The 136,513-nt window shown below is 47.3% G+C and overlaps 2 protein-coding genes and 1 long non-coding RNA gene across 3 annotated transcripts in view; 2 read left to right on the top strand and 1 right to left on the bottom strand.

Moving 5' to 3' along the window:
* The window catches only part of LOC129384315 (uncharacterized), a 207,999-nt gene extending 162,056 nt beyond the window's left edge, over window positions 1–45,943 (top strand). The window contains exons 4-5 of the long non-coding RNA XR_011896122.1: window positions 59–747; window positions 45,861–45,943. This is a non-coding gene — a long non-coding RNA (uncharacterized lncRNA). The remainder of the gene's footprint in view (window positions 1–58; window positions 748–45,860) is intronic.
* A 1,610-nt stretch (window positions 45,944–47,553) lies between these two features.
* LOC126529431 (extracellular serine/threonine protein CG31145-like) lies at window positions 47,554–112,811 on the top strand. The gene is made up of 10 exons (XM_055069840.2): window positions 47,554–48,047; window positions 49,555–49,679; window positions 72,375–72,453; window positions 93,734–93,826; window positions 95,749–95,861; window positions 95,996–96,149; window positions 96,676–96,812; window positions 98,535–98,616; window positions 100,989–101,312; window positions 103,457–112,811. Exons 1-9 carry the CDS (start codon window positions 47,575–47,577, stop codon window positions 101,269–101,271), a joined length of 1,539 nt encoding a protein of 512 aa, XP_054925815.2. The 5' UTR covers window positions 47,554–47,574; the 3' UTR covers window positions 101,272–101,312; window positions 103,457–112,811.
* A 3,662-nt stretch (window positions 112,812–116,473) lies between these two features.
* Window positions 116,474–124,475, bottom strand: LOC129384222 (uncharacterized). Its single transcript, XM_055069443.2, has 2 exons — window positions 124,165–124,475; window positions 116,474–117,407 (listed from the first exon to the last, which is right to left on the bottom strand). Exons 1-2 carry the CDS (start codon window positions 124,431–124,433, stop codon window positions 117,233–117,235), a joined length of 444 nt encoding a protein of 147 aa, XP_054925418.1. The 5' UTR covers window positions 124,434–124,475; the 3' UTR covers window positions 116,474–117,232.
* Between the last annotated feature and the right edge of the window lie 12,038 nt (window positions 124,476–136,513).

Below are 136,513 nucleotides of genomic sequence, written 5' to 3' on the forward strand. Positions count from 1 at the left end.
GTGCACGTGACGGTTAGAAGTTCTCATCTGTTTCCCGCATCTTCTTCTCCCTGCGCAGGTATACAGCGCACCGTCCTCCCGAAATCCTGAGCGGCGCTCGCAAATCCCCGTCTAATCCCGTACGACCTCCCCGAGAACGCGAGACCTCCAGACCGCCACCTTCACCTGCTGCTCCGAATGGCGTGGCGCCGAATCCAGGCGACAAGGTGAAGCGCTCCCTACTTTCGCGCTCCCTAAAGCAGAAGGGAGGAGGCGAGGCGGGCGGGGAGTCACCGGAGGCGAAGCACTCCGGGAGCGAAGGGAGCGCCGGAAAAGAGGGGAGTCCTTCGGGAGCCAGCGGAGACGGAGAGACGTCCAGCAGGGAGAAAGAGCGGCATCTGTTTCGGGAACGTCCCACGGGGCGGCGCCGGGGAGGCGCGCACCCGTCGGCATGGCAACGGACGCCCCGTCCAACGCCGTCGCGCGCGCTTCCCGCCGCACATCGGGTCCGGTCAAGCGGCGAGACTCTCGGGAAGAGGTAGCTGCGGCTGTTCGCCGGTCCAGCGGCGGCTTCGACGAGCCGATAGCATGACCGCCGCGTCGTCCCGTTGCAGCGTTGACAAGGGCAGCATCGTCGAGGACATCGCTCGGGACCACTGCGGGCTCGGAGCTCCGCCGAGCGACCTATGCAGCACCGTCGTCCGGAATGCCTGATCGTCGTCTTCGTGACCACGTGACTGTCGTCCGTGCGTGACATCAACTGTCGAGGTTAGTGATTTTGCGATGGTTTTGAATGATCTTTGATGTTCTTGCGTCGGACGTCTCCCCCACCTTTTCAGCATCTTCGCCGCGTGTTTGCATTTGAGGAAGTATAGCGGTAACGTGATTTGCAAGATTGCACCGTTGGAGTTGGTTGGACACGGTGCTACTTTCCAGTGCAAGGCAAGGACATCCGAATAGACAATACAAATGGATGTAAAGAAGTCGCGACAGGTTGACGCCAGAGGCAATAGATGTAAGAGAAGGTGCACTAGTTGGGTGACGCATGCGCATTAGCGTTGCGTTTGTTTCTCTGTCGAAAAAAAGAGGAACTTAAAATCCTTTCTTAAGCACCTGTCAAATGCGCTGTAAGGTTCGATGTGCCAAAGTTGTTCTTTCTTATGTCATTCCTTGTTCCTCAGATTACGGCTTATACATTCCGCAGAATCGAACAATAAACCTCGGTTGATAGTCAGCGCTCTTGGCTTGTCTATTCGGTTGTGCCATGTTTCGCGCTAGCAAATAGCACAATGGAATTATTGGTGTCGCAAGAGGTGCCTTCAGTTTTCAGTGAAAAGAGTCGCTTGAACTATAGGCGCAAAGGAAATAAAATTTCTAAACGCCGAGAGGTTCGGATTCTCTGCACCTTGCGACGCCATTGTTGTGCCCTGGCAGAACTTGTAAAATCGTGTTCTTTCGGGCATACCTCAAGTCCAAGTTTATCGTTCGCGTACGTTCAAGAGTTAGCCTCGGTTATGTGTCGAACGATTTTGCCGTCTCATCTCACGTGTGTGTGTGATAAGACACACACATGTACACACACAAACACACACACACACATTCATGATTCATGCTCACATGCAAAACGGCGATGTCAAGGTACCGCCTTCTACGTTGTGAAATTCTATAACTTAGAGACACGCACATGACTCGGAGGAGTTTGCAAAGGCAGCGATGGCGAGCCCTGTTGTTTTAATCAATGTGCAGTCTTTATAGAAATAAAGAAGGCTACTGCGAATGCCGCTGTCCACCAGACGTATATAGTGGACCACCTGTAGCTTCCGCACTGCTTCAAGGACACGAAGACGAACTCTCGAACGCGCCTTTAAGAGTTCCTCTTGCGCCATCTAGGGGTTTCTACGGGCGGTGGAGACTTTGCATGAAAGTCACACACCACATGTCTAATGTGGCACCCTGACACGCCTTAAAGAGGAGCAATGAAAAAAGAAAGAAGCTTGGGCAAAATTCTAGGTATATCTAATTGCTGTGCCCGTACTGAATGGGCCTCTCAGGCGATGTTTCTCGCGTAGACCCTGCCACGTTTACCCTCTCCTGTCTCTCTCAGACGTGGTTGAAACCACAGAGCTTGCTGTAAAAATTAATAGTGGGAACTCTACGACAGCGATATCCATCGAACATGGGAACTGTGTTTGATAAGTCAAGCATCGATGCGTGGATTTATCAAATATTCTCGCGTACCTGCGGCTGTAGGTCTTTCTTGAGATGTCTTCTCTTTTTTTGCGGTTTATTTTTCTCTTCTAAATTTCCAGGCAGTCATACTTTTCTAAACGCATCAGAGGATTAATTAAGTCGCCGCTAAGCGTATTTTGCAATCCTTGCGAATATTTTCGCACTTGTAAGGTCACATGTCGTTCTGTCGAAAACGGTGATGTTGCGAAGTCGTCAAGCCGTTTGAATGTGCGCGTAAATGCATGCACTATCCCCAATTGCCATGCTGTAAGTGAACCGCCATGCTTGCAGCTGTCGAGCAGAAACATTTTTCTTTAGTTCCGGTTTTCGTTCCCGGTTCAGCGAAAGCAGTTCAATCCTGGTTTAACGCCGGAGCGAAAGAAAAAAAAACATAATGGTTCAAACCGGTTTGAAGCTGGTTCACCGATCATTTGCATAACCTATAAATAATTACAGGAAAACCGCATACATTTATTTTGTATCAGACCGCGTACGAGGGTCCTTCCGAACTACACGAAAAGGTTTGGAAAGAAAAGAAGCCGTGTTCGTTGTTCGTCATGCCGCAAGTATAGTTACAGTGAATGACCTCTGACCTCTTGCCTGAGAGGCCAGAGGTCAGAATCAGTAGGTCATTTTTATCGTACTTACTTCACCTTACGTACCGTAGTAATCAAGAGCGACCGCCTCACTGAGAAGCGTTTCTTCATTACAGTGATTTAATAGGTCTACCACCTCCGAATAACTAATTGACGGCCACCAATTTCAGATGCTTGCAAATGCATTGCTAAACACGTTTGCCTCCCGAGTCGCCGACGAGACAGGTTGAAAACCGCAATACACTGTAAAATAAGTTACACCCTTTCAAGTGTATAAGGGTGTGAATCGACCTCTAACTCACACCCTTAAAGAAAAAGAGTGTAAGGAGGTGAGTTATAAACCGTTTTACACCCTTCACTTCTAAGGGTGTATTTTTTCAGTTTTTTTCTTTTTTACAGCAAGCATGTGTGAATTTACAAACGACGTAGCGGTGGTTGAAACAGCACGGGTGCATGCGAATCATAGATGACAAAGTCCAGAGAGGGTGGCCAACCCGAAGTGAAAATCGTTTTATTTTTCATTTTGGTTTAGTTCCGGAGGAAAAAATGTAAACAACGGGAAATCGTAGCTTTTCGGCTCAATTTCGGTTCGCTCAATATAACGGTTGTTTTCCTGTCGGTTTTCTGGTTTTCGGTTCAGCTGCTGTTAGATGTAGTACCTTGCTCGATCGCAGCTTCCGTATACAGTCTAGCGTCTCCACAGCGAACGCCTGTACAACGAAGTTACCTGTATAACGAAGGAATAATTCTGTCCCGGTTGAAATAGGTGAGCTGTGCGGCGCGAGACCTTTACAACGAAGTCACCTGTATAACGAAGTATATCGGAGGCCCCAAGCTATTCGTTATAAAGGCGTTCGACTGTTAGACGCTAACGATAGTGTTCGCCTTAGTAATTTTTTTTGTCGTGGGAAACTAGGGTGAAACGTAGTTGAAATGTTCCAGCCGTCTCGAGGAAATCTCCTTTCTCCTTTCTTTTCTCACTTCGAAGTAAACAAAACAAAAGAATAACGACGTCGTTTTTCAAGCGGCCCGCTTTTACTGCCCATGGTGAAATAATGAAGGGAAATTAATTAACGCGCCCTACGCGTTCGCGCCTGGCTGCTGATAGCAAAAACGGTGCGCGTGCAAGTATGTATACGTGAAATTGTTTATTTACTCAAGTACGGTGTTAACAGCCTCTTCAGAAGTGTTAATAGCGCGCAGCGCCGTGACTTGTTGTGTACGCCTTTAAATTAGAGGTGGGCTAACGTTCAAAGTTTCCAATATTATGCGCACTAAGTATTCGTAGTTTTCTTTTTTCAATGGCAATTAGGGATCTTGTGTTTTAAAGTTGACCCTTTGTACCTGCAGACAGCTAGCTGCGTTTTGTGCCAGTACACGCGTGGTGCTTAATTATACCGACATGAGTATACTCCTGCCGTGAATACGTATATGCGTCTTCTACGTTCCGTTATTCGAATATTCGATTCGCATTAGGGGACGTCGACATTCGCTCACCTATATACTCAAAAGGCAAAGCGTGAAACTTCGACGTAGAGCGAAGGGGGGAGAGGGGGAGAAGGGGTTGCAAAGAGACCGCGTCGACGACTTGGGTATCATACGATACGCTCGAGTCGCGAATAACACGCGTGATTATGTGAGGCGCTGGATCATGTGTTCACCGCGACACCTTGTGTGGCTCGAGAGTGCCTCTGTGCGAGAGTCGTACTGGAATGCCAGCGAGAGCCGGAGCAGTTGTGAATACGTGTACGTCGTAATCGTCCCTCCATGCCGCGTGTTAATTGTCCGAGGTAAAGTGACAGTCTTTACCGACAAAAAAAAAAAAGGAGTCTATATAATAGCAGTGGCGCGGGCGTCAGAATTTGCGCCATCATCGCCAGTGCGTTTAATAATTAACTAATGTTAGAGAGTTTTTAGATTAGGGGACGCAGGCGGCTTGCGTACGCAAAAACTAGTGACCACGGTACTTCGCATGCGCAGTACCGTAGTCATTCGCCGCCAGATCACTGCGCTGTTTATACGTCTCGCATCACGAGGCTCGTCTACCGTCTTACGCTATTTCTGATGACCTTCTCGTGACCTTTTGTTGCGTTCAGTTGACTTACTGTCTCGAGATGCAGCCGAATGCCGTGCAGATTTAAAAAAAAAAACAATTTTTTGAGGGCGTGCAACTGCTACATTTTTACGTCGGTAACCTTTATAAAGCCGGAAATTTCTATATTCAAAGGCGAGCAAACTGTTCTGCTCTCTTAGATAAAGGTAAAGGCCACGCTGGCGTTGAAGTGACAGATACTTCTCACCAGGTCTAAAGACTGAGGTTAATTCACGTTATTTCATGTTCCAACGACGTCAGGACGTGATATGAAAAAAAAAAAGGCGCCTTGCGGTCAGCTTGCGGTCTCCAGCGCCCCGCACATAACAGTCATTTTTCGCAAGACGCAATTGTCCGGGGAAAAAAAAAAAATTACGAGATAGGTGTGGAAGTATATTGCAACAGAAATGTACTAATAAATGCTTGAACAGAATATAAACGTACATAATACTGCACATATAGAAATCTTACGTTACGCAGACACATCGCATTAACCATAATGCACAGAGAGAGAGAGAGAAGAAAATACGAACGGTTGAAACATGCCGACATATTTATCGCATCTTAACCCAACACGAGAAGCATCCATTAAACCTCGCGCTCACCGAAAGAAACAAAAGCAAAATTCACGATGTTGTTCGAGAACATAAAGCATTATTACCAGGATTTGAATTATGCAAAGTGGATGTTAGTTACCCTCCCTGGATGTTAACATACCCTAAAATAGAGTTATCGGTTGACGGGATTATATCTAAGAGAGACATGTTCATAGGAGCCGCACAGCAACTAGCACTCTTCCAAATTTACTCATTATACCCCCAGTACATCCACGTTTATACAGATGGTTCTTGTCATAAAAATTCCTCGACTTCAGCATTCGTCATTCCACATTTAGCGCTAGAGCAAACATTTAAATTATCCCGGGAGACATCTTCCACCATGGCAGAACTATTTGCAATCCTGTGTGCTTTGCGTTTCATAACATTAGAAAAACATTCGCAAAAATGGGTTATCTTTAGCGATTCGCAAGCCGCTCTCACATTACTACAGAGCAATAAGAAAAATTCTTTGAACACTTCGATATTGTATGAGACGCTCAAAGAACTTACAAAAGCAAGCGCAATGAACCACGTAATTGCATTTCAGTGGATTCCTGGGCACTGCAATATTCCTGGCAATACTGCAGCGGACGCAGCTGCGAATCGAGCGCACAATAACGCAGAGACAACCAATCTTCCCCTATTGCGTAGTGAAGTCCGTCTGATCCTGAGACAGATTACTTGTCGTCTCAGCAAAACTACCTGGTTTGACCAGCAAACTAAAAACTCGGAGTTATACTCTATAGACCCATGTATAAACTTATCAATGCCGGAAACTCTAAGAGACAACAGAAAATTTGAAACTTTGGTACACCGGCTGCGTCTTGGTACTGCATTTACGAAACACTTCTTGTACAGAATAAAACGTGTCTCTAGTCCGCAGTGTTCTTGTGGCCATCCAGACGAAAATGTGCATCACCTTCTTCTCGAGCGCTCGAAATACGATACACAAAGAACGGTACTGCAAGCTAATTTGTTTATATTAGACAGAAGACCATTCACTCTAAAAAAGATACTTGGCCCATGGCCAACTGCGGGCCTTCAAAAAAGAGCGCTTCTTGCTCTGAAAAAGTTTTTAGAGGACACCAACATTTTGGGAAAATATTAAGTATTGGATGATCCGAATACACTAAATGAGTTACATAAACGTTGTTCGTGGTTCATAGTTGGTTTATGTGGTGATCGCAAGTTTTACGCAATATGTATAATTCTGTCCTGTACTTTGAGTGTATTACAAGTGTTGTTGTGTGTTTTGGCTGTTCAAAACATCGGACTTTATATATTCGTACGTGGACTGAACTAATGCACAGAACTTTGCGACTCATGTACTGTTAGATTGTATATTTTTTATTGATCCGGTGTTCTACTGAGTGTAATATTCAGTGTCGCTATTCTCCCTTTTTGCGCAAATTTGTTTCGTCTGCCAAGTGGCAAGGAGTAGCCGGTGCCACCACGTAAAGGCGCCAACCTCTCCTAACATTCACTTCAATAAAGAAAAGGGGGGGGGGGGAAGGCAGGGCGTTTAACCAGGTGGGTAGATCCGGTTTGCTACCCTACGCTGGGGAGAGAGGGGTAGGGGGAGGTAAAGGGATAGCGAAGTAGAGATAAAGAAAGAAAGTAGCATAGGCGTACAATCGCAGTCAAATACTGCCACCGTATACCGTCACCACGCAGCACAGTAGCACTTGCAGCACTATAAACATCTGTTCAGGCTACAGCCGCTTGTCCAATTCTGTTGCCCTTATAAAGTGCAACCATAATGCATCGATTCTGGGGAAAGCCCGCGCCTTCTGGGGAGTATCTTGCCCCCAAACAATAATCGTCGTCCGTCTTGCTAATTGCGTTTCCTTTCTTGAAAATTCTGCGCTCGCTATACTCTGCTGTAAAAAAAAAGAAAAACAAACGACACGTGACAATGATAACAGCGGGCTTTTCGTGACCTTGAAGTACGGACCACGCAGCGTTAAACGAAGCAGAGGCACGCATGATATAGGTGACAATAATTTTTTGTCCACAATATGAGTACTAAGGGGTGTCATATATGTAAAAAGAAATACTCTTTCTGGGGTGTACAACACATGAAACGATTACGCGGATGTCATTAATCGCAAGAAAATCCGCAGCAGCAATCTCTCTGGGTGTAACGGATGCTTCAGGTGTCAGGTTGTGTGCATTATAACATTTTCTCTTTCCAGGCTGGCGCTGTTTTCAGGCAATATTAAAAACAAAAAAATTAGTTATGAGGGGAGGGGGCGGTTAACTTCTATAAATAGCACGGTGGGTTATGATAGACACCATAGCAGAGTTCTCCCGATTTAGTTTTGTACCACGCTGGGCTTCTTTTACGCGCACCTATACAGCGTTGTGCGCGAACGTTTTTGCATTCCGGTTCCCATCGCAGTGCAGCCGCTCGACGGGGATTCGAACCCGGGACCTCGTTTTTCAGTAGCCCGAAGTCTGTAGCCCCCAACTACGCAACCACGGCTGGTATAAGTCAATATTGACAGGCGTAGTAATTAATCTTTCTTTGCTTTTTCACGCGACCATTTTTCAGTGGCTAAGAAATGTTACAGAGTTATCGCTCGGCGCAATTAGACGCGCCTTGCTCTATCGGAACGTTGTCGAATGTCATCGCCGTAGAATGAGTTATCGCCGATTCGACAACGAAAACATTAATCGTGCTATTTTTATTCTCTATGCTTTCTTCTTGTGGCTCCGAAGGAACCCCACTAAAATCTCTTTCAATGTTACTTATCTGATCGTGGGCAAATAATATACATTTCTGGCGTCTCTTCTAACAAAAGAACAATTGATATCGGGCTCCCGCAAGGCTCAGTTCTTGGTTCGCTTTTATTTTTGTTGTGTACAGCATTAACGATTTACCTAAATGTCTAACTTAACCAACAGAATACATCCTATACATTCCGATGGCACGACTCTTTTATCTTTGAGTAACTGTTTGTTTTAAAGCCTCTTACAACGACCCTTAGTGCTGATCTTATAGATATCTCTACTTGGTGTGCTAAAGACAGACTTCCATCTTATCCTTCCAAGACCAAGTTCGTAAATCTTCATTTCTAGATCAAATACTGACTCGCAAGGTATGCCAGTTTTTATTGATATGCATGCTATTGTTCCCTCCAAACACTGTTCATTCCTTGGCGTCGAACTTGAGTCACGCTTAAAAATTCAACTTGCATATCCATCAATTACACAGAAAAACTTCATACGAGATTAGGCTTCTACTCGAACCTAGGTGTTATCTTGATTTACATACTCTGGTTACCTTATACTACGCATTCATTTATAGCCATCTAAACTATTGCATAACTTCCTGAGGTCAAGCCTATCACTCTCACCTTTCTTCCTTACAACACGTCCAAAGTCAAGCCATCCGTATTACTACTAAGAGTAATCGCCGATCACATGTTACAGAACTGTACCGTGATATCAAAATACTCTGCATTACTAATCTTGCGAAATTCCATATTTAGATATTTCCACATCAAGCAATTAAAGACCATCATCTTCTTAAATTTGTTTTCATGCTACCAAATACAAATAATACATGTTTTTCTCTAAACAACAATTTCTTTACTTCCAAAAGTACGCACTAACTACGGTACCCAAAAACTCGGTTTTGTTTCAGTTAAATTGTGGAATTCTTTGGCTTTGTGATATTAAAACTGCTGTTTCCGTGCGATTATTTAAACGTTAATTGCTTCCTGATTTTGTTCGTAACCAATAACACAATTTCACTAATGAAAGAACCCGTCTTTTTATTGTCTTTTTTTTGCTGAATAATGAATATTTATTTATTGGCTATAATTGTTTAATCACCTAAATGGTCGTGCTTGCTTAATTATTTTATTAATAATTGCGTTACAGCTCCTATTTTACTCTAACTGCTATTTATCACTCTTTCTATTTTGCCATTTGGTAGTTTTACATTTCATGTATAACATATCATAGGAGGTCCCCCCCCACCTCCCCTGTAGCGTTCTCGCTTTGGGACCTCCTTCTGTACAATATCATGTACCCACCTTTGCATATGCATTTTACGAGAATGAACTTCACACTTCAAAATATTCACTGCGAAAGAATCGTGCCTGTAATCAGACTGCATACGCGACGCGAATAGTGGTATACAATACAGTACATGCAAGAAACCCAGCATTTAAAACATTCGAGAACGTATGCGCGCGAGCTTACGCTGGATTCTACGGCGGGTCGTCTATAGCCGACGCCCTTGACAATTGTTCGTAGATCAGATGTGACCGCATGCTCGTCGCTGTATTTGTATTTTGAGTGTAACTTATCCTTTCTTCTTTTTTTTTTCCGGCCACAAGTTCGGCCACAATAAAAAGCTGGAAGTTCGTGACGCGCGGTGTTGGCAGTGCATTTTTTCTTTTTTTCACCGTCGCCGAAAATTAACGAAATTATGGGGTTTTACGTGCCAAAGCCACTTTCTGATTACGCGACCCGCCGTGGTGGAGGACTTCCGGAAATTTCGACCACCTGGGGCTGTTTAACGTGCACCCTAAATCCAAGTACACGGGTGTTGTCGCATTCCGCCCCCATCGAAATGCGGCCGCCGCCGTGGCCGGGATTCGATCCCGCGACCTCGTGCTCAGCAGCCCAACGCCATAGCTACTGAGCAACCACGGTGGGTTTTCACCGTGTCTACTATTTGACACTATTTGAGCGAAGTTTCCGGCCTTGCAGTATTCTAGTATTATCTACTCTCTGGAACAAGATAGCAAAAAAAAAAAAAATGACATAAGGTATGATGGATAATGCATGATGTGTCTGTATACCGATGTTTACGCCAGCTGTTAAGTATCATTCCGTCAAGCTTTTTCGTCGACAAGAGTCCCGCAGCTTGAGACGCCGTCTCCACGTAGTGTCGCGGCCTTTTCCGGGTTTTGTGGCTTATCTGACGTCATCGCGACAGCGCGCTTACTGTCACCAGTGTGCGTCATATTTTAAAACAACGTAACACCGCTGTTGAGGTCGGACACGCGCACGACACCCGGGCGTCGTCGTTGCTAGTTATTTTTATTTGTTATTTATTTATTTAGCATACTTTCAAGGCCCGCTAGAATGTCGGTCGACGGTAGAATGTCGAAGTTATAGCCGCGAACCGCGTGGCCTGCCTTGTCCTTACTGTTTTTTTTTTCTCTTCCCTTATGCGATTTCAACTCGGAATTCGCTTACACCATCGCACCGTAATTCACTCGGCGTTCTGAATGCTACGAGCATGGGCAGATGCAACGACCTGCGCAAGTTCGAGCCTATATCGCCGTAGTTCTGTAGCACTCTCACCATAGACAAGCCACGTGTTGGTGATCAATCAATCAATCAATCAATCAATCAATCAATCAATCAATCAATCAATCAATCAATCAATCAATCAATAAAGACTTCATTGGTCACGCATAAAATACGTTAATACGAGTCTATTTGTACAGACAGCTGAGAGGCCATATATAGTATCCGGTCCAATACGTAATTGCGCGTTCGTGTCACATGCAGAGAACGAGAGAGAGAAAATGATAAATTTAAGGCAGGGAGGTTAATCAGGACTGCACCCAGTTGGTTACCCTGCACCGTGGGAATGGAGAGGAAAAGATTAAGAGGAGAAGGGAAAGCCCAGTACCGACGTCACCGACCTGTAGCGAAAAATCCTCAGCGCCGTGTCCCAAACTGCACACATCGCCGTAGCTCATGCCGCGTGCCGTCCGGAATCGTAGCAGCGCTCTTTGCGACCCCCCGTAGCTGTGATAAGCGTGGCCATCGTCCTGCGATCTTGTCCAACGAGAAGGATTCCCGCGCTAGCTGTGGTTTAGAGTGGGGGCGGAGGTGAAGGCCTCGGCGTTTTCAAAGGACGCGGGTAGTACTTAGCACGGGAGGTGTTCTGCATACTCGAGCTCAGATTGGACAAGCGGCTGTGAGAGTGATGTCACGTACCATGCCAGATTGATGGACTCCAACGGACGATGTGTGTGTGCTGTGCTATGTGCTCTCTCTCCCCCTTCCCCATCTTTATCTCCCCATCCCTCTCCCATGTGTAGGGTAGCAAACCGGTTAAGCTAAGCTGGTTAACCTCCCTACCTTTCCTTCTCCACTTTTTCCTTCCTTCCTTCCTTCGCCGCCACGGCGATTACATTCAGCGCTGTCGGTTATTCCAATCAAGAATGAGTATGCGTTCGTCAATGCAACGAAGTACTGTTTTTCTTGCTCTTGTTCTTTTCACGTCGGAGGACGACCAGCTAACAGGCGCAGTTACATACAAGGATCGAGTGTGCATGCAACCTATATAGTGAGTGACATATATTCAGGTGTGTGCCACTTCTGTAATATAAAAAGAATGATAGATCAGGATAAGTACATCCAGTTTACTATAGCAAATACGCGTGCGGATAGATGCGCACAATAGAATGGAAAGAAAACGTGAAAAAAAAGAAAACAAGCATGGTACAGAAAAAGAAGAAAAGAAACGCGGACTACGTTGACAGTTTTGTTATTGTTCGCGCCGCTTCGTACAAGAATCTTCGCAAGATAATTTCTGGGAACTCTGCCATATATGTATATACACACGAATTGCGGCAGTATAGTCACACGCTTCCATTAGTGATGTACTAGATATATAATAATATAAAAAGATCAAACATTCAGTCTTCCCATTACGCGTACGATGCTCTTACCAATTGAGCTACCGCGGCGCCGTTTTCCCATCCACTTTCTGGGGTATATATGTATACTTATATTTTATCTACTGGAACTAATCCTGTAGAGTATTGGCCAGCGCCACAACTCGCGGCCTTGGTGGCGGATGTGGAACATCCTTTCTGCCGCAGGCGTCACGTCTACGCGAACTTTTTTGGGGGAAGGCAACTGTTCAACAAACCCACACATGCTACCCGAAATCGTCAAAACTGCCGGATTCGATCTTCGGCTGCGGCGAGTACACTGTGTTCACCGAAGCCGGGACAGATGGCGCCACCGTTCCGTTGCAGTGAAATCGACATCTTTCGAACGGCATCGCCGCAGACGACACGTGCTTCGCGGGCTTATCGTGGGCGAAACTGGTATTGCCTGAAGATGTGGCATTAAAGTTAAAGGTCGTACAAAACGCCACCGCCTCTGCGTGAAACTCGAGCTCAGATAAGCCAGCGGTGTTTAGCGGGAAGTGTAATGTGCACTTGGAGCCCATATTTGTGGAGCGCTCGGAATGTGTACACTGCAGAGGAGTGCACCGCTATACCACGATGACTCTCCTTTCTGGCCGGCTGTAACATCCAAGTTCTGTCACTCTCCGTGATTCTATCGAGACATGTTGCGGCGTTTGTTCGCCAAGATTTACTCCGTTATTTCTCTCCCGCTTCTGCATGCGCTGGCTCGAATTTCGTGCGTTTTCTCCGTTTTCTCCCCTGGGGCCATATCACGCACTGCGACAGCTCCCGGATGCAGCTTCGACGCGGTGCATACGTGTATACGCGTAAAAGCGCAGTACCGAGGTCGGCGTGTGCAGGTATTACGTTTTGTTTTAGCTAGCGTCCCACGCTAGCGTGATGCTTTTTTGCGTGCGTGGTATTTCGTGCGAACTGCGGACAAACAACGTCATCTATTTTTGTTTCTTTCCATGCATTCTTTCTTGTGTGTGTGCTATTTTTCTTGTTGTAGCTGAAGCGTGCAACACGTACTTAAGCAGCTAATCAGTGTAATGCAGTGAAGTACAGCGCAGGCTTTACGTCGCAACATTGAAATCGGGGCCCCGCTTCAAGCTTGCAGCAGCATTTAAAAGTCATGAGGCGGATGCGCGGTCTTTTACAAAGAAAACCTTGAAAGCTGCGTCGGCAAGTTGGAAAAGAAAGAAAAGTGTATCCATGAATACCGTTCGGTTTTCACCATCCGCGACTTACGTGGGATGTGTACTTTGGAAGCAAACAGAAAAAGAAAATACGCAATAAATATCAGTGCCCCCCCCCCCCCCCCCCCCCCAGTTTCCTCCAACGTTTTCTTGTTTCGTTTGTTTTTTCTTTATTCAATTTCATACAAATCTAAGGGATGTAGCTATCGAGCAGCATGGCTGTGTTAGGTTTACTTTTCGAAAGCTAACTGTGTACTTCAGGGGGGGGTGTTCTGTAAGAGTCCGCCTAGTGGACTGTCCATTTCGGCCGCTGCTGGTTGGATGCAGCTGTGCGAGCGAGGAGGAGACGAGCGGCCGCAGCCAATCAGCAGCGGCCGAAATGGATAGTCCACTAGGTGGGCTCCTACAGAATACGTCCCCAGGAGTTTGTGTGCTCTCGCCAAAGTGTGTAGTCGTAGAACTTTGATTGATTGATTGATTGATTGATTGATTGATTGATTGATTGATTGATTGATTGATTGATTGATTGATTGATTGATTGATTGATTGATTGATTGATTTAGATGAAATCGGAAATGTTAGCAACCATTCTATTACCGGCTGTTTTCTACAACCAATGTATTGATAAACGTTTACGTAACGTGATATGTAAATGATAGGTAACACAACGTATCGTAACGTGAGATGATAAGATACGTTACGTAATGTGAGATACGTAACGTAAGATAATATGACGGAATTTCGGGAGCAGAGTAGTAACAAGCTTGTGTGAGGGACGTATTAGATATCGAAAAAGATCAACCACGTGAAAAAGAAATCTGCCATTGCAGACAAGTCAACGAATGAATAACATTAAGACTTCTATACTCAGCAAAAAGAGAACAAACTTGCACATACTCATCTACACACTCTTCGTACCTGTTTTTCTGTGAACTTCATATTAGATTGGCTATCGACAGCCAATGGTGTCATTGCCTGAGACATTTATTCGACTGGTCTCTCTAGACTTACCGAAGGCAATCTCTTCGCTGGCCTGTGAATTGCAATAAGCCATAGGAAAGAGGTTGTTAAAACCTTATGTATATATATACACACGCTGTGTAGAATTCATGTAGCCAAAAATACAAGGCTTACTTATAAAGAACCAAAGCAGTCGACAAGAAGTCTGTGGACAATCGATAGAGTGTCTTTATTCAGTTTAATAATATGCTTATCGAGTTTCAGAATCGCAAGTCACCTTTTGTTCAAATAGTCGCTAGATATTACTCAATCTCAGAGATAGCTAGAGGCAGGTGGTTAGTCCTTTGATGAGTCGTCGCTATTGTAGTTCAGCGGTATGCACCAGTGTAAACAGGTTTGTTAACTGACTCCTGTGGCAGCTAGCGCGATTCTGTTACATCGGCTGGACTGCTTGAAGAGGTCATAGTCGCTCGAAATCGCAGTGTGACCGTAGATAATTAACGCACTCTCACTAATTATTGTGTAAATGATCAATTTAGCAGTATTGAAGTCATACCCATGTAGCAGAAGTCGCCTGGCGTAGCAACAATGCCGAGAAATAGGTCCTCAAGTTCTGCGGCGAAATCCATTGGTTATTCTTTTAACGCTCATTTGCAGTGCTTTTTTTTTTCCCCGTGTTAAGTTTTACACGGTCCAAATAGCATAGAAGTTCAACATGCCATTCTCAGAACAAGTCGCTGGTCAAGTTCGCTCAAAATGCAAGTGGTTTCGTCTTCTGCACTAGAAACGCGTATCATAATTCCAGCAGGTCCACACGTTGTCCTTGATTTCAACACGGCGTTCATTCTCGGCGATCTTTTTGTTTTATTTTTTCCTCGAGCTCTCGTAAAACCTACTGAGGAGAAGACTGACTGCGCTCAGCAAGCAACGGTGAAACTATACTAAGAGATGTACCATATATTTATGCAGAAAAACAAGAGCAGACGTGCATGTATTAGTCTTCCATGGTTGCGTCTAGTCGGTAAAGATATCCTCGATATGAAAACCGTGCTTCTTGTTACTATATTTTTTTGTGTGTGTCTATAGTCCAGGTCAAGCATTTTGGTACTGGAAAACCAAGATCATTCAACGATAAAAACTGCGGTTTACAAAAGCAGACGACGTTGTGTTTACCAACGCGTAGCATGCGAATATATCTCTTCCCGCGGTGACAGATGCGGGGCTTGGCAAAACAGACGACGCTTTTCTGACTTGCAGATGACGGCCGGAATATCTCGTCCCTGATCGTTAATATTGTTTTTGCTTTCGTGCATAGACACCGGGCCACATTCAGTAGGCCTAGCGACGAGCCGCGGTTTTAACAGTACACTTTCCCGTATATAGCCCTTGCTCAAAACAAGTCACTTTATTTCCCAGCTTCAACAATGTCTTACTGCGTCAACAAATGTGCCGCAACGTATCGTCTGCTCCTGCAGCGGCTTACATAGCTGCGCGCTCTCGCGCATTCTCGACCCGACGCGGGAATCGTTGACCTAATATTTCGCCTTCGCGAAGCGGTAGCTCCGCGAGTTTCGTGGATATGGCCATTGGGGGAATTCTCGGCTTGCCTCTCTCATCGTCTATGCAGCGTAAGCACCCACTAGGCTTAACAGACGTAGGGTCGTTCCCGGGGCTCCCATGGGGATTGAGGCGGCGTGGTGCGTCCCTGCTTTCCCTGCTTTCCCTTCCATCCCTTTCTTTTTTTTCTTTCTGCCGTATACTGCAGCCATTGGCACCGCCTGGCGCTTTTTTCCCTTTCTTTTTCTTGTTGTTTTCAGGTCGGTGTTTTATTTACCGCGTAGGTCAGTAGCATAATCTTTCATCATGGCCTCTGAGATCTTGCGGCGCGCGCCGTCCGATCTCGGAAGCAACGCTCTTGTGAAAAAAAAAAAATGCTACAGGCAACTCGGTGCTGCGATCGTTCAGTTAACGTTGCAACGGTGACGTAGTGCAGGGATATGTCTAATCTTGGTGCTCGCTGCTTCAGATGCCCCCCTATGGCGTTATTTATTATGTGCTCCGGTTTCTAAATTTCCGAGCAATCATAGTTTTTTAGGCGCCGGCGAGGCAATGATTATAGTGTCGCACACGCGTAAATGTGTGAAGTCGTTGCATTATGATGCAATATTTTGTTGAAAGTGATCACATTTCAGTCTCACGAAGTCGTTTGAAGCGGATGGACGGAAGTGTAGACAAACCCACGTCTTACCCATCATGCTCGAATTCCATGCAGCAGCTGATCCGTAAATATTTGCGGCTTCCTTACGTTGTGGCGTGCCTCAGTGTACACCTCCTCCCCAACTCCCCACCTGCTAAGTAGCTGCGGGCGAGGAGGACACCGAGGCACCCTATAAATTATAATGCCAGAGCTCCACCCGGTGATATTTTTTTTTCAGGAACCTCTGTAGTCATTAAAATATGTGGACGCTCACTGGCACCCACTAACTAGTCTTTTACCGGCCGCGCGCTGACTCGCGCTCACACTCGATCGCGTCCGCTCACACTTTTACGGCACTCGCCCAAGTCCACACTCACGTCTGCTCAAGCTCATACTGATGCCCGAGAAATGATCGTCAGTCGTTACGAGTGAGCTTGCTGGTTAGAGAATGCACCGCAACCTCTAACCTTCGCTGGTGCTCTTCAAGGACAGGTGAAGGCCGAACGCGAAAGTTTCGATAAAGCGAAGCACATTCTTCGTCTGTCACCCCCATACACCCTCGCCCACACACACACACCAACACGTTTTCAAGCGGCCGGCTGTCTCGCACGATACGGCGGACCCTGGAACACCGCAAACCAGTGCACCGCCGGATATACTCAGGTGTAGCGCAAAGCGAGGCGTCCCGGGCCTCTAGCTTGACGATTTACGCTATAGCTCGGAGGTGAGTTCCAACTCGAACGCGTCGTCATTTTTTTTGTCGCCTCCATGTCGTTGCGATCGCTCCTTCGCTGTCGCGCCGTCGTCCCGGAGGGACAGTCCCGACAACCTCCGCCCAACAGTGCACCGATTGCTTCGGGCCGCGGACTCGCGCAGGCTGCAATTTGTCGATCGACCGCGGGAGCGAAACAGCCTCTTGCTTGTAACCGCACTCTAATTGGAACGGTTGCGTGAATGTAGTAGCCTAGAGAAGGATACTGTAGAAGGATCGACATTTGGGCGAGTCGGTGCTGGTTGAACATCTCGAAGGGCCAAGACGACGAAGACAGAAGGCACGAACACGCTGTCAGCGCCCTGTCCTGTGTGTTCTTGTCTTCTGTGTTCGTCGCCTTTCGCTGCCCCTTCAAGATGTTTAAGAAGGATGTACTTCGTCTCAGGAAGAATGTGCACTCATTCAGTCTGGCCGATGCTAGAGCAAAGACTATGCACACACTGCGCCGAGCACGATACTGTTCCTGTATCCGCGTTTACGTTAATGCGACAGTAATGATGAAACGTGACGTTAATGCGACAGTAACGTGTTGCGTTCTACAGCGCATCACGTGAGTACCCTATGCGGACAGTGTTAACCTGCGGCGCGTTTCCGCCTTCGTGCGAGGCAAAGCCGCGGAAACGTTTCCGGCGATTTTGCGTTCAGCCGGTGAGTAGCGGAAAAAAAAACACACTGGGACATTGGTCTCTCTCTCTCTCTCTCTCTCTCTCTCTCTCAATTCTACACGCCAGCGTTTTTACCTGTACCGTGTGAGACGACTTGCCCCGTCTCGAACTACTTTCTCTCTCTCTCTTGTCGCATCAGTGCGATTCGCCTTCCTATAAACGAGGCGAAAATGACAAGAAGCGAAAGGCGGGACAGCGACGAAATAAAAAAAAAAAAAGATTCCCGTCTTCTCCGCTTCCCCCCTCCCCACCGCTACGGAGCGCCACCTACACAAACGAAGCCCGCTCGGGCTGGACAGAAAGACAGAGAGAAACAAGCTCTAATGTTATGCTGGAGATGTCAGCCCGGCTATTCGCCTGGCATGCTACTCCAGGTGCTGGGTGATGATAGTGATTAACACTTAACAGCACATACAGTCAAACATACAACACACACACACGTGTGTGTGCCATTGTGCATACCATATAGTGCATCCAATTAGCATCCGCTTGTGGCAGTTAGCTACGTTTGGGTGGATGTCTCATTTTCGCTTTATTAATCACATTCATCTAAGTGGCGGTGATCCCCTAGGAAGGCGAATCGCATCGATGCGATGGGACAAGGCGGTTCGAGACGGCCTAAGTCGTCTCTTCCAGTGGGCGTCAAACATAACGCAAACGCTGGCGTGTCGCATTGAGAGAGGACAGGCGGTTGCCTCCGTCTGCTCTTCGCAGGCGGCGTGCAAATCGCCCCGGAAACGAGTTCAATTCGATTCATGTAATTCAATTTATTTTCAGAAGGATCGAGGAAGGTCCGAACGAGACGTAAAAATCTTTTTTTTTTTTCTACTGCGCAGAGATTCGGGCTCCCTGTACGAGGCATACAGCAAGTAGCCAAATTTCAGAGTCGAACAGAATAAATTTTGAGGTAAAAACTGCATAAAGAAAGAGATATTAATCTTGTATTTGCGCATGCGCCTTATTTGTACCGTACATACTTTAAAAGCTAAACAAATAGCAAGCGATGAAAAAAAGTAAGGACATTAAAAACATACATACATACATACATACATACATACATACATACATACATACATACATACATATACATACATATACATACATACACATACATATACATACATACACATACATATACATACATATACATACACATACATATACATACATACACATACATACATACACATACATACATATACATACATACATATACATGCATACATATACATGCATACATATACATACATACATATACATACATACATAGATACATACATACATACATACATACATATGCACGTAGCGCACGCAAATCTGTGCACTGTATTAAGTGCAAAGAAACGATGCGTGCAACATTCATACAGCATTCGGGTTCCGGCTAGTTTCTGACGACGCCGGAATCGCACCACGTGTAAACGCTGTGCGCCGTAAGAATGCGACGCGCTCTGCTGCGGCATTCATGTATACGTTTCTCGTTATTCTCGAACGGAGATTGCTCGCGTGCCTCCACGAATGTTTGTTGTTGTTGTTTCTTTTTACTCACTCCAATCGATACCGCGCGGAACAGCTGCAAGACATTATTGCGTGCAATACTGCGCCTGGTTAATCGCTTCGCGCTGCTTTGCATTATTGTATACGCAACTTTCTTTTTCATTAGTCGCTCGGGCACGCTACGTAATTGGGAGATTCAAAAGCTCAGCGCCAGCGCGGAAACTGTCGGTAGAATTAAAAAAAAAAATTAACCTGTCTACGTAGCTCCAGCTCCGAGAGCTGCGCACTGGGAACGTGCCGTGAAATAAGTTGCTCTTCCGGTCGTCGTCATTTCCGCTTCAGTACTTTCCATAGTACTTTCCAACTTATGAAACCTGACACGTTGGTACTTGCCGCACACGTTTGGGTGTTTTGCATATCTCGAATCTGCATAGTGGAATGTCGAGCTAGAGGTCGCGTCAGCGGTTTGCCGAGTTGTGTATATACTTCGATTCTAAAACTTCGGCAAGACGCCTAAATTCGTGAATAGTAAAAGAAAGAGTCAGGGGCGATATTTAGCGGCGAATGCGAGAGGGATGCGTTTGCATTTCGTCGCGCCTCTTTGATGTCCCGCGGACCCGCGATTCAAACCGCGTTCACCACATTGCGCAGTGGGGTTCAGAAGCTCACTCGACACAGGGCCTTGCATCTTCGAGGTGTACAAGGTGTTTTTGTGTTAATCATTTTTTTTTTTTGCTGCACCAAATTTTTTTAAAGAATGCCTATGGGAGATAGCACAATTCTAACCTGTGATCCAAATTGCTCGATCAGTGGGCCATTACTTCTACGAATAGTCAAAATATTCAATCCAGTAATTAACGTAATTACGAAAATAAACTATTTTAATTAATTGCTTAGCGCCACAAATTTCGATCTACGACTTATATCCGCTGTGTTCGCATGGCGTATCCTCTTGGAATAAATCTTCTGGACACAGCACCGGCTACGAGATATAAATTTTAAATGTGTCCGTCGAAATGCCTTGGTATTCCATTTAGTTTTCTTCTTCAGTGCACAAAACAGCGGCTTCTTAAACAAACAACTGGAACGCCGATGCATTTCATAGGACACTTCGTAAATTAATTATCTCGGAACTGGTGCTGTCCAGGGAATCCGTTCCAAGTGGACACGCCGTGCGAACTAAGCGGCTGTAATTCGTCGATTGAAATATGTGCGGTAAAGTAACTAAACGGTTAATTAGTCTAGCTATGTTAATTATTGATCTCAGCATTTAGATTTCTCGTATAGAAATAATGGCCGCCTCACCGAGTAATTTAGATCAAGGGTTAGAATTGTGCTCTCTTCCCATAGGCAATGTTTAAAAAAATTTGGTGAAGCTAAAAAAAAACAAAAAAAAACACACGCCCTGTATGTTTGGTGATTGCAGGGATAACGCGTGCAATCTAAAGCGAAGTATACGCCGCGCGCCCACTAGAATGCGTACGTTGCGGCAAGGCGTCGAACCCGCGACCTCGCTCGCAAAATCCGAATGCCACAAAAAGAAAGCGTAAAGATAGCGAGTGGGGGAAAAAAAAGTAAAGTTGATGACGTCCTTTACAAGTAAAATAGACGACGAAAAGAAATTACGCGTTCTTGATAGCTAAATCACAATTATACTTTCGAGTCTCGCTAACTTCGTGCGGGGCGAAATAAACTAACAAAACGAGATTAAAAACAAAAATGCATTATAAGAACCTGTCGACGCATGCCGAGTATGCGTATATTCTGGAAAATCCGCGCTCGCGCTCGACACTCGGTAAATTAGGACACCGAATGAAAAGTTTTGAGCTCCTACTTTTAAGGTGAGCGCTAATTAGGCTTTCCACCTTCTTACGGGGACGTCTGCAAAAAGTCAGGCTGCACAGTTAGTTCGAATAATCACGTTTCGAGGGAGCTTCGAACCTTCCGTTTTGTTTTTTTGTTTTTTCTTCCCCCCCCATTTTGCTGGCGGGCAGGCGACGAGTGAATGCAGTTCAGAACCTTTCGATCCATTCGATTGTCGACACTTGCCTTTCCTTAAAAACAGAGAGAGGGAAAAAAGAGTTAGAAAGAACGCTAGACAGGGGTGCCCATGTTTCTGCGAAGTCAGCAAGTTCTAACCTTTGCCTATTAAAACGGGTTTATGCCGAAAACTCCCGCGGCTATCGAATAGGGCGTAGGCGTATCCGACAGAAGCCAGTGTGCTGGCCCCGGGGGCATATCATTACGGCTTACCGCGGGAAAGTTTTGCGAGTGAGTCGTACGAATAGTTTCGAAGAGAAGGCCCGTCGCCGCGTTCGTTCGAACTTGCGCAGCTCACTGCGCCTTTCACTCTCCCTATGTATTGTTGTTCTCTAGGTGTGTCTGGCTCCCTTTTTCGTGTACCGTGATTTTCGGGCCATACGCTCCGCAAAGATGTGTACAAGTGCTGGATCGCCTGAGCAACGAATGTATATGCGCACCGTGGATTGCGCGTTGTCGCCGATCGTTTCTTGTTTTCTTTTTATTTTTTACCTTCCGCTCATGAACGCAACTTAAAATTGAGTAATTCTGTCCAGAATTGGCGTTGCAAGCTTTCCTGTGCACCTATTAGTTTCACTCAGGCGACAATGCGTCAGGCGTATAGGAATGACGTGTAGGACTATACGTCTATACGCGTGCTCGCATAATCGCCACCCGCGCATACTTAGAACACTGTCCGAGGAGTTCGTACGCGAGGCTAAACCCTTGCTATCGCCGTCAATGGTTTGTCCTTCAGGCAAAACGGCATTATTTTGTGTGTTTTCTTGAAAGGTTGACTAGAAGCTCAATTTCCTTGCATTCCTCCCGCTCTCCTCTTTGCTTTGAAACTACCATGTAGAGCTGGTGTGGACACCGTGACAGAAGGAGCTAATCTGCTTTAACTTTTACCCTTTGTTGTTCATTCAAAAGGGGGCCATCGGCAACGAAATTTGCTGGGCCGCGTTAAAAGTCCTTCAGATATTGTGTACAGACGTAAGCAGCCTCCGTGTGAATAATGTTCTTTCGAAGTACGAGTGGATGTGTCACGAGAGACTCCTCGCAAAAGTAGACGTTTTTGGATGCCGAGGTGTGCATCTGGACATCGTCAAAATTCCTGCCGTGTAGTGGCGAACTCCGAGAAATGGCGGCACCTTGAACCAATCGGAGAGGCTGTAGCAGGCCTCTGAGCCAATCAGAGCTGGCCAGATGGCGGACTCGACGATGTCGCGGAATCTGACCACGTTTTTGGATGCCGAGGTGTGCATTTGGACATCGTCAAAATTCCTGCCGTGTAGTGGCGAACTCCGAGAAATGGCGGCACCTTGAACCAATCGGAAAAGCCGTAGCAGGCCTCTTAGCCAATCAGAGCAGACGAGATGGCGGATTCGACGATGTCGCGGAATCTGACCACGTCCAGGATGTATGACACCCTGAAACTGACAGAAACCGCCGCCATTACCGCTCGAGCAGAAGTGACGCGCGACTCGTGTAACGCGCGGCTCCTCGGCATAGCCTCCGAGACTGGAAACCGCCCACGGTAGCCAACGCCTCCTAGGTAGCACAAGACTCGTGCACTTCGATCCATGACGTCACGCTACCTTTCTCGGCTGCCGTAGAATGTATTGAAGGATGCTTCCCAAGTTAAGCCGTGGTGATTTTGATCGCACCGCTTTCGTCACGCTGGGCTTGGCAATGGAGACTTCGGGCCAATTGTAGCAAGACGCCACAAAGCAGAGTACACAGGCCTGCCATCTCGGGGGCGCTGCCGCAGCGCACTGAAAAAAAAAATATTTCGCTGCCTACATACTGTAGGACTTGAGTCATATCCTTCAACCATCATGCGACATGCGTCATTCAGCTTAGGTGCATGTTCAAGGGTTGCTAGTAAGAAAAATTAGACAATCACCAAGCACTGCAACTTTGTCCACATTTCTTCAGCAGTGTAGACTGTGCGTATACGTAACTATACATTTTAACCAAAGCGGGATTTTCGCTGTACAGTTAGCCTGTCGAGCATTTCGCCCCGTCCTTAGGAGTTTCCGGAGCCGTACTTCCGTTTCTGGATGAAAAGCTCTTAACTGGTTCGAGGCGTCTGGGACGCAGCGTTCAGAAACGTGCCACGTTTTCCGTGTTCTGCAATCCGGGAACTGCGGTACGTTAGGAAACACAAACTCCGCGTTCGCACGGCTGGATTTATCGGGTGCAGTAGCCTCCAAAAAAAAAAAAAAGGGGGGGGGGGGCTGGGGAACAAGAAAGTCTGTAACCCCAACCGTTCATCTCGCGTTTCCCTGCGGAGCTCTTAATGTTGTGGTTATTATTTTCCGCCCTCTCTTTTTTTTTCTTTAGTGTTAACGTCCTGCACCGCTTTTTCCGAAGAACGTGCAGCTACCGCGTCGCAGCCGGAACAGGCACACTCACACAGCGGGTGAAAGGAGGCTTCTTTAGAAGCGCATTGTTCTTTATTTTGTGTGTTTTATCCATGCTCCGTCTTAATGAGTTTTCGAGGGCCTGTGGCGGCGTTTCGGGAACAAAATGAAAGAAGCTAATGCACGTAGCCTGTTTCGGAACGTGGAAGGAAAATAAGATTTAGGAGCAAGGGAAACTGGGGTGCGGAATGGGAGTCGGGTTGGAATAGAGGCCGGTTGGGGCGAGGGGGGATAATGTGACGGTGGCCTAGCTATAGCTTTGAACGTAATAAATTCTGCACGATGCGAAGTTGTGCAAGCGAAAACATGGCGAAAAAGAGCAGTAATAGCTACATAAGCGAGTCGAGGTCTCTATGGGTCACATTTCGTCCCTTCTCTCTCTCTCTCTCTTTTTTTTGTTTGAGAAACGCTTCGTCGCCTAAATGTATTTTCGATTTTCCCCTCCCCCTTCTCTCTCTCTCTCTCTCTCTCTTCTTCTTCTTCTTCGTAGGCGATGCATGTCTCTCAGCGTTTGTTGCGATTAGCAACGCGTTCAACAAGCTCACTTATTGCTGACTACGACTGAATTAGGATGTGAGAAACTTGTAGCGCCTGAGGAGGCTGATGGAATATACCTCCGGCCCGCAAGTACTCACACGCAAGCACATGTACACCCGTGCGCAAAAGTATACGGACGACAGGGTCGCCGAAGAAACAGAATTTCTTCGTAACTAACACGCACAAACGGAAACTGACCAGTGCACTAGAAAATTCGTAATGCCAAGTTTGGACTGCAGTCTTTAAGTTCAAGTTGCATTCACAGACAGAGCAGAAAATAACTTTTATCGCGCTGGTCCGTATAATTTTGCTCAAGGGTGTACGTGCGCACAGGCACACACGGCCAGACACCATCCGCAGGTACGGACACATGTACGGAAATGCGCAGAAGTTGTATGAGCGCGAACACACTCCAGCACACAGATGCACGGCCAGACATAGTCACGAGCACATACGCGCAAACATGATAATTTTACACGAGCACTTACACGAACGTACAAACGCGAATACAAGCCGTGTGCGCGTGAACTCGAGCTACTACGCGCGCAAATCACAGCGAAACTGATGCCTGTATCGAACGCAGTACTTGTGCACTTCTGGTTCGGAATATTTGGGCATGTATGTATGTATATATGCGCTGCGTGCATTTAACACTTGCCTCTTGTATTTCCTTGTTCGTGTGCTTAATTGTTTATTATGCAAAATATGTACTCATGGTATTCCCGCCACTTATACCTTGCCAAACCTTAAATATTGAAATGTCCCTGTAAAGGGGTCTTTACATATTAAAGTGAAGTGAACTTAAAGCTTACGCACAAGCAAATGCACTCTTGATAGATAGATAGATAGATAGATAGATAGATAGATAGATAGATAGATAGATAGATAGATAGATAGATGGATAGATGGATAGATGGATAGATAGGTAGATAGATAGATAGATAGATAGATAGATAGATAGATAGATAGATAGATAGATAGATAGATAGATAGATAGATAGATAGATAGATAGATAGATAGATAGATAGATAGATAGATTACCAGTGTCGCGATTTCTGACATTTCCAGCTTCTGATTAAAGTCACCATTTAGCTTTCTCTACCCACACAGCCCTTGAATCCCGTTTTTCGTTTCTCTCTTGCAAATGTCAACTGCAAGAGCGAATCAATCTTCCACCCACTATATACAGACGCTGCTTCTCGGCGCAATCCAGCCTACACGCCTTGTCGTATATGGTTCAATACGCTTGACAAATACGCGAGGCGTAATTGCCAGTTTCGTGTCGGATCGCTGCGTTCAGTGTGTGTCTACTATGCAGCGTCGCAAGTGGGCGCAAATTGCCTTCTTTTGTGTGTGTGTGGGGGGGGGGGGGGGTGACGAGGTCTGGGCGCGAATTGCCTTTTTTGTTTGGTTAGTGCTGCTTTTTCGGTGGGGGAGAGTGGAAGGAGATAGAAGGTTCTAACTTTGACTCCGCGCCTTTACGGCTCCATTCGGAGCAGCCAATCACGGTGTGTCGCAGACACAGCGCCGACGCCTGATGCGCTCGTAACTCACTCATTCGCGATGCATATATAACGTCTAAGGCTCGACGTTTAATGTACGTATAGTCGAGACGGCGCTTGTGCGCACTCAGACTTCCTTAGAGGCTTCGTCGTTTCCAGTCAGCGGTATTTTGCATCTTTGCTGCGACTTTCGCTACCAGGCGATTCTTGAAGCAGCGCGCCGGCCAAGTCTGCCTTCTCCACTTTTGTGCAGTATTTGCCTTATCAAGAAGAGGTAGTGCGATGCGAGTATTAGAGATATACACTTGGAGACGTATATATCAAGTCCGATCGATCGATGCGCGGGGTTTGACGTCACAAAGTAACGCCGGTACTGCAGAAGGAGCGCCCATCGGGGTGCGGCGCACTCATGCACGTGCGTTATTCGGACTAACTCAGCTTCATTATTGTGCGCATATTGTTTGTATACTACTGTGCTTTGTTGTGCGGAGCCAATATCTGCAGCCTCTATCGTGGTGTTAGTCGGTTTGTAGCGCGAAGAAAGGCTCTACAATATAGGGTGCGGTTTCAGCACCAAATTCACACAGAAAAAAAAAGATCATACGCAGTCAAAACACATTATAAAGCCCCCCACAGAAATGATTTACGAACTACCGGCCCGTATGTCGTGATCGAGTAATGAAGCAACAAAATTTAGATCGCCGCGGATCGGCCCGCGGTATTGCACGGACTCCGGGTTCGGCCGATGAAACTCGGAGCGGTGACCTTGACAATTCCAGCGGCATGTAGTTGTTTCGCGTCGTTGCATCCAGAGGGCGTTTGGTGTCGCCTCCGCGCTCCGCTTTCGCTCGTGGGAAAAACGTGGGAGATATAGGGAGAGAAAGAGAGAGAGAGCGGAATTGTAAAGCCCCTTAAACTTCGCAAAGTAGCGGCACGCTTTGAGAAATGCCGCGTCTTCCTCGCGCGCTCTGGCCGAGGCCCACGCCGCGTCGCTATTGGCCTAATGAGATCACGTGTGCCCTCGCGCCGTGCTTCACCGCCATTTTTGCTCGAGAAGCGTCTACGGAGTGGCGAGGAGCGCATGTTGGCGCCGTTGCTACGCTGGAGCGGTGCAGGCGGCGCCACTGTCGAGGAGGGAGCGTGAAAGAGAGGAGAGAAACGAGGAGGAGTGAAAGCGGAGGAGGAGATTGTCGCTACTTTACGAAGTTTAAGGGGTTTTAAGCGGAAGTGAATAAAAACAAACAGAACGCTCGCTCTGCCCCACTTAAACACCTCGCGTTGCGAATTATGTCGTTTGTCTGTCGTTCCTTTCGTGGATGTGAACGTATAGAATACCACAGCACCGCGTGGAGGCGCTGCGGCGCCAGTTGGGGACGCCACCTACCGGAAAATCTTTACAACGGCCGCGGGTACAGCGCACTGTCCTCCGTTTTCGCTGCATTATCGAAGCACAGTTTTCCGTGGCTGCCGGGCTACGTGTTTAAACGTTACGGTGATGGTTTGCCACGAGTTCTTCGTGTCGAAGGACGTCTACGCCATCTGGTCTGGATCAAGCTGAAATAATTATTTTCACCGTTGAAACATCGCGAAAACATAGCTAGCCCTGCATCGTTAAGGCAACGTCGCGGAAGAAAGCCACGAAAAAAATGAAGTGCTTATGCGAAGGAAATGCGCGTCTGCCTAGCTTTATTTTTTCTTTTCCTACCCGCAGCACATAATAAATGTCTCTAAAGAAAAACATGTTTTCATACAGTAATTTACCAGCTAAACAATTAAGCGTTAGCATGAGGTAATTTCTTTTTTAAAGCTGGTACGAATCCATGGGTGAGAGAGAGCGCAAAATAAACACGGACAAGGCAGGAACACAGGAGGAGATCGATTATTAAATAATTTCGATCGTGGCTTAAACGAAGGCGAGCGTGGACACATATGGTAATTTCATGCTTCTTAATGAAATGCGAGTCAGCATTATGTTATGGTCACTCTCGCGTGCCTGCAGCGAGTATGGATATTTAACTTACGTCGTGCGCGTCCTGATTAATTTGCATTCCACGCTTTCAGAGCCGGAAGGCTGTGATTTAATTATTCTCACTCCTTACGCTGCGTTTGTTTTGCGATACGTACGCAAAATGAAGAGATTTACGTTGTTTTTCTCTGTTATCCCGCATGTGTTAAATATGCATAACGCTGTGTTATTCTTCCAGAGTACAGCAGTGTGAAAAGCGTTAAGTCATGTTGAATTTCGGGGTTTACAGCGTCCAGAAGCTGGAAAGTGGACTATGTGAGACACCGTGGTGGAGGCCTCAGCATTTATTTTTGCCATCTCCTGTTCTTGACTGCACACTCCAAGACGGCCCACGAGCATTTTCTCTTTTTTTTTTATTAAATCTCTCGGTATGCAGTCGCCGTGGACGGGAATCGAATCCAAAGCCTCGTGCTAAGCAGCGTAACGCTGTATAACCACCGAGCGGATTGAGTAAGCAGAGCAAATGTGAAATGAAAGCAGTCAGCTGCAATATGAGTCTGTTGATGCAACTCACTTTCTGTTAACCTTTTCTGAAACTTTTTTATTGCTCGTCTGTTTAATTGTCAATAGAGTATATCTCTACACCCTGCTCTCGCGAAAAATTAAGCCCCTGGGTTTGACAGGCCCTGCTCACCTGTGAGGACTCGTCTATTTCGCATTCTTACGACCGCTTGAAGGAATCGGCTGCGGCTAACGCAGTCTCGTTTTTAACATTTCGATTTGTCATCATGCACTACAACACATATGCGCCTACCAGTTTCAGGGTCGCGTGTTTCCTTTGGGCACCGCGGCATTTGTTGTCTCGACGATGACAAGTGCCATTGTCGAAACGCTGGCTCAAGAGACATCCCTCCTTCAACCAGTGTTGATCGTTTGAATAAAGAGGCGACCACCTGCAACGCGAGCGCGGTGCAGCTGAACGAAGCGATAAGTGGAGGACGGCAGGCGTGACCACCCGTGAAGGTTCGGCTTGCTCCGGTAGGGGAATGACAAGCGCTGGCGTCGGCGGAGAAACTTGACGTGGGCTTGTGTGTGTGTATATATATATATATATATATATATATATATATATATATATATATATATATATATATATATATATATATATATATATATATATATATACACATATTGTATAGCTTTCTTACAGCTTTTTTTACCTCTACCCCCCTCCCCAGTGCATATGTCGTGTCTGTAAGCAAACACTCAGCCAATCACTGCAAGGAGTGCGCGCCGCTGGGTTCCTTGCAGTGTCACCAGATGGCGCTCGCCTCTGCGTTTTCGCGGCGCCGGCCGTGCTGGGGAAAGAAACAAAAAGAACCAGAAAGCTCGCCTTCGCGCGTAGCGTTCGCCGTCAGTGTTTGCCGGTAAACATTACGGTTGCATAAGCTGCACTTGTGGGGAAGCTCAACTGTAGCATACGAAGCGGGGAGTGACGTAGCTACGCATGATACGTATAAGAACAACCCGCCTAGCAACTGACTTCATTTGTGTTCTGACAGCGCTACGGAAAGAACACGCATATAAAAGAGCACCGTGAACATGGTGAGCGACGACGGGAACGGCAAGATCAATATGCACAACGGCGTAGTGCTCAGGCTAGGCAGGACGCAGCGGTTCCTGCCCGAAGCAAGCCACGTGCAGTTAGGACACTTGAAGAGCAGCGCGAATGTGATGAGCGACGAAAAGAACAGCAACGTCAATATGCACAATGGCGTCCTGCTCGGGCTCGGCCGGACCCAGTTCGAGGCCATGTATACGTCACATTGGTCTATCGGATCAGTTGATACCACAGCTTCGCTGGCCAGCCACCTTCACGGCATGGATTGGAGCCCACGTTTTTCTTCCCTCGAAATCGTTTTACCCGTACCTCGAAGTCGAATCCGGAGCCTCGTGCTAGCGACACCGGTAGAATTAACGCCGAAAAACAAAGCAGGATACGTCGTTGACTCGAACTGACGTGAGAACGAGAAAGTGCTACTCGTCATTCGAGATAAGCACGAAACTGCGACAGCATGCATAGGTGTAGTCCAACTGTTCGAACAAGTCTACTAAAAAGAATAATTTTAAATGACTTCTCTATGCTTAGATCTCGGGCTCGGTCATCGATGCGACCACCATCTCTAGGCTCTAGAAACAGCAGCGTATGGGCGATACCTTGCGATGAAGGTGCACAGGATGGATGGATGGATGGTTGGATGGATGGATGGATGGATGTTATGATCGTCCCCTTTGGAACGGGGCGGTGGGCTGCGCCACCAAGCTAGAGAGCAAAGCGCGGAGCGACACCCCGCGAACGGAGAATCGTGCACCGGAACCTGTTGAACCGGAAGCGCCGAGCAGACGACGCGTCCCATGACCCTTTGCGAGTTTACGCTTCACCTACTCTGTTTTTTTCCTCCACTTTTTAAGAGCGCTTCAGTGTTGCGCTGCTCGGCGAATAACGCGCTATTCTTGCGTTAGCGCTCGGTTTCATGGACAACACTCTAAAAAAAAAAAAAGAAAGTTTGCACCCTTCGGGGCTTATCTTGTCCCACAACGATAATCGCCATCTGCCTTGCTTGCGTTTCCTCTCTTGAAAATGCGGCGCCCACTACTTTCCTGTCGAGAATACTGCGTCATGATGATAACCCGCAAGCCTTTCGCGACTGGGAAGCACCGGGCTCGCAGCGATAAAGAAAGGAAATGCGGGCAAAACGGATGACGATTATCTTTTGGGGACAAAATACAACCCGAAGGGTGTAAACATTTTTTTTTTTTTAGAGTGAATGCTTTGTGAACATCGGTACAGTCACCCGGATACGCAAGTCACGCAGCCCTCAGCGCGGTGTCCCGAGCGTATTAAAGTGTAGTTGCCTTGGTGTCACTCTTCATTCGGCTTTCCGCGCGATGCTCGAGCGCTCTGCGCAAAGGTTCGCGCGTCTCGGGGCCCATTTATGTTTCGTATAGACGAACAGAGTGTGCCGGGAAAAGCTCGTCGCCGATGAAAGGCGTGGTCTGCTGACCCCTCGCACCGCAACCGTCATGGCTCGTTTGATGCGCCGGTTCAGGGGTAAGTGCGTGGAACTTGGATGGTTTTTCTTTCTTGCCACAGAAACAGTTCGTGTGTATCGAGTGTGTGTGTGTGTGTGTGTGGGTTTTCTTTCTCTTTTCTTCTTTTTCCTTTTTTTATCCTTTCCTCTCTCACCTATCGCATCCTTTTGCCCCTCCCCCAGTACAGGGTAGCCAACCGGAGATAATCTCTGGTTAACCTCCCTGTCTTTCCTTTGCCTTTCTCTCGCTCTCTCTAACTCTCTCGCTGTCTCTCTTTCTTGCCGTATTCGCGACGAAGTCTGTCGCAGCAGTGCGGCTAATCTTTACGGCTGCCATGAAAAGGGACCTCGAGAGGAAGCCAGGGAATGAGCATCGGTTGTCAAAACGAACACACTCTTTTTAACCGGAAATAATTTTGTCGCAAAGATGACTATATTTACAATAATTACGTGTTGCGCCACCTGTCGGTGGCAGATGCGGTTTTTCAGACAGTAAAATGCTTTATCACTAATTTTTTTTTCATGGGTGTATGGGCGTTTCTGTGAAAACCGCATTGTGGTGCTGTTTGTACTTTACTGATTATTGACTTCCGTTTTAACTTTTGTATCGCGGTGTATGCACCCGATTACGAGGGCTCGAAAGAAGAAACAAATTAATATCGTGTCAGCCCTCAAAAAAGTTATTAGCGTAAACGAATTCGAACTGAAAAAGAAAATACGCATTGAAGATAGCCAGTTCACAAATAAATACATTCCTACATATCCGGGCAAGTAATGGATAGCATTCACGTGAGTTCAGAGACCCAGCTTATCACCGCGCCGGTGCGCTAGCATGTCGGCTCCGATGGCGTCAGTGCAAACCATTTGTATTGTGCTGGTGACTTCTTTTTTCTTCGACAAGATGACAAAATCGGAGCCCAGAACATTGCACCATTAGCGAAAAGTCGCGAAGCGATGACGACGGGTTGCTTGAAATTAGGCCTGTATCACGTTTTAATTGCTATTACATGACCTGGTTAATATAATGCTTTTAACCAATTGATTTAAATTATCTTCTGCGGTGTCGAGTGGCCGGTCGGATATTGAAAAAGAAAAAGCAAACCACCAATTTTGAAAAAAAAATGCTTTCAGATCTCAAAATTGCGTTTTACTTGAAAAAGCAGCTTTCGTGCACCCGGAGACGGCTCACTAATAACGTCCTCGCTATGCTTTTAGAAGTACAGCCGACTCCCATTAATTCGACCGTTGAGGGACCTCGAGATTTGGTCGAATTATCCGAAAGATCGAGTTAACAGACGGCGGCTAATATGAACGAATTCAAATATGTTTTTTATTGTAAAGTCTTTCTGCTTCTGCCTATTGAAGCGTGACTCGACCGGCATGCCGCAATGAGCGCCGTAAGCGTTGAACTAATAGGAAAAGTAAAGTCCTGAAAGCTCTGAAAATAAAATAAAAGTAAAGTGGATCAGCTTCGTGCTTAATGAAGCAGTAGCACCGTCCGCAGAATTTCTTGTTTTTCAAGCTCTAGCAGCCGCTGCGCGCAGGAGGGGACCGGAAGGGGTTGGATTAACCGAAGCGGCACGCTTCCGCGTCCGAACTAAGCGAGTTGTTCTTCCATGGCAATGTACGGGTTCTCGTGGAAACTTTCCAGTGCGTTCGTATTAAGCAAAAATTCGAGTTAGCCGAGTTTGAATTAACGAGAGTCGACTGCAGCGCCAAATAGAGGCGCATATCACCCCTGCGGTAAACCGGGGTTGAGGCAACGAACTTAACCACAAGTACCTTGAGAACACCTAATTTAGTACGTGAAAACGACGACTAGAACAAGTATGCGTCATCGCCGGACACCAAGCGCGAGCAATCAACTGCTTATTTTGTAAAAAAATTTAGAGAAGTTTGTGCGCGGTGTCCCGTATTTGGCGTATACTTGCTGCTCCACTCTGGTCCTCTCGTTGTTTTCGTGTACTATGTTGTGATCATGTTCAATAAACTAAACCCACTGTTGAATTTTCCTTGAGGAGTTTCACCGGGGGCCACTTACCGGCTATAGTTACGTCAATAAAAAATTCGCCAGGACTCGGGGAAGCCAGATTTGTCGTAGAGGTTACTAACGACTCGCCAAAAATTTAGCGACATTCTCGCTAAGTTGCCCAACACTGGACTATAGTACGATAAGTGGCTTGCGGGAATAAATAGGCTTAATTGACAAGCATAATTAGTTTGGCGTGTGTTCTCGGACGATCACCTTTCGGCGATAATATCGCCTTTGCGTGACGTAATGCTCAACTAGCCAATCAGCTCGCACTTGCATGGTCGAGGTGACAGCTCCGCCGAAAGTGGCGAGGGGAGAGAGCGTCTCGCTTGGCAGTGGAGCTCGCCTGCAGAAATCATATCTCGGCTATTAATGAGCCGATTTGAAACGTTTTTGCGACAGAACGCTCCCTAGAGGACGCGTGACAACTTCCAGCGTATAACCGAAATTTGCTTTGGGGCCTGGTGAGGGGCCCTTTAACGGGAAGGTTTAGCTCGGGGCTTCCTGTCCAAGTACATGGGAAAAGGAAAAATATTCTTTCTCGCCAACCGCAGCACCGAATTTAATGGGGATTGTTACATTTAAAGAAAACTATTAATTTCTTATGACTGTTGCAAGCGGTTTTTTTTATTGAGGCTTTCGAATTTTATAATAAGAATTGTTGAACATTACAAAACTAAAGAGAAAACGAAACTATGGCGTTAGCAAATCTGTAGCTCACGAATGAAAAACGATATCGCAATTATGAAAACTGCATTTAATATCACGTCTGAAGCGTACAAAACTGGTGTTATACACGCTCGCGAAGTGTATAAGTAATTTATGAATAAGGCTTTTCTAAAACTCTTATAAGCGTTAATACGAATTCACGTAAGCTGTCAGTTAATATGTACCAAATTTGTCCGCTTGAGATTCTCTAATGGATGCAGTTTACAGGACTGGCGAAATCTGGCTTTTGCGCGGAGCTACGTAAAAGGAAAAAAAAAGATAGAAGCACGAAGTTTGCGAATTCGAATTTTCTAACTTCGTGCTTCTAAAAGATACCAATTTTCGGCATTTAAAAAAAGGGTCAGGCCCGGTGAGTAAAAATACTCCTTTTTGCAGTCAGTAGAATTTTAACTAATATATCTCTCATAGTCAATAAACTTGAATAAAATCGGTCTAGAGGTTTCCTCATAAAAGCAATTCTGCGTTTTCCATGTACTTGAATAGGCAGGTATCGGAGTTAGGCCCGAGTTATAGGTTCGTCTCAATATTCAAGCTGTTTACGAAATTTGCAAGACTTGTAATGATACGTGGCAGTCCAATTAAAAACCATACGGAGTCCCCGAAAAAAAAAAGAAACAGTTTGAGTCGTGTTTGCTTCCACATACATACATACATACATACATACATACATACATACATACATACATTCATACATACACACATACACGTTATGTTTGTAATTAAAGTTGAACGTTGAGATTGAGCAGATGTTCTCTGGCAGAAACGCACGATTCGAGTAGGGTGCAACGTGTACGACCGTCAAATTGGGCATTTCCGACATGGTCGAACGCTTTCTTCTTCGACGTTTGCAGGTTCAGCTTGTTACTTTTGCGTAGTCGTTTCCCGAACAAGGCCGTGGTATTGTGTGCGTGCGTGCGTGCGTGCGTGCGTGCGTGCGCGCGCGTGCGCAAATGAAACATGGCTTTGTAAAATGAAAATGTAATCTTGAGTTAAACTAAATCTCCAATCCCGGAAAGTATGGGCCGCATGCCTTTCGCAACCTTAATTAAGGCAACTTCATTCTGACGGGAATCTCAGATTGTAGTTTAGCTTGTCGCTGGAAGTAATCTGCAGTGCTCTAACATCGTTCGTACTAACCCAGTCTTGTTATCACCGAGGTGTGTATCGAACCTATACAATAAAAAAATTGATGAATTGATTGGAATATCGCAACCTTTGTTAATAAATGTTTGCCATACTCCGATTAATCACTGTTCGCAGCGCGTCATTAGCTAACAGTACGAGGTGAGATGATTAAGTCGCCGAAGTGAAAAGAACACCCTGCAATCGTCGGCGTACATTATTAAACGGGCAGCCTGATTCATACTCCATCACTTATGTAAATGTTAAACGGCATCGCGACTCGTTCGCTTGCCTGTGGTACGCCTGTTATTATTAATGAGGAACAGTGTTGAAAGTTGTAAAAGGAAATTTAAAAAATAATACAGTTGACGCGGTACGTGTAAACCCCCATTGCATTAGCATTTTATAGCAATGCAGACTGCATTGAAATGCAGAGCACAGAGGGATCCTGATAAAAAAAAGAAAATGCCAGCAGACTACAGTGAATCAACCTCCTGTGAACTTATCCAGTCACCATCAAGCAAACAAAAAGAATGTGGGTGGGGGGGGGGAGGCAGAAGCTGCGTGAGCATTAAGAACAGCTGTGCAATAGCAATTGCTAGTATATTTCACGCAAAGCAAGCGAACAAAGTTAAGTCAGATCTTTTTTTCAGTCGATCAAACGATTGCACTGGAAACACGCGAATGGCTATATACGTCACCACTATGCTCAACCTGAATACATCTTGCCTGCGTCGAATGCGCCATCTGTCAGTCCCGTCCACCTGCCTTCTTGTTTGCCTGTCCCGTTGAAACAGTGACGTGTCATCCTGAGCTCGTCTACCCCGCTCAAAAAGAAAAGAATCTTAATCTAGGGGAAAAAAAAAACTAGGTCTACTTGCAGGTGTACCCGCGTGCTCATATCTTCGGTGATTGATGTTGTCATTGTCCCGCCCTACATACGCGATTGCGGACGGATCGTACATGCAGGCCTGCATGGTGCTCGTCACTACTTCCTATTGAAGACAATAAAAAAAACAATAAAAATAACAAAAAAACAAAAACAAAGCAACGTCTTTCTTTGAACGACACTTCTGAACGAGTTCTCTCAGAGCCGTGGACGCTGGATAACATGTACGACGTTGTTTATTCATCTAAATATATCCTCTCGAGACTCGGAAGACAGCTGTGGAAGATGATAGCTTTTCGTGTCGGTTATTCGTAATGGCCTTCATGTTACTAACGCGATAAAAAAAACTGTTTCTCGTTTAAATGCCTCCAAATGATGCCAGAAGCAGGACTACTAGGTACGTGGACAATGTTGCTGTCTCCTCGTGTAAGTAATCTTTTGATGTAATTTTAAAAAAAGTGCTTTTCGTTTTCACGGGCCGCTAATATATCGAGATGTAATGTCGTGTGGCGGGTTGTCACGTGTTTTTTACGCCGCGTTCTGGGTTCTCACGTCGTTTCGCTGCAGTATAGAAGGACACGTACTACGTCACGGTTGTGCGTTCCACCGCCCGTGACGACACAACCGACTGTGTCGAATTGGCAGAGAGCTTTAAGTTAGGGGACGCAAGCGGCTTGCGTGCGCAAGAACTAGGGGCCACGGTACTGCGCATGCGCAGACCAAGATGTAAGTGTCTGCGCATGCGCAGCACCGTGGCCCCTAGTTCTTGCGTATGCTAGCCGCTTGCGTCCCCTAATCTAAAGCTGTCTAGCGTCGATTTTGTCGGAGGCTGGTGGGGCAAGATCATGAGGGACGCATTTTCATCCAGTTTCGCACGCGTGTGATATCATATTCGATGTGAACGCGTGTTACGTAATCGCGTGGTTCCTAGTTAATTTCGAGAAGGATTGAAAGCTATCTGCAATATAATGCGCGAGAGTTCTCAACCGGTATACGTATCGCACGGTGCTATAGGCAACTATTTACGACGCTGTACCAGTGCACACAACGTTTTACGTCCCTTGTCATGTAAAGAACGACACGCAATGACACACTTCCCGGTGCGAGGCCTTGAAGAGAATGTGCAAGCGCCCTGGCGGGCTTTCATTATCTTGCTCTCTGTTATCTTCAACTAGGCTTAGGGTGCCTTGATACGCGCCGTACGGGGGCGCGCTCATCGAGGCACCTTCGCAGTTGATGAATATGATGTTGTTGATTATGATGATATTTTTTGGCATACCTTTGAGACGGAGCGAGGACAAATAGTCACCCAGCCTGCCTGATTCGTTCAGGTTACACTACATCTATCGCTATCTAGCCTTCCGCCTATCTGATCCCGATCTTTAACTTTCGTATTTGAAACCGTTATCGCCATACTGTACCGTTATGCCCACACAATCGCAATGACTCCTGTTCTATCAATCTCTTCCCTGGTTTTACTACACCAATACTCTTATCGTCTCATACCTATACCGACTGCTGATCAGTTTAACCCTTCAGGTCGGAAGCAAATCCCGTTGCAGACGCCTAACGCCCCCTGAAAGCGCCGACGCGAAGTCGCCACCCGCAGCTTCAAAGCGTTGCCAAGGATACGGCTCCTGTGACGTCACAATCCCCCCATGAACGTCGTCTGTTTGGCTTCACTGGTGAAACGCCGTTAAATACAGGGCGAAATCTTTTTTTGTTTTTTTTTTTGTTTTTGTTTTTCCGGGAATCGATTCTAGCATGGTGGTTTCTAGGTTTTCTCAAATGTAACCTAGCCCTTGCTCCTCCTCGAGTAAAACTTATTAGCCTGTATAACTGCCATTAGGCCACGATCAGAATATGCTAGTGATATATGAGACCCCCATCAAAATAACGTAACTGAAATTTTCGCACACGTCCCGAATTGGAATGTTAGATGTATATTCTCCGTTTACCCACACAATTTCAGCATTATGCCTAGTCCTACATGCTGTTCAGCCTGCAAGTACAACGTGAAGTGTCCAGGATTTGCCTTTTTCATATATTATGTTACTGGTTACGTCTTAACAGCTCTATTATCAAACGAGCCCACCGGACCTTCGTTCGTTCGTTCGTTCGTTCGTTCGTTCGTTCGTTCGTTCGTTCGTTCGTTCGCTCGCTTTATTCGCTTACATTGTCAACCATCGTTGATAAATAAATATATATTTAAAGCACCGGTTTGATAGACGAGGCGGGAAAAGGTTCATTTTCACTAGAGAAAGTTAGGGCAAAATTTCGTCCTTCTATTTAGATACCATTTCTCGTCGAAACCTCAGCGCTGATACTTCTTGCGGATTTCATTACCAAAGCTTTCGCTTTAAGACCCTTCTGGCACGGGATCTGGAAACTCGCTTGGTGTTGTCTTTGGTCCCTCTACACGATAGTCCTTTAATTCCTTATCAATGAGCCATTCAAGAAATACTCAAAGAGAAACAGAGCAAAATTTTACATTAATAGAGTTTTTTTTTTTCTTCTGAGCTCTGCTTTTTCTCACTTTGACGCAAAAGTGTTGAAAAAGTTGAAGTATTACCTTTTCCTTTCATGAAGCTTGGCATGTCATTGAGCGCTCCTGTTTTGTTTTATTTCGAGGCTTTCCTGCTGCGACACTCCCCAAATGATGTGACGTATCGTCATAGAGAAATTCCTTTGCAAATCCCAGTGATTTCATTGTTAATCTCGTCGGTCATTTTTTTTTCACTCATCGTGTCTTTTAGATATCTTCATTATTGTTCATACAGAATGACTTTTCAAGAGCGATGTATCTCTATTCTGCTTGCCTTTCATTCATTTATCGTAATTACATTTTCTGAAAAAAATTTGACTCGCCATCCCGACCCTGCGAAACAGATGGCCAGCGAAGCTGTTAGAAAGCCACTCGAATGCCGTCGATGGGGATGTGAAATGTTTTATTGTTCTGTCTCGTCTTAGCACGACACCGTTGTTGGGCATTACGATTTTGCACTCTTCGACGCTCGTCGTATTCACGCTGCTCTTAGGGGGTCTTTGCGTGGTCTACCCATAGCGGTCTTGCAACGAACTGAATGAGTTGCCAGGCGGATCTGAATTTTATATCTGAAGTTTGGTGACGTCACTCACTGATTCGTATGCTGCTGTTGCCCCTTTCTCACCGGTGCAGCTTATGCAACCGTAGGCTTTACCGGGAAAGACATGCCGGAAGAAGGAACGTGCCTCGCATTGTTCACAGGCGCCTTATCGTCCATCGTGTGGTTCTGGCGCTTGTTTTGTGCTTTTCTTTATTGAGACGAATACTGAGATGTCTGCTGTATGCCTGATTCCAAAGGAGATATGCATTTTTTTTCCTTTTTTTTTCTCTTTTTTTGCGGACAGACACGAAAAGCCCCGAAAAGCTAGAGGCTAACCGCATCGCTGTAATTCATGCTGCTAATAAATTTACGAAGTAGACCCGACTGTTGGCCCATCCCCCTTAGTGAGTAGGTCCCACTGCCTCGGTTATGATCATCATCATCATCATCATCATCATCATCATCATCATCATCATCATTTCATGCCGCAACACCGGCGCCGCGGTACGGTTGCGACGCGACCGGCGCAACCCACCAAGCGATGATGATTATGGCACGCTATCACGTGACGTGGACGTCAGCGCCTGCGCCCGCCTTCTCCTCACCAGTCGATCCGTTTTCCTCCTCCTCGCCTCCAGCCACCTCTCCCTCTTTGTTAACTGTGCGTCGGTGATAACCCACGACTCCGAATTTCCTCGAGTAACCCGTATAATGCTTTCGAATCGAAATGATTATCGCTTTCTCCATTGTGCGTCGCTTTTCTTAAAAGCAATAGTATACGGGGTCTGTTAGAAAAGTATCCGACCTTTTTTTTTTTTTGCGCACACCTGATGCATATGAAACAAGCGCGCTTGCATCAGCCGACCTTGAACTTTCGTGTGCATGCGCGAATTCCCCCCCCCCCCCCCCCCCCCTGCCGATAGCGTCAGTCGCTGGGTCGCCGCGTTTGAGTAAGGTAGTGCGCAGTGCTCCCGTCGGTTTTTTATTGCAAGAAAAATGGCGGGGCCACTGGAGCAGCGCTACTGCATCAAATTTTGCTAGAAGCTGGGCGATAGCCAAATGGAAACCATTCGGAAGATTCAGACGGCTTTCGGTGACGATGCCATGAGCAGCACACAGATTAAGGAGTGGCACAAGCGGTTTAAAGATGGCCGCACATCGGTGGAGAGCGAGCCACGCTCCGGTCGGCCGTCAATATGCCGAAATGACCAGGTCATTGCCGAAGTGAACGCTGTGGTGATGCGGTACCGTCGTGTGACTATCCGATAAACTACGGAAGAGGTGGGCATCAGCACTTTTTCTGCACCTTCCATTATGACCGAATATTTGGCCATGAAGAGAGTTGTGGCGAAATTCGTGCCGTAGCTGCTCACGGTGGAGCAAAAGCAACTTCGTGTTGAAGTCTCACAGGACGTGCTAGATTCCACAAACGGCGACCCCGACATCATGATCACCATAATCGCGGGTGACGAGTCTTGGGTGTACGGGTACGACCCTGAAACCTAATCCCAGTCGTCGCAGAGAAAGCATTGTACGTCACCAAGACCAAAGAAGGCCCGCCAAGTGCGCAGCAACGTCAAAGTGACGCTGACTGCTTTATTTGGCTCCCGCGGTGTGGTACACCACGAGTACGCACCACAGGGTCAAACAATCACCAAAGAGTACCACAGGGATGTCCTCCGTCGCCTACGTGATGCTGTGTGGCGCAAGAGACCGGAGTTGTCGTCAATAGGAAATTGGCGCATCCATCTCGACAATGCTCCTGCACATTCCTCGCACTTGATTCAGACTTTTTTTGGCGAAATGCCAGACTCCTGTAGTTCAACAGGCTCCTTACTCTCCTGATATGGCCCCCTTGCGACTTCTGCCTGTTTTCCAAAATCATGAGGCCATTGAAAGGAGCGCTATTTCAGACAACGGAGGACATTATGGCTGCAATGACAGCTGAGCTAAGCTCCATTCCGAAAGAGGCCTTCTCGGAATGCTTCCAACAGTGGCAGCACCGCTGGGAGAAGTGTGTGGAGTCCCAAGGAGCTCTACTTTGAGGGTGATTAGGTTTCCAACGCTTCAGTTGTGTCAGTTTTTTTTTATTCGGCCAAAGCTCGGATATTTTTCTAACAGAGCTCGTATATACCGCGGAAGTCGGGGTGTGGTAAGAGATTATGTCGCGTTCGGCTGTATTGGCCACAAATTTCTGCCACATTCTGCATACTTGTACGAATTAGTGGTAAAATTTTCGTCCTCTAATGCCTTAATTTGTTTACGATTGCTGAAGTGGCATTGATAACGTTACGTCTTTTTTTATTATTCACTTTATTCCTAATAAGGGTAAATCTGATTTTGGTCGAAAACAAGTGGCGGTACACTCGGATAGCTTTCTTCTTTTTTGTTTTTGTTTATCTTTTCAGGAAATATTTTGGATTTACCCGCAGCAACGCCACCTACACTTCCATAGAAACAAAATATAAAACCGACATTGCGGCCGCCGTTGCGTAAAGATTTGGTAAACGAATTCTTTGATCAATAATTAAACATGTCTGTAGTGCAGGTCATTCTAGCTTGTGAGTGTTAAACAAAGAGCCGGTCCGCAGCGTACCTACAGGGAACAAGCTGTTCAATATCCTTTTTAAAGAAATAGTCAACGTTTACATATTCATGTGCAAACAATTTTTATGTACATATCTTTAATCACACTGTGGTCGCCTTTGGCTTCTGCTGAAGCATCAACTTTAGATATTATTATTATTACTATTTTAGTTTCAAGTTTGCCGTGGTCAGTTGTGTCTGACCTTCGCCGGGGCTTTGACCGGTCGCGGTCGACGTCATTGTCACGAAGACGACCTAAATTTCTAAATGTGCACACTAACGTCACTCGTGTCTTTTTCGCTACATGTGGAAGGAAACGAGCTCAAACGAAATACAAATCGAAAAAAGAACGTTTTTTGCCAGTTCAAAGTTGTATCGCATTAAATTTCGAAGATTACCGGGACGTTCTCTTCATGTCGTTGCGGGAAGCGGCAGACGTGCTTTGAAGACGCTGGCTCTGCCTTTGCCTTAGTGAAACCGCTCGGACCACAGATGAGCGTCTCGATACTCGGCCTTTTAATTCTCTGTAGCAAGCACCTTATACGAAAGCGAGTAGAAGATGGCCTTTTTGGTTGTAGAGCAGCAACCTCGTTGAACTTTGCTGTCTTAGCACCTACGTTAGTACAGCTGCCCGCGGCTTGAGCTGCTCTTCCGATCTATAATGGAGCCCGCGGTGCTTTTTTTTCTGCAATAAGTTCGAGACGATGCTTCTTCCGTTACGTCCGTGAGTAGTGTGTTTACCGAGAGCCTCGCTGTAGGACTTTCTTGACATTGTGGATAAAGGTAAGCCTCTGTCGCTTATGCGGCGTCCTGCCTTGAACTCGAGGTCTCGAATTTAACTGCTGCACTCATAATCGTGAGGGGCGTTATGCGTTTATAGTGTTTGTACACTGTTCGCTTCACTTTGCTGAGTGCTTGCACTATCTGCCTTACGGGGCTGAGAGCCATTGCATTTTTTTTTTGCTTGCTCAAGGGGGTATGAGTGCTTACGGGGGTATGAGTGCTTACGTGGGTATGAGTGCTTACGTGGGTGCGAGCCATTGATGATGATAGTTTTCTGTCGACGGACGCGAAAGAATCCCGGAATCCTAGCCACATACAGCTTCGCTGTAAAAACGGAGCTGCGCAGGTCACATAGCCACATCTCATCCTCGGCTGGATAAGCCGTAGACCTGGCAACCATATGGCGGTTGAAAACAACAACTTTGCCAACCATCATAGCCGCCGCCGCTAAGTACCGAACTAAGTACCGCTAAGTACCGCCGTCGCTAAGTACCGCTAAGCGGCAGCGCGTAGTCGGCTGCCAGTTGAGCTTAACCTCCGAGCTGCCGCGCGACATTCACGTCTGGTCATTTGTCTTGGACATCGAGACTTCGAGTCTCACGCACACTCCGAGCGAGGCGGCATCTGTGCATATGTTGCCGAGCTAGTGCCACGTCAAGCAACACCGTATAGCGAAACGAATACAACTTTGACCCCATCACGGAGTTGTTCTCGAGGATGTGACGTGCCGCGTTTCCAAGGCAACGGCAAGACGGCGCTGTTGTCATCTGTGAGAGTCATGCTGCCTCCGCAGCGAACGAGACCGGAGCCGTGAGGAATCGTTGAAGTCTGCCGATATTTTAATGGGACGCCATTGCCTCTTAGCGGCCCCGTTGAGACCGGTAAGCAAGCCGGAAGGTTTCTGTTCTCGATCGCCTCGTTTCTCGTCTCGCCTCTACCCACGAGGCCGCAGTCGCCCTCACGGCACCACGGTGAACAACAACAACCTTACGACTCTTCATTCGTCGAGCAAGATGGTGTGTGACGTCCAATAAAAGCAATACATTTGTGACAGCGAGAGAGAGAGGCCAATTCCCTCCCCCCGCCCCCATCCTTCGCTCGTGGCAGCTGGCGGTTTGAGGCGCTACGCGACATCTCGCCGCCTTCTTGGATCGGGCCTCAGTTTAGCTGCAGCGCACTAGCCTTCTGAATCGGCCCTGCAGCCACAGGCTGTGACGTTTCCTCGAGCGTACGATGGATCAGTAAGCCTTCATGGCCGTCGTCGTCACTGTCCCCGTCACATATTGTCGTCGCCGTGACGTCACGCGTATACGCGAGCGCGTCGCGCACGCAAGTGCTCGCGTTACACGCTTACACGTTCCACCGTGTAGCAATGCTTTGCGGAACCCCAGACGACGCCGTAGATAAACTGCAATACGCCCCGAATAACATTGATTCCCACAGTGCTTGGGTATGCACATATTTTCTAAAAGGTTCTTTTTTTTCCCTAATTTTATTTTCCCCTTTTTCTTGAGCCTTACGAACCTCGGCTTATACGCTGAAAGGTTGGGCGGTCAGATTGTCTGCAGGAGCAAACCTGTTTGCGAAAGAGATTCCTTCGGCTTACACCGAGCGTCTTTCGATCGAAAGAATCCGTATGTTGAGGCGAACGTGGCTTCCTGAACGGTTTCTATTGAACGAACCTATCTCTCTATCTCTCTCTCTGCGTGTGTGCGTGCGTGTACACTACCCGATCTTTCATCCCGTCGCCGTCATCCTTTGTACCGCGCCTACGTTTCACAGCGGCTGTATTGATGCCGAACTGAATCCCTTTGCTCAGCGCGTGACTCGTTCTTTTCCTCGGCCTTTATGTCTCTTAGAGTGGCCAAGGTCTTCTCCACTTCTTCGCCGTCTATTATTTATCGTCACTACGACGTCACGTGTATGATCTCTCTCCTGCATAACAAACTTCCCCGAATAGCCCGCAAATTATCGTTTATGTATTATTGCGATCCTATACACGCGAACTTGCCCTCTTTGTGCCGACGCGCATAGCGGGTGGCAGCCGTAAAGTTTCGCTTTGGCGGATCGTCGATCGCCTCCTTTCCGTAGCGAATCGAATCGAGATGATTCGATTCGCTACGTAGAGTCTAGTCGCTCTAGACTCTGTGCACCCCTCGCTGTTGTCTTACTCGTAGTCAATGGAAAAGACTGTATGTTTAGGGCCGTCCACGTCCTCGCCAAATCTTATTTCTTGTCGCCAAGTCGTATTTCCTATTGAGCAGTATTTTCCTTTATCTTGCTTAAAAGCGTGACTTCCTTCGAGACAATCCGAAGCCAGTATTCGAGAAAGACAACTACTCGGTCACGTTTGTTAATATCCTTTAGAGTGTATAGTAGAGAGATACGTAGATTTTTCGTACTCGAAATATATATTTTTTAAAGAGTGTATGTTGGTTGCACCTTTCAGAAGACAGCAGAGCGTAATGCACATTTGTTGTTAATCATTCGAAACTCGGCGGAATGATAGCGAATTTTTTTGGCAAACTGACTATACAATCGTTTCTCTCGGGTAAAGTCAGTTGCTATCGTGTCAACGTAGCGCATGAGATGAAAGAGGCATCACAGTGTTTATAGTATATACTTTCTCTAAAAATCATTGGTGACTTTCGTTGTGCTATAAAAAGTCTATACTTCGTGCTCCACGCCCAATGTATCGCCTTTGTTATAAACTATGTAGCTTTTTGGTAGATTTGCTTTGTACTAGAAGCTCATCGTGTAGACATAGTATAGTATAGACCTCTTTGAGCGTCTAGCTCAAAAAATTGTATTTGTAATTACCAATAACATTTTTATCGATTTTCGTTGTACTAAATGCTTGAAATATCGATATAGTTGAAGTATAGACAATTTACAGGCTTCCCGTAGGCCTACTTTGTTCCAGAAGCATAAGGTATATGTCTTGTTATAAAGTATATGGTTTCTGATATGCTTCCTACTGATTTATTTCTGATGTAAGCTCAGAGTATATGTTTGACTATGTACTTGCAGATAACTTTGCAAGATATATATTATGGGTTGTTCACAGACTTAATTTATATATGATTATTGCTAGAGGCTCAAAGCATAGATTGTGTTGTAGAATATTGACTTCCTGTGTACTGCCCACGGAGGTGCTAGTGGCAGAAGCTCAAAATTAAATATTTTTGTATAGACTTTTTGATTTTATATAGACTTCGTATTGACTTCCTTTGGGTTGGAGATTCAAAGCGGATGCTTCTTACTCACTACACGTAGACATCCGCTGTGCTACAGGCTCAAAGTATAGATATTGCTACGAAGTCTAGTCTTCCTGTATACTTCCCGTGGAGTTCTTTGTGGTAGGATGTCGAAGCAGAGATTTTTGGCAGAGTGTTAAATTTCTGTTGACTTCCTGTTGACTTATTATGCGCAATAGGCTCAAAGCAGAGGCAAGATTAAAGTATAGACTTTCGGTAGACTTTGGTTCATGCAACAGGTTCAAAGTGTACATACATACATACATACATACATACATACATACAACATACATACATACATACATACATACATACATACATACATATATAGTCACCGTAACACCGGTGCTCACGCTAACTGACCCTCGGTCTCGCAGGCGCATCACCGGTCGCCCTGGCGCTGGAATTCGCCGGGCTACATTGCCCGGGGGGCTCCGCGGTCAAGGTGGCTTCCTCGGGGGCCCGTGTGCCCCTGGGCTGGCCCTCCCGGCTCCTCTGCCGAGGGGTGAAACTCAAGCAGCGGCTCGTTTCGGGGCTCCTACTCGCCGCATCGGCCATTCTCTTCCTCACCCTCGTCCGCATCACCGGAGTCCGCCAGCTGCCGTTCGCGTCGCCGGCGCAGGACTGGGTGCCCAGCCACCGCAAGGGAGTCGCCGGACCGTCGGTGCAGCAGGCGAGTAATCATTCTTGAAGCATCAAATATGGATTAGCGTAGCAGCACGCCTTGGCGGACAGTTCTTTTGTAGTCAACATTCCACTAAACGGCAATCCTAAACTATCGATCACCCTTACGACTTGCAGGTAGGCAACGTAATGGATATCCTTAATCGAGAGATTTAGCGTGTTCGATATTCCGGTAAACCACGCGTAACCGCGAACGGGCTGGCCGTTTTACCGGATGAGCTGAGGCGCAAACGTAAGTGGCCTAGCCACCTTGCGGCGCAGAGCTCAACCAGACGAACGAGGCTGATATTGCGGTAACCAAGTCAGTTTTACTTTGCTGCTATAGTGCAAATTCTCGGAAGCAGTATACGATTACGCCGCTGCCGAAAATACGCAGCAGCAGCGAAGTAGGACACGTTTGGTTACTGCAATATTAGCTCCGCCTTTGTCTGATTGAGCCACTCGCTACCAGGTGGCTGCACCGTGCAGACCGTTCCCGTTTGGCCCTCCGCTCATCCGGTAAAACGCCCAGTCCACTTGTGTTTATCTGCATACCGGACATCCTAAAGCTCTTTAAATGTGTGGGGCTGTGCTAACAGAAATGTTGCTTCTGTAGCACGAAACTTCCGGCATGGTAACCGCGGGCGCAGACAGTGGTGAACTGAAAGTCCGAAAATTGTTCTCGGGCTAACTCGTGCGGATCCGTGACCACAGGGAGCGCGAAACGCGCACCGGAACACGGGGAACAGACGACGCGAGGGCACATATGCCGTCTGTCCCTCGTTATCTTGTCTGTTTTGCGCTGCCTGTACAGTCACAATAATCGAGGATGCTCTGCGTGGTTAGCAAGGCGAAGAGACGACCACGCAAGAAGCACGGCCGTCCTTTCGCTTCCCCCCCCCCCCCTTCCTCCGACGCAGTTTCGCGGACTCGCCGTGTGAAAGAGGGTTCAGGCTGGTTGCTTGAGTTTTCTTTATAGTGTTTAGTTCGCCTCAGCACTCACATTCTTGTAAGTAAGGTGTGACATGACGAAGAAGACACCTGATCGCTAGGCTAGCCTAGACATCATGTAGTCCTAATCAAGACCCAGGTACGTTCCCTGGTGCTGGGCCCCCAAGTATTGAACAACCGGACATGGAGAATCGTAGACAAGAAAGTGGCGGAAAACTCCAGCGTTTTATTTATTAATTATTTTTTTCATCTCTAATGATAGTGGCGCGTGCTAAACCTGTTTGTTGTCTTCCACCTCAACGGTTACACATGCTGCCGGAGACTAACAACGTTCGTTACAGCGCAACACATGGCGAGGGCAAAAGAAGGTACAAAACGGTGACACGGCCCTTTATACGTTCTTTTGTCCTCGTCTTGTGTTGCGCTGTAACGAGCCTTACTGTGAATTCCAACCAACTGGCCCAACTTGCCGTCTTGATGACTAACAACGGGCGTCGTCTTTCGCAGGCCGGGCCCGATCCGTCGGGAGTCCTCGGCAAGAGACTCTTGACCAAGGCCTCGGTCGAAGGAGGTTCCAAGAGAACGGGCAGCGAAGCCGCTGGAGCCGGAGGCCAAGCGGATCCCGGCCCGGGTTCGCTGGCGTCTTCGCCACCTCCTCCGCCGGTGCGCAGTCGCGTCAAACCCTCGGTTGCGGCGGCCAAGGGTTCGAAGAAGAATGACGCCGCGGGAGGCAACGCGCTGGCGGGCGGCAACAAGAGACGGCCCGGCAACGCAGCCGCTGGCAGCGCGGAGAAGGAGGTCGTCGACGGCGAACCGCAGCAGAAGCCGCCGCACGACCCCTTCGAGGACCTGGTGCACATCGCCTGGCCCCCGGCCGAAACGCGCCGGGCGGTCGTCAGGCCCCGACGCTACAACCCCACGCTGGGGCACATCCTTCAGATCGAGACCAGGTGAATGATGGGGGCCAACGTTAGACTTGGGCGCGGCTAAATAGTACAACCTAGTTTAGTTACAGATGTTAAGCTTAGTGTTAGATTACGGTCCGGAATGGCTGATAGGAGGACCTTGTTTAGTGATATATGTTAAGCTTACTGTTAGATTAGGGTCCGGAATAGCTGATAGGCCGACCTAGTCTTGTGATAGATGTTAACTGTTAGCGTCCGGAATAGCTGATAGGCCTAACTAGTTTAATGATAGGTGTTATAGGTTACTGCTAGATTAGGGTCCGGAATGGCTGATAGAAGGATCTTGTTTAGTGATAGATGTTAAGCTTACTGTTAGATTAGCGTCCGGAATAGCAGATAGGCCGAACTAGTTTGGTGATAGATGTTAAGTGTTAGTGTCCGGAATAGCTGATAGGCCAAACTAGTTTAATGATAGATGTTTTAGGTTACTGCTAGATTAGGGTCCGGAATGGCTGATAGGAGGACCTAGTTTAGTGACAGATGTTAAGCTTGCTGTTGGATGAGCGTCCGTAATAGCTGATAGGACGAGCTAGTTTAGTGATAGATGTTAAGCTTGCTGTTAGTAGGGTCCGGAATAGCTCATAGGCCCACCTACTTTAGTTCAGTTTAAGTTGGCTTAGTTGACCTTGGAGAAAAGACGCGAATGCTATAGAGGTGGGTGCTGACGCCCACCTTTACACTCTATCACCAGTTTCCCGCCACGTCACGTTTACTTTAACAGTGTCTGCTAAACACCGGTCCAATGTTTGTTCATTAGAGAAGGACCAAGTTGCAGTTAGATATAAGTAGTGATTATATAACTAAGCTTGGCAACCTTTGGGTGGAACTTTGCCTACGCAACAAAGCCGCTCGAGCTACGCAAAAATGGGCCGGGAAATCTGAGACGTCGTACTGACGCCATGGGTTAGTTGCTGAAACGCCCCGCGCAGGATGCCTTAAGCGATTCGTGTGTTTTGCGTCGTTTCCTCCTTTCCTTGCCTTAAAGCTAGGACGGACCATTTCGAAATCTCTCACAAACTCGCCCAAATATTTCACCCGCCTTACCAAGTGTGAAGACGAGCTCATATTTCCGATTTACATGACGCAGACAACTGCGCCATTCGTGGTATACCTGATTTAGCATCTTTTTATTATTTATTCAGTTAACCCTACAGACTCGGAGAAGCATAGGGTAGGGCGGGGGGGGGGGGGCACAGAAAAATGACAAATATATAAGGCAAAGAAGGAAACTACATAGCAGGGGAAACAAAAAAGTTTGTACATTGAAAAAAAAACGAACAGTGGTAAACACTGGAAAAAATGAATAAAAAGTCAAGGGAGTACAATGCAAAACAAAGTCGACTATAGGTTAGTATTCGTTTTTTTTTCTTTCTGGATGGTTCACGGCGCCAGCGTTCATGTGTGTATCTCCGTGCTTTCGAAAAAAAAATGAAACGGCTCTTCGACGCCCAGTGTGAACTAACAACGGCCCGCCCTGTGTTCTCTTCGCCAGCCACAACATGACCAGCTGGGAGCAGTTCCAGACGGGCATCGCGCGCGAGTGGCTCTACCCGGAGAACTCGGAACTGGTCGAGCGCATACTCCACGAGATGGCGACACTGCCCATCGTGCACGTCGGTGAGTATAGTGCTCTAGTATGCTCTATAGTACACTACAGACGAGTTAGTGCTCTAATATGTTCTATAGTACACTCTAGACGAGTTAGTGCTCTAGTGTGCTCTATAGTACACTCTAGACGAGTTTGCTCTAGTGTGCTCTATAGTACACTCTAGACGAGTTAGTGCTCTAGTATGCTCTATAGTACACCCTAGACGAGTTATTGCTCTAGTGTGATCTATAGTACACTCTAGACGAGTTTGCTCTAGTGTGCTCTATAGTACACTCTAGACGAGTTAGTGCTCTAGTGTGCTCTATAGTATACTCTAGACGAGTTAGTACTCTAGTGTGCTCTATAGTACACTCTAGTATGCTCTATAGTACACTAGACGAGTTAGTGGTCTAGTGTGCTCTATAGTACACTCTAGACGAGTTAGTGCTCTAGTGTGTTCTATAGTACGCTCTAGACGAGTTAGTGCTCTAGTGTGCTCTAGTACACTCTAGACGAGTTAGTACTCTAGTGTGCTCTATAGTACACTCTAGACGAGTTAGTGCTCTAGTGTGCTCTATAGTATCCTCTAGACGAGTTAGTGCTCTAGTGTGCTCTGTAGTACACTCTAGACGAGTTAGTGCTCTAGTACACTATAGTGCAACGGTGCCCGTGACGAGAGGCCATTACATATAGACGTCAACAGTAGCCGACAGCGTTCCGCTACGAGCCACGAGAGCTTTTCTTTCTCGTGTATTTTTGCCCGTGCGTCGTGCGCATGCGTGAGTTGCAAGAGAGAGACATCTGGGGAACTTTGGCTGGATACGTCTCTTTTTCTTTTTTTTTAGATCTGCGGGTAATTCTAGCTGGGGACTCCTTGCTTCTATAACGGGCGTTTACCTAGGTACCACTGAGGACTACGCGCGTTGCTCCCCCCCCCCCACGCGCGTGAGCGCCGCTGAAACCCTTCCAACGGGGATCCTAACGGCAGATACGGAGTCCGTAATGGTGAAGCTGCGGTTGTTTGTAGCCAGTGGTTGGTGCCGTGTGCATTGTGGGGCACGTAGCACAGGGTTTGTCGCTTCGCAGTGCGTCTTCGAGCGCCCTGCTATTGCCACAGTCGTGGGCGTTCTGCGTATGCCAAAAAAGTGCAGTATTACGTGCAGATCAACATTTAACACTAAACCAAATTTGGAGTAACAATTTGTCATCATTTATTGGTCTAAAGCGGCAACTGGTATTGGTGGAGAAAAATAAAGAAAGCAGAAAAAGAGACGCGTTCGGTATAGTCACAGGAATGGGTAACCTTGCGAGGTAAAGCAGACGTAGGCAGCGTGCTACATCTCGCACGCAGGTAACATCAAGTGTTAAGAGACAAAGCCGGCAATATCATTACTAATATGGATCAGATAGTTATAGATAGGTATAGATATAAGTATAGATAGGGTAGGTATAGATCAGATAGTCAGAAGTAGCTGAGGAGTTCTATAGAGATTTATACAGTACCAGCGGCACCCACGAATATAATGGAAGACGGAATTGCCTAGAGGAATTTGACATCCTACAAGTAACGCCGGAAGAAGTAGAGAAAGCCTTGGGAGCTATGCAAAAGGGGAAGGCAGATGGGGAGGATCAGGTAAGAGCAGATTTGTTGAAGGATGGTGGGCAGTTTGTTCTAGAAAAGCTGGCGACCCTGTATACGCAATGCCTCATGACCTCAAGCGTACCGGAATCTTGGAAGAACACCAACATAATCTTCATCCATAAGAAAGGGGATGCCAAAGACTTGAAAAACTATAGACTGATCAGCTTACTGTCCGTTGCCCACAAAGTATTTACTAAGCTAATCGCAAATAGAATCGGGAACACCTTATACTTCTGTCAACCGAAGGACCAGGCAGGATTGCGTTAAGGCTACTCAACAATAGACCATATTCACACTATCAATCAGGTGATGGAGAAATGTGCGGAATATAGCCAATCCTTATATATAGCTTTCATAGATTACGAGAAAGCGTTTGATTCAGTCAAAACCTCAGCAGTCATGGAGGTATTACGGAATCAGGGTGTAGGCGAGCCGTATGTAAAAATCCTGAAAGATATCTATAGCGGCTCCACAGCCACCGTAGTCCTCCATAAAGAAAGCAACAAAATCCCAATAAAGAAAGGCGTCAGGCAGGGAGATGCTATCTCTCCAATGCTATTCAAAGTGTGTTTACAGGAGGTATTCAGAGACCTGGATTGGGAAGAATTGGGGATAAGAGCTTATCGAGAATACCTTAGTAACTTGCGATTCGCTAATGATATTGCCTTGCTTAGTAACTCAGGGGACCAATTGCAATGCATGCTCACTGACCTGGAGAGGCAAAGCAGAAGGGTGTGTATAAAAATTAATCTGCAGTAAACTAAAGTAATGTTTAACAGTCTCGGGGAAGAGAACAGCAGGTTACGATAGGTAGCGAGGCACTGGAAGTAGTAAGGGAATACATCCACTTAGGGCAGGCAGATGGTGACCGCGGATCCGGATCATGACACTGAAATAATAAGAAGAATAAGATTGGGCCGGGGTGCATTTGGCAGGCATCCTCAGATCATGAACGGCAGGTTGCCATTATCCCTCAAGAGAAAAGTTAAGAACAGCTGTGTCTCACCAGTACTCACCTACGGGGCAGAAACCTGGAGGCTTACGAAAAGGGTTCTGCTGAAATTGAGGACGACGCAACGAGCTATGGAAAGAAGAATGATGGGTGTAACGTTAAGGGATAAGAAAAGGGCAGATTGGGTGAGGGAACAAACGCGAGTTAATGACATCTTAGTTGAAATCAAGAAAAAGAAATGGGCATGGGCAGGTCATGTAATGAGTAGGGAATATAACCGACGGTCATTAAGGGTTACGGACTGGATTCCAAGGAAGGGAAGCGTAGCAGGGGGCGGCAGAAAGTTATGTGGGCGGATGGGATTAGGAAGTTTGCAGGGACAACTTGGCCGCGATTAGTACATGACCGGGGTAGTTGGAGAAGCATGGGAGAGGCCTTTGCCCTACAGTGGGCGTAGCCAGGCTGATGATGATGGTGATGATGATGATGGTGGTGATGATGATGATGATGAACATCAAGCAGCCTATACACATCGCCACCTCGATTCAAAGCTACGGCTCCGATTTACGCACAGCTTATGATTTTGATGCGAACGCACTCGGATTATTCCAAGTTGTTATAATGTTGCCGTCCGCAAAAAGACGCACCTTCTTCCTATAACAGTTTCTGCAGTCACGTTCCATGGGTACGACATTCGTTGATAGGGATCCCACGGCTTTTCATCGATATGTGATGTGTCACGATTAGGGCAATGAAGTCTTTACTTCATTTTTCTTTTTGCATCGTTTGTTTCTTCCTTTTTTTTAATATCGGTCCATTTGTACCGATAGTTACAATTTGCTTGCCTTGTGCTTAACGTCAATACAGGTTTCAAAATTTTCATGCACTTCAGCGTTGTGCCATGCTCTACTGTGTGCCACCAGAGGCGCAGACATCTGCGAGTCATTTGTCAGATTTGCATTTCCTTTTTTTTTATGTCTGCGCTGCTGACATCATGTAATGATGTTGAATAAGTTGAATTGAAAAAAAAAAGATATGGCCGTCACCACTTATCATCATTATAATAGGCGCGCTTTGACAGACTACGCAGTACGGTATCCGAAGGAGGGTCCTTGATTCGGCACGACGTATCTGAGTTGGCGGGCTATAGGAGCAGCCCGAGAGTAGAGATATGCTCTTCTGCATCGAACTCGAAGAAGCTAAAAAAAAAAAAGTGGCATCCGGCGAGCTAGAAAGCGTAGGCTGAACGCGTTCGTCCGGGATGACTTGGATTTTAAAGGTTTCGGAGTTGTCTCGCAACTGAAATTGTTTACAGGGCGTTTTCAATCGCGCGGGCGGTTGAATTCTATACGTCTGCATACTTCGAGTTTCGGGCGGCTGTAGATTCGCACCGATTACACGAACGAAGCGGTAGCCGGAGTCCGAGGTTTCATTGAGATTTCTGTGTGGAACTGCGTGTAGCAGTTTTTATTCCACCAGAGACTACTCGTCTGCTTGCTCTCTCTCATATTTTTTTTTTAGTTTATTGTAGCGCGTAGACATACGCGACTGTGGGTATCCCTATTGTACGTACACATCGAGTTTAGCGTATAAATTTCGTGCGAGCAGCCTTTCCATGCCGTCGCTACCGCAACCAGAAAGTTCTCCCCCAGTGACCCCCAACTATATAACGACGCAAAAAAAAAAAAACGTTTCTTTTTGTTTTTTTCTCATTTTCGGTAGAAATATCCTATATAACGATGCGAACGTGCACACACGTGCGTGGAATGCGGCGTGTCAACCGCGTATAGCAAGCGGGAGCCCGCTGGAAGTGACAGGCATTCTTCGTCTCCGAGTTGGTCGCACACTTCGCGTCGCCATTGTTCGGGGCGTATCTCCGGCAGCGACATTATTATTGTGCTGCCGCCGCCGCCGCCGCTGTCTCGAGGGGGCGCGCGGGAGCACGTCATGTAAGACTTGCGCACTGGGCCTCTGTAGACGCGGGCTTCGCGATGTCGCTTTATTTTCGTCGTCTCAAGACGGACATCCCTGTCACGTGTTCTCTCTCTCTCTCTTTCTCTCTTTCTTTTTGCCTTCTTCTTCTTCTACTTCTTCTTTTGTACTTCCCGCATATGGCTCGATCGCTTTGTCGACGACAGATTCTGTTTTTTTTTTTCTTCTTCTCTCGGCGCTTTTCCAGGGCGCATTGTTTCGCGCTGGAAGGAAAGTTTCTCGCTAACGGTAAGACAGGAGACACGAACGCTGGAAAGATAGATAGAAAGCGCAATGATGTAGTGTATAAAAAAACATTGTAGCGTATCGGTTCGCCCCCTGACCTTATTCCGCGGTGTACAATGGTGCGTTCCGATCGCTTTCCGCTATGCCTGTAATGGCCGCATTGTCCACGTGGTGCTAACGCTTAGAAGGCAGCGTCGCCCCGTGCTCCATTTCCTTTCTTTCTTTCTTTCTTTCTTTCTTTCTTTATCTATTTATTTATTTTACTAGGGGTGTTGAGACCGAAGTCAGCGCTGTCGACCCAGATGATGTGCAGCTGTCGTCACCTTCCTTGTGCGAGTTTAACGATTACCCTAATTAGTCAAAAAATTGCGCAATCTGGATGGGTCGTCAGTTGGACCATCTTTCATTCATATAGACGTTCCTGCGATAGAAAGTGCGTTTTTTAACGATGTACTTTGGAACAATGAACTTCGACAGTCTAATAATAGCGATTGAACTTTAAATAGATCGGTGTTTTCTTGCTCGTCCGGACATGTCGCTTCATCTATACAGACTATAGACCGTTTTTCCACATAGAGCAGTCTCTCGCGCGTCAGTTTTCGTTGGTCTGTTCTGGTCTATGTACCTCTAGGCGGACTCTCTCAATAGTCCATGGACTGTTGTTGATAAAAAACACGTAACGTCCAAATGCTAGCTGTCTGTGAAAGCATCAATATAGACTGCTTATGAGTTCCGCGATTAAATCTATGAATGCGGACAGTGGGCCTTCGATCCACAAAAAGTGAAGGGAAGCATCTCTTGCACAGTGCACGGGGTTTTGAGCTGTAAGCGACATTTTTTATTACTGAACTTACGCGACCGCTGGCATGCACTTGAATCGTTGTGCTCTTCGGCCACGGCACCATTGAATTTCGATCCTGAGAATGCTCATCGGGCCCTACTGCTCAGTTCGCGCTACAGTCCCGAAACCGTGTATCATACACTTATACTGTATAACCACATACACTTATGCTGTATAACCACATACACTTATGCTGTATAACCACATACACATATGCTGTATAACCCATGTACTTATGCTGTATAACCGTATGCATTTATAGTGTATAACCACATACACTTATAATGTATAACCACATACACTTATGCTGTATAACCACATACACATATGCTGTATAACCATACACACTTATGCTGTATAATCATATGCATTTATAGTGTGTAACCATATGCATGTATAGTGTGTAACCATATACACTTATGCTGTGTAACCATATACACTTATGCTGTGCAGCCATATACACTTATACTGTATAACCACATACACTTATGCTGTGTAACCACATACACTTATGCTGTGTAACCACATACACTTATGCTGTGTAACCACATACACTTATGCTGTGCAACCACATACACTTATGCTGTGCAACCACATACACTTATGCTATATAACCATATACACTTATGCTATATAACCATATACACTTACGCTGTATAACCATATACAGTTATGCTGTATAACCATATACGCTTATACTGTATAACCATATGCACTTATACTGCATAACCATATACACATACTGTTTAGAACGTTTCTTGGAAACCTAATTTCGATCTCTCTGCGTTTGGCGCGTCACGATCTTTCTCGGATTATCGATGCCTCCTATCAAACTCCTCCAAATAAAGTTCATTAGAGATGGTGCATGGTAAAGGCATTATAATGAGGCGTTTTTAGCCGCGTCGTCTTGTCGCGTGGTAAATCTGTATCCGTCCTGTGGAATGGAGCAGGCGCAAGGCATTAGGGCATTGCCACTCGGGCTCGTACGGAAACTCAGCCGCACTAAAACGGTCGAATTCCTACTCCCGTAAAGGCGTGGGAAACCACGAGCTTTTTGAACCTGTAATGTCTGAACGCAGCTGCTCATCGAGGAAAATTATAACTTATGCCCACCTTTATTTTTGGCCATGGAGAGTACGCTTGTACAAAAAAAAGACATAATTAGACGTGTTAATTTAGCTGGTTCTTATATGGTAATGTAATTAATTATTTAGTAATTGCTTTGTCGTACTACCTAAAACTGAACTTCATTCCAGCATATCAAAAACGCAACTATGTGTTTTGCTTTACGTTTCGCCCACTTACATCGTTTCGAGGCATCATGTTCGGCGTATAGGGTTATATACATCATGCGTTTGGTATTACAGAGTTAACGTTACATCTTTACATAAGCGGATTAACACTCTCGAATCCAGCTTCGTTGTTTTTTTTTTCCCGGACACAGAAATTCTGTAAGCAGGCTTCGCCACGCGTCTCAGTTGGCCCGTGACGAAGAGGGCTGCAGCTCCCCCTTTAGTAGCGCCGATGAAGCTAATAGATGGCTGCGTCGTTTAGAAAGCTTTAGTTATCTTTCACTTTTCTCATCTCGCTCTGTTAATTGTTTTCTTCTTCTTCTTCCTGTTCTTATTCCTTTCACTGTTTCATTCTTTGCTGGCATCTAAAGAATAAAAAGAGCGGGGGGGGGGGGGGGGGGAGGTTTGCCTTGGTCGGTGCAGCTGTTTCAGTAATGGCCGGGGGGACGTACCACGGAGCTGTTCTGGGCTCTTCCGTTTTTTGCACGCGGTTCGCTTCCGTCTCCGCTTCGACCCCATCTGCGCGAGCTTTCGCCACGGCTTCCGCACCGATTCGAGAGAAGAAAATAAGACGCAGACAAAAAAAAAAGAACAGGTATCGCTAAGCGTTCTCTGTTTGCAACCCCTCGACAACAGCGGGCGGGCGGGCGGGCTGCTAACGTGGCTGGTCTGCTAACGGTAAACACAACCGCGCGCGCACCTGACTCTAATCGATGGACAAGCGGAGGTCAGAGGGCGCCCCCCAGAGGCGCCACCTGGCGCCTACGAATTGCGCCGGTCTGCACGCGGCCTCCATGGCTATATGGAGAGCACGGTGCTGTTTAGAGCGAGCAAGGCCGCGCGCGCGCGGTTGGTTCCATTGTCAGCAGCCGCTGGGCCGTCCGGCCCGCCCCGGCTGCGAAGCCGCCATTCCAGCGAGCCCCCCATCCCCTACCCCCCACTTGATCTCCCCCCATCCCCTTTGTTCGCGGTCGGCGGCTGGTCCGAATCGCATTTACGTCGGGAAAAAAAATAAGATTAAAAAAAAAATCGGCGTGGTAAGTGCGCTATAGGCTGGCGCCTACACTTTTAAGGAGAGTTCTTGCGGAGGGATCTCATTTGTAAGATGTAGACGTTGGAAGATGTAGGCATTGGGGAGGACAGGGGTAATTGGAGATCGCAGGGAGAGAGGCCTTCGTCCTTCAGTGGACATAAATCTGGCTGATGATGATGATGATGATGATGATGATGATGCATTGGGGAGGCAGGACGTGTTTAAGAAAGCATTGTTGTTGTTGTTGTATTCAGTATGCAGTGGACATAAAACAGTATGATGATGATGACGACGACGACGATGATGAGACGTTGGGGAGGGAGGACGTGTTTAAGGAAGCATTGTTGTTGTTGTTGTATTCAGTGGAATATCTGTTGAAATGTATAATGGAACGTCACGCGTGACATTCGCAAGGGATCGGGGTTTGGGTAAGCTGGGGTTTTTTGTAACGTTGTTGCGGCGGTGGTTTCCTGTTTGGTTCGCGGTCGAGCGAAGATCGCGAACAGTTTCTCGACGAAGTGGGGAGTCGGTGGTGCCTTGGAAAGTTCTCCCTCGTAAATTTAGTGCTCGATATTCGATCGCGTCTCAAATCGAATGCGTAATATATGCGCAAAAATAAAAAAGTCGACGGACTCTCCGTAATTACGTTTGTATTATCTGTTGAAGGCCACGAAACGTAATCAGAAAGACAGCATAATTTTGCATCAATGTATCTGTAATAGCATGCGCGTCTTCACCCTTTAAAGCAACAAAAAAATCTTCACAAATACGATATACATATTTTTTATACGTTTGTAATGGATAGGTGTCTTTCCACGTAAGCAGCTGTCAGTACGAAAATTAGAGATCTTATATGATTGCGCTTTTTAAAGAAATAAGTGTCTTCTGCCTGTGTAACAATAACGCAGACTGCAGCTTCAAGTTCGTCTGGACATGAAATGGCAAGATTTTCGCCAAGAAATATGAAGGCGCATCCCTCATCCCTGTAGTCAGGGTGCCGGATCTGTATATGATCTGGATAAAATTTTTTTACAGAAATAATGCACAATAGATATTCAATAACATCTCAACAAACTTTCCATTGCAAGCAACGTAATTTCAACGGAAACGCAGCTTATGTGTAACGATTTTCGTGAGGAATGTGCCGATGGCTGGCCGGTCACTCGCTATTGGTCTCGCGCTTCAGCTGCCTCGCCGGTTAATGGTTTATGCCATTGTCGACATTGCCCTTGTACCTAGAAATTAATTTATTCCTTTACAGACAAGCAGCGTGGTAAATGTTTTGCCTTTAATTGACTTTGCCACCGATAGATTCTTGGACTGTAGCGCAAAGTGACGCGCACACACAGGCAAGAAGAAGACAGGACGAGTGTTATTCTAGTCTGTGTGTGTAACTTCGCGCTACAATCCAAGATTATGTTACCGTACCAACTCGCCCAACTTTCTATCCTTCTGCACCGATACATTCTGTATGGATTCAACTCAATAGCATGCACAATTTTTTTTTTTTGCAAACGCTAGATAGCCGATTACATTATAATGTATTACTTTGTGCTAATAATAGCAATTCGTAGACGTGGGTTCGTAATCAACCTGCGGCAAGTTGCTTTGTGATCTACTTTCATTTCCATTAACCTATAATATCTCTAATTCAATTCGTAAGTACAAGTAATTTCCCCTATGTTTTCCTTGGTGTCTGTTTATTGGCTACAGATGATATGATTATTAAAAATCGGGCCCCTCGGTTTCCTTTCTCCTCGTTCAGTAATGGTACGCTTGCCATTTGATGTTGGACTGACAGTAGACTGCTCTTGGGGACCTTCTTGAAGACTTTTTTTTTTCTTTCGTCTGAAAGAATTTTACGAAAGAATCGTAGGCACGGAAGTCATTGGTATTTTGGCTTCTGCATTTGTAGGCAACTTTCAGAAAGGCTACGACGCGTTTGGCGGACTATAGTTGGCGGGCTAGTTCCCTACGATGGGGAAAAAACTGGCTATATTTAGCCATCCCGCAGTCGAGGCCCGTTCCCATTCCCTAATTTTTTTTTCACGATGCCTCGCTGCAGCTTGATAGGTAACTAGGTAACGTGGTACGTACAGAGGTATGCTACGTACAAGCGGTGCGCAATCAGGAGTTCCCGCGTCTCGTAATTATTTACCCTCGTATACTGCTGCGTGTTCAGGTCGTTTTATTTTTATTTTTTTACTTTTCGGGGATCCGTGAATGCGGAAGTTTCGCACTGCTAGGCTCGATTTGCGTCCGCTTAATCCCTAATGACTTCGAGAATGTGCGACGCTGAGCTTTTGCATTAATTAGCGGACGGTTCAGCTCTAGGCCACTCCCATTTCTCCCTATTCCAAACCATTGCGAAATGCTAAGACGTTCTCGTTTGAAAAGCGCAGAACCGATTTCAGCGAAATGTGTTACACGTATGCAAAACGTAATTGTACAGACTAGACAGCAGAATTTTTGGGTTCCGAACGTGGAAGTTATTCTTTTCTTAAGGAAAGTTTGAAATAATGGCAAATTTCAAATAAAATTCAGACACAATATCTACAAATCTCCCCAACTGTATACACTTAATGAAAGAACAAAGACAAAGAACAGGTATCGCAGTTGTGTAAACTGCGTCTCTTGGAGCATTTGGTGCGGACAGATAAGAATATGAATTTACACCTTACGCGAAGTTTTTATTACAACCTTTCCTGGGGTCTCTCAAAAGTGGTACTCACATACTTGTGGCATGTTTCAGAACGACGTCTAGTACATCAGTTGTGTCCGCTTTAGTTGTGTGAGTATTATAAAAGCAGTTTACAAAATATCTATGCCGTTTTTATGTAGCCGAAAGTCGAGCTGCATAAACGTACACGAGTTTTTCGAAATATTGCGATTTTCACTAAGTTCTCTTCTTTTTTTCAGAATTGATGGCCTAAATGAAAAAAAAAGTATATCTTAGCTACATTGTACAGATTTTAACTTATTTTATTTTAGGTGAAATCAACCTTGTCAAGTTCGGTACAGCTTTGAATGCCGAACGAGAAGGTTTCTCCTTTCCCATGCATTTGGACACATGAGCTCCTCACCCCCAGTATAGGGTAACAAACCACACGCTCGTCTAGTTGACCCCCCTACCTTTCCTTTCATTTCCCTCTTCCTCTCTCACTCTCTCTCTCTCTCTTGAGGTAAAGCCTATATATAAGTATATCGGAACGGAAAAATCGTTTTTCTCGGTAACCACTGCACCAAATTTGATGAAGTTTGTTGCGTCTTAAAGAATAAGGTAACATCTAGTGACTGTTTCAAGAGAATTTTTTTTATTTAGGCGGGCAATTTGTTTAATAAAAATTGTCGAAAGTTTCAGATATTGGGAAAAACGAAACTGTCAAGTTTACAACCGTGACTCGGCAATGGAAAAAAAACTATCGAAATCCCGTAAACTGCCTCCAACAGTAAATCTAAATTGGATAAAATTCGCGTATTATACATGGATCTAAAATACGCTACTAATAGGTCAGTAGGACATTTGCGAAACTCTCGTAAACATAGTACCAAATTCACGTTAGGTATAAACTGGTGCACCATTTTCTTTCTCACGCTTTAGATACAGCTAACAGATGCCGTTTTCAGAACTGCAGTATATGTTTTGGGTATACAGAGTTATGGATTTGTATATTTCGTGCTTCTGTTTCTTTATTAGCTTACTGATGTTGGCAGATTTTCGTTTAAAAATATCCAATGCTTAAATCAAACTTCTCCTTCCTGTAGTCGTTATCACCTAATGTTCTCTCCTAAATGCAACAGATTTCATTCTAATCGGTCCAGATGTTACCTCATAAAAGCATCTCCGCTATTTCTGCGATGTACTTGAATAGGCGGCATCGGAGCTGTTCCCGTGCCAAGGTTTCCCGTTAAGAAAAAAATGTGGGTTTGCTAGTAGAGACCCGTAAAGTTTAGGAGCACCTATTGGAGCTACGTATATGTGGCGCTGCTGTGCCTATGTTTACTTGGCCGTTTCTTTTATTATTATTATTATTATTATTATTATTATTATTATTATTATTATTATTATTATTATTATTATTATTTTAATCGTATTAGGGGCTTCCAAGAGGCTTGGGTTGTAGGGGCCGGCTAATGTAGTGCTGGTCCATGCTCAACACATTGAAAAATGCGCTGCAGCGATAGCGTGAGATGTTTGCGACCGTGCTAAACGGAAGCGTGCCCCGTTAGAGGCCAACTGCGAATAAAGTTCGGACCTAACCTTTAAAAGAATGTCGGCGGATTATTCTGCGCGAATAAGAGCGAGTGGACGGTGTTTCGTAGTCTCCTTGAGATAACCGCGGGCAATTTTTTTGTTTGGTTCCCGACAGCCAAGTCGCTCATTAAAAGTAATATACAAACCCTTTTTGGTTGTTCTAATTGTCGAGATATCAACTAGGGAGCCCGTAGACAATCGGGGGCGACGTCGAAATGAGATTCTTTCCAGCAAGTGGTCACATCGCTGTTTGTTTTTTCGAGGAAGAGAGAAAACGCGCAAGGTATGAAAAATATTATTATTACTATTATTATTATTATTATTATTATTAGTAGTAGTAGTAGTAGTAGTAGCAGTAGTAGCAGTTTTCAGAAGTTAGTAGTAGTATTAGCAATAGTAGTAGCAGCAGTAGTTTAGTAGTGGTTAGTACTAGTTGTAGTGGTAGTAGTATTCCTAATAACTAAAGAAACACATCACTATTATAATATCAAAGCTGTGAATATGACATTTTGTCAGTACTCCTCCAAAGGGTTTAGGGCTAACCCTGTTTGGCACGTACACGTGGACCCGGTCGTCTGGCGGCATCCAAGTATAGTGCGTCCGTTTCCATGACGACGTAACGCGATGTAACAGGCCGCGCGTTTGTAAGCGCAGAAGAAGGAAAGGTGGGGGGGGGGGGGCGAGGGGGAGGTCGTCGTGCAAAGATTGGTCCATTAATCACGCTTACGGACCCGCCAACGTTGGCCCTAGCTGTGCCGTTCGCTAGCGTGCAATGTTATTTGTTCACCGCAGGGTCGTGCTATAGCTTCCTTTGTGGCACCGCTCGTTTCTTCTGGTTCTTCCCCCCCCCCCCCCCCCCATCGCCCGGCGATTTCATGTGCGTATACCGCGTTTACTCGAATGTAGGACGAATACTTAAAGAAAAAGAAAATTGCGCGAAAGTTGGGGTTCGGCTTAGATTCTATCGCGTAGTTTGAGCACGACCGCCAGACACTGTCGACGACAGAGACGTCGAAACCACCGGGTAGAAACAGGTTTGGCTGATTCTTCTTTTTTTTTTATAACGACTGAAAAAGAAGCGAAAGGGGAATGTCCGTAACGACGGAGATCATGTGGGCGATGGAGGTCGCGATAATTGGAACAAGTTGAGACGTCGGGCTATAATATTTCGACGTGCTTTCGACAGTGCTTATACTTGGCTCAGTTCGAGTATTGCGAACGGGAGGGTCGTTTCTGGCGTGAAATTCAATTCGGTCCGATACGACAGCTCGAGCATTCCGAAACTGCAACATCTCGGCGATGTCGCATGTTCTTTTCCGCGGTCGAGTCGAATGCCTCTGCCTCCCTCTTCCCCCACCTTTCTTTCCTTTTTTTTTGGTTCGGCTCTTACATTCGAGAAAAAAGCTTTCTTATTCCTTTCTGACCCTTCCTAAATTTCGGGTGTCGGCCTAGCAGACTCGAGAGGCACGGCCTACGTTCGAACAAACGCGGTATAGTTCACCGCACACCCGGCGTCGCGACCTAATTGCGACAAATGGATTCGGACCGCCGTCGTTGGAAGGCCTCGGCTGTTCACCGGCCACGCCGACCGCGCGCGTCTCGTTCGCAATAATTCCGCTGGCGCGGGCGCGAGGATGTAACGTTGGCGCGTTTAGACCTGCATCCGAGTGGTAGGTGGCCCACCAGTGCGAAGCAGAATGAATGCCCTCCCCCCTCCTCTTCGCACGCCTCCCCTTCCGCCCACCCCTTCCCGCCTCCCCTTTTCGCCCCCTTTCCACCCCCCCCATTTTCGCCCTCCCCTTCTCGCCCCCTCCCCTTCTCGCCCCTCCCCCTTTCGCCCCCCCCCTGAGCTGCACAGAGAGAGAGTCGCGTTAGAAAATAAAAAAAAGCATCCCGCGCTGTCGTGTCTCCTCGCGAGATGGATGCAGATGTTTGGCACGTTCTCTGCGGCCGCGATCGACTGGGTCGCGGGTTCGAATCCTTGCCGAAGGAGTGTGTGTGTGCAGTCACTAGTATAGCATAGTTACTAGTATAGTTACCAGAATACCGGTATGGTATTCTCTGTTGCACTTACGCTCACTTACCGAAATTCTCGCAGGCTATGTGCCATTCAGTTCCTGCTTATAACTTGCCGGCACTTTTTGTCGGAATGGAGAAGAAAAAAAAATAAAAGAAAGGATAAATTGGGCAGGAAAGCGTCTGAGAAAGATTGTCAAAGACAAGCGATATGTAGCTTACCGCCAAATGCCTGACAACTCTCGCCCAATTTTTTTATTAAGTTTTTGCGAATTCGGTTGGGAGCTCGTCTGACGATTTTTTTTTATTTTTGAGTCAATATTTGCGTAAAGTATAATTTATGTTTACGAATTTCCTTTTTCTCTCGTCAATTTCCGAATAAAACCTTCCGCTGGTGGAAGGACGTCAGAGGGGTGCATGGCTTCGAGTAAAGTTTGTACAGACATGCTCGTGAACTATACGAAACCGCCACTGGAGAAGTCGGCGGCTGAAAAGGTCGCCGCGGTCTAAAAACCTGTGTGTCGCTTGTCATTCTTGGTTGTTCATACCGCGTTTTGCTGCTGCCTGTGTGCTGCGTCTAAATGCAAATCATCGTCGATAAAGAAACCTATATGTCTCGCCCAAAAGGGGTCTGCTCTCAAAGCCAGCTTTCAACGAAAATCGGGCTATTGTCCCCCCTCCCTCCCTTTTCTGGGCTTTCTTTCGGTTTCCTTCTCGCGCTCTCTCTCTCTCTCCATCCCCATATACCCTTCCTCTTGTGCAGGGTAGCAAACCGAACGTGCGTCGGTTAACCTCCCTGCCTTTCCTGTCTTGTATTTCTCTCTCTCTCTCTCTCTCTCTCTCTCTCTCTCTCTCTTTCCCCTCGGTTTCGCGCACGCAGGATTTTACGAATTAATTTCCAAGCTCACAAATAGACCATCGGGAAAGGTATTTCTCGCAACGTTCGTCAATAGACAGTGCCCGTAGGCCAAAAGAACAAGTCTTTAAGAAGGAAATGTAGTTATAAGACCTCTTTAGACAATCCGCATAACGTCTAAAATTGTTTTTATGAAGACGTGCGTCCTTCCTTGTTATTCCGTATTCTAGTTTGGTCCTCCATGCCTGCGGACAAAATAAAAAAAGAACATAACACGCCCGAACGGCCACGATTTTAACTGCGCCATCTTCTGACGATATACGAAAGGGGGTGTCTAACTCCTTTGCAGGATGCTTTGCAGTCGATGTAAAAGGAGGAACCTCATCTAAACCCGAGATTATACGCGTACTTACTTTTCTTTATTTCTTTCCGAGAAGTGTGACCCATCCCGAAGTTACTGCCGAAATCAGCCGCATCGATGAGTCCCAGTAGCCTGCTTGTGCTTATGCACCAGCTATGCGACCTTGTTAGTTACGCCTTTCCAGACCAGCCTGACTGCGTGTGTATCATCACTCTCGTTAACGTGCAAGGAAGGCTAATTAACGTGCTCGCTTTAATAAACCGAGCATTCATCCACGTGCCTCGCTGTATGTGTATATATATATATATATATATATATATATATATATATATATATATATATATATATATATATTCGGTGCACCGGCTGCTGGCTCGCAGTGCAACGTGATCTTGTTTGTTATTCCCTCTGAATAGATGAGCCTAATCTCGGGTTCGTTATTACGCCGACCGGTCTAATTACGGCCTCACTTTCGCTAACGTGCGCTGCCTTCTTCTATACACACACCGTACTCTGCACACATACTATGCATTTGCGTTTACCTGCGCCGGAACCGCGTGCCTACGAAACCGCGGCTATTGGCGCATTTGCGATATGGCGGAACCATGGCGGAACGACATTCGTTGCTTTTAACTACGTGGCCGCGCCAGAGTTTCGCAGCAGAAGACAGGGACGAGCGTTGCAGACGACATTTTTTTTTTTTTTAGCAAACGAGATCTGCCTGCGGCAGAACGTTGCCTGACGCTCTGTCGAACGCGCCGTGCTCTGCTGGTTTTACCGTATACGTTCCCGCAACCTATAATTATGCCTCCGTCGCCCGCTCCTGCTCTTGTTCGTTCGTCGCGGGTCCACGTAATGTGTGCTCAGTATTACGGGACCGATGCGATCGCGAAGCAAGAGACGGAGTGTACCTGTACACGCAGCCATATACTTGGAACTCCTTGCCTACGAAACCGCGGCTGTTGGCGCTGTTGTGATTTGACAAAACGATATGCGTTGCTTTCAAGTGCGTGCCGGAGTTTCGCAGCAGAAGGCCTCTAGTGCACCAACGTTGCAGACGACCTTCTGGCAGGCGACGCCCTGCCTGCGGCAGAACGTCGTCTGCTGTACTGCCCTCAGACATTCTGTACTCTGCCGGCTTTAACATAGTTTCCTGTGGCCTGTAATTATGCGTTTATCGCTCGCTTTATACTCTTGTTCGTTCGTTGCGGGCCTGCGATTAGTGTACTAAGTACACACGCGACCGAAGCGACGAAGCGAAAGACGCAGATAGTGCAAGACCGCGGATCCCCGCGTTCTCCGCCATCGCCGAGCTCGCTCAGGCGCTAATTACTCGGAGATTGATTACCCAGCGCAGACAACGGCTACTGAGAATCGCCTCGAACGACGCCTATGTCAATACCTATCGCCGCTCCGCCCCTCTTTCGTTCTTGCCTTCCCTTCTCCTCTTCCGCTCTCTGTTTCAAACCCCACCTCTTAGCTCTATAACCGCCGCGTTCATCTTCGAAACTTCATCGTCCGGTGGTCAGCGCATTATTCGCCGAGATCCTATAGAATCTTCCCTCATCGTTCCTCCGTGTATATTTATAACCACGCATCCATCCTTCGATCTGGGGGAGATAAGGCTGTTTGCCGGGATCGGGCGAGGGCGGCGTCTCCGTTTTTATTCTATAGCCGCAGTTTCGGAGACGCGATCCATCGTCGCGGGCGGTTGGGTCCGCGCGGCCTGCCGCTTCTCTCTAATTGGCCCGGCTGCGCCGTGCGTGGCCTCGGCGCACTTATTACCGCCTGGCGACCTAATTAACTCATTTGTGACGAGCCATCCGAGCTGGCTCCGGCGCGAGCCTGATAGAAGACCTTGCCCCCCCCCCTCTCACCCACATCGCCATATTTTCTCATCCACGCCACCGACTCGGCAAACACGTGCGCGCGTGCGTCTGCAGCGGTGTTGCCATGTGTACTGACATATATCTCGTAAGCGGTAGCGCGCTAATCTCTGGCCTAGAGTCACTGCCGTTGTTGTACCGTCTTCGACTACACGCGTACGTACCCGCGTTGTCTCCCTCCCTCCCTCTCAAAGGGTCTTTCTTATCTTCTTCTTATAGCTTCTGCGCGCGTCGTTTATCTGCCTCCTCCCCCCCCCCCCCCGGCGCGTCCATTAATCAGCACGTCCCTCTATGCGAGCCCCCTGTGAGTAGGGACGGTAATGTGTCGGAGGAGCGCAACCGATGTTAATCGCGCCTTGTGCAAGTTGTGCTGTGTACGACGACAACGCGCGAATTCTTCCACTCCCCCCCTCGCCTCGCCCCGCCTCCCTCCCCCCACCACCACCACCACCACCCATTTGCCCCATCTACGCTACCTCCTACATCCCCCAGAAGAGGGCTATACGCTATTATAGATGGCGCTACCGTCAGCACGGGCGGTGATATATTAGTGCGTGACAGTGCATTGCGTGTCAGACCGCGGAGCATCCGAGCAGCCTTCTTCCTTTCTTCTCTCTGCTTTCTTTTGTGTGTGTGTGTGTGTGTGTGTTCTGTCTTTCTACGCGTATGTGACGCGATGACATTCAGGGTACAAGGACCATGTAGCGGGCATCGTCTCGCGTATACACCACCCGCGGTTAGGGAGTACGCAGACCCGAACCGTATATAGACATGTGTCTACCAGCTGGCTGCAGAGAAACGAAGCAGGTTTTATTATTACCTTCTCGGTGATTTCCCCGGGCGGATCGCGGTATGGGGGTGCGCGAATCTTCGAAAAACTTTCACAACTAACGGATCGATTAATGTCCCGTTCGGTTCGCGGTCTTCGAATTGAAACGGTCACTTTTTTCGTACGTTCGAATATTTTTTCGAATACTTCTCGAATGTCTCGGAACGTCGACGGAGCCCAATCGAACATAGTATTTGGGCAAAGGTGAGATAAATTTCCATTATCGCGGGCGTAGTAAATGGGCATAAGGCACGATAACTTGCGTATAGCAGAGCAGGCTACGTCGCTCGGGAAGCTATACGCATTATACCGGCTACTCAACGATCACTCGCACTCTCCGAAGGGTCCTGTGTATTGGCACAAACTTGGATGGATGGATAAAACTTTATTGGATCTATCTAAATCTGCACAAACTTCTTGTGCGTTCCTTAGTGCTCCATTCGGGCTTTTAACGATCAACGCTTTATCAAGTGCAGTGTAATGACGGAAAAGGGCTAACTTTGCGAGAATACCAGGATGCGAGCATTGTTTTATATTAATTGTGAAAATGGCTGGTGATTATTCGAAAAGTTGTATATTCGCTTCGATTAGATTCGCTTCTGGCGCTGTTCGATTCGAATTCAACACCTGCCCTTAAACCCAAAAAAGGGGACAGCGGTGGGGGTTATAGATTCATTTACACCCTCATTCATTTTAAAGGGTGTCAGTTATTTTGCTGTGTAGAATGCATACAATCGGTTTCCAGCAGAGCGTGCTCACATGGATAGACTTTCCGTACTCACACGGACTTTCCGTACTCACACGGACTTTCCGTACTCACACGGACTTTCCGTACTCACACGGACTTTCCGTACTCACACGGACTTTCCGTACTCACACGGACTGTCCGTACTCACACGGACTGTCCGTACTCACACGGACTGTCCGTACTCACACGGACTGTCCGTACTCACACGGACTTTCCGTACTCACACGGACTTTCCGTACTCACGGACTGTCCGTACTCACACGGACTGTCCGTACTCACACGGATTGTCCGTACTCACACGTACTGAACGTACTCACACGAACGTACTCACACTGTGTGAGTACTTTCAGCTGGAAACCAATTGTTCTACCTGCAACCAACGAGCTCAGGGCAAACACTATTCTGTAAAATGCGTCACATGGAAAGCTTTTCGAGATATGGAGATATGGGCTTGCAAACTTGCGGTAAAAATGCTCTGTCGTTCCACTTACCCCCCCCCCCCTTTTTTTTTTCTGTAATGAGAACGTCGTTCTATGCATTGGAGCACAAAAGTAACTGGAACGCCAATGTATTTCGTTGGACCCGTTTGAAAATCAGTATCTCGAAACTGGTGTAGCTTTTAGAATTCGTTCCAAGTGGATACGCCTTGCGAACTCGCCGGCTACAACTCGTGAACTTAAATGTGTGATGTGAAGTTTATAATGAAACAGTAAATTAATGTAACTACGTTAATTATTCAATCAAGCATTTTGATTTCGCGTGGAAGTAATGGCCTCTAGCTTTATGGAGTAATGTAGCTCAATGGTTCGAATTCTGCTACCTGCCATATTCAATATTTTAAACGCTTGGTGCAGCTAAAAAGAAAAGTAAATTCGGCAGAGACACTTAAGACTGCTTACGTATGGGACTGCGAAAGCATTGTGCCCTTTGTAGACCTCAGAAAGTAGTGAACGCGCTCACCTTGCGCACTCATGACGTGGCGCCACCTCCTTTCCATTGGCTGCGCCGTCACGTGCCCAATGACGCAAGCACTAGGCCACACCTTTTAGTCAGCCAGAACCGTGGAGCCCCGTGGTGTCGGGGAAGCGTGCTCGTCTGACAACCCTGGAGGGCTGGGTTCGATTGCCACCCAGACCGAAATGCTCCAAAGCTTTTTCTTCGAAGCCGTTAATTTACTTCGTTTACAGGAACTTCCCTGCGAAATGTAACGTCAGTCCGAGCATTTTTTTACGTGTTCTTTACTCATTGCTGCGTCGGCCATTTTTGGTACCATCGCTCGGTCACGCCGACTCCGAACATTCGCGTAACGGTGCATTTAATGATTTCACATTAAAAAAAGAAAGATCGCCTGCAATGGTGACGGGCACACAACGAGCATGCCAGGAGCGGAGAACACAACGACACCCTGGCTCTGCCAACGAGGCTATATGTTGACCGCGGCGTTGCATGGTGCACGTGTCCTCTTCACTTCATCGTTTTTTGCAGCTTTCTCTGAAAGCTCCCTCACCCTCCGCGCACGCGCCGCCGAGTGGGGACAACACGACAACGGCGACGGCATTTTTTTTTTGTTTAGCAATAAAAGAAACGGTAAACAAAATGAGTGCAGTATAGGCTGCATCGATACAGCAGCAGCTTACAAAGGCGTCAAAGCTTGGCGGCGATCAGGGCATAGTTATTGAGATGTAGAACAGTATGTATGCTCCAACGGTTTGAGCAAGTACAGCCAAAACGGGACACTCCTAAATGTGCGCGGGCGGCTCGTCGAATGCAGCAGCAACCCTGCCACTCGGACTTCTCGAGCTTCTCAGGCTTCTTCGAACCATGGTTTTCCGTACGCCCATCCAAATCCACGCGCTTTCAGAGTGACTGCGGCTGTACTTTCCCAATAACAGTGTTTGTGTGTGTATAAGCCGCCCTCTTTGTGTCGGTTCTCCCTGTGTCAGTGACGCGTGGGTGGGAGCGCGTTTCAGCCATGAGTGACTTATAGCGATTTTTTATCACCCGCTCGACGTACTCGCGTTTAGCCTGTCGCAACGCGTTCTGTATATAGCTTAGCTTGCGCTTCGCCTAAACCGAATGACACGTTGCGCTTCGTCCAGACTGTGCCACTCCACGGGTCTCCGCATTTTTAGGCTTCACTGTTAACTTCCGCGAACTATTAACTATTAACTTCACGTTAACTTCCGGGTTCCGGGAAAGCATTCGTCTCGAGTGAGACGCGTCGTTGTCGCACGCTTTGCTTTAAACATTTGAACGACACCCACGTATATACTCCTATTTGACGGCAGTCGCGGTTGTATATGTTTTGATATATGCTCTCTTATGGCTGCGGCGTCGGCCTCCTTGTGTGTACACGGTCGAACCGCCGCAGTATAGCTTAGTGGCTATGGCATTGCCCTGCTGCAGCTAGGGCTCGAGGTCCCGGGTTCGACCCCCTCCCCCCGGCGGCCGCATTTGGTGCGGGGCGAAATGCAAAAAAAAAAAAAAGAAAACCCGGACGTGCGCGTAGGTTTAGCGCACGTTAAAGAACCCTGCAGGTGTTCGTAATTAATCCGGGATATACCATTACTGCGTGCCTCGAAATCGGGTCGCGGTTCTGGTACGTAAAAAAACAGTGTTCTTTTTTTTTATGATGTGCGTATTCTCTGTTCTCTTTTTCGCTTGTTACACTCACCCTCTCTCTTAATTCCTACTTTATTCTTTGCGTACAGTTCCTTTTGTGTGTACCTTTTTTTCCCCTTTCTAGAGCGGGCAGGCGTTGTGTACATCGTTGTGAAAGTTGCCCGCTAGCTCTTTTTCTTTCTCCTCTTTGTGGTAGTTTTATGTATGCAAGCCTAATAATAGATAGTAATTACAGGAAGCTGTGAAATAACATATTCAGCGCCAGGAAAGACATATTTATGTGACAAAGTACTGGCTGCATTGGCAATATGTATTGCCAATACTTGGCCTGTGTTACACAGCGACGCTTTTTCATGCTTCAAGGGGTTTTTTTTTTTCTTTCTTGGCTACAGGGCTGGAAGGCTGTTAGCAACAGCGGCAGTGGTTTTCCACTGCTTTCGCAGAACATTCCCAATGCAGCGAATGGTTTGCCGTTGTGTTACAGCGGTGCAGTTCACGCTCCTAAGTGCTCCTTTATTCTTTTCTTGGCAGCCCTGCTGGCCAGCTTTTGGCAACATTGGCAACAGTTTGCCAGTACTACGGCAGAACATGATCAATGCTGTCACTTTTTTGTGACTGTTTCTACATGGCAGTGTCATTCACGCTTCGAGTTTGTTCTTTGTGTTTCCTTTCTTGCAAAATAATGGCAACACTAACGGTATTTGGCTAACGCTTCGGCGTGTCATATTTTATTCAGTTAATACTTTCCCACTGTGTTTCGTCGGAGCTATTCGCGCTCTAATTGTCTTTATTTGCTTTCTTGGTTGCCGTGTTGCAATATTATTGGCAACGTCACCAATAATTTGCCAATACTGTGAAAAAAACTTTGCCACTCTGTCACAGTGGATCTACTTATGCTCCAAAACGATCCCTTTTCTTTGAAATTCATTTGTAGTCACAACTTATTCACCTAAATGCTGCGCGATGCGGCGCAGCAACTTCAACAAAAGCTTTTAGGAAGCGTTCTAGTCCTTTGATCGCTGTTCCCGCTTCGATTCTTTTCCCACGTGCATACTGAAGTATTAATGAAGCAAATAATTAAATTAACGCAACCGTTTTGTGAACGCCATTCACTTATGTATGTGCAATAAAAAAATAATCTCAAGGATGAAAAAATCACTTGTTCTCACTTCAGGCCTCAAGGATGGCGGCACGCAGCTGAAGCTCATCATCGACTACGAAAATGGCGGACAGGCTCTTTTCAAGCCCATGAGGTACGTCGCTGGTTCGAGACCCGAGTTCTCGCTTCTCGTGTTGAGCTGCTCGTACGTTCCCCGTTATTTGTCAGAAATATCGAAGCAGCGTAATTTATTCAGTTATTATTCATCAGAGTACACCCTCAATGCCAGAATGACGTTGCAAAATTTGGATGCGATATGGAAGGGCGGGGGGGGGGGGGGGAGGTATGATATTGGACAAGTTTAATTAATGAGTTAAAACTTGTATTTAACTGACCCGTAGCGTTCTGCTTAAAGGGACACTAACGAAAAAAGCGCTCGATCAACTGATAGTGATAACTTATTTTTTGAAAACGTTTTGTTTATAATTAATTTTGCGGCAGTAGTGCATCCATGAAAGAGAAAATGGATGTCGTTTTCTTTTTTTCTGTGTTATTTCGCTCCGGAACCTTAGTGCCGGTCCGTCAGGTTGCCATCATGGATATTCATTTTTTTTTCATATTTGAACCGTCGTTGCTCTCCAAAGTATGCAACGGCCTGACTGTGTGACGTGGGCTTCTCGAGCCCCGAAAACCTGAAGACTGCGACAGAATCTCATGCGAGTGGCAATTGCGAAGTTCGTAAAGAAAGGAAGACGCGTGAAGTTGGGGGCCATGAAAGTAAAAAAAAAAAAGATTTATTGCTTTCGTGTCGTTTCTATTTCTCTTTTTCTTTGAGATCCAGGTGAAGAAAAAAAATAGTCACTAAGTAGTTCGAGAAATAAGTTTTCGCCCATAACTTTCCTCTTCCGGCCATAAAAGAGCGCCATTCCGAAATTATTCCCACATTTTTTTTTCTTTAGCGTTTTTTTCTATTGCGCAATAACCTCCGGCTCATGAGACTCTGCTTGCCAAATGCTGGCAGCTTCAGCGGGATTTCTCTCTCTCTCTCTCTCTTAGGTGAAGCCTCAGACGACGTGTGCGTTGTCTTACTTAATTCCTTGCTTTGCGTCGTCCTCTTTATACTTTGCAAATATCCAGCTCAACTGTGCACCGTGTACGTAAATGCGTACCACTCGATCCGTTCGAAAGAACGCTTTAAGCACATCACGCAACGAAAATGCGTACGCAGCGCCAGCAAGAACTCATCCTAGAAACAAGAACGCCATTCAAGAAAACTTGTTCGCGATAAGACGAAGTACGGGCGTTCACATGGTTCCTATTTTGTTTCGCCTTTACGTAGTAAAGGGCCGCCCATTGGTACAGCGCGACTCGCTGTCGTATCTGTGTGTCGTAAAAGTCTATATAGGTGTGCACATGCAAAAAAGGTCAGCGTAATACATTGTCGTGTTACGCGCGCCAGCTGACTCAGTATACCCGCAAGGAACTCATTCCACTCGCGCTCAGTCGCTCACTCTCAGCTTAATCACTCTCGCTCGCTATAGCGCTCATCACTCGTTCACTCGTGATGACGCTCATTTACTGTCACTCGCCCTCTCACAATCATTCACTCGTTCACGCCCACAATCGTGAAAGAGCTCTAGCGCGTCCGGTGATCCGGTAAACGCAAGCGGACTACCGGATGAGCGGAGGCCTTTCGCGCAAGTGTGCACTACCTGCACGGTGCAGCCACCTGGTGGGCGCACAGCTCAACCAGACAAACAAAGAGCTAATATTACAGTAACGAAGTGCATTCTACTTCCTTGCTGGTGTTTTTAGAAAATACACTTGCTTACTGCAATGTTAGCTCTGTGTTTGTCTGGTTGAGATCTTTGCCACCAAGCGGCCTGCACCGTGCAGGCCACTCAGGCTTGCGGCTCCGTCGACACGGCGAGACGCCCAGGTCAGCCTACGTTTAGCGGAATACCGGGTGCGCTCTAAAAACTCTCTATTCACTTTTTTTCTCACTCGCGTTCGTATGTAGGCTAGTGACCGATCACTTCGCGTCACTCTGGCGGCGCGTCGACTGCGGCCGCCATTTCTCCGTCAGGCCGCGCGCCGAGTTCGAGTTGCATTTCAAATTTCCATGCACCGCGGAATTCACTTTGACAGGCGCAGCGGGGCCCGCTCGTGTGATTTACGGAGCTTTTCGCGGAGTTTCCCTCTAAGCCTCGCTTCTGTTCCTCCTGCATAAGCCGCGGACGAGGCTCCCTTCTCGTCGCTCCTTTAGAACGCACGTGGCTCGCGAATGCGGAAGCAAACTGCCATTTGCGACCACTCCTTTCCGTATTTTTTGTTGTTCCTCTTTCTTGTCGTCATTGTTGTACTCCTCGTTATTGTTCTTCTCCTTTGTCGCTGATGTTATTGTCGTCGCCGTTTTATTTTCTCCTTTTTTTTTTTCTCGTCAGCGTTGTTATTGTCGTCGTCGTCAGGGGACGCATACACTTGGTCAACCCTCTGCACGGGCTCTTCGTCTGCGCCCCCCGAGAGACATCCCTGTGGTGTTCAATAATTTTGTTTTGATTTGATTTGGTTGTTGTCGTTCGTCTTCTTTTTGTTATTCTCGTCGTCGCCATTTTTTGTTCTTTCTCTTCCGGTCATTGCGTATTCACGGTCGTCCTCATTGTTCAGGTCCGCTTGGGAAGCTTGTAATAGAAAAAAAATAACACGTTTGCAGATATTCGGGCGAAATTTTACCGCAGCAGCACCTGGCAGAATAGCCCCCCGCGAAATTGTGCCGGCAAACGAGTCACGGGGTCACGGGTGACCAATGGGAAGGAAGTGCTGGAAACTTTTTCGCCCAGACTACACTCAAAAGTAATTTACGTAAAGTTCATTAAGGGTGTAACTCGATCTATTACTCACGCTCTTACACCGTTTTTGGATGTTACGGTATAAGTTGCAGACCGATTTACACCCGTATTCGCTTTTGAGGGTGTAAATTATTTGACATTGTAGTCTGCCGGGCGACTAGAATATAGTCACTTCTTGTCGCCGTCTCCGCCGTTGTTTCTTTGTTTCCATCAACCTATTATTGTTTTTTTCATTGTAGTAGACGTTCACGTTGTTCACTTCATTTACTGTCTAGGTTACTTTGCTCCTTCTTCCTTGCACTGTCTTTGTCGGGGCTCGGTTTGTTGAGGCAGTTGACGACTTGTCTTCTACCGTGGTGCGCACGAACTTTCTTTCTATCCTGCTTTACCCATGCAATGTAGCCAACTGAACGTCGGTCTGCTTAACCTTACTGTCTCTCCTTGTTCCTTTTTTTTTTCTCTCTTTCTTTTTTTGTTTTGTTTGTATGTTATAAGTTGACTCGTATTGCGCGATATGAAGCCTGCATGTCCTGGCTGAACAAGTTTCCGGAGGTCGCTTCGCAGCAACCTCCTTGCAGTAGTGAGAAAGAAAGAAAGAGCAAGCGGCTTGGGGTCCTTTGTCTTGGGCAGAACACTGATTAGCGAACCTAGCGGTTCGATCATTATGCGCATCCGATCCTTGTGCGGTCAGCGTAGGAAACCGGTCGCGCGCGCTCGATGAATAGCTCTATTGTTTCACGGCTCCTTAAAGCTTCCCTTGCGGTCAGGGTGACCGCGTGAATTCGCTCCAGCAAGGGAATAAGATCGCTCCAAGCGAGAGCCGAGACAGCCTGCGTGCATTTTTTCTATGCGAATGTTATTGTGCTTGCTATATTTGTCTGCGCAAATATAAGTGAACCGCCAATCCTCGCTGAGTCCCTCCGTTTCTTGGGCTCATCTACAGCGACATAGAAGTTAGGGTCCCTCTCTCCCTAACGTCGCGCATTGTTGTGCTAATATTGTTCAATCTACAACCTCATCTCCATAGAGTATAGCGTTTCTTAAGCACGGTGCCCGAAGATGTAAGAAACTCGTTTTAAACGTCAATATTGTTACCGCCCAACCAAGAGTGGCGCCAGTCAGAAGAAGACGATTTTACGTGTAAAGGTGGAATCGGTCTCGACAGCCATCTTGCTTATGCCTCGTTGTCGCTCTTGTAATATCGAAGCACAGAGACGGAGGCGTTTGCACAATCTGTACAATCTACATATGCATTTACACCCTGCCCTGTTACTGGCAGATGACCCGCTCGTGCAGTTTAGTAACTCGTTTGACTTTTTAGAGACAACTGGTTATTTACACCAACTGTAATGTTGCGCAGGTTTACCTGCTCTAACATTTGCGTTTTCTATTGTCCTGAGACTGGCGCAACATGCTCAGTAGCCTTTGCGCCATTAAGCCAACCAACCAAATTGGTAGAGTTGCGCTAACGTTTGGAAATACGATCTCTTTTATTGGCAGCGATTCGGGGATCCAGTATACTTCAACGCATGAGCGGACACCACCCGCCTTGCATGCCTTACAGGGTTCAGATTTCTTCTGTACATGCGCAGATCCGCCGATGCTATTGCACTGTTGCTGCTGTTGTACTTCCTCTTCTTGCCAACGCGTAGTCACGGTCGTCGTCATTGTTCAGGTCTGCTGGTGAACCGCACTAAAGAAAAAAACAAAAACAAGGGAAAAGAACACGCTGACGGACATGCCGGCGAAATAGCCCCCCTCCCCCACCCGCGAAATTGTGCCCCTGGAGCGTACAGCTTAAAATAATGGTTTACAACTCCCACCCTTACACCATATTTGTAAGGCTGTGAGTTACAGACCGATTTACAGCCTTATTCACTTTCAAGGGTGCAAATAAATAAAATAATTTACAGGGTGTAAGCGTGTGAGTGATGGACCGATTTACACCCTTGTTGACTTTCAGGGGTCTAAATCATTTTACAGTATGCGCTTAACTTTCCGTGTAGCATTCTACACAGATCGAAACTTGGAAAGTACGTCACTGACGGAATGAGTATGTAGGCCGACACCGGTACTCAGAGGCGTTGGTGGGCCGATTGTGATACCATTGCACGATATAGGTGTCGTCGGGCTGGTCACAACAGGTTAGCATTTACAGGCCAGAACTTGACCTTCCTTGACGTAGGGGGCGTGTGTCCCCAGCGGGTAAAGCCCCCTAAACTTCGTAGTGACACTCTCCTCCTCCGCCTTCCCTCCTCCTCGTTTCTCCTCTTTTTCACGCTCCCTCCTCGACCGTGGCGCCTCCTACACTGCTCGAGCGTAGCAACGGCGCCAACATGCGCTCCTCGCCACTCCGTAGACGCTTCTCGAGCAAAAATGGCGCTGATGCACGGCGCGAGGGCCCACGTGATGCTATTAGGCCAATAGCGACGCGGTGTCGGCCTCGGTCAGAGCGTGCGAAGGAGGAGGCGGCATTCTTCAAAACGTGGCACTACTTTACGAAGTTTAAGGGGCTGTACAGCGGGAAGCCATTGGCGCATTGATAGCGACGGAGCCGGAAAGAAAGAGCAGAGGAGCGCTGTGACGTAGTGAGGCACGTGACGTGGCGGGGCGCCCTCTGGATTGCGCCGTGCTCTCCACCACAGTGCGCCGCACGGAGGTGGTTGCAATAAAACGGTAGTTCTGGTTCGCGCACGTCTATACGAATTTTTTATTAATTAGCGAATTATTTAGCGATCGTATATATGTATTTTCTGGTGGGCATGGCATAATGAGTTCTATAGCGGTAACTATATGACATACTGTATAGGCGGTAACTCTGGTGTATACATACATCGGGTTTAAAAACCACACACACACACACACACACACACACACGCACACACACACACACACACGCACACACACACACACACACGCTTCTGCTGATGTGTTTCGGTTGACCATAAGTGACGCCTTAGACTCGTGGATTGCACTAGTTGCAGCAGTAGCATGACAGCAGGTCTTGTATAGACGGAAGCAGTATAGGTCGGCACGTCATATAACTCATAGACGAACCATCACGTAGAAGTCCCGCGCAGGTGTCAGTAGATAATCACCGAATGATGGGGTATCGGTCCCTGTAGACAGAATTGTGAGGGAGCTGTGACGTTTTTTTTTCCCCCGTGAAACGGGGTGTTTGTAGCGGCCGACTTGGCGTGTAGGTGTCGTACGGATATTCCAGCGCTAGCGCGCTGCCTCAGAACTGTGGCCACCGCAGCTGTGTTTTTGGCTTTGAATATGCAAATCACCTGACGCGAGAAACGTGTAAATCACCGTAGTTCCTCAGTGGTGATTTGTCCTAGCCGTACGTCGCCTCGCCTCGGGTCGCAAGTTTTTTTCTTCCAAACTTCCTCTAGACCACAGCATTAAAAAACAAAAAAAAAAGAAACGCTGAACTGGTGCGGTTAAGGCGACAAGACGCCGTGTGCAGCCTCGTTCACTTCTGGGGCGAACAACTCATCCGTATTCAAGAGCTTCGGCATGAAGAGACTAAAGAAGTTATTGGCACCCACAAAGTGTGTCGTAATTTGTTATTTACTCCAGTGCTCTCGAGTAATTGAGGCTTCGTGCCGCAATTATTGAGTCGACGGCTGCATAAAGAACTAGAAAGAGACGAAAAAAAGATAATTCGTGTCGGTGCTTCTTTGAACTTTTATTCAGTAATATGCAACCTCCTGTGTTAGAGTAACGATCTCTTCCACCCACCCACCCCTCTCCATTCCCACCAATTCTTTCTGGCTTCGAGCGCAATTTTTTGCATCGTCTAGCAATGATCTCTTCGTTGTTTCTTTGAGGACATTCTTCAGGAGTATAAAAATGGAATTCGTGGTAATTGTTCCGTCAGGTGATGGCCAGTCCCGACCTGAAAAAAAAATTGCGGCCCCGGTGTTTATCACTGGGTTAATCCCGACGGTTTATTAAACGACGGATTGGTAGGCTGCCGGATACTCGGTACGCAGTTACTGCTTGCGCTCGGCTGCACGAGCCCGTTCTTGCGACAGGGCTGCAGCATCTCCGTGGCGTATACGAGCTCGTTCCCGGTTCTGCTCGCAGCGTCGCGTCGCTGATCGAAAGCTGCCTGTTCCTCAGGAGTATGTATGACGCGTGGCCTGCCCGTTTCGGAGCCGGAGAGAAACTGCTGCGCGCGCGCTCGACTGCGACGGAGCGCAGCGACGTCACTACTACCTAAGCCAGTCGCGCACCTGTAGTTCTCTTTCTTTTCGCGCATGCGCATGGGGTTGCGCCGGTGGAGTTCTTAGCGTAGAGGCGGCAGACAGGTGGACGAATGAATCGGCTAGCCATATCCAGCTTCGCTGTAAGATAGTGAGGTGTGTATTCGGCACGCGACGATACATTAGGCTTCACATCGTCGAATTTCTTTTCGTAAAAACGTAGGAGAAACGACAATGTTATACCGAATGGAACAGTATCATTGCTGTCCATTTCGGTGTATGTAGCAGCATTATTACGGGTGAATATGCGAAGTTTCGAATACGAATCGAATATAACACACTAACTATACTCGCATTCGAAAAAATTAACTGTCAGAGTTTTTTCTTATGTCAAAACTAAACAAAATATATCGAAACAACCGACAGTTAAAGTCAGGTTGCTGCAGTTCTCCCTCTACTAAACGGAAGTATCGATCGAAAATTATCAAAAGTTTTCGAAGCTACAAACTACAAAAGTTTTCGAAGCAATGAAAGAAAAAGACGCGCGTCGTGGTGGCAATAGAGGGCGCTGGCGTAGCGCTCCTAAGCGCGAGGTCGCGGGCTCGAATCCCGGCCGCGGCGGCCTGATTTCGATGGCGGCGAAACGCAGAAACGCACGTGGATGCCGCGTATTGTCTGTACTTCCGTGATCGCCAGGTGGTAAAAATTATATACAAGTAAATATATATCCAAACGTGGTACCTAATAATAGCGAAATTAATATTCCTGATGCGTCTGGCATGTAACTTTCACATATTCGATTCTCTATTTGATCCTTGCTGTCCGTATTCAATTCGTATTCGAAAAAAAAAGTTGATATTCGCCCACGTCTAATTATTACATAACGTTAGTTCGGCACGCTGTGCCCCGCCGTTTTGCGGAAAAACAGACTCTTTGCATTGGAGCGCGCATTGTAACCTTGAATGTGAAATAAAGGCCCACAAATACGAACTATCGTGAATTGATATCTGCGTTATGCGCGTTACATCCGTCACATCCCCCCCACCGCGCCCCCCATAAAGTGGTGCAAATGAAGGAGTTCGTTCGGAATTAATACTACTCGGACGTTTGATTCTCGTCCGGTTGCAGCGATACGCCGTGGCGTAATTAGTCGGTTCGTGCGAATGTACGAAATTTTTCAGTACGAATCGAATAGACTATGCGATTCGATTCAGATTTTTCTTGGTGCAGTAGAGGTCTGCACGTTGTTGGATTTCGAGCGTAGCCTTGGAACAAATGATCAAACGAACAAATGATCATCGTCGCTAGAAGAACAAGTAAGTGGTGGACGCCTAAAAAAAATATGATGAGTTGGTAAAGCGAAAACGCGAAAGAGTTTAACAAATGTGTAATGTCTATAGAAAGAATAAGAACAGTCCAGGAAATGGAGCAAAATATACTAGACATCGATAAAGCGTGCGATATACAAAAGAAGAAAACGCCTAAATTATTCCTTTCTCCGTCATTAAGGCTATCTTTAATTGCTTCTCTAACGTCTGAGTACAGCGAGATGATATCATTAGTTGTGGTATTTTGCTTCAGAGTGCACTAGATGAAAAAAGTGGCTTGTCTGATTAACGCATTTTGTGGTACGTATACTTTCGGATTCGGTTCCGAGAATTCGCCGTCGAAATTGAGGAACGCTACGAAATTATGTGCTCTTGGGCAGGTTGGTTTATATACTTGGTGAAACCATTGTATAACGCAAATAAAGCTAGCAAAGCGTCGAAGACTTTTTGTGGTATTTATTTATTTATTTATTTATTTACTTATTTATTTATTTATTTATTTATTTATTAGGAGTAGTACGAGTAGTATTCGACACTTTCTAATAACAAACCGAATACCGCCCTATTCCATTCGGTCTTTGAGTCGAATGGTCGCTATTCGCGAGTACGAATATCTTTTTTTTTCGAATAGCGGTCGAATATTTCGAAACGTGCACTGCGCCCAATTAAACATAATACTGGACAAGAGTGTACGGTAGACTTAAACTCTGCGGGGCATAGGACTGGCACAAAGCGTGAGAGCTCGCATAGTTGCAATGGTGTTGGGCTGCTGAGCACAAGGTCGCGGGATCGAATTCCAGCCACAGCGGCCGCGTTTCTATGGGGGCGAAATGCGAAAATACCCGTGCACTTACATTTAGGTGCACGTTAAGGAACCCCAGATGGTCGAAATTTCCAGGGGCCTCCACTACGGCGCGCCTCATAATGAGAAAGTGGTTTTGGTACGTTAAACTCCATAATTTAATTTAATTTTTTCGCATAGTTGGAGCTGGCTGTCTCTCCGCTCGGACAGGCGTACTTTACTAGCTTTACGGCGATCATTCGCACTTTCCTGGAAAGTCCTTGCGCACGCGAGAAGCATGCATATTTAATTGTTTCTAATGCTTCATTTGCGGACGAGAAATGTGGATATTTAATTGTTCCTAATGCTCCGTTTGCGGCTTCAATAAACGGTGCTCTTCATAACGTGCAACGTAATAACGGACGGAAACTCGCTAACATTACGAATACTAGAATGCGAACATCGTTTATATATATATATATATATATATATATATATATATATATATATATATAATGTTCTGTAAGAGCTCTATTCTATTCGTATTCGAGTCAGTCTCGCGAAAAATTTGCCATTTACACAGTCGCCCAGTGTGTTTCATTTGCGCAGAAAATGGCATCACCATTGAGGAATGTCCCTTTCTGTCCGGAATATGAGAGATAGAAACACTTGAGGCCGCCAACAGAGAAAAATCACCGATGTATAAGCGGAGGCTGTTTCGAATGATTCTGCACCACCTCCGCGTGGGGCTTAGCCATAGCCGCAGCCATAACCATAGCCACTTAGTGGTTATGGCGTTGCGCTGCTTAGCTAATGCTCGGGGTTGCGTGTTTGATACCTGCCGTTGTGGCCGCATTCCGATGGGGGGGGGGAGGCTAAATGCAAAAAAAGAGAGATAAACACGAAATAAAGAAAACCGTTCGCATACATCGATTTAGGTGCCGGTAAGTAACTCCAGGTGGTCTAAATTACGCCGGAGTCTCCCACTGTACGAGGTGCCTCATAATCAGACGGTGGCTTTTTTGGCACGTGAGGCCCTCGGAATTTAATTTACTTATTAACGAAGCTCCCTTCGAATCATTCTGGCTGAACAGATGCATGCATGTATACGTAGCTACCGTAGACACCAGCGCCATGCAGGGTTCTTACTCGTGTACTTTTTTTTGCGGGGAGCTCTATGCGCGATTGCGGCAGTGACACGTGCATCATATCAAGCTGTCGGTCGCCGTTTTCCTCGTCTGAAATGCCGTCGTTTAGGATCCCTCATCTATCTATCTATCTATCTATCTATCTATCTATCTATCTATCTATCTATCTATCTATCTATCTATCTATCTATCTATCTATCTATCTATCTATCTATCTATCTCTCTGTCTGTCTGCCTGTCTATCTATCTATCTATCTATCTATCTATCTATCTATCTATCTATCTATCTATCTATCTATCTATCTATCTATCTATCTATCTATCTATCTATCTATCTGTCTGTCTGTCTGTCTGTCTGTCTGTCTGTCTGTCTGTCTGTCTGTCTGTCTGTCTGTCTGTCTGTCTGTCTGTCTGTCTGTCTGTCTTGTCTTTATGTCTGTCTGTCTGTCTGTCTGTCTGTCTGTCTGTCTGTCTGTCTGTCTGTCTTGTCTTGTCTTTATGTCTGTCTGTCTGTCTGTCTTGCCTTTATATCTGTCTGTCTGTCTTGCCTTTATATCTGTCTGTCTTGTCTTGTCTTTATGTCTGTCTTGTCTTGTCTTGTCTTTATGTCTGTCTTGTCTTGTCTTGTCTTTATGTCTGTCTGTCTGTCTGTCTTGTCTTTATGTCTGTGTCTGTCTGTCTGTCTGTCTGTCTTGTCTTGTCTTGTCTTTATGTCTGTCTGTCTGTCTGTCTTGTCCTTATGTCTGTCTGTCTTGTATTGCCTTGTCTTTATGTCTGTCTGTCTTGTCCTTATGTCTGTCTGTCTTGTCCTTATGTCTGTCTGTCTTGTATTGCCTTGTCTTTATGTCTGTCTGTCTTGTCCTTATGTCTGTCTGTCTTGTATTGTCTTGTCTTTATGTCTGTCTTGTATTGTCTTGTCTTTATGTCTGTGTGTCTTGTATTGTCTTGTCTTTATGTCTGTGTGTCTTGTATTGTCTTGTCTTTATGTCTGTCTGTCTTGTATTGTCTTGTCTTTATGTCTGTGTGTCTTGTATTGTCTTGTCTTTATGTCTGTGTGTCTTGTATTGTCTTGTCTTTATGTCTGTGTATCTTGTCTTTATGTCTGTCTGTCTGTCTCGCTCTCTCACTCTCTCTCTCTCTTTTACCATCGAAGCGCCGTTCTTTTGGCAGTCACGCTATGCGTAAACACTCTCCAGGAAAGGTGTAGACTTGGTGGAAGGAGGGGGTGGTGGTGAAGTGTTGAAATCTAAAAAAAAGGCATATAGATGCAAAAACAAACAGCAACGTAAACAAGCTAATACCCACTAGAGGACCACCAGCTGTAGCTGCGCGTGTCTTATGGCGCTGCACCTTGCCCAACGCGCCTAACGGAAATAAAGCTGGCTTCGGTTGACGTTGAAGGGACAGCGCTCTTCTCCGGCTATAGCAGAAAAAAAAAAGCTGGAAGAAAGGCTCGAATGGGAGGACGCCCAGAGATCCGCCGTGTTGGGATTTGCGTCATTCAATTTGGGACCAGCAGCAAGCAGCACCAGCAACAACAACAAAAACAGCAGCGACAAATATCTGCTTTCAGGTGCCGCTGAATGAATTTCTCGGTCAGGGGCCAAGGGTTTTCGCCCGGTTCTTTCTTTACTTCTCGACGGTTGTCTTATAGGATAAAATCGGCGTCGTGAAAATGCTGGTATTGAAGGAGGGTGAGGAGCACGTTCGTACCTTCTATTATCGGACGGCTTCGAGATACATCAGTTGGTTGTTCGGTCGGTCGGTTGTTTCGGTTCGGTTCGGTTCGGTTCGGTTCGGTTCGGTTCGGTTCGGTTCGGTTCGTTCGTTCGTTCGTTCGTTCGTTCGTTCGTTCGTTCGTTCGTTCGTATGTTTGTTTGTTTGTTTGTTTGTTTGTTTGCATAGTTGGTTGGTTAGTTTATCGGTCGGTTTCGTTCTCCCGTAATTTGACTCTTCCTCATTACACTCATCCGCACTATCTTCTTTGCCTTATTCACTGTGTACTTTACTATAGGACATGGGCATAGGACAAACCAAGATGTATCCACTGAAAGATAAGCAGGATAATATAATCAACAATCTCGAAGGTATAATAAAAGCAGTCGAAGAATTCTATACTGACCTGAACAGTACCCAGAAGACTCAGGAGTGCTCCATTCCAAACAATAATGAATACGATACGGAAACTTCTATAACTAGAGATGAGGTCAGAAGGGCCTTGCAAGACATGAAACGGGGAAAAGCGGCAAGAGAAGATGGAATAACAGTCAATTTAATCAAAGATGGAGGAGACATAATGCTAGAAAATCTGGCGGCTCTCTATACAAAGTGTCTATCGACTGCAAGGGTCCCAGAAAACTGGAAGAATGCAAACAATATACTAATCCACAAAAACTGAGACGTTAAACAACTGAAGAATTATAGGACCATTCGCTTACTCCCAGCATTATATAAAATATTTACCAAAATAATCTCCAATAGAATAAGGGCAACACTAGACTTTAGTCAACCAAGGAAACAGGCTGTCTTCAGGAAGGGATACTCTACAATGGATCACATCCATGTCATGAATCAGGTTATCGAGAAATCCGCAAAGTACAGTAAGCCTCTCTATATGGCTTTCATAGACTAAAAAGCATTTGATTCAGTAGAGATACCAACAGTCATAGAGGCATTGCTTAATCAAGGAGTACAGACCGCTTACGTAAATACCGTGGAAAATATCTAGAGAGATTCCACAGCCACCTTAATTCTACACAAGAAAAGAAGGAAGATACCTATAAAAAAAGGGGTCAGACGAGGAGACACAATATCTCCAATGCTATTCACTGCGAGCTTGGAAGAAGTATTCAAGCTACTAAACTGGGAAGGTTTAGGAGTAAGGATCGATGGCGAATACCGCAGCAACCTTCGGTTTGCCGATGACATTGTTCTGTTCAGCAACACTGCAGACGAGTTACAACAAATGATTGAGGACCTTAACTGGGAGAGTTTAAGAGTGGGGTTGAAGATTAACATGCAGAAGACAGAAATAATTATGAACAGCCGGTCAAGGGAACAAGAGTTCAGGATCGCAAGACAGCCTCTAGATTCTGTGAAGGAGTACGTTTACCTTTTACTAATCACAGATAACCCTGACCCTGAGAAGGAAATTCAAAGAAGAATAAAAATGGGTAGGACCGCATACGGCAGACATCGTGAGCTCCTGACTGGAAGCTTACCGTTATCATTGAAAAGGAAGGTATACAATCAGTGCATTTTACCTGTGCTGACAAATGGGGCAGAAACTTGGAGACTGACAGAGAAGCTTGAGAACAAGTTAAGGACCGCGCAAAGAGCGATGGAACAAAGAATGCTATAGGCATAACTTTAAGAGACAGAAAGAGAGTGGTTTGGATCAGAGAGCAAACGGGTATACACGCTATTCTTATTGACATTAAGAGAAAAAAATGGAGCTGGGCAGGTCGTGTAATGCGCAGATTAGATAACCGTTGGACCGTTAGGGGTTACAAAATGGGTACCAAGAGAAGGGAAGCGCAGTATAGAGGACGACAGAACACTAGGTGGTGCGATGAAATTAAGAAATTTGCGGGTGCTAGTTGGAATCGGTTGGCGCAGGACAGGGCTAATTGGAGATCGCAGGGAGAGGCCTTCGTCCTTGCTGTCCACATAAAATAGGATGATGATGATGATGATCGTCTTCACTATGTCATCGCTCCTCACCATCACCATCGTTTACATCCTCTTTATCAGCCTACATTATGACCGCTGCAGCAGCAGCAGCAGCGCCTCTTCCAGCGGTCTCCAATCTTGCCTCAGCCGACGTTATTTTGTGCCTGCGGATCTAGCGAGCTTACCGCAGCACCACAGTTCTCTGCCGTGCTCTGAAGGGCTTCCCTTCCTGTGGCATTCGTTCTACGAATCTACTAGACCGCAGATTATCTACTCCACGCATTGTGCATGCACTGTCCAAGCTTCGCTTGTACCTTTTTTTTATCTCAACTAGGATATCTGTCGTCCCCGTTTGCTGTCTAATCTATCGTTACGGCCATCGGTTCTGTTTCCACCGCTCGTCGAGCGTTCGCTATAGTTTCTCCTGAAGCTTCTCCGTCGTCTTCCAAGTATCTGCCGCGCATATTAACATACCGATGGAATTCAAAGTTGCGCTTTTTTTTTTTTTTTTGCTTTTGCAGATGTAGGTAAGCTGTCCGTTCATGGCTTGGCAGTAGTACTTCCCCTGTGTGCTCACAACTGACTTATGTCCGCCTAACGTGCTTCAATACAGTTCAGAAGAACCGCTTCGTCAATCACGAAGTTTTTGTGCAAACGCTGGTGCAATGGCGAGGGGGACACGAATACCACCGCGCGCGCCCAGCTTCCGCCGCCGACGTGAAAAACCCTCAATCGCGTGCGTTGCTCACTTATTGCACCTTTCTTCGCGGCCACTGCGTTAGCCTCTCTAGATGGGCTCCCCTATTCGAAACGTTGCGGCTTACGCTTCGTTATTGTGACTGAGTTGCAACTGCGGCCCATAAATTTCCGTTCAACGCACAAGGCTATTTCGCCACGCCAGCTGCGACGTATATAACTCCGTGGTTATAGACACGTCATCTCGGGAAGTTTAGCGAATCGTTTGCGGCGTCGGGTCTTTCTCGACGCGCGCGGTTCTCGGAGCTCGCGTCCGATGCGCGCTGCTTTTCGCGCGGTCTCGGTCGTGCACGTCTCGGGAGAATTTTGATCGAGTCGCAAATGAAATCGAAATAATACGCGAGGCAAAAGTTATGTGCGGGCTTGACAGGCGGATGGCTCCGTGGTGCGGGAACTCGCCGTCGCCTTCGTCATTGGCGAGGTGAGTTACGACCGCGCCAATCGCGCGCGCGCTCTCTTGTTTTTCACGTGTGTACCGCATTCGCGCGCGCTATAATTCGCCCCGATACTCGAAGGAAACTCCAGTGTCCGAAACCGTGCTTTATAAGTGAGTTGATAGAACTCTAACATAACTTGATTGATTGATTGATTTGATTGATTGATTGATTTGATTGAGTGAGTGAGTGAGTGAGTGAGTGAGTGAGTGAGTGAGTGAGTGAGTGAGTGAGTGAGTGAGTGAGTGAGTGAGTGAGTGAGTGAGTGAGTGAGTGGCCGTTTGGTCGCAACGTTTCGTCCATAGGATGAGTGATTCAGTAATTTATTTATCAAAAAGACGGGAAGTTAGTCTAGTCGGTGTTGCCTTCGTGTTTTTTTACCTGCTCTTTCTCTAATGTTGGTCATATTTGCGCTCAGTTGGTCTGCCTTCGAGATTTAGATCTATCTATCTATCTATCTATCTATCTATCTATCTATCTATCTATCTATCTATCTATCTATCTATCTATCTATCTATCTATCTATCTATCTATCTATCTATCTATCTATCTATTCTAATCTATCTATCTATATATATATTTTAATCTATATAATCTATTACTGGAGCGGCAAAGGCGCGCACACAGAGACACCTTTAGTGAAAGCCGGAGAGGTTTTCACGAGTGCCACTGTAAAATAATTTACACCCTTGAATGTGCGCAAGGGTGTGAGTTACAGACTTGATTTACTCTCTTGTGCACATTTGAGGGTGCACATTATCTTGCGGGGTGGCGCAGGGCGTGACGTGGGCAACACCCGTGGCTTGTAATGGCAAAGTAAACCCGTGTTAAGAGGTAAACACGGCCAAAGAAACGCGGAGTTCTGGCCGCGGCGACCAGCATGCGAGCCAGCGTCTCCGTGTTGGGCAACTACGCACTTGTGTACGCCCGACAATGTCGTCCCACACACTGTAAAATAATTTACTCTTAAAAGTGAAAAAAAGGGTGTAAATGTGTCTATAACTCCTTACCTTATGGTGTTATTTATATAATAAGCACCCTAATGTTGTGAATTATAGACACATTTACACCCTTTTCCACTTTTAAGGGTGTAAATTATATTACAGTGCATGCGACGAACGCCATAAGAAACGAAGACTACAGCGCATGCGGCTCCGTGTTTAGCGGCATCAAACCTTGGGGTAACACTGGGGTGTACTATAATTTTATTGAATTGTGGTCGGGTATCTATAATACATGTTTTAATATACTAGACGCAAATATTTATTTTAGATATAGTTGCAATGATCGGTTTTAGGCACTGTTCTAGCCTGTCCGTAAACGATTTCAGTTTTCGGACTACCGGAACACGTGATGAGAGCAGAGCTGGTATACCGACATTTGAGGACGATTTATTCGACCATAACGGGATATAGTGACGTTTTCTCCGGTTGCGCGTTAGTGATTGTTGCTGCCGAAGCATTTTACAGCCGACCGCTAGAAGTGTCAGGCGTTCGTTGAAATCATTATTCTTTGTGCTTTAGTTGAACTCAGCCACGCGAGATGGGAGCACAAGGGTTCCGCGTCTCCGGTATTCCGTAAAGGTTCGCGGCCATGCGCACACCCTAAGCCGATTTGAACCCTTACGGGTGTTTTCTGTCTCTAAACTCACACTCTTACGGGTGTAAGGGTGCGAGTTATAGAGACCTATTTGCATCCTTAAAGGTGTAAATCGGTTTACAGTGCAATGGGGAAGAAGATCCACGGAACAGAGGAATATTTTCATTGGTTCCATAGTAGAGCGAAGCGGCAATGGAAAAACCCCATATGCAAGTTTATCAGAACGTTTCACGATTTCAGAGACATTGGTCCGAGATGGTTCGGGTTGATAAACCACCTGGCGAGTAACGCCTTTCCGGGGAATCGGTTAGCTCGGAAGGTAGAGGGGGCGACCGCCAGGGAGAGGTAGCGCGCGCGTTCGAACAGCGCAGCTGGACGAATCTTTCCGCAACTGCGAAGCTTTCTTTCTGAGACACCCGTATACATCGAAGACGAGCTACTGGCGTTTTGGGCAAGCTTGCGCAGCATTCTGCAAATTAAAATAAATAAATAAATAACAACGCGAAAAAACGGAAGATAGGTGAGACACGTAGGCGGGGCACTAGCGCTGAACTATCCCGGCTGAAGTTTCATTCGTGAAAGATCCACCTTTTATAAGTACCATATCCTCACATTTGACAAGAACTAACGTGCGAACTTAACCTGATGCTTTTTAGCGCAATAAACTCCAAAAATAAAGAAGAAAATAGTAAGAGATGAAAGCATAGGAAAGACGAGTGGTACTCTTTTTTTTTTCTTTCTTCTTTTATACGAGTACGTAGCGCTCATCTTTCCTTTCCTTTCGCCTCTCGTTGTCTTCTTCTCCTTTTTTCGAGTCTCTAGCGCTAAAGAGCATCGTGGTATAAGTAAACACCAACTCGCCCAAGAAGTTATCCCCGAATAACGTGCGAATTAGTTTCCCTCGTTCACGACTTTCGAATGTACGACGATTTTCGTTTTCCGTAAAGATCTTTCCCATTTGCTGTGAGCGCGAGTACTATGTAAGTACACTCTCAACCTCTCTTCGCGTTGAACGTACTGCCAGGCGACTACCGAGGGCGAAAGGAAGGAGTTATCGCTGGGCAAAGACGACGACGAGAACACTGTCGTTCTGCATGCGTTCCGCCCACCATCTTTTGCTGCTCATTTCAGTGTATATACACCCTGTACATAATCAGACCTGCTGTTTTCTTCACGTGACAACGTATTAAAGAAACGGTTCCACTTACTCAGCGGTATGCCTATGTGGAAGGACATGAAGAGCATAGGTTTAAGCTCCCGCATGCGTTGTTTCAAGCATGGTATCAAGCACGTTCGAGCATGCGCTGTTTCAAGCGTGATTGTTCAAGCACGCGCCGCTGCTGCTGTTCCAGGACAGAACCGATCGATCCCGGTGGGTGCGTTACGTTCGCGTCGATGCGGTACACGACGGGCACGTTATAACGTGCGGGAAAGCGGGCGAAGCCTTTCAATTTCTAGCCGGCCCTGACGGGCGACACTTTGACGGGCTTCTCGGGCGGACGTTCTTGATGGCAGTTCTTTCGGCGCGTCGCACACACATACACACACTTGTACATCGGTCGGGCGCCGCCGTCTAGTCGAAGTTCCAGCGAAAACTGCTAAGAGGGACCGCCCGGAACTCAAAAACAGAAGAGGACCATTGAGGCAGACGAAACGAATAAGGAAAAGAAAAATGAAGAAGAAAAAAAAACGCGTTACGCGGCCGAGCCGCGCCGTTCGTTTTTTCGGACTCGTGGGTTGTCAGAAGAACGCAAGGCCTGCTCGCCGTCTGTCCACCGGAGGGGGGAGGGAGGAGACGTGACATTTCTCATTTTCCTTCGCTTATAGGTTTCTGCGAAAGCTACAGCGACGCGAACCGGCAGCGGCCTGTTTCGGAAAAGATATCCCGTTCGAAGTGCTGCAATTACCGTCGCTGTATATGCGCCGAAACTGAGGACCTACGTGTTGTTGCACACGAGATGTCACAGTATACTGACAGCGTCTCAACGTAGAACTGAGGTGAAACAGCGCGAAAAAGACGAGGACACAAGGAAACAAATACCACAGACAAGCGCTGACTGCCAACTGGAAGTTTATTTGAAATTCACCGGACATTTATACCTTTTTCAGCATAGGCATGCGCACATCAGTCGTAAAAACATCTGCAAATCAACATTTTAATCTTTCTTCCAACAATGTGATTTCTTTTGCAGGCAGCGCTTGTCTTTGGTATTTGTTTCCTTGTGTCCTCGTCTTTTTCGCGCTGCTTCACCTCAGTTCTAAGTATGAACCAACTAGCCCTCATCAAGATCTTACTAATGCAAGCCTCAACGTCATCGCTGCGTTCGCTGTATCGCGGCCTACCACGTCACAAGTTGACTATAAGCGATTTCTCGCGACGGCTAAAGACCTCGGGAGCAGGCGTTCCCGTAACGCGAAATTTCGGTGGGTTCCGCAGAAGAGTGTACGCATTTGGGTTGGTTCGTTCACGATTGCGAGCCGCAAACAGCGCTAAACAACAGGACGAAGAGGGGGACACGGACCACAGCGCCGACTGACAACCAAGTTTCTTTATTCTTTCAGTCAGCATTTATATACTCTATTACCGCTATCTCACAGCACAAAAGCAACAGAAATTCAGCATGCGCACGGGTAATCGATTGCAATCAATGAGATAGGAAGACTATCTCCTTCGGAAGAAGAGAAATGGAGCGGAGGCTTTACACGTGCTTCGCCGCTATTATGAACGTGAAAGGCTTCTGAAATGAGACGTGCGTGGTCATCGCGGTATTTTGACAAAATATAGGCCACGTCTTTACAAGACGGCTTGCAGCCGCGTTCATTGCAATGCAGTGATATAATTGACTATCTCTAGCTTGCTTTTAAACCTTGTTTGAGTGTTCGCGCATGCGGTCATTGATGCACTAGAGCTGTGGTCTGTGTCCCTCTCTTCGTCCTGATGTTTAGCGCTGTTTCCGGCTCGTAATTCGGTGGGTTCCGTCCCACGCTGGAATTGGAAGGAAATTTGAGCAAGCGGATCGACATGGCGCGTTATATAGGTCGCTGTCGCGTGCCGCCCCTCCCCCCCAAAGACTGAGAGCCCCGAAGAACCTTCGGCACCGAAAGCACGCAAATCCGCGACCATTTTTTTTTTCGATCACAACCACAAAACTCCGTGTCGTAGCCCGTGTCATCAATGGAATTCACTCGCGTATAGAGGCTACCACGCTGTATCGCATTCGAACTGGGTCCGTCTACACGCAGGCGTGGTTGTTTGAGGCTCGGCAGCCCACTTCCCCGCTTTGCATTTTGTGCGGCGTCACATCGGTGACGGGGAACGGTTATCTGGTTCTGCTCAAAATGCGAAGAAAATTGGTTCGCAGCCTCCAAAGAAGAGTTCTTCCTCACCCTATTTATTTTTTTCAAGACGTGGTGCTTCCCCTGAAACGCTCAGATCATAACAGGAAAATAGCTCTATACGGCTGTTGAATTGCGTTCTTCCGCGAGCCATTGAATTGATGGACGTTTGGGGGGGAAACACCGGTGGGTGTTTGGTGTTTGGTGGAAGAGAAGCTAGCGGGCCGAACAATTGCCTGCCAAGCACGCCACGCTGTATGTAACCCCGCCTGATGCAACACCACCTGACCATCTACCGTCCGTCTACTTTCGTCGGAGCCTCTATAGGACGGGGCCATATGGCTGTTAGCTCACAGATAGCCGTGACGTCATCCGTACTGGTGCAGTGGCAGCCACGTGCGTTGTTTTACAGCCGCCGTCGACTAGCGGGGCTGTGACGCTTACTACGTGTATATACGATACTTTCGCAACTGCGTAACACGCACACCTTGTGCAATGGAAACGTCGTTCCAATAGCGTGGCTCGAAAAAAAAAAAAGATTCTGGACGTTTTGTTGCTATACCTTTCGCGCCCGCCAACCTGACAGTTAATTCAACAATTTACGGCTCTATACCTAAAGTTTATTAGGTGTTAACTGGGAAAATAAATAATATATTCAGCTTATACCGCTCTCTCTCTCTCTTGCGTCGTATACTGATGTCGGTATACACATCTGTCCTCATTATTTCTACACTCGCAACAAATGTCCCCTTCGTCCTCGCGACGTTTTTTGCGTCGGCGTCTCGAAGTGTGTATTCGCGTGAAACTGTTTGCGCATTTCGGCGTACTCTACGTCGTGCTCTACGTCGTGCCCTACGTCGTGCTCTACGTCCTGCTCCCCCCCCCCCCCCCCCTCACTTCTGCGGACCGCTGTTCAGGTCTCAGCAGAGTACACGCTGGACAGTTACCGCGGTCAGTACAGTCATTTCCTTCCCTTCATTTTCCGTTATTTGTCTATTATTCTCTTCTCTTGTAAAAGATATAGACGACCAAATTACTTATTGTGAGTGGTGCAGCGTGCAAAACATAATCATCGCATTGTAAGGTTGTGACCCGTAAACACGCACAAGCGTACAAAAGCTGCACGAGATTGCACGTTGGGTAGATCTCAGTAAAGACAACTGCGAGCGTGGCATTTAGTTTCAAAGGCAATCAACTCATACAGGCTTCACGAAAGCGCGTTGGATGTGTACATGTAGAGCACACAGATTTCAGTGACACACTTCTCCCCACTTCCCTGCCTATTTTCTTTTATTTATTTTTCTTGTTCTCGTGCAGGTTCTCTCGTGAAACGGAGACCAACCCGAACCACTTCTACTTCGTCGACTTCGAACGTCACAACAGCGAGATTGCCGCCTTCCACCTCGACAGGTAATATATATATATATATATAGAAGCACTGGAGTGATAATACTATGCAATGATTATATGGCACATCGTGCAAGTTGCGATGCCGCGCATAGATATGACACGTTGAAAAAAGACTTGTCCATATTTCTGTTATTGTGCAACGTTTGCCCTCCTATGCACGTGCTTTATATAGCGTGTGCCTGCAGTGCTGATTCACGCAGTGGCACCATTTGCTGGAACACGTGATTTGTGCGCGTTGTGTGTGTGTAGCGTTCGTTGACATTCTTCTTCTTGCTATTCTCTTCCTTCTTTACGACCTTTCCCGAGTAGTGTGTTCCCGATAGTTGGCTCCTACAAGAGGCATACGTTCCTATTTTTCTTCGGGTAAATAAAGAAAAAAACACCACCGCCCAAGTGCCCAACCAGCTAAGTTTAAACGTGTGGCCCCGGGGTTTATCATTGAGTTAATCCCGATGGTTCATTAAACGACGACTTCGTAGGGCTGCCGGATGCTCGGTACGCAGTTGCTGCTTGCGCTCGGCTGCACGAGCCTGTTCTTGTTGGCGGGCTGCAGCATCGGCACGGCGTAGACGAGCTCGTTCCCGGTTCTGCTCGCGACGTTGCTAATCGAAGGCTGCCCGCTCCTCAGGAGTACGTATGACGCGTAGCCTACCCCTTTCGGAGCCGCAGAGAAACTGCTGCACACGCGCTCGGCTGCGACGGAGAGCAACGACGTCACTACTGGCGCCATGAATCGCGCGCGTTTCTCTATTATTGCGAAGCAATACTACTTTAGGTCGCACTTCAGCCCGTTCCGTGGCGAGGCGGTGGTAGGCACCATTGACCTTTAGCATGACCTCGCTGCGTGACGTCACACCACGTGACCTAGAGTGACGTCACACCAGCTGTGTAAAAACGGGGCCCCATCTCACGCCGTCGCGAGGCGAGGCGGTAGCCACCAACGGCGGCCTAACTCCCGCTCCTCTCACCAGGGGCGCTACGGTCGGTGTGACGTCACACCAGCTGTGTAAAAACGGGGCCCCATCTCACGCCGTCGCGAGGCGAGGCGGTAGCCACCAACGGCGGCCTAACTCCCGCTCCTCTCACCAGGGGCGCGTTCTTCTCGTTCCCAGCGTAAGATATGCCTACTCGGTGCTACTGCAAGCACCAAGTGGGCATATCTTACGACGCGGAGAAAATGGAGTGTTACCGCACTGTCGGCCAATCGATACTGGAAGATTTTGTAATGGGCACGCTGGTGAGGGAAATGTTTGTCGGCATACACGGATTCGACGGATGACTTCCTCTTAGATGATTCACTGTAAGCCGTAACACTAGCATAACCCAAGACTACCACCAGCCATACTACCAGCTGATCCGAGAATTACACACTATTGCTTCGCAATCACCAGGCTTAACCAAGCTAAGCCACAGCTGTTTTTTTTTTTTCGTATGTGCATCGAGTTGTGCGGGAGGAGTTTTCGGCGTACAGGCGATGGACGGACGAATCGGCTAGCCATATACAGCTTTGCTGTAAAAGATGGCGGACATGAAAAAATAGCTGGCAGTCAGAACATTACTTAACTCAGCCATAGCGTGCTACACAATATGCTTAGTCAGAGGGGCGCTGTATCGGCGACATGCGAACGTCCAGTCATAGCGTGTGTTGTGTAGAGACCAGTCTCTCTAAATACAGTCGCCCGGCATGAAAAACGAAACGCAGCGAAAGAAAATGCTCTCGAATGTCCGCGGTATGCAGTCGAACGCCTATACAACGAAATGACCTGTATAACGGAGGAACAGTTCTGTCCCGCTTTTATTGCGAGTGGTGCGGTACGCGACATGTACAACGAAGGCACCCGCATAACGAATTATTTCGGAGGCCCCAAGCACTAATGTCGTTATCGAAGGCGTAGCGACTGCAACCGTTTCTCTCCGCGCAGGCTGCTCGGGTTCCGGCGGGCGCCCCCCGTGGTCGGCCGAGCGCTGAACATGACGACCGAGATCTACGCCATCACGGACGAGGACATCCTCAAGACGTTCTTCGTCTCTCCAGGTACCTCTCTCGACGCAGACGTGCACGCACAGTGCTCTCTCTCTCTCTCTCTCTTTCTCTCTCTCTTTATCCGGTTGAATAAAGCTTATATTATAGTAACGCCCCCTTTTGTCGTGTCTTTTTTTTTTGCGCAGCCAACAACCTGTGTTTCCACGGCAAGTGCAGCTACTACTGCGACACGTCGCACGCCATCTGCGGGAACCCGGACATGCTGGAGGGCAGCTTCGCGGTCTTCCTCCCTTCCAAGGACATCGCGCCTCGCAAGTCCTGGAGGCATCCGTGGCGCAGGTGGGCGCGCTGCACTTCGCTATAATGGCGATGTGCACGAGCGAACGCCTCCTCCTCTCCTCGGTATATCGGAAGGGATTTCCTGCGGTATACCGGATAAAGTTCCCTGCAGAAATCACTCGCTTGGAGAAAACTTTTGCGCCCGCTGAGGCTTATATCTCTTTGTCCCTCAACAATGATCGTCGTTTATCTTGACCGCATTGACATTCTTTAACGCTGCGCGTCCGGTATACTTCCAAGTCACAAGAGGCACGCGCGTTGTCAGCGTGACATAGCATTCGCGACAGGCAAGTAGCGAGCGCACAGTTTTCTTCAATAAAGGAAACGCGAGCGAGGCATCAGACGACAAATGTCGCTGTGGGACACGATAACCCCCAAAGGGTGCAAACTTTCTTAGAGTGCAGAGGGCACTCTAACGCTACACTCTTAGCCTCGGCGGGAATGACGTAACGTAACCTTAATTGACGCGACCTTTGACCTACATATTGTTTTCTTTCTACATATTGTTTTCCCTTTTGCTCCGCAGGTCGTACCACAAGCGCCGGAAAGCCAAGTGGGAGCTGGACGACGACTACTGCGTCCAGGTGCGCGCCACGCCCCCTTACGACCGCGGCCGGCGGCTGCCCGACCTCATGGACATGGCCGTCTTCGATTTCCTCATAGGTGCGTGGAGGGAACAACTGTCGTGGCTATATATATATATATATATATATATATATATATATATATATATATATATTGTAACGTGGCGAAGAGGAGTAAATAGAAGAAGAGAAGAACGACGAGCTCGGCGGCAGACAAGGCAACGTTTCGGTGGCGATATCGTGGCGACCTCTCGTCCGTCCTGGTCTTCATCTGTAAATAGACGTCGATCATCCGTAACAGTTTTTTGGTGGAAGGTGCTGGGTACCCCCGACCACCACGCAACACGGACGACACGGTTCTCCAACCGCGCTGATGTGCGTCGAAGCCGTCGAGTCGCTGGATTGCCCTCACTACTTCCGGTGTTTGAGATGTCGCCACCGAAATGTTGCCTTGTCTGCTGCTGAACTCATCGTTCTCCTCTTCCTCTATCCACTCCTCTTCGCCACGTTACAATACATACATACATACATACATACATACATACATACATACATACATACATACATACATACATACATACATACATACATACATACATACATACATACATACATACATACATACATACATACATACATACATACATACATACATACATACATACATACATACATACATACATACATACATACATACATACATACATGGTGATCACTTTTCTAGTCTTATGGAATTTAAAAGAAAGGAACAGCTTGTTGTAGGTAACGTGATTCTAGTCCTCATTGAACTGGATTATTGAGAGAGGTGGAGCACATTATGCTTGCACGAGAAATCGAAACACGTATTCAACTAATTGACGACAATTAATTAATTATCTTTTCTAACTTAATTACGTTACGACACATATTACAATCTAGGAATCGTAGCCGGCGAGATCGCAAGGTGCATCCGATACTGGGAATAAATTTCCATAATGATGCGAGTTTGGAGATATGCGTCATGAAACTTGCCGTAAAAAAAATGCGTTGTTGTTCCACTTACTTTTCTTTTAACAAAGCGCTATTTTATGCATTGAGACGGAAAAGTAACTGGAACACCCATGTATTTCTTTGCACACTTTGAGGAAATAATGTTTCGAAAGTAGTGCCATCCTGGAAATTCATTTCAAGTGGATACGTCTTGCAAGCTCACCGGCAACAATTCGTAAATTACAATGCATGTGCCGTAAAGTAATTAATTGAAAAACTTATTGAGTGAATGTTAATTAGTCGAACACGCGTTTCGATTTCTCGTGCTAGTATTGTCCGCGCCTCTTCGAACAATCCAGCTCAACGACAAGAATTATGCCACAGGCGTTCTCTTTTTTTAATTCCATAAAGCTCAAAAATGATCACCCTGTATGGAGTGCTTCACTGCTCGAGAACACGTCCGTGGCCCGAGCCCGCGCTCTTTTTTACCGAGTGCTTCTTGCACTCTGACCTTTACACCTAAACTCGACAGCCAGCTTAATAGAAACGCTACGCGTTCACCGCTGGCCTCCTTTTACTCACACTTCTCACAAAGATCGACTTTTACGCTCGGTGATTTCCTAACGTACGTACAAGGCATACACTGGCACCTATGGCAGCTATATTCGTCTATAGTTCGGTTCCAACCAGCCGCCGCTTCTGCATTGGAAAAGCAGAGAGACTGAAGAAAGGCGTTGCACTTCTTAGGCAAATGTCAGGTTTCGATATCTGCGTCCTCGACGTGCGTAACAAAGCAGCTGATCGACGCATTCGCGTTTCTGTCGTTTCGCAGGCAACATGGACCGGCACCACTACGAGACGTTCCTCTCGTTCGGCAACAACTCTTCGCCGCTACACCTCGACCATGGGCGAGGGTGAGTCGTTGTTACGCTTGTTTCTTCGGGTATTCTATACGCGTTATACGGTGACGCGTATTTTCTGCCCACTTGGTGCCTTACGCAGAGCTGTACCCCGTAAGACAATTGGCGCTCCTTTTTTTTATTTTTGAATAAACACGCCTTGTTGTTTATGGGCGTACTTCCTTGTGCTTTCCCGCAAACATTGCGCAAGTCGCTGGCGTCCCTGAAAAAACATTTTTTTTATGCAATAGCATTACTTAATGCAATATCATTACTTAATGCGATAGCATTATAAGCGGACAGCCACCCTCCTTGTAGTTATCAGTCTGACGAAGAAAAAAATTATGGGTCGATCCTCGAACGCAGCGCCATCCGAAGCACGGCGTCTGGAAGCGTTTATCCGCCGTGGTTGCTCAGTGGCTATGGTGTTGGGCTGCTAAGCACGAGGTCGCGGGATCGAATCCCGGCCACGGCGGCCGCAGCTCGACGGGGGCGAAATGCGAAAACACCCGCGCACTTAGGTTTAGGTGCACGTTAAAGAACTCCCAGGTGGTCCAGGTTTCCGGAGTCCCCCACGCTACGGCGTGCCTCATAATCAGATTTCGGCCCGTAAAACCCCACAATTTAATTTATTTAAAACGGAAGCGCTTATCTGGCACGCGAGAGAAGGATGCGAAAGAAACTGGCACGTGACGCATGCACGCCGCGCCAGACGTTTCTGAGGAGCGACTGATTGGCACGAGAGAAGCGTCATGCGCGCGATCGTGCCCCAGTGGTTAGAGTTGCTGCGGTGGAAGACAGGGGTTCGATCGCACCGTCCGCCACGCGCATTTCTATAAATAGAATCACACAGGCCGACGTACTTTCGCCCATTTTGGAAGCGTCTGTAACAGGAAACTCGAGGCACGTGAGCATGCGCTAGGGCGCGTCGCAGTGCGGACGGAATCGCAAGTTTTGTAAGAGGCACCAGGTATATACGGAGGCGTCACTTCTACGAACGATAGTGCGTGCAAGGGGGTCGCCCGTGTCACGCGCCCACGCAGCGATAGCTGTCGGAGACGTGTGTACCGCGCGTTGGACCAAGTGGGCCGCGGCCCCGGAGGTCGCGCGACGGTAAACTGGCCCGCTGCCATGAATGACATGCTGCTGTAGCGTTTAAATGACAAACGCAGCACGAAAGCTTCGCTCCACACAGATTCCGGCATGTGCGTTGGATGCGACGTTCATTTATACCTATGTAAAAATATGTGCCTCTCGAACAGATATATATAATTAACAGGAAAGGGAAAGCGAGGAGCAGGCTGGCAACTGGCCATCGGAAGGGGCATAACGCCTGCCTACTCTTCAGAAGGGAGGTGACAACAACACAGAAATGGAAGATAGGAAGGAGGGGAGGAAAGAAGAAAAGAAGAGCAACAGGATAAATCTGAAGAATAAAGTAGAACACACAGTACTGATCACACACAGTAGGGTCAATCACTGAAGGTCGCACAACTACAGAATGTTGAATAGTATAGTTACAACGCTACAAACGTGAACCTAAGTTAGTTAACTCTAGAAAAGTAAGCAGAGCGCGATGTAGTGTATACAGAGGCGGTGGAATAAACGCACTCGCCGGTACAGATGCAAAAGCCTTGCGCTTTAGGAGGTCTGCAACGCAGGCCGGATCTGATGACCTACAAACTGTGCCACCTCTTCCAAGTTGTCGGACATCGCTTATCATCCGTAAGTGACGTGTCACGACCTGGAGCTTGGCCTGGACAGCCTGTTGGTTGTTCAGCCGCATGAATCCCTCCCCCTCGATGTCACCAGCGCGACAGGCAGGCCGCTGACGCCGCTGCGAAACAAAGGTCCCAAAAGGCAAATCACATCAGGAGAAAGGGAGGCTGACCGAGGGCCGTGCCCTTGCCCTGGCGAGTACTTAGACTAGGCTTCGGCGCTGCTTCGATCACCAAATAAATCCTATAAGAGAAACAAGACCAGTGAGGTAACGGATGTCAGGTCCACCCAAAGTGAATCAGCCAAAGCACCGCGCTGCTAACGGTGGCTACCGCGGAACCACAGCCGCGGCGAGCCTTGCAGTTGATTGTTGTAGCCTCAAACATGGCTCGTACCCGCAGGGGGCCACACTGGTTTGATTGAAAAATGCGTCTAATAAAATATCAAAAGGGGGAAAAGGCATACATTCAAAACGAAGCACTAGGCAACGAAACGCTAACAGAAATGTATGGAGGGCATATACATAAATTTTGGATGAAATGAAAATAAAGTAAAGCGTCCCACAGCCGATGCCCTATAGCAACGTTTTTGTTATCGCTGCGTCGTCGTCGTCGTCGTCGTTTATTTATTCGTTTTTGTTTTTTGTTTTCTCGCGCATGGGGGCGCAGCTTCGGCAAGCCCCACCACGACGAGCTGAGCATCCTGGCGCCGCTGTACCAGTGTTGCCTGCTGAGGCGATCCACGCTGCGGCGGCTGCTGTCGTTCCACAGCGGGCCGGTTCCGCTGAGCGCCGCCATGCGCCGCTCGCTGCGCCGAGACCCCGTGGACCCGGTGCTGACCGAGCCCCACCTGAGCGCCCTGGACCGGCGCGTCCAGCTGGTGCTCGAGGTGGTGCGAGAGTGCGTGTCCGAGCGATCGGCCGCCGAGGTGGTCATCGTGGACGACGCCTGAGATAAAGAAAAACAGCGCGTTCCGCTCGCCGTAATACGCCGGTACGTACGCGCGTGCACGCGCTCGGAAGACGCGAGAAGCGTCGGGAGTTAAAAGCGATCGCGTGGAAACTAATGTTCGGAAATAGGCGCGAGATAAGCATGGGCTAGGTGTGGAGGAATGAGAAATTGGAGGCTAGAAGATTGATGATGAAGAGTGGTGGAATAGATCCGTCTTTGTATGAAGAAAGTTTAGGCCATACATTTTTTCATTCCTGGCTGAGATTACTTTTGCCGTCTGCCCGATACAAAGAGGTGGTACCTGCCTGCCTGTCTGTATGTATGTCCGTCCGTCTGTGTTTGTTCTGTATGTCTGTCTGTCTGTGTATTAAAGCGAAACTTTCTTTGCCTCTTCCTTCGACTTTCCCACTGCTGGTGCTGTCTGGCATCTGGCACACCGCTTCGAGTGGGGGTTCAGAGCGTGCGAATAGATAACAGGAACTCGGCAGAGAGGGAAGGCGAAGCGAGAAACTCGTTTGGACCTTTGCACCGAGACAAATGAGCATAATGTCTTCTGCAGCTCCCTGGGCGTCGCCACATTAGCCACTTGGCAGCTGTAGTTATCCGTGACTCCCCCGCAAAACATTGCAGAAATTGCAGGGCTTATCTTTTTACCAACATGCAAGTCCATAGGGAAGCTAAGATATAATGGTAGAGAGGAGGGGGAGAGGAGCCAGAGAATGCGTAGTGGTTTTGGTGCAACAGGTGGTGTTGGTAGATCCGACGCAGGCCTTGCCACTCATCGCTCGCAGTACCCCAGTGTGTGAGGGCGGGAGACAAGATATAACGTGGAAAGGCAAGGAAACAAGTAGTTGCTGAAAACTGAAGGTAAGGTACAGTACGCTTCTGCTATTCCTGAAAAACAACACCGCGCAAATGTCACGCGGACAACTTATGCAGGGCGTGCAGAAGCAGAGCCTCATTAAAGCGCGGCCACACGTCATATCATATCAACAATTCTGCGCCGGCCGCGGTAGCTTTGCGGCTATGGCATTGCTCGAGGTCGGGGGTTTGATCCCTACCGCGGCAGCCTAATTTCGACGGAAGCGAAATGAAGAAAACGCTCGTGCACTTAGATTTAGGGACAGGTTAAAGAACACCACGGTGTCAAAATTAATTCGGAGTCCGCCACTAGGACGTGCTTTATAATCCGATTGTGGTTTTGGCACATACAGCCTCATAATTTAATTAAAGTTTAATACTTCTACCATGATGCGATGTGCCATGTGAGGCAATGAATAGGGTCAACCCTCTTAGAGCCGTGAACAATGGCGCACAACAATGCCTCAAGCCAACACGTGTCCTTGTGTGTACTGTGTACTACGCAGACAAACAGCAGTGGCACGCGCGAGGTAGTGCTTAACATCAACTCGCCCCTCTCGTGTTGAATTATACGTTGAAGAACTTGAACATTCTGGATCGACATCGGCGCTGATTATCGTCAACCAAAGCAAACTGCACAGAAAGCTTCGCTGACATCGATTCCCACAGTGCGTAGAATCCGCATAATGTATGTATGTATGTATGTATGTATGTATGTATGTATGTATGTATGTATGTATGTATGTATGTATGTATGTATGTATGTATGTATGTATGTATGTATGTATGTATGTATGTATGCATGTATGTATGTATGCATGCGTGCATGGGTGCGTTCGCGCGCGCTTCGTTTCTGAAGGATGAAAGTAAACGGAAAGTCGTGTAAAAAGGCGCTGTATGTGTAGAGTGCAGGATGAGAAAGTGTGTGAAACACTCTCTCATAACTTTAAAGCAGTTACTCCTATGCTTTGTTTTCTTGGCTTCAACATCGTTTAACTTTGGGCTCTTGTTCCTTGCATGCACATTGCTTCACACTTAATCGGTCAGTTTGTTTACCGCAAGTCTAATTTGCGGTATACCGTTTTCTCTTTGGCTACTCTCTCTTCATTAGCTCAGTATGGAGAAAAGAAAGAAGAGATAAATAAATAGTAGTAGAAAGAGATTGCTTATCAGCAGTCCAAGGGAAGGAGGGCAGGCTTTCAGTTTTGGAATTCGCCCCTCCGCTTCCCCCGCAAACGGGGAAATCGCTAGACTCTATGTATATCAGCGGTGCTAACACCTGACTAATTTCCCGCGTGTTCCTTTTTTTTTTCTGCTGCCAGCAGGTCCTGAAGCTTCCAGTACATATCAGGTCATTTTCCGCGGCCAGGATGTCCCACGAACACCAGCCCAGGCCGAGACCCACCAGGCCTCCTCCGATGCGCTTTCGGCAACCCGCCGCGCCGGCCTCTTCGGAGATGCACGACCAACTGTGGCCTCGCTGGTCGAAAGTGTTACACGAAGCGCGCCGTGGAGTGGACGCTTGGACGTGCATACTGGACATGTTTCCTTTCTCTCTCTCTCTCTCTTTTTTTCTTATTTCGACGTCCCCGCATTTGTGAGTGATCCAAGTGCTTGAACAGTGCAAGTGAGTTTGCCGCTCGCTTTCAACAGCGTGCGACGCTTAGGCTTCGGTTCACTGTGGCAAACACGTCGTCGACGCGGCAAGCGTACCTTTGTGGGTGGCCTGTGCTGCGCGGAAACGTACGGTGTGCGCGACGCATTGCGTGTGCTCCCTCTCGGTAATTGCGCGCAGTGTGGTAAAAGTGCAGCAGCTTTAAGTCATCACAGACATTGTGGGTTAAGCCGCTGGGTCCACCAGCTGTCGCGTGTGCCCGATATGCGTTAGTCATCTTCATTCTTTCAGTACTCTGGACGATCGGCAGCTCTGAAGCTTTCCGTTTTCGAAGGTATGCGCGCGTCTCACGCTATAAAATGAAAGCGCATGCTGGCTGTCTCGTCCGGTGTTTGGGGCTACAGTGAACGCTCGCTATAACGAAAGTTGTCCAAACTTCAGGCTGCGGTGAACACTTGTTGCACTGAAGTCACCCTTAAGCATTACTCGAGATAACTTTTCGCCGTCCTGCGATGTACTGTCACCGGTTAGAATGCACCATTAACCGAAATGTTGTACTCAGTATCATGTGTACTGACCGTATACGTATAGTGACCTTTCAGCTTTTATTTTTTATCAACATTCGTCATATGCACTCTTCTCCCCACCTGCTAACTGCTTTCTAACATCTGTCAGTTGTAAGGTTATGGCTACTATTATCACTCTTTGTTCTGAACAACACGAAAATTATCTCGTGGTTCCGTGAGAATTTCTACTGCATTCAAAATTACTCCGCTCTTTACGTACATGTCGTTTCCGAGGAAACTCTTCGCCGTCCTCTCCGTTGTGGTACGTGCGGCCCATGTGTCATCGGCTGTGCAGTAAAATTTCGTTATAACGAGACCGCTTCGTTCAAACTGCCGTTAGACTCAACGTCCTGCCGCCAGTAATGCAATGGCATCGTTACATTTGCAGCGCCTCAGTTTTCTCGAAACCCACCGTGGTTGCTTAGCGGCTGTGGTGTTTCGCTGTTAAGCACGTGGTCGCAGGGTCGAATCCCGGCCATGGCGGCCGGATTTCGCGTCTGGACGCTTGTGCTTGCTTGCGAGAATTTTGAACCTTCATTTGACTGCGTACCATGAGTGCATTTATTTCTCATGTATGTTCGAATGTAATGTAACCCGCCGTGGTTGCTCAGTGGCTATGGGGTTGGGCTGCTGAGCACGAGGTCGCGGGATCGAATCCCGGCCATGGCGGCCGCATTTTGATGGGGGCTAAATGCGAAAACACCCGTGTATACTTAGATTTTAGGTGCGTGTTAAAGAACCCCAGGTGGTCCAAATTTCCGGAGTCCCCCACTACGGCGTGCCTCATAATCAGATCGTGGGTTTGGTGCACGTAAAACCTCATAATTAATTTTTTGTTTGGGTTTGTCGAAGTTCTGCTTGCACCAGACTTTTCGCCGTCTTGTTATGTTCGTCGTATAATGTGCGTCTGTCTGCCCCGCACTAAAGGTGTGCTGTAAGCTAATCGCGTCATTTCACTGTTCCAAATAAATGTGGCGCTATTCGTAATGTCTTCGCTTTTATCGCACCATTCGCTTTGGCCGTCCCGCGCTGACTTCTTTATAGCGGAGCCGTCCTCCCCTGACTTCGTTATAGCGGGGGTGCATTCTCGTACCTTGTTTCGCACACAGAGGGAAAGCGTTTTGTGGCAATTTCCAGGCGTTTCCTGAGCCCGTCGAAAAACGAAGTTTTAGCCCGACGTGGCACTTACTAACGTTGGCGCAGTAACCAGACGAAGTCGATGACGTCAGCGCTGTTTTTTTTTTGTGGCCCCTTGTGAAATCGTGCTCACTCAAAGTTTGTAGCAGAAGTCCTTATCGCAACCACTTTCTGCGTTACGCTTCATCTGCTGCTTTAGGCGTCCCCGCGAGTGGTGTGAACTTCTTGCGTAGGCCGGAAGTTCGGCCGGAAGTGCCCCGTCCTGTCTTCTCTCTTCGTTCTCGTCTTTGTGCACTTTTACAGTTTCAAGATGCTAGTAAACCAACTAGCCCAGTTGTCTATTCTGTTAGGATTTAGCCCTCCCCCGACGCGGAAAGTTGTGCAACGCCAAGAACGTTTCTAAAATTCTCGTTAAATGTACAGCGTCGCGATGTACCGCCAGGAGCGCTGCTGTTCCCGGCTCATAACATCCATCCATCCATCCTTCTCCTTACGTCAGTAGTAGTAACACGTGCGCACCTGGATAGAACGGTTGCCGAGAGGGAGCACATGTTTCTGTGCTAATGTGTGGCGCTTCGGACCTGTGCATTTTCACGACGGTGTTTAACCGTTTCTCCTCGCCGGTGACGTGTACTGACGTCATTTCCGCCTTTCGCCAAACCGTGTGTAGCCTCGAGCTAATAATGTGCGTGTCAAGGGTTCCGACCTGTGTTCCTTTCACCTCGGCAGCGGGCAGTATGTCTCGATCCAGCCGAGATGACAAAACCATTCTTATTACCGTGTGTTGCGGCCGCAGTCCGTTTTTTGTGGCCGCTCGGCCGGACTTTGATTGAGCAGCGTGTCTACCGGTGCAAAGGAAGTGTACGCTCTCGGTCACAGTTAAGTAGAACATCTATCGCACATATTTTTTTTTTTTGCTTGTTTATCGGGACGGACTGATAACAACGGCTGTGAGGGCACAATTTTCGTTTTTGTACGAGTCGCGAAGTTTATTGAAGGCACAAAACATCGGGCGTTTGCCGGACCTGCGCGCGTTGCCGAACTGTGCCGCCAAACTGGGACGTAAGTGCCAGCATCTGTGTCAGTGGCGCCATCTTGTGAAGGCATGTTGAACTAAGCTGCAGAACAGAACTGTTTCGTCGCGTTTTTTGGTTACGCACATCTTCGAAAGGTGTCGCCACTATTGCACAAAGGCTACGCGCCAGTCTGACAGGACCGAAGATGACGTGCGCGCGTCATGTTGTAGCTTCGTGCGAGCGCCGCAACAGCGTCACGTGATGCGTGCGGTGCGATTCACATATCAATAATGCGAGTGCACGGTCGCGCTTGCCACAACAAAAGGTTACACTTTTGCTCAATTTCAGGTATCTTTCTTTTTTCTTGTTCCACGACATGCGCTTTCAGTAATGGCAAGTCACTTTTCGTATTTGGATAAAGAGTTCTACTTGAGCTTTAGGCAGCTTCGGAGTACGCACCGCTACGTGTGACAGCCTCCTCGGTTATTCGAGTTAATTGTAGTTCGTACGCTTAAGATCCAAAGTGCATTTTCGTGGAACTAATGATCGATAGCATTGCATTTACACCCCGATCACATCGTGTTATTTCTTCATATGTCACCGTACCGCTGTACTGTCAGTCGGTACATCGTCTTTTATCTTTTGCTTAAGATTGTCAGATGTACACTCGTGTGCACACACTGTAGCAATTTCTACGAACGGGTGGATGTATGATTTTCTCTTTATCACACTATATATATACCGCTGATGAGGCATCGCTCCCTCAACATTTTTTTTTGTACCTGTACGATATAAAGCTCTCTAGTCTAACTGCAACACTTTTCACTTGTCAGCGCCACTAACGCATGTGTCTGCTGAACTGTAGGCAACAGACTGAGGCTGGAACTGTCCCGTATTCTTATTGGCATAACTAATGACAATCCACATGTTGCTTGGGACGTCAGTGTTACATAGATTCTTTTTTGAAATTGTTACACGAGTCATCCAAATTCATTAAACTTTGCATCGAAGATTGCGCGTTTTGTACTAGTTGCGAGGCAGCGCTGCGATTGCCGGTGAAGCTGAAAACCGCTCGTGCGGCATACATTTCTCAAAACCTCAATGCCCGCGAGCTCCGATTGTGACGTCATCTATAAATAGGCCGACAGTTCAATGCCATGCTTTGGAATAAGCATCGTTCTGAGTGTTGCCAGCTTCCCCCATTGAAATGTATCGGCTGTCTGTCGGCCTATACATTTGAATTCACCGTTCATAGTGCGTATACCCTGTGTTATCTAGATGGCGTTGATGATATATAACACGCTTGGCATTTCGTGACACTTCCGGCGACGGCGTTTTATTTTTAGAAGCTCGATCGTTTCGGGCACTTTCGTATGCTTGGCAAAGTCGATCACTCCACTCGAAGGAAAAAAAAAAGTCGGAACGCATAAGCCAAACTGTGAATTCAGTTGAGAGGAAGTGTATTTACTGTGCGATCGTGGACGTTTTATGTGTGCGTGCCTTTGCTGTGAGATTGGAGAGTTCTAGGTTAGGGGACGCAAGCGGCTTGCGTTCGCAAGAACTAGGTAACTAGGGGCGACAGTACTGCGCATGCGCAGACTCAGGAGTAGGTGTCTGCGCATGCGGAGTACCGTCGCCCCTAGTTCTTGCGTACGCACGCCGCTTGCGTCCCCTGATTTAAAACTCTCTACTGTGTTAAGACCTCTGTGTACGCGTAGTGTGGCAGTCGCGTGGCATCGGCCACAACCCTTGTGTTCCCATTTATCGCCTCCTCCACCAGGTGCGCTCGCATTTCCGATGTCCCTCGATACGTCGACGTGTGGAGCTGACTTCATTTTTTACAGCGCTCCACTGATAATCGAACGATCAGTGTATATCGTAAGGCGTGAGTGTTCCCGATTGTATCGGTGTCTCTCCTCTTTTCGCCTCGGCAGCGGAGTCTCTCGGGACTCTTGTGTGTTCAGAGAGTGCCACGTTGAAACGCACTGCAACGGTTGTGTACAGACACAGTTTGAACTGTATTTTGTGGGGTTCTTTTTTTTCGGCGTACGGTATGTTACGTGTCCTACGGATGAGCGACAGCATCGGTATGCAAAGAACACTTGTGCCGGCTGAGCTTCGTTATATGTGGCGCGTCTGTGTGTGTGTGCGTACCTTCCTGGGAACCCTGTTCAAAGCCCTGAAGATGCGCGCCTTATACGTGTACAGCCGATGTTGTTTCTTCGAAGGCCTTCTCTCTTTTCCTCTCAAAGCCTCCCGGTGACAATCGAACATGTCGTCTTTCTTTCTTCGTGACGCTGCCTGTGCTGTAGTTACAGTGTCCCAGGAACATTATAGCGGAGTGTCAAAGCACACAGGGAACGCCCTGGTACTGCGCGGCGCAGGCGGGCTCAGCGTTATACTCTGCAGCATGTAGCGACAACTCGGAAAGCGAGGATCTGCGCCAGCGCAGTACAACTATGCGGCTCCAAATGATATGCTGACTTTCTTTTTTCATGCTATGCTTATGATTATACTGTCCTTCTGCTACAACCGCTGTCGTCTAGCTTTCAAGAGTGATGATCTTGACCTATCAGACGCAGAGATGCTATCCCTAGCAAACCCTTAAAGCTGGGCTAATGTGGTCCCGTGTAGGGCCTACATTCGCTTTACCCAGCGTTAGGCCTACGTTGGCTTCGCCTATACTGCGCGGATGCGATACTCGATTATTCGCTATACGGAGGTGGCGACGACGTCAGAAGTGGCTGCGCATTGGTGCTCGAACCCGCGTGCGGCGTGCCACATACTGGGAGAGGATTCCCAATGTGCTTTGACTCTCCGATGCCTCCGCCATTGCGTCCCTGTTGGTGGCTGGAAAGTGTGACGTGGTGCACATATCTCGCGCGCATATTGGCTGCCGGCCCCGGACGTTGTTCGGCCTGTGGGGTCGTAGCCGGTGGAAGCCAATGTTGTATAGTATCCGTCTCTACCATACGTCGCTACCATACGTGCGCTGTTTTCCTTCTTTTTTTTTTTGTTGGTCGGTTAGTAAAGTTAACGAACTGAGTTCATCTGAGGTTGAGACAGAGACGCTAAGGAGAAACACTAATGTCACGTGTGTGACATATAGCTTCTAAAGACTCGCATTCGGGATTGCTCTGGCTAACGAGCAAGAATGTCGGTGATTTGCATCGAATCTGAAAGGAAAACTTTCCTAATATAACCGCGCCGGCGATGTCAATGTGACGTCATAGATTTTCCAGTGTTGTCACGCAATTCGATTCTTCCTGTTTCTTTATGGCTTTTTCGGGGGGGGGAGGGAGGGGGTAGATGGTTAGAGTTCTCCCAAAGTGCATTTACCAGATTGACCATTCGCCTACTTTCGAGTGAAGCGTAGTCCTTCATTAAAACAGTCGCATTGACACCGCCAGATGCTGCGAAATCCATGACGTCACGAAGGGTTGGCGCGCAAATTTTACGGTGGCGTCGCCACCGGCATTCTTGCTTATTCGTTCTGTCCTGCCAAGGACGTCACAGATAATCGTGAGAGTGACCTATTTGGTATTCTGAAGCGCAATCTGTGTCAATCTTTACATTCACTTACTGTTTTTCTTTGGCGTCCCTTTGAACGTATGCAGAAGCTGTGATACGATTGTGCATATCGCCGGTGTAGCGGCTCACAGGATCTAGCTTCAACGGCACACGAGTTGCATGCAGAGTCCTGCCTACACGTAAGATTAGAAACATGTTACATAGAAAAACAGTTTACCATAAACGCCTTTACAAAAGCACACGTGTGCACGACATTAAACGCTCACCGAACTTTGTGGCCAGTGGACTGGGATATAAATGAGGTTGCTGTACGGTCTGTCCATGTCAACGTATTATACAATTTACGTAATACTGCGGAACGTAGACGGTAGCAGCAGCGCTGATGGCTCTATCTCGTGACTTAGAGTTGAATTAAAGCTCGCGGAACTATTATTGCAGCTATTATTGGCATGTTCAGCAGCACAATCATTGGTGTATCATGACTTTCTTCTTTTTTTTTTATACGAGAACAGTCGCAACGCGAAAGCTTTCGTAGCGTATTGTCGATCAATAATCCGTGTTCCGGCATGCCATAAACTCCAATAAGTGCATGAACCCGCTAGAAAGTCTAATATCGCCGGTGTTAGAGCGACGTCGTTACATTCGAATGTAAGGACACTTTGCGATTGCTTAAAGACATCCTGGTTCAAAAACGCGAGAGAGAAACTTCAGCTTGAACAATTTCTTTCCCCCCCCCCCTTTATTTGCCCGGTTACCTTGTCTGGACTTTCTTTCAACAGGGAACAAGATGAAAAATACTACGGCTTTTTTATTATGCTTTCGCCACATCTTGTGTTCTTCGCTATCTTTTAGTAACATCATTCGCTCAACACACTACAAGAGGCATATCTTTTTTTGTTTCCTGACAACAGCAGGATATTTTGTTTGACAGACTCTCCACCAATCAACGATAACCAATATAATGTCAGGAAACGTTTTCTATGGCCTGTGCTAATATGAATTGAATGTTCGATGCGAGTTCTTAATGAGCTAGATAAATTTTTTATTGATTGGGGCGGTGGGGTGGTGGTGTAGACGCCCCACACGTGTTTTCGCTGCTCAAGTTCGTCACCTATTCGTATATATTTATAGCATAACAAATAAATCGGGCGCAGCGCTGTAAACTTCATTCGCACGCCATTGAAGTGATCGCCGGAATTCGATCAGGCCCGCAAATGTAACGCCGGCAGGGCGAGACGGCGTTTCTCCAACGTCGGTTACACGTTGAAATAGCCCCACACATGTCGCGTATTTTGTGACATCTGCGTCGCTCGTATACCTTTGTACTGCGTACCTAATTTGCATGTCATGGCACGTGCACCAGTTTTGGTTGGCACGTGACGGTGGCGCGCAGACCATGTCAACCGACGTGCAGCTGTTAGATGGCGCATCTCTCTTTTTCTTATTGAAACTGCTTACTTCTTTCTTTCGTGTTCTTGACGCAACGACACTCTCCCGCCGCCGGCCGACGGCAACGCTGGTACTGTCAGTCATACGTGGTGTAGACGTAGATATCTTATGTGGCTCTAGTTCCTCCGAGCGTATCTCTCTTTCAATATAATCTGGCACTGAAAATGGAAGCGTCGAAGCTTGTTCCAACGCTCGGTATCGCCTTTTAGGCGGCTCTGCAGATGACGTGCTGACGCCAAACGACACGTTACCCGGGGCGCGTGCGTTCGCGTCATCTTGCTCCTGATTGGTCGACGCCATAGCTGCGCCACTCCCACTCCAGTGCCGCGTTATTGTGACGCAGAGTGTAGGAGATGCTGCCAGTGGATACCGGCAGGCGCGCGTTAGGTCCGTGATGTTTTTTTTTAACATGTAAACATGTAGACCTCTGTTTTGTGTGGTTACCAGGCGGGCAAGAAAAGAGCGTTAGTTCGTGACCGCTGTTTTGTGCACAAGCCACGTATGTATGTCTGCGCCACATCTGACGGTGATAGTGGCGCCACCTAGTGTGAGCAGTGCAAGACAGCAAGTTATTGACTTCCACGTCACGTGATGCAACACGTCACGCGTTGCTGTCGACTTGCAAGAACGCTTGCGGTGCGCAGCAGTCACTGAAGAAGGGCTCAAATGAAGAATGACTCAAACGCCTCGGTTAAATGGAGGCAGCGCACGGAATAGTCCGATCAACAGAAGCGTGACCTCTGTTGTGCGACACGCGATAGGTGGCGCCACTAGCGTCGTCAGATAACGGTGGCTCTCTCTGCTTTTTTTTTTTTTGTTTTAATGTCAGTGCGAAACGGACGGACACTGTATATCTAGGTAAGGACGTTGCCTGGACCCTGGTGAAACCATATCAACTCCTCCAGAGGGTGTTATATGCCTCATGCGTCTTCGTCTCAACACTCCATGCTGGTCCTGGAGCTTTCTCAAGTACTACTGTAAAGAGGGGGAGGGGGGGGTGTCGGACCAATGTGTAACCCGACATTGGGCCTACAATGGCTTCGTTTCCTGTGCTGCTGGTATCTGTCATCGCATGAAGAGCGCAGCTATCTGTATAAGTGCAGTGTCTTTTTTTTATTTTCTACTCTTTTTCTTCTGCGAAGTTCTTTCTTTTTTTCTTTATTTCGGTGAACTTCACAGAAAGTGGGCGCCATTTTTTCTCCCCACGTACGCTACTTCATGGCAGGGGGATTTCTTGCGTTCACGGAAGTTTACAACCTCCACTTGAAGGGTTTATTGTATACACTTATAAACCGACGTGAATTTAATATACATATGACTATTTTGTACAGAGGTGACAAATAAAAGATATATGCCACTGTTGAAATTCCTTGTGCATCTGAGTGTCAATTAGATCAAGATCGCCGTGCTCCTTTTTTTTTCGAACAACTTTCCCTGCGACATACACGACTGTGGTCAAATATTGGTTTAAAGAAGCTTGACTTTACGAAATTTCCTACATAACAAACTACCTTCAACATCCCGGCACATATTCACAAAACCTGATAGCGTAGAAAACATCGACACGATGAAATGAACTCATCGTCTCACCTGATTTAACAAAATTTAGTGTCGGGATATTGGGGGGGATTCATGAGAAGCAGTAGTATACACTGCTTCCCACGAATCCGGTTGTGTTGTGAAACCGAAACCGGTTGTGTTTAAAATGCTTCGACACCTATCCAAGCACTGCTACAATAAACGCTGAACGGTATGCCCGTTTTATATGGGTCATTTTCCTTTCGTGAAACTGCTCCTTGCGGGGTGTCAGCTTTGCAGGCTTAGCAAGTTGCAAGCTTCTTCACTAGATGTCGCCAGCTGCTCTGTGGCAGCCATGTTGAAACGCGTGCGCACCGCATTCTGAATGTGCGATTCCCGCTTAGCCATGCAAACAAGAATGACATTTTTTTTTACCGCTCGTGGATATATATTGTTATTCACTTAAAAGGAAGCTTTAGCTCGGGCCCAACTCCGACGCGGCCTATTCAAATACATGTAAAACGCAAAAACGTTTTTCTGAGATAACCCCTGGACCGATATTAATCAAATTTGCTGCATTTGAGAGAGAAAGTTCAATTGTTGGACTGTTGGAATTGTTGGACTCTTGGAAGCGGAATTTCGATTTAGGGCCTGAAGTTAAAAAAAGATTTTCAAAAATTCGAAAGTTTGAAATAATAGAATCACGAAGTTTACAAATTAATAGCTCTGCATCAAGAACAGGCATCGCGGTTCTGTAAATGGCATCCGTTAGATAATTCAAAACGGACAAATTCTATATGTCAATTTATAGCTTACGTGAATTCGTTACGTTGTCTACAAGGAGTCTGAAAAAGCTGTATTTTCATACTGCAATATTTTTTTTTTAGATTCATGGGTAACATATCAATTTTGTCCGCTTTAGATCTACTATTAGATGCGGTTCGCAGAATTTTGATATCATTTTTCATTACTGAGTTGCAGAGTTGTATACTTTCTAGTTTCGTTTCTTGAAAATTTGCAAATTTTGCCAATTTTTAATAAAGGATTGACGGCCTAAATCGAAAATTCGAAACGTAAAGTCACTAGATTTTAAGTTTTTCTTTTAAATGCAACAAACCTCGTCAAATGTGGTGCAGTGGTCGCCGAGAAAAACGAATTCTCCTTTTACATGTACTTACATGGGAGCACCCTAGCTAAAGCTTCCTCTTAAGTGTCTTCCATTTACCGACGTTCTCGACTTAAGGGGGACACGGTAGGCAATCACCGCGGAGAAGGCGTTTTTCCGATCTTGGTACAAAAAAAGATACGTGGCAGCTATTATTACAGGGAGAAATGGTGGCCGCTCGATGTCGCGGCGAAGCTTCCGCTTCGCCACGTCAGTCTGACGTGTACGTAGCCGTTTCAAAGCATTTACTCAAGTGTTGGTAGATTATATGTGCTCTATATGCATGTTTTTCAAACTTGCCGGGTTGGCTCTTGGGTTCCTTAAGAGCACGACGTAGTCATTCTTTCTTTACCTCTCAGCTATTACCTAGGTGCTAAGTAGGCGGTGACAAAATACATAACGTCTCGACAAGATTGTGCAGGAACTTCAGGGCAGCGTCGCCGACAGTCTAGCACTCTATTCACACAAGCGGTCCCTCGGGCGCGGTAGTTGGCCCGACGACACCACGTAATAACGCATGCGAAAGCAGGATACGAAGGACATCTTGGGCAAGTTGGTGCTTAGATTTCCTAGGTATACTTTGTGGCGCAACATACATTTCTTGAAAAGGGACAGAAGAAAGGAAGACAGTGAAGCGCCAACTACCAACTGTTTAATGACGGCCTGAGCAAACGTATAGAAGAAAAGACAACTTCCGCTCATGCGCAGGGAGCCAAGGTGTCGCAGAACAACATGGTCATGATAACATATACTTTGGCTAAAGCACATTTCTGCGGAATATAATACGATAGATGTATCGCTGACACAATCAGACCCTTTCTTTTTAATATAAAACGCTTCCAACAACTACCTTGCAGTTTGGTCCCTACTTCTGCCAAGAATCAACACTTGTTCAAAGCATGGCGTACAACGACAGGCTTTACAGTGCGCAGGAAGATGCGCCTTGTCACACTTACCGATACTATTAGCGTGCTCCCTCAGTCTGTCATTAATACAACGTCCCGTTTGTCCGACGTATGACTTGCCGCAATCGAGGGGTATCTCGTAGACCGCTCCTTCAACACAGTCGCTGAAATGTTTGGCGTGCTGCTTCTGGCAGCCCCGCGGCCCCTCGCGTGTGATCCGGGGGCACAATTGAGCTAACTTGTTGGGGGCCGAAAAGACAACCGGAATGCCATATCTGGTAGCTACCTTCTTGAGGTTATGGCTCACACGGTGCACATAAGCTACTACTTCTGGTTTTACTCACTCCCTTCGAGTGCGTTTTCCCAGAAATGTGCTTTATCCAAAGTATGTTATCATGACCATGTTGTTCTGTGACACCTTGGCTCCCTGCGCATGAGCGGAAGTTGCCTTTTCTCCTATACGTTTGCTCAGGCCGTCATTAAACAGTTGGTAGTTGGCGCTTCACTGTCTTCCTTTCTTCTGTCCCTTTTCAAGAAATGTATTTTGCGCCACAAAGTATACCTAGGAGATACGAAGGTTATATGGATAGACACAGTGCACATCCATTACACTAACCCTGACGGAACTGACTAATTTGATCGAATTATCCGGCAAGTCGAATTAAGATGCAGGGAAAAAACGCTGATTCATTTGGCAACTATAGAATCATGCAAGTATTTTCCTGGTTTTAACACGCCCCCGAATCAAGTGCGCGCCCGATTTCAGTGTGTCCAAACTAGAAAAACAATGTAGCAATTACATTAAAGTTCTTGAACACGGAGAAATCTGACCCGCACCCAATTCTTTTAGCAAGAAAAATGGACAAGGTTCTAATACGTGTTGCAAAATGGCGGCTGGTTTCCTAAAGTCAGCTTCGCCGCATAAATTGTTTACAAAGAACTTCGCCGCAGTACAATCGTGTTATGCGGTAAAACATATGAATGCCATGAACGCGGTTTTGGTTTCGCATCCGAGTGCAGCGCGCAGGCACTGTTTAGCCAGAGACAGAGAGAAAACTTTTATTGTGAAGCTTGAGTGGCGTTTTCTTTCCCAGCGGTGTGGGCTAGCGTGGCGTCTGCTTTGCCGCGACGCTATCAGCCCATTCCGCCAACCGTATCTGGTCTTCCGGGTTGGAAGTTTTCGTCTTCGTCTCCCACTCGTCACTGTTTAGCCAAGTTTTCCTGGGAAAGGAAAGCCGCGCGATAGGAGTGGGTAAATGTCGTAGTCACACATTGTGAGCGCCAGTTATTGCTTGAGAATCTCTCCGGGTTGTGCCTGAAATAGGCGTTTTTGATGGGATACGACGAGCGTTCAACGCATCCTCAATGCCCTTAGCTCCGTCGAGACATGAGGCCACTAGAGGGGTCACTGTTGGGGTTACGGTAGGGGTCAGGTGCGTGCATCTTGGTGGCGAAGTTCGAGTTACGGGTACGATGAAGGCCAGTTTTGAGATCGAAATAACGAAAAGGGTGAGCGTATAGAAATGCATGGGTTTAGGCCAGGACCTTCAATCAAGGTCGAATTAACCGAACAAAACGAATTAACAGGAATTCAATTAACGGAAGTTCGAAAAATCAGTGTCGCGCCGTTTTAATGGTTGCGCCCACGAACTGCTTAGAAAATCTGTCGGTATGTTCTCAGATCCCGAGTCTGCAAACATTTGAGGCCAACGTTACTATATTATAGTGGACACGCATCAAGTGACCCATCTCAGTTTGTTGCAAGGAATCGACTTTTTTAATACGACAGGGGTGAGAGGTCGCGTCGCCTCGATCAAACCTACTGGCTCTCTGTCTCGGCTCTCTTCGACACCCGTTGGCTAGTTCGGCGCCATTCTTAGATCCCGAGTCCGTAAACCTTTGGGGCCAACTGTACTATATTATAGCGGATACTCAGAAAGTGATGCATCGCAGTTTGTTGCAAGGAATCGACGTTTTTATTAATACGACAGCGGTGACACGTCGTGTCGCCTCGATCTGAGTCGAACCTACTGGCTCTCCGCTTGTCTCGGCTCTCTGCGACACCCGTTCGCTAGTTCGGCGCCCCCTTGACAGTGGTCGACGGAACGCCTCAACCCTTCCCACGTGACAAACCCGCCCCGACGCCTCGAAGTGGATCGAGCGCGGCGACTGAGTGAGGCGCCGTCACCGTGCCGGTCGTCAGCCCGTTCGCGGCTTGCACAATATGGCGACCGCGGTCATGAACGCGCCGAAAGCGAACGTCACGGCCACCAGGGGTACGGCCGCCTCGATGCCCTCTCGCGACAGGTCGGGAAACCAGCCTCGGCTCAGCAGGCGCGGGGGTGCCTTCCGGGTGGGTGACAAGGACGGCGACCTGCGAGCGAGAGAGAAAAAGAAAATGGACTTGACCGCAGAGGTACGTTTGCATACAAAAAGTTGCTCGAGCGAGGGGGAGCGTAAATTAAATGCGTTCTAGGACTTGGATCGATCGCCCTTGGACTTTATGCGAAACCTCACGGCGACGGCGACGGCGGAAATGCGCTTGGAGTGTCATATAGTGGCTATCGCAATAAAAGTGGCGATTAAGATTACAGTTACGTCATATAATAAACGTAATTGATTAAAGGGCCAGTTACTTCACCGCAAAATTGACAGCAATTATGAAAGTAATCGATTACTCCTACGTTGCTTTCCTGTCGACGTTTATTAACATTACACAAATAAAGCGCGCTGGAACGAGGTGGTCTGGCTCTTTCAGTGCGCGGCTTTGGAGTTGCACACACGTTGCTTATCTTCACTGCGACAAGAGCTTTTTCGAAATTTTCGTCAGTCACCATCCCTCGTCTTCTTGTGAGGACCAGCAGCAGCGACACTGAAAACTAGCTCGATATGCGCGCTGCATGGGATGACGCGCGATGTTGTAACCTACACGAACACATACAGCGAACAAAGTTGGGGAACTATCGAATGACATTAGAAGAAAAAAAAAAAGAGGCGCTAGAGACTTCTTCGTCCTTGCAGGATCACAACCCAGTTTAGAAGAAAAGCCGTGACTTTTGTTGCAATGAGAATTTCAATTGCCGGAAATTGAAGCACACAGCTTGTGAAACGTTGCCAGCGTGAATCGCCGGTTTAAACTTTAGCAGCAGATAATGCCTTCGAGAAATGAACTAGCTGTTAGTTCTTTTATTTGTTTTTTTTTTGTTCGTTTCTTTATTAATTTCTTCTTTTGCAGAGGCAGTAATTTATCCACACATATCTTACGGCGCGGGAACATTGGCTATAATGTTCCGCCCATTTTCACTTAATTTGGTATTGGTGTCACTTACGCTCGTGGTTCCCCCTCAGGACAGCGGGCTAAATGTCACGCCGTTCGTAAAAACACACTGAAACGGTACGGAGTGCTCGGATACGTAATTTGTATGTTTTTATGGTCCTTCGTCCCGGCCGTCTGATATGCGCTCAGCCAATGACATTTAATATGACAAAGTCGAGACGAGCAAAAAAAAAAAGAAAAAAACAGACGACGGACGAAGCTGTATCATACCAAAGGTTGATAGTCACCGTCTACTTCTTATGTCCTGTGCTCTGGGCTGTTATTCGTTTTTTTTTTTTTTATGCAGCATCTACCATCTGGCCCAAGTTGGCACTTTGCTCGCTTACAGACTTGACATCTAGTGTTTCCCCCAATTTTCGCTAAATTTGAAATTGGTGTCATTTGTGTTATTAGTCTTTGTCTAGGGCAGCAGGCTAAATTCTTTTGCCGTTCATAAAACAGTGTAGGGCTTCCGGAGCTCTTGCGAACGTTATTTACTGCGAAGGCTGCAATGATACCTACCCACTTTGAACTTTTGCTAGATGTCACCCATGACCTGGCTTTTACTCACTTTTAAACCAGGTGCCTCGTTTAACTGACCGAGGACGCCGGGAAAACCAACGATGAACTTGGCATATATATTAAAAATTATATTAAATTATGGGGTTTTACGTGCCAAAACCACTTTCTGATTATGAGGCACGCCGTAGTGGAGGACTCCGGAAATTTCGACCACCTGGGGTTCTTTAACGTGCACCTAAATCTACGTACACGGGTGTCTTCGCATTTTGCCCCCATCGAAATGCGGCCGCCGTGGCCGGGATTCGATCCCGCGACCATAGCCACTGAGCAACCACGGCGGGTTTGGCATATATATATAACGCATAAAAATGGTGAACAAAGTCAAGAGCCCACTAAATTACTTGTAACGCTCCTGCAAAGCGAGAAACGCTGCAGTTTCACCACACGTGACACTTGCGTTCCGCGTTCCCACTCAATGTGAACCCACGGTGTCGTGTCTTCTCAGATTATGGAAGACTGTTCAGATATGCTGCAACCGTGGGATCACCCGTGAACAACGGAATGAGCAATTTTCTACAAAGGCTGTGCCATAAACCTGTGCAAATTAAACATTTATCGTATCCGTCATTCGTGCAACCCGATTCCTATACTTCAACGAATTGTAAAGAACGCACCACACATATATATAGTTCATCAATGAGTCCGAGAAAACCAACTACACGCGCCTCGTTTAAAGCGCGTAAACTTGGAGAAAACGAGCGTTCAGTGATGATTTCCGAAGCACATAATTAGCCATGACCAGGTGAAGCTATCGGTGCACACGTGGTCCCATTTCCTTTAAATATGAGAGAGCTCTATCGTATTTGGTCCTCCCATGGGGGAGCGGGGAAAACTTTGTAAGCGTTTCGCATGTACAGCGCCTCTAAACAGGCCGACAGTGGTGGGTTCAGCAATTTTCATTTAGCCCTCTTGGTTAATTCACACACTTCGAAATTTGAGTGCGCATTACGCCCTCACGTATGCCACATTTCTTCGAAATATAAACTTCGCGAATGCTCTAGTTCTTTTTTTTCGTTTTCTTTTTTTGACCTGCAAACCGCAAAAACGTGCATGCAACGTTTCTGCAACATTTATGTAACGTTTTCTGTTTATTTTTCCCTGCAAAACCCAACACTGAACACGCTGAACAAGAGCATTCCGACGTGGTGGCGCTTGTGTCGCACAGAACGCGAAACCATCGCGAGCCGCAGAATGTGGTGCCTACAACGCTGACCGAAAAACCTGCCATGATGATTAATCAAAACATGTGAGTGCCTCAGGGTGTCTACCAACCGGGAAAACGGGGAAAACCGGGAATTCTCAGGGATTTTGAGTAGTCTGGAAAAAGTCAGGGAAAACTCAGGGAATTTGGGCCTCTATCAGGGAAAATTAGCGGCAATCTTATTGGAAGGGTCGAAAGTCGTGGTAATGCTGGCTCGAGCAGCAGACAGGAATCACAATGAATCGTCTTTGACGCCCTGTCGTCGGCTGGATGAGTTGCCATTGTGCAGTCAACGACCGACTTTCCGGATTCTCGATAATTTGGACGGCTTCGCGGCACCGCAACGTACCTCATAGAGTCAACGCATCAGAACGTGTGAAATTTCGGACGCAAGAACCCTTCGCCGTCCGATTTTCCGGACGTTTTGCCGTGACCGCAGGTCCGAAACGGCAATAATCAAAGGCACCACCGCTGCCGTTTCGATTACTTCGCCGCCTCGAACCGGCACCCTCGCACGCAGATCCGCTGGCAGCCGTTGCCACCACTGCGGCAACGCTAGGCCCAGCTGCTTCGACGTTCGCTACGAAGCTTCTTGCCGTTTGGTGCCGAGTTTTTTTATTGAAAGAATTAGCTGCTGTCAGCAATGGCACGGACTCCGCTTTTGTGGTCCTCGCGATTGGCTTAGAAACTTAGAAAACACGGTGCGTTGCATAATGCCGGTTCCCGAAAGTTAACTTCGCCTTTGTACAGAAATGTTATGTGGTGAAGCATACGCAAAAGTATTGCAGTGAAGCATAACAAGCGTGGGAAGGGGCTATTGCCACGGAAAACAGTATGTATTCCTTAATTATACACACGTGCACCCGGTATTTCCTGTCACAGTACGAGCGCCGATATGCCTAATATGTGTACCGACAGGCCTTCAGAGTGTTTTCGAACGTGCCTGTGGCGGTTTGAGCCCCTAAGGGCAGTAAATGACACGCATTTATTTTTTTCCAACTGGCCGATTTTTCGAACGTTTTCGCGACCCCTAGGGAGTTCTAAAAATCGGCCGTGGACTGTGCAACTGACCAAGATGCTTCAAATGGTCCTTGGGGCGAACGAGTGGCAGAAGGAGGACAAGAACAGAAATGATGTACGCATTGAGGAATAAACGGGAAAGGAAGCTTGCTGCCGCCGTTTTGAAGGAGCTTGAGCTCAAAAAAACAAAGTTTTGGCTGATGCTGAGATGCAGGTGTCTCGCATCCAAACCAAAATAAACTCTTTAAAGCAGTGAAACACCACACTCGGGCGTCGTGCGCGGGCTGAAAGTATGTCAGGACAGTTGAGGTTGACTTACGAGCGGTTGAGAGAGAATCTCAATTGTGACAGAGTTCGGGCGTCATACCACTGAGCTTGCTATCAGTTGATAGAAATAGCTCATATATTCAAATATATTTGCTTCTATGTGCATCTCCTTTTTATTTGTATTTGTGAATGTCCGACTTATCTGCAATTTTTTTTCGAAGACACTTTATTTGCTGTGCATTTTACTAACCGCTGCCTTCTATTCTCATTTTGAATAACATAAACACTACTCCTTAGTAATCAAATTGGATTAAGTCGCTTTTTTTATTTTTTTCATGTGCTTAATAGAGAGTGACAGCATCAGGCGATATGGTTTCAGCCCGTCTTGACATAAAACATAGTTTTGCATCACTCAGGGAAATGGGCAAAGGCACTCAGGGAAAACCTGGAAAACTCAGGGAATTTGGAAATGTCAACTTGGTAGACACCCTGGTGCCTGTCTGAACACGCGCATTCGCGACGCGTGGAGGGCACGACACGGACATGTACAAGGCGCACGAGGCAGCACACTTCAGCGCTTTCGTTTGCCCTCTAAGTCCTCGTCGTTGTGTCTGCGTTACGGCAAACTAAACGATAACCTGTAACAACGAGGCCAAATAACCACCCTCTTGGAGTTTCTGCCAAGTTTCCACCTCAAGTTTCCACCTCAAGTTTCCGCCTCAAGTTTCCGCCAAAGTGCTCCAAGCTGCCGCGTCCGCGCCTACACTGCAAAATAATTAAAGAGTGTAAATCGGTCTGTAACGCACGCCCTTACACCCAAAAGAAGGCTCTAAAAGCGCGATTTACAGACCGATTCGCACCCTTATACGCTTTGGAGGGTGTAAGTTATATTGAAGTGTAGCTGACCTTTTTCCCGCCAGCTTGTGTCACACTGTAGTCAATGCTCAAAGAGACGGAGCATCGTAGTTGCTGAGCTGAGGGAACGGGATTCAAAACCAACCGTTGGGTCAGGTCGGGTCACATGGTATGGCGTGACACTAGGCGCGTGTCACTTTCCGAGATAATCATTATACAAACGCTTCTGTTAAGCGAGAAACGTTACAGTTTCACTACACATGACACTCAACTTGCCCCCCCCCCCCCATTTCTACTGAATGTGAACTCGATGTCATATACAGTTATTTCCGGATTCTGCAAAAAAAGAAGACTTAATTATGGTGTTGTACGTGTGAAAACCACGATCTGATTACGAGGCACGCAGTAGTGGAGGAGTCCGGTATAATTTGGACCACCCGGGGTTCTTTAACGTGCACCTAAATCTAAGTACACGGGTGTTTTCGCATTTCGCTCTCATTGTGGATTCTGGAAAACATTGCATAGAGCCGTAGGGCTGCCGCGGGATACTCTTGGACGCTTTAAGCAAAGTAATTTTCTACGAGGGCTGTAATAAACGTGCACGAATTAAACATTCATAAATAAACGTATCAGCAATTACACGCACCAGTCGTTATAAGACAGATTGCTAATCGAATTAATAATGTCGCCAATCATCTCTAAAGCTTCGATGCACCGAAAAATATTTTCCTTTTTTAATAAACTCCAAGTTCTGTTGATATACTGTGTCCGCGGAATTTCAATAAGCCGCGGGCTGTGTCATATTACTGTCTAGCTCAATGGGTGACGGAACAATTCCGTGGCACCAGAGCAATCAAGCAGAGCGATGGTGCAATTGATATCTACTAATGTGTCAAACAATTCGCTCATTCCTATATCGCGCGGAGCCACTCCCGCACTCCTGCAGCCGTAGGGCTCCTCGTCGGCGGTCTTGGCGCCTCCACACTGCCCAAGTCTAAACGGCCTGTACTGTAGTACTAGTACCTTTACCCTACGGTGACAGTATAGATGGCTTGCACTGACGTCATACTATTAGTGTCGTCTTGGAGTACCAGCATTGCGATTATCTGCGTCTGAGTGGCGTCATGCTCGCGATGTTTCTGGCGGTTCTCTTCTGGTTCTGGCACTGAAGCCATCGTGCTTTCCGACGGCTTCTCTACCACGTTAACGTATAGGTTAACCGTGGAACTGAAAACGGTGCACCTGACGTCATCCTAGCCCGGCCGCCCATGTTGGAGGACCAGCACGGCGAGAATCGGCTTCTGTTGGCTCCACGCGCGACGCGATTCTGGCACAGAAGCCAGCAGCGTTTCCGACCGCTTCTCTCATCGCATTGAAGGGCATATGTTATCCGTTGGAATTGAAAACCATAACCTGACGTCATCCTAGCCCGGCCGCCATGTTGGAGGACCAGCACATCGAGAAGTTGCGTGCGTGATGTCACGTGACAAGCTATAGCTATATACAAAAGAATAGAAAATTGGTCGAGTTGGTACGGTACAACATATATTCTTGGATTGTAGCGCGACGTGACAGAGCCTAGAAGCAGACAGGACGAGCGCTCACTCTCAACTAATGTATATACATATGTTGATAGTTTGAATAAAGATTTAGTTGAGAGTTAGCGCTCGTCCTGTCTGCTTCTAGTCTCTGTCACTTCGCGCTACAATCCAAGAATATATGCTACAGCTATACAGCCGAGGATGTCATGCGAGACGTGCGGGAACAAGCTGGATTCACAGGAATAAGCAGCAGCCTATGTGTAACATCCGGATTCAGAGGAATAAGCGGCACCCTACGTGTAACAGGCCGGATTCAGAGGAATGAGCGGCAGCCCGTGTGTGTACTTACCTGGGTTCGGACATCGGCGTGCAAATCTTGCCCTCGTCCTCCGACGACGAGTCGGGCAGGTCGCGCACGGAGTGCGTGTGAGCCTGCTTGCGGTAGACCCTGACGACGCCCGCGGACCCCGTCGGGCGGCGGTTGACGTTGGCCGAGTCCTCGGAGCGCGCGATGCGTATCACTTTCCTCTGCCTGGTGGCGGTGCCCGGGGTCCTCGCGAAGTCCGGGGGCCGGACGGGGCTCTCGGGGGGCCTGACGCTTTCCACGGCCACGTCCATCGTCCGACGCGTTCAAAAAAAGGCCGTCACGGCGGGGCCGTGCATGGGATGATGATGATGACGACGACGATGATGATGATGATGATGCTGATGATGAAGAAGAAGCCTCAATTATCAGTACAAACCCACTATGGGGGACAGGCCACGAATCGAGTGAAACTACGCAAATATGTGTGTGTGCGTGTGTGTGTGTGTGTGTGTGTGTGTGTGTGTGTGTGTGTGTGTGTGTGTGTGTCTGTGTGTGTGTGTGTGTGTGTGTGTGTGTGTGTGTGTGTGTGTGTGTGTGTGTGTGTGTGTGTGTGTGTGTGTGTGTGTGTGTGTGTGTGTGTGTGTGTGAAGAGAGAGAGATTGAAGCTTTAATGATATGCACGGTGAATGGGCGGAGCAGCACGAGAAATGTGGTAGCACTGACGAAAAGCATGTATGCGCTCTGTGAAAACCTAAATTGCGTTCGTGGCACGTGAATCTTGACACATGATGCGACGGAGAGTAAGACGAAATACGATTCCGGAATGTATCCTCCTTTCTATTCTTTTTTCCTGCGATCATACCATCATGGCTGCCTGCAATTTGACGTGTTTTTTCTTCGTTGTTCCTTAAAAGATTCACGGATGTAATTTGTTTTTAGACCCTTCAATTGTCCTTCCTCACGCCATCCGACTCTTGTATCATGCCCCCCGGTTTGTATGTCCTCCCGAGGTCGTCGTCGTCGTCATCATCATCATCAGCATCAGCAGCAGCAGCAGCAGCAGCAGCACCACCACCACCACCACCACCACCACCACCACGATCACCTCAAACAGCCAAGAAATTTTATCATTGTAAAGGATTAGGAAACCTACCGACATAGGATCGGTACGGCTCGTCACGGCTATGGACAGGGCTAAGTAGCGACTTCTGAGAGAGGTATTGGCCTGAAAGCAGGGGCACATATCCAACTAATTAATGTTCACAAACGAGGGCCTCGATTTGAAACTCTCCAGGAGGTCATGATGATTTATTTTAAATCGATTGATCGATTGAAAACTTTATTATTCCACCGAGCTGGGGTGCCCGCCTCTTGACCTACACGTAGGTAGTGGGGGAGGACGAAGCGGACCCCGCGCGTTGAGGACGGTGAGTCTTCATGGCCTCAACGGCCAGGCGGATTGCTCGACGCTGGTCGTCTTCAGCCTCGCTCTGGAGCAAGTCCTCCCAGGCTTCTCTACTGTCAATGTTTTCCTTGGCCCCTGGGGAGCCAGCACACTCCCATATTATATGGTCTAGCGTACCTTTTTGCTTACAAATTTTGCAGAGGGCGTCGTTATAGTCCCTCGTCTGTGTTAAGTAGATCCAATGTGGTGATGTATAATTGTTTCCCTGGAGGCGCCGCCAAATGCGAGCGTCCTCCAGAGAGAGAGACCGATGCGGAGGCGGAAAGATTCTTCTTTCGGCTTTGTAATGATCTACAATTTCCCTGCGCGTGATGATGCTATCTTTGATCCCTGGAACTGGCTGCTCTAGAGTTGCCCGGTGGTAGAGTGCTCGGGCGAGCTCGTGAGCGGCTTCGTTGCCTGGGACTTCTTCATGGGCCGGAAACCAAATAAAAGTTATATCCCTCCTAGGAGGGTTCTTGAGTAGAATTTGGAGGGCCTCTTCCGAGATTCTCCCTTTGTTAAAATTTCGGATAGCTAATTTGTTGTCGCATAATATTACTCCCGCTTTTGTACCCGCACAAGCGAGCGCTACTGCAACCTCCTCGGCTGTACAGGCGTCCCTCGTGCACGTGGAGCACGCTATCTTAACGCACCCGTCGCCATCAACCACCGTCGATACCGCAGCCCCGTCTCTGCCGCAAGCGGCGTCCACGTACGCTGCTTTATGCGCCGGTGTGTTTATTTACAAGAGCCTTAGCCGTGTGAGCTCTCCTCTCTTTGTTGTAGATAGGATGCATATATTTAGGTAGGGGGGCGATTCGGAAGCGTTTACGCGCGTCCAACGGAATGTCCTTCTTGTCAGTCGGGGCACCCCTGTCGCATTGGATTCGTACCCATTCCATGATTTTCCTCCCTGTTCTAGACTGGCCTGATCTTTCCAACTGAGACACTCGTACTGCCTCAGTGCGCTCAACTAGCGTGTTGTGAACCCCCATTTTGAGGAGGAGGTCTGTCGAGGTCGAGCCTGGGAGCCCAGGGCTCTCTTAACCTAATGATAGCATCTATTTTCTCCTTTTCTTCTCGTTTAAACACAAGATACGGTGTGGCATACGCTATTCAGCTGGTAATGAAGGCTTGCTTGAGTCTGAGGACGCTGTTCTCTTTGAGGCCCCTGCCTTTGAGTGCAACACTCCTAATGATCCCCGTGACCTGCGCCACATATCCTTCTAATTTCTTGATTGCCGTGAGGTTGCATCCATTTCTCTGGATATACATGACCAGAATTCTGATTTCCTCCACCTTGGGAACCTCATTTCCGTTTACGGAAACATTGATGGGTCTGCTGTTCCGAGCGTGTCTCCTTTGATGTTTTTGCTCAATGATTAACAGCTCCGATTTCTGTGGCGAGCAGGCCAAGCCACTGCTGGCCGCATACTCTTCCAGCATAATCGCCGCTTTCTGTAGTTTAAGTTCGATGGCTGCGTCACTTCCACTGTTAACCCAGATGGTGATATCACCCGCGTACATGCTAAATTTAATCGATTTAATCTTATTGAGTTCCGCCGGGAGATCCCTCATCGCTATGTTGAATAGGAAGGGTGATAGCACCGACCCTTGCGGGGCCCCCTTGCTCCCAAGTTTGATGGGAGGGGATTTTACATCCAGAAATTTTATATTCGCCTCCCTCTGGGACAAAAAGCCTTTGACGTATGCATATACCCTGTGTCCCACACCTACCTTTTCGAGGCCTACCAAGATAGCCTTATATGGCTAACGTTGTCAAATGCCTTGGTGAGGTCGAGGCCTAGGATCGCCCTAGTGTCAGTTGAGTCGTATCGGTCTAGGATATCATGCTTAAGTCTTTTTAAAACTTAACTTGTGGGGGTTTTACGCGCTAAAACTCCGATATGATTATCAGGCACGCCGTAGGGGGATACTCTGTAAATTTCGACCACCTGGGATTCATTAACGTGCCCCCCAATGTACGGGACACGGGCGTTCTTGCATTTCAATTTATAACGATGATGACAAGGATATATAACCGATTCATACATACTATCTAATCATTTTTTATAGGCGCTCCTTCCACAGTTCAGCAGCGGTAAGCCCTTGTTGGTTTTACCGATCTGCTGTTTCCTCGCAAAAATAAGAATATATCTTTCTCAGAGTATAGAAATATCAACAGACTTTATTCCGCGAAGTCTGCATACCGCCCGCACAAGTTCACAGGCTAGCTGTCTTCAGACACGGGTAGATAGATAGATAGATAGATAGATAGATAGATAGATAGATAGATAGATAGATAGATAGATAGATAGATAGATAGATAGATAGATAGATAGATAGATAGATAGATAGATAGATAGATAGATAGATAGATAGATAGATAGATAGATAGATAGATAGATAGATAGATAGATAGATAGATAGATAGATAGATAGATAGATAGATAGATAGATAGATAGATAGATAGATAGATAGATAGATAGATAGATAGATAGATAGATAGATAGATAGATAGATAGATAGATAGATAGATAGATAGATAGATAGATAGATAGATAGATAGATAGATAGATAGATAGATAGATAAACTATTAAAAGAATAATCAGAAAAACCGCTAATGGTCGGGGCCCTTAGCCCAGGGATCCGCTGGCTCTTGCCATCTTCTCAGCTCTCTTTATCAGCTTGAGCTGGTCGTCGAGGGCCGAGCTGGACAGCAGTGCCTCCCATTGTTCCCTCGTGGTGTTCGTGTCTGGGTGTTTTATGTTGCGTAGTGTGCGCTCCCACGTAATGTGGTATACGACACGGAGAAGTCCACAGACTGTCTGCGGACATCCTGTGGGCCTACGGGCATGTGCTTTTCGGGGACTATAAAGTCGGGTTTAAATTTGGACACTTAGGGTTCTAAGACTTAGCGTGTACGTAAACAGAAGTTTACGAACGACTTTGTCCATGCAGCAGAATTTCTTGCTAGGAAACCAGCGAAACAGACGCGTACACAAGGGAAGAGGTTGACGGGACAAGGGCGGTACTAAGCACCCTTCGCGCCGAGTCGAACCCACGACCTATATATATATATATATATATATATATATATGGTTTTCATACATGTGACGTCACAGACGCAGCTGCCACTGCACTAGTACCCAAACATGGCGGCCACGATGACGTCAGTGCATTGTATTATCACGAACACATTGTTTTCATTATTGACGGTGACTGTTTTCCACCGTTTTATCGCGGCTATCGCTTTGTCGTTCGACATAAGACGGGCCCGTCGTGCCGTCATGCTGTCACGTTTCTTGATTGCACAGCTTCGTGACAAGCTAGTACCGAAAGATGGCGGCCGCGATGACGTCTGTGGAAACTAACTATACCCCGGGAAACAGACGCGTTGACGACTTTTGTCTGCCGACGGCGTAAGGGCTTTATCCGTATAGCCAGAAGGACAATTCTAATTAGGACCGCGAAGCAGTCTGCAAAAGAGTCTATACAGACGACCTATATATATATATATAAACCGTCTAAATTCATTTTTTTTTTTACAAATAAGACGGGGGCGATGGTCCTTCTCGCGCGTCTCCTCGCGCACCCAATCTCGACGCCGAAGGAAGAACGCACGTCCTGGTCAGCGTCTGGCGGGCGCCCTCGGATTGCCGAGTATGACGGCCGCGAACACGAGCGCGCCCAGGGCCAGCGTCAGGGTGACCGTGGGCAGGGCGTCCTCGACGGCCTCGAGCGACAGGTCCGGCAGCCAGCCCCGGCCCAGAAGGAAGCTCCACCACGTGCGGTACCCCGTCGGCGACCCGGGAGACGACGGCCTCGACGGCGGGCTCGCGCTGATCTTGCCCTCGTCGTCGTCGGACGCGTCCACACCGCGCAGGTCCCGCACCGAGTGCGTGTGGGCCTGCTTGTGCGGGACTCTGCCCGCGGAGGTGCCGCTGCCGCCGCCCACGACCGCGCCCGCGGGACGGTCGTGGCCCGCGGTCACGGCGCCGCCCCCGGCCCAGTCTTCGGACGGCGGCGTACTGACGCGGATGACACGCTGCCTGTGCGGCTCGGACGAGCGGCTTCCGCTCCTGGAGGGGCTCCGCTCTTCCATGTGCAGGTTCATCACCGCGCGACCGGTACCCGGCGGTGCTCTCGAACGATAGCGCGCAGCAAAAATAAAATTTGATGATGATGATGATGATGAAGAGGATGATGATGATGATGATGCTGATGATGATGATGATGATGATGATGATGATGATGATGATGATGATGATGATGATGATGGCGATGGTGGTGGTGGTGGTGGTGGTGGTGGTGGTTGCAAAGTAGGCGCACACCCACCAGGGGTATTGGCCAGGGATCGGGTGGTATGGCCTGAGGGATGGGGGGGGGTACAATATGAAGGAGCTAGGCAGCAGCGTCACGTGATAGCTTTGAAGCCGAGCTGTAGTCCTAGAGAGAGAGAGAGAGAAAATGATCAATGAACGGCAGGGAGGTTAACCAGGACTGAGCCCGGTTGGCTACCCTACACTGGGGAACGGGAAAAGGGGAGTGAAAGATTAAAAGAAGGGAAAGTCCACCGGGGATATCGTTCGGTCACTGAGTCCGGATCACAGGCGGTGACTCAATCCGGTAGCTTTCAAATATCGCAGCCTGTAGTCCTGAGAAATACAAAGGAAATGCTCATGGCATATAGGCCCTCACGCAGCATAATAGTCAAGCGGTAATTTCTGGCTGCTGAGCGTGCGGAAATTAGGTGTACGGGAGAGTCTTGCGGAGAGCGAGTGGCGAGGGTAAATCGCGACGAGGGCGCTACTAATAGCTGTGCTACGAACGAAACAATGCCTTGAAAAGTGCCGGCAATGCGAAAACACCCGTTTACTTAGATTTAGGTGCACGGTAAAGAACCCCAGGCGATCCAAATTGTTCCGGACTCCACCACTACGGCGTGCCTCATAATCAGATCGTGGTTTTGGCATGCAAAACCGCATAATTTAGTTTTTTACAGCGAAGCTGTTTGTGGCTAGGCTTCCGTTAAATCTTCATGTGTGCGAGCAAAAAACTATCATCATCAGCAATGGCTCGCGCCACTGCTCGCGCGTTCGTCGTCGTCGTCTTCCGCAGATGGCTCCATTGCCGCTCATCACGCCCACGTTCCCATACTGCCCCTTCCTCTTCGTAGGCGCTGACGGCACTAGCCCACTGCGCCAGTTGGTGCGGTGATTCCGGTTTCAAATTATTTGCCTTAATATATCGCGAAATGAAAACACGAAAGTATATAACGAATGTGTATAACGAGAACGTATAACACGAATGAACGCGAATGTATAAAAAGAATTAATGTGTGCGCTTACCTTTCGTCACGATGACCACCGATCAAGACAATAAATGGGTTCGTACCTTTGTTCAAACTTCCGTGTCACCTCTTCGTCGTGTGCTACACAGCTTCGCTGGCCATCCACCTTCACACAGTGAAATGATTCGTGATTTTTTTTTAAGTGCCGGCAAACATGTAGGACCTAGCTAGTTCCCAAGAGTCAACGCGCAGGTAGGCTTGCGGTCCCTGCGGCGACGAGGAGACTATACAACACGTACTTTGCCACTGTCCTCAATACAGAGCAAGCCGGCTGTCACTAGCGGCCTTGTTGGCACCCCTTGACGACAGGCAACTTTCAAAACAAACAGGCTTGGAATGCCGACATGAACTCTCGTCGCACCGAAAGTCGGTCAAGTGTTTGTTGACCTTTTTACGTGGCAGTGGCCTATTAGAAAGACTATAATGATCCCATCCCATCCCCTTTTTTTCACGTTTTTCTTTTTGTCCCCGCTCTTCTTTCCGTCTTTACTTCCCCTTTCCCTTTCCGATAATAATAACAATAATAATAATATTAATAATAATATACATAGATGCGTCGATTGAGGTAAAACGCATCGCAGCACCCGCCGTGGTTGCTTAGTGGCTATGGTTTTGGTCTGCTGAGCACGTGGTCGCGGAATCGAATCCCGTCCACGGCGACCCCATTTCGATGGGGGCAAAATGCGAAAACACCCGTGTAGTTAGATTTAGGTGCATGTTAAAGAACCCCAGGTGGTCGAAATTTCCGGAGTCCTCCTCTCCGGCGTGCCTTATAATCGGAAAGTGGTTTAGGCGCGTAAAACCCCATAATTTAAAACACGTCATGGCTTCGCCGCTCGTCCTCCTTCACAGAGTGGAAGGGCTGATCAATTTTATTTACCTCCTAGATGGGAGACAAGTACACCTGTCGTCTTTAATAACAATGATACATAACCGCAGTGGGGGATCGGCCAGGAATCGGGCAGCGTACGCAGATATTTTAAGGTTCTAGATAAGGAACAAAAATGTGAAGATAAAAAATGGCAGTACCCATCTTACGATAACCGTCGACGCTAATACACTTACCATTGAAGCAATATTAGTACGCAATGTATCGTCACTGTCGAAAAGTATTATGTACGAGACGTGTACTGCAACAAGACCCCTTTCGCCCGCTTCCCTACGAACACACTCAGCCATCTAGCGTCGCCGCCGCTAAGCATTCGCGTGGCCCCCGAAATGCGTGGCGCGCCGGTGCGGGCAAACGCTGAGAAATGCATCGTCATGCGGCACCCGGGCTCCATCTCTCGCGGTTTTACAGCGAAGCTGTTTATGGCTATAGGGTTCCGTGGATATTGCGTGCCCGTCAACAAATATGCGCGTGCCAAAACTCAGCTCCCGAGTATGATGCAAGATCGCTTCATTCTATACAAAAGCTTATACGTCTTATCACTTGGGTATGCGTTTGCAATAGATTAGTTATCAATAGGAACCATTTTCAAGATTAGTACAGACTGTCAGGCAGAGAATATTTTTTTGCTTGCTTACGGGCGTATGAGCCATTCATTGTCTTACGTGACGGACAAATTTCTCCTTGGTTAGGTATAAAAATGCTTACGCATTTAACAACAGAGGTGATGCGAAAATGTGTGTGCGTACCTATAGCGTCACGATAACCACCGATCGGGCCAATAAATGTGCACGTGTACCTGTGTACGAAATTCTGCGTCACCCCCGTGTCGTGTGCTAAACAGCTGGTCATCAACCTTGACATAGTGGAACGGCTCATGATATTTTTTTCTGGACACGCTGCTCCATCTAGTGGCGCTGCAGAGAAATCCGCGCGTGACCTCCGAGACTAGATGCGTGGCGCGCACCGGTGCGTGCGAGCGCCGAGAGTTGTTCCCTCGTTGGCCGCACGCCCTGTGGTACTCAGTGACCTAAGTTGGCGAGAAGTTCATTGACATACAATGAAATCACTCAACACTACTACCTACAACGTAGAGAGTATAGCACGCCACACCGCACGCTCACTCGAGCTCAAGCGGTTACACTCAGAATGCTACAAACAGACACAAACCCCACGCAAAACAGACTACACCACTACATGCCTGAGCTCTATATACGACAAGTCTTATCGCACCAATTGCAATACATCCCTTAACGTCTATCACTTACTCTGGCCTTGCTCGCAAGCTCGCATAAACTCCGAACCGGACAAGCGCAAGTTTGAAGAAGAAATCCGGAGCGAAGAGCTCGCTCCCCAACTCTGGGCCGTCCAGCAGGTCCACGACGCCGCCAGGAAACTCAACCTCCCGGTTCCGTCGTGGGAGACGCCGACTCCATGAGAGCCCAAAGCTCTCGTGGCCTGCAGGACCTTGAATAAAGTTGATTTCCTTCCTTCTTTCGTTGAAGGAGCGGCACATACCCCAGTGCCATCGTGGAGCCGCTCGCTAAAGCGTTGGCGTGAAAGAGGTTCATTAAAAACCGGCGTATTGAAGATGCGCTTGTGGCGCAGTAAAATAACCTAAACAAATTATATGGTGCATTACTGCGCCACAAGCACACTTTTAATAGGCCTTCATTCATTATGGAGAAGCCGAATGATTGACAGACGTGCCAAGCCGCCTCGCTCGACGAGGTGGCTCGGCACACAGACGGCTTTCGAGAAGAGACTGCTCAAGTCCGTAGTGTGATTGCTGGCTTTGATCCCGTACCTGAATAGATTTCGCGTCCGGACTTTTGTGTGCTTGTTGCCCGAATTTTGAACTTTCGTTGGGCTGCGTGCCATGTGTGCATTTATTTCTCATGTGTGTTCAAATGTAACGTAACAGTGTTGGTTTGACGCTACTCATAATTCCATGCAATAGAGAAAAAAAATGAGTTTGTGGCGCAGCATGCTCACGCATTGGGCTGCTGTCATTGAGGTACCGTGTATACTGTGGGTTCAATGCCGCCCAGCGTGGCTGAAATCTTGAAGGTTTTTTTTAAATGGTACGTTCGGCTTGTAGAAGTCGCCCGTCGTGAAATCGGCTGTCTTGACTGCAACCCTGCTCCTCTCCTGCGCATACCATTGCAACGCGCCGCGCCATCTAGCGGCGTGGTCATACAGTCCGCGCTTGGCGCGTGTTTGATTCTGCGGAGCGTCGGAAAATTTTTAAAGATATTTTTGTCATCATAGAGCTGCTCATTCCCAGTGACACAAAGCTATAGTTACCCAACTTGGCGTCAAAGACGTTTATTGAAGAGTGACACGCAGTATACTGGCACATACCCAGTGTACGGAGTTGGTGTACCAAAGAGGTTCATTGACGATGCCGCACAGACCGAGTGGCGAACACCTGGCACGTCAAGTCAGCGTCAAAGAGCTATCATTGAAGAATGGGACAAATGCAGTGGCACATGCAGAGTCCCGCATCCACAGTGATCCAAGTCGGCGTCCGAGGTTCGTTGAAGAGCTGCAGATTTGCGCACAGTGCCACATAGTTACCCAAGTTGTCCGATGGTTGGTTTCGAACGCTGTTCCCTCAGTAGAGCAGCCCGACGTGTTACCCATACGACCATGGACTACGCAGGTGTGCGGAAAAACGGTTAGAGGAGATAGATAGATAGATAGATAGATAGATAGATAGATAGATAGATAGATAGATAGATAGATAGATAGATAGATAGATAGATAGATAGATAGATAGATAGATAGATAGATAGATAGATAGATAGATAGATAGATAGATAGATAGATAGATAGATAGATAGATAGATAGATAGATAGATGACCTCCGCAAATTGCGTGAAATACTTCGCATTAAAAGTGGGGCATAGGATGAGAAGATGGATGTTCGTCGTTCTTCCTGTGTCATAGCTCAACCCATACTGGGAGATCGGCAAAGCGCGGATGCAGTTTTAATGCGTTAGCATTGTTAGGGTAGTTCACGCACTTTCCGCAGCCATTGGATAGTTCAATCCCCACCTGCGGCAAGTTGTTTTTCAGCCACTTTCATTGCCATTAATTTGTCATTTCTTTAATTCAATTAGTAAGTACAAGTAATATGCTATATGTTGTCCTTGGTGTCTGTCTTTCACTCTTAAAACGGTTGCACCCGGTGTGTATTTGTCCCACAACAATAATCGTCTTCTGCCTTGCTTGCGTTTCGGTTCTTGAAAGCTCGGCGCTCGCTACTTTCGTATCGAGAATGCTGTACGTGTCAGCCTGATAACGGGCAAGCCGTTCGTGACTGGGAAGTACCGTGCTCGCAGCGTTAAAGAAAGGAAACGCGGGCAAGACAGATGACGATGATCGTTGTGGGACAAGATAAGCCCCAAAGGGTGTAATTTTTAAAAGAGTGTTGTTTGTTGGCTTCTTATGATATTATTACGATATCATAATACGATATCATAATATCATATTACGATATTACGCTATCAGCTCCCCGCTGGTTACCTGCAGCCGCTCGACATCCCGCGGAACCCTTCCATCGTGTTCGCTTAGACCTTCTCGGCCCATTTCCGGAATCTACATCAGGAAACAAGTGGGCTGCAGTCGCGGCGGACTGCGCGACCCGCTACGTTGTAACCCGCGCTCTTCCGACCAGTCGCGCAACTGATGTTGCGTACTTCCTCCTGCATGATATCATTTTGATTCATGGTGCTCCGCGTCAATTGCTAGCAGACCGTGGTCGTACGTTCTTGGCCAAGGTCATTGACGACATCATGCGTGCCTGCTCAATACAGCATAAGTTTATCACCTCCTACCACCCTCAAACGAACGGCCTCACTGAGCGTTTGAACCGCACCCTTACAGACATGCTATCCAAATACGTTTCATACGACCACCGTGACTGGGACCTGGCTCTACCTTACATTACCTTTGCGTACAACTCTCCCCGTCTCGAAACTGCTGGCTTTTCGCCGTTTTACCTTTTGTATGGCCGTAAACCGACGCTACCACTGGACATTGTGCTTCCGTCTACCACAGCTTCAACTAGCGCTTATGCCCGTGATGCTATCTCCCATGCGGACCATGCTCGCCAACTTGCGCGCGCTCGTCTACAAGTCTCTCAAGACAATCAGAAGCAACGCTACGACCTCCGTCACCGTGATGTCCATTTTGTGCCCGGCACCCTCGTGTTGCTTTGGTCAGCATCGCGTAAAGTTGGCCTTTGTGAAAAACTGCGTCCCTGTTACACAGGCCCATATCGCGTGCTCCGCCAAGTGACCGATGTCACCTATGAAATCGTTCTAGCCACGCCCACTACGTCCTCCGCTGTGACAACCAGTGACATTGTCCACGTCGCCCGACTCAAACCCTACAACTCTCCACGCGCCTTGGTTATTTAACAGCACTGTGACGGCGTTTTTGCCGCCGCGGGGTAGTATTACGATATCATCGAGCGATGCTCAAGGGACGAGCCGCCGCGAGAACGACGACGAAGTGGGTCTGTGCCTATAGGTGTTCTGTGCTGTGCCCTTGGCGCGAGCGAGTGTCGGCCTGGCGGTCTAGCTCCAGTGTAAATAGCCTGCAAATAGCCTCTTTCGTCCGTCTTTCCACACGTAACAATGTGATCAATAAAAAAATCGGGCCTCTCGGTTAACCCACTTTCGTCCACTTCA

This window comes from Dermacentor andersoni, chromosome 8 (genome assembly GCF_023375885.2).
Source record: "Dermacentor andersoni chromosome 8, qqDerAnde1_hic_scaffold, whole genome shotgun sequence".
Taxonomy (NCBI): Eukaryota; Metazoa; Arthropoda; class Arachnida; order Ixodida; family Ixodidae; genus Dermacentor; species Dermacentor andersoni.

What these genes read in the sequence shown, in the direction of transcription:
- LOC126529431 (XM_055069840.2), top strand. Translation starts at nt 47,575, where the DNA reads ATGACTAACAACGGGCGTCGTCTTTCGCAGGCCGGGCCCGATCCGTCG. An exon ending in TGGAGGCATCCGTGGCGCAG is followed by an intron (nt 96,150 to 96,675) that starts GTGGGCGCGCTG and finishes TTTGCTCCGCAG; the next exon opens with GTCGTACCACAAGCGCCGGA. An exon ending in CGTCTTCGATTTCCTCATAG is followed by an intron (nt 96,813 to 98,534) that starts GTGCGTGGAGGG and finishes GTCGTTTCGCAG; the next exon opens with GCAACATGGACCGGCACCAC.
- LOC129384222 (XM_055069443.2), bottom strand. Translation starts at nt 124,433, where the DNA reads ATGGACGTGGCCGTGGAAAGCGTCAGGCCCCCCGAGAGCCCCGTCCGG. An exon ending in ACGCCGATGTCCGAACCCAG is followed by an intron (nt 117,408 to 124,164) that starts GTAAGTACACAC and finishes TCTCGCTCGCAG; the next exon opens with GTCGCCGTCCTTGTCACCCA.